This window comes from Miscanthus floridulus, chromosome 2, assembly GCF_019320115.1.
Source record: "Miscanthus floridulus cultivar M001 chromosome 2, ASM1932011v1, whole genome shotgun sequence".
Taxonomy (NCBI): domain Eukaryota; kingdom Viridiplantae; phylum Streptophyta; class Magnoliopsida; order Poales; family Poaceae; genus Miscanthus; species Miscanthus floridulus.
This window is the reverse complement of record NC_089581.1, coordinates 11,914,303-12,055,497: the sequence shown is the minus strand read 5'-3', so window position 1 is coordinate 12,055,497 and position 141,195 is coordinate 11,914,303. Positions and strand designations below refer to the sequence as shown.

Genomic DNA, 141,195 nt, shown 5'->3' with positions numbered 1-141,195 from the left:
CTGTCATTACTTCGAGTATTACAAGATCGTCGTGGTCACCAAGTTCCCTCTAGGGACATTCTCCACAACAAAGAGGCCAACGGCTACATCATCAAGTGGGCTGTCGAGCTTGGCACTTACTCCATCGAATTCAGAAGTAGGCCTACCATCAAGTCTCAGGCGCTCGCTAATTTCATCACTGAGTGGACTGAGATCCAAGAGCCCATCACCGCTACTTGCCCCGAGCACTGGGTGATGTACTTCGATGGTGCCCTCAACATCAACGGTGCTGGTGCGGGCATTCTGTTCATCACGCCAACCAAGGATAAGCTTCGATACATTCTCTGAATACATTTTTCGGCCTTCAACAACGCCACCAAATACGAAGCGTGTCTCCACAGACTCCGTATAGCCGTTGAGCTCGGTGTCAAATGCCTCATGGTATACGGGGACTCCGCACTGGTCATCAACTAGCTCAACAAAGACTGGTCCTGCTCTAGTGAAAAGATAGATGCATATTGCTCCGAAATCAGGAAGCTTGAAGGAAAATTCTACGGTATCGAGTACCACCACGTGGTACAAGATCAAAATCAGCTTGTCGACCACCTATCCAAGATAGGCTCTTCTCGCACCATGATTCTGCCTGGGGTCTTCGTTCAAGATCTTTTGGTGCCATCCATTAAGGAAGAGAAGGAAGTTTAGGAAATTCCCCCTACCGAGCAGCTGGTACTTATGGTACCTTCGCCGACCGCTGATTGGAGGGAACAGTTCATCAGGTACCTCACCAGCGCTGAAGTACCCACCGACAAGACTAAAACCGAATGCCTAATCCATCCAAGCAAGCATTACGTGCTGATGGACGGCAACTTGTTGAGGAAAAGTGCCAAGGAAGGGATACTGTAGAAAAGCATCACCCAAGAAGAGGGAGTGAAACTACTTCTTGAAATTCACTCTGGTTCCTGTGGCAACCATGCGGCCTCAAGAAACTTGGTCAACAAAGCTTTCCAAGCTAGTTTTTGCTGGCCCACAGCCATCTCCAATGCAGAAGACCTCGTCCGACGTTGTGAAGGATGCTAATTTTTCACCAAGCAAATACACATGCCGACACAAGAACTACAGACCATCCTAGCTTTCTGGCCCTTCGCTTGCTGAGGACTAGACATGATTGGGCCTTTCAAACTAGGGCTAGGTGGTTTCTGGTACATGTACGTCACCATCGACAAGTTCTCCAAGTGGATCAAGTATAAACCGCTTGTCTCGGCTACTACAAAGAAAGCAGTCGAGCTCTTCGAAGATATCATCCATAGATTCGGTCTTCCGAACAACATTATCACCGACCTCGAAACCACATTCACTGGTCATCATTTTTGGGACTTCTACAAAGACCGATGCATCTTTGTTAAATATGTCTCTATTGCCCATCACAGAGCCAATGGCTAGGTCAAACAGGTGAACGGCATGATCCTTGATGCCCTCAAAAAGAGGCTATATCAGAAAGAAAAAAAGCATCCGGGCAGATGGCTCAAAGGGCTACCAATTGTGGTCTGGGGACTATGCACTCAAGCTAGTCATAGCACTGGTGTGTCTCCATATTTCTTGGTCTATGGCTTAGAAGCTATACTACTAGTGGACGTTGCCTTTCGAGCACCTAGGGTGGAAAATTATGACGAAGAGCAAGCCGTAGCTGTTCAGACAGAGGACGTCGATAGGTCCGAGGAAGAACGCCCGATCTCCTACATCCGCATAGCCAAATATCTAGAAGGCTTGCAGAGATACTACAACCGCAACATCAAAGGTCATTCATTTGTTATCGGCGACCTCGTTCTCCATAGAAAACAAAAACCGAAGGGATGCATAAGCTCTCCTCCCACTAGGAAGGGCCTTACATCATCACAGAGGTTATCCAACTAGGGTTTTATCACCTACGTGACTTGGACAGAATTGATATCCTCAATTCATGGCACATCGAGCACCTTATATGTTTCTATCCTTGAAATGCTCTAGATATGTATTCTCCACTCCATGATGAATAAAGTTTTGGTCGCTATAATTTGTCTCCATTATTTCTCCATTAAATTTAATCTCCACTTATGGTCATCGAGCTCTAAGCTAATCCTTAATGAACTCCAATACGAGATCGCCATAATTGCTTCGCCACGTTTCTCCATATCTCCAACATGTGATCACCATAAACACTTTGCCGTGTTTCTCCATATCTCCAAAATATTTCGCCGACCACCGAGCAACATACATTCCGCTCTGTTCTCTATGGAGAAGACCCAGTCTCCGATCTCTCCCTACACATGCTATGGGCTCCGCGCTCTGTGTTATGGGTGGTCAACTGTGGTTCCTTGGTCACGCCTATTCCTCCTACACGTGCACGGGCTCCGCACTCGACGTTATGGACTATGGGCTAGCCAAGGCCGAGAGCTCAATGAAAGAACTAAATGCTCGGACGCCACTTATACTACGTATATCTCTAAGTTAATTCTCCAACCACTGAGCAGCATATGTTCCGCTTTGTTCTCTATGGAGAAGACCTAGTCTTTGATCTCTCCCTACACATGCTACAGGCTCCACACTCTGTGTTATGGGTGGTCGGCTATGGTTCCTCTGTCATGCCTGTTCCTCCTACATGTGCACGGGCTCCGTGCTCGATGTTATGGACTATGGGCTAGCTAAGGCCAAAGAGTTCAGTAACGAACTAACTGCTCGGACGCTACTTATACTATGTATAATTGCATTAGGGTTAACACTACAATGATTCTTTAACGAAAACTGGCAAATTGCATAAACATGCACATGTCACTTTACAACATTTCTACATACAAATGTCTGTCTACGCCCTTGCGTGTTTTAACTACTCTCTCTAGTTATTACAGACTTTCCTCTAAGCAGATCATTGGGCTTCGCCATTGCCGTCCATCTCACCGAAAAGGTTGATGTCATCGGCTAGCTTCTTCACCGCGTCTTCCACCTCATCTTCCAGCTGCTGATGCTCCATCTCGCCCGTCCCTCTGGTGAATTCGACCCCTATCGCCTGAAGGTCAATGGCTGGGTAGTGGGACCGGACCACCGCAAGGGCATGAGTAACGGCGATAACAATGGTGTCACGGTTGAAGCTCTTGAAGTTCTCCCACGCCATCTTGCACCTCTTGATGATGGTGTTCGGACACGGCGGCCTGCCATCGAGCTGAGGAGCCACCTCTAGGTCAACGCAGTCGAGCACCGGCTTGATTCCAGTAACAACGGCGTCGAGCTTGTTCTGCTGGGTCCTAGCATCCTGCTTTAGCACATCAAACTATGCCTTGACCCTTCGACGATAATCTACAGGCATTACAAGGGCCCATCAAGCAATGAAATTACTCTAATAGTAACTCCGACCATGGAGTACTCACCCTTCAGCTCCTTGGCCAGTTTGTCTGCTCACCTTAACTCCTTCGCCTTCTCCAATTGGAGTTGCTCGTTGGTTTGGCATAGCTGGCCAAGCTCCGCATCTTGCTCTACAAGCACAACGGTCGTCAGCAACAATAATACTTCAGCAACGCTAAGCAATTTCGTCGATCCGCCATACCTTTCTTCTGCTCAGAGACTTTCCACAGCTGCTCGGACTTGGTCTTCAGCTGCTCGAAGACAGTGGCCAGCTGCTCGAACTTGCCACGTAGCTGCTCGGATGTGGTCGCCAGCAGCTCGGATAGGATGCCCTTCTGGTATTCTAGGTCCCACGTGTTGGACTCAGCAAGGTCTCGTTCACGCTGGGCTCTCTAGATGTTATTCTCCATAACATTCATCGCCTCCTTGAGATTTTCATTCTCCTCGGCAAGGGGCTCCATCCTCTTGATCAGCTAGTGGCGCTGCTCGGTAGTTCCTGTTATCTCCAACAAATGCACAATGACTATGATGAACTTTGATCTCCAACGTCAAAGACAAGCACTCTAGATGCAGTACTGACCTTGATCTACTTCATCATTCTAGAAAGGGCGGACTCTAGACTCCTAAGCTCCCTAGTGGTGTCCTCCTCCTCAACGACCACCACTTCATCACCTCGCTTGCGGAGGATTCAGACAGCTTAAGGTTGTGATTCCTCATGCTCAATTTCTTCCACCTCGTTGAAAGCTCTAGTTTGGTTTTGGTTAATTGATGAAACCCTAAGTGCTAACCTAGTTTATCAAAGTGATCATGAGATAGGTAGCACTACTCCAAGTGATGAAGCAATGATGAAGATCATGACAATGGTGATGGCATGGTTATGATCAAAGGCTTGAACTTGGAAAAGAAGAAAGAGAAAAACAAAAGGCTCAAGGCAAAGGTATAAAATGTAGGAGCCATTTTTAGTGATCAAGACACTTAGTGAGTGTGATCACATTTGGAATAGATAGCCATACTATTAAGAGGAGTGAAACTCATATCGAAATGCGGTTATCAAAGTGCCACTAGATGCTCTAATTCATTGCACATGCATTTCGGATCTAGTGGAGTGCTAACACCCTTGAAAATATTTGTGAAAATATGCTAACACATGTGCACAAGGTGATACACTTGGTGGTTGGCACATTTGAGCAAGGGTGAAGGAGATAGAGATGACAGAGGGTTAGTCTCGCTGGTTTACAACTGACCAAACGCTGGTCTTAGGGGGACCGGTGCGTCCGGTCAGGCGTGGCAGTGATAACCTAGCGTCGGTCTTGTGACCAAACACTGAGCGTCTGACTGACCAGATGCTGGAAGGCAGTGTCCGGTCAGAGCTGACGTAGCTGCACAGAAGTCAGGGTAACTGACCGGATGCTGGTTGTGTTCGATCAAGTGCGACCGGACATGTCCGATCGAAGAAATGCGTCTCTAGGAGCTTACTAGAAATGACCGAACGCTGTGGTCCAGTGTCCGATCACTTTCTAACTGACACGTCCAGTCATGTCATGACTGTTAAGATCAGACGACTCCTGTTGAATGCAGGATGACACGTGGCTGGCATTGGGTGACCGGACGATGGGTCCAGCGTCCGGTCAATATGACCAGAGTGTTCGGTCACCCCGATCAGTGCCCAGTGAAGGGGTACAACAGCTCTATTTCGTGAGGGCTTCTATTTAAGCCACATGGCCAGCTCAAGCTCACTCTCTTGCACATTTTCATTGACATAGCAACCTTGTGAGCTTAGCCAAAGCTCTCCCACTCATCTCCATCATTGATCCATCAACTTTGTGAGATTGGGAGAGAATCCAAGTGCATTGCTTGAGTGATTGCATCTAGAGGCACTTGGTATTCGTGTTGCGCTGTGGATTTTACTTGTTACTCTTGGTGGTTGCCACCACCTATACGGCTTGGTGCAGCGGTGGAGGATAGGCACAAGTTGGTGATTGTTCATGGCCATCTCCGGTGATTATGAGGGGAGTTGTACCTTCCCCGGCAGAGTGCTGAAAGGTAACTCTAGTAAATTGCTTGTGTCATTGAGTTACCTCACTTGTGGGTAGGTTCTTGCGGTGTCCAATTATGTGGATGAGGTTTGTGACACACCTCTTAGCCACCGAACCACTAAGTGTTGGTCGACACAACGGGGACTAGCGTATTGGCAAGCACGTGAACCTCAGGAGAAAATTGGTTGTCTCTTGTCATTTGTATTCTCTCGGTGATTGGCGTAATCTTCATCTTGTGATTGGTTCATTCCTCTACACAGTGGTATAATCATCCTACTCACTCACTTACATTCTTGCAAACTAGTTGTAGCAAGCTCTTTAGTGTAATTAGAATTGAGAGCTTGCATTGTTATTCAAGTTCATCTAGCGAGTAGGATTGCAAGTGGTGTGTCAAGTGATCATTGCAACTAGAATTGTAGGATAGGTGGCTTGCAACCCTTATAGAGCTAGAGCAAGTTTGTATTTCACCATTTGTCATACTAATCAAATTGCTCTAGTTGATTTATAGAATTTAAATAGGCTATTCACCCCCCTCTAGCCATATTAGGACCTTTCACTCATCCTCCTCCTCCACAGATGGAGGCAACACCAGGGGCTCCATGGCTGGATAGCATGTCCGACCATGCCCTTCGATGCTTCAGGGCGTGCCGTCTATTTCTCCGACACTGTAGGTTTCTCCACTCTAGATTCTGGTGCAACACCGACAACTCCAGCCTCTGCTCTCGAGGACCAGGCCATTCCCACCATTGCCTCGGGCACTACCACCGACCCGTCCACTGCCGACACCAACCGTTCATCACCACCAAGTCCACCAGCAGGGGCGGTTAAGTCCTCCATTAGCTGCTGAGCACCCGAGGACTCTGGGACAGGAGCCACTGGCATTGCCTCTGCCCCGGGACCAGCCCTCAGCTACTCGTCAGTTTGGACATGCGGGGTCAGATCCTTCGCATGCCTCACGCTACGTTAGATCAGCTTGTCGGTCGCCAAAAGAGAGAAGGATACAACAACAAAATAACTCCAAGGCAAGGATACTTACGTGTCGGCCTACCGGTACACTTTTCTAAAATGGCACTGCCTACCCGAGCCCCAAGCCGTGGCCTTGGGGTCGATTCCAACGCCTTGGGGTGGAGGTTTCGCAGTCTCCGCCGTCGACCTCTCCTTTACCCGCCGCACCGAGACTCCCCTCGCCCGCTGCTTAGGGACTCCCTTCGCCTGCTGTGCGGGGACTCTCATTGCCTGCTGCTCGGGGACTCCTTCCCCTCCCTTCGATTGCCCCTCCGCGCGCGTGTTGCGTGGAGGCGCCTTAGTGCTCGGTGGAGGAGCCACTGGCACTTCATCATCATCCGACCACTCGGACATCGTGGCGCTCCACGTCCGAGTGGTCCGGTCACCGCCAAGCAAGATGCCGCTTGGCTTGAGGGGAGCGGCACCTGCTGTCTTTCTCTTCTTCTAGGCTAGCTCATCTGTCGCTGCCCTCTTTCCCCAGACTTTCTCCAACACCAGGGGGGCTACTCTTCGCCCAACAAGCATCTGCACCTTCGAACTCTGATGAGACGCTGGCTGCATCTTCCTCAGGTCGACTTGGTGGCCGAACGTCTACTGCCTGCGGCCAATCACCCCTCGGCAAGCCCAAGAAGTACACCGCTCTTTCCTACGAATGGATCTTTGCATAAGTGAATTAGTTCACTGCTCAGCAACAATCATGGATAAAAAGCATCATGAACAAAGCAATTGGGATGGTTACCTGAGGAGGCAGATTTGTTCAGTTGAAGGCCCTCGTCTACCTTGACACGCTGAACAAGGCATTTGGAGCGAATAGCTCTGTGGCCCGCTCTAGTACATCATCCCTCGTCGGCCTCTTCGGTCTCTCCTAGGTGTTGTCATCGTTGCCCTTAAAGTCAAAGCTTGGGTGGGCCCTCTCCTTGTAGGGCTGGACATGGCACACTATGAAGCTCACCACTACCAGTCTGTCGTTCATCTCCATGCCTTTTATCAGGTCGAGGAGTTCCCTCACCTATGCCATGTCGGTACTGCTCGATTTTTCTGACCAGCTCTTTTGGCTCTCCAGGATGTGGTCAATGTCGCAGTGGATTGCAGGATGGCTCTGCTTCATGTAGAACCACCTGGCGTTCCACCCCTTTAGAGAAGTATTTAGCGGTACAGTGATGTAATCGCTCGCCATTCCATCCCAGAGTTGCAGATATACACCGGCGACCACCTTGGAACCGCCGCCGCCCTTCTTCTTTAACCAGAACAGGTGTCTGAAGAGGTTGAAGTGCGGAAGAACCCCTAGATATGCCTCATAGAAGTGGATAAAGATCGAGATGTACAAGATGGTGTTTGGGTGGAGGTTGCATAGACTAATCACCTAGAACTCCAACAGATCCCTCAGGAAAGGATGACTAAGAAATCTCAACCCACGCTAGAAATAATCCTTAAACACCACTACTTCATCAGTATGAGGCATTGGGAAGGGCTCATCGCTAGCCGGCCGCCATCTAGTGGTGACGTGGTTAGGAAGAACACCCTCCTCCACCATCCTATTGATCTCCGCTTCACCATCCACGATGGCACCCATTCCTCATCATGGCTGGCTACGGTCGCCGTCTTTTTCGGCTTCACAACTCCTTTCTTCAGCACCATCTCTCAGATCTGGTTAGGAAGTGGCGGTGGAAGCACATGTGGATGTGAATCGGGAGTGCGAGGGCTGAGGATGAAGCTGAAATGGCAAAATGGCAAAGGTGGGAGCGCAGGGAGCGGCGGCGCAATTATAAAGCACTCCCCCCACCTTTCGTATTCGAGGGTTTGTGGGAAACCGCTCCCACGATTGGTGCCTCTCTGAATTCTCTATAACAGCAAGGTGGGCCATTATCTGGGCTTTCGCTCAACCGTGGCCCGTATCGCCCATTTATCTCCGTAATTTGTTATGGCTCGCCGAATATTCGCCGACTTCTTCACCAACTGTTACGGCTCAGTAATTACTACTGTATAGCCATTACTCCGGTCTTTTCTCTATGATTTGTTTTCTCTAAGATTTCCTCTTGTGGCTCGGGGACTGTGTCAGCATTACGTCTCGGTTCCTCACCGCATTGGGGATTTTCTTCTATTGACTGCTGTTTCTAACTCTAGCACCACGTGACCAAGTCACCTACTGTCAGGCTCGAGGGCTAAGTGGGCACACTTCACTTTGTGGTGAATGTGTTTTTTCTCATTTTGGGGCTACGCCCAGGGACTGACTGTCTGCTCGGTTGATCTTCTACTTTTCTTCTACTTTGGACCCTGGCATCACGTGACTACGACACCTACTGTCAGGCTTAGGGACTAAGTGGGCACACTTCACCTCGCGGTGAGTGTGTTTGCTTTATTCTGGAAGACTCCACGCCTCTTGAAGCTGAAGAAGACCATTTCTCTTTCTCGTGGTCGAACTCTAAGTGGGCACACTTGGTCCACTGTGAAGAAATTTTTGATTCTGAACTTGAGCTCCTTACACCCTTATGGCAAGCCATACTTGGGTTACACTGCTCGACGATGGTTCACACTGCTCGGCGACGGCTCATGCTGCTCGGCGACGGTTCACGCTGCTCGGTGATGGCTCACGCTGCTCGGCAATGGTTCACACTGCTCGGCGATGGTTCACACTACTCGGCGACGGTTCACGCTGCTCGGTGACGGCTCACGCTGCTCGGCGATGGCTCACACTGCTCGACGATGGCTCACGCTGCTAGGCAACGGTTCACACTGCTCGGCGATGGTTCACGCTGCTCGGCAAGTGCTCACAACTGCTCGGCAACTCATCACGGTGGTCAGACCATGAGTTTGACTGCTCGGCTTTATTCCTACCTGCTCGGACAAGCTCAAGACGACGTTGCACAACGAGTACAAGGTGCTCGGGGACTAGCTGTGGGGGGCACGACCCCGGATACTCACGGCAGATCACATGGGCTGTGCCCCCAGGGGCGGCCAAGCCCACCAGACGAAGCCTTGTGGGGCACGACACTGCTCGGCGCCTCCCACAAGACACCGGAAAGATATCATGAAGATACTACAAGATCTGTTAGGATACGTATGATCCCATGATTCCTGTAATCTGTTATTATTTTCCGGTTATCTCCCAGATCTAACCGACTTGTAACCCTGCCCCCCGGACTATATAAGGCGGGCAGGGACCTCCTCCAAACACACGCAATATCATACGATAGCCAATACAATTCAACAGACCACAAGAGTAGGGTATTACGTCATACTGATGGCCTGAACCTATCTAACTCGTGTGTCTCTATTGCCTTATTGTTCTCGATTACACGCATCTCTGCCGATCAATCTACCTTCGTGGGATACCCCTCGGAGGACTGTCGACGATATTCTGTCGACATAGAGAGTCGTTCAAACCGATAACAATCACACATGACGAAATACATATACAGTCAAAGTATACATAAAAACCAAATAAATATTTTGTGTTATAAACTTATTATAATACAAAAGAAAACTAGAAACTAGAAAAAGAACACAAAATATTTTAGAGAAAAAACGAACAAAATTAATTAGTCCAAGGTCTATAACGCTCATACGACGATTAATCTAATTCTTGGGCTAGAAAAAAGAATCACGGTAATAACAGAAAGACCAATCCCAAATAATATAGGTGTTAATGGAGATCAATTCAGAAGGAGAGTAAACAAGAAAGCACTAATTATATTTAACTAGCTAATTAGAGGGTTACTGTGGAAACACAAGAGATAGACAAAAAATAATAGAAAGACTACTTATTAATTATATAAGATACTATAAGAGATTAATATGGAAGAGGACAACAAATCATAGTACAACTAACATCATTAACTAGTTAATTAAAATATCATATAGCCAACAAATATATATGGTAAGAATTTTTATTATATATTTCTTAATATAAATATTGAGTAAAAAAATGTTGTGCTGTTGGGGGCCTATGGCCCCTGCCAGCCGTCTCCTTGGCTTTGCCCCTAAGCCCAGAACCTATTGTTGGGCAAAAAAAATTACTGATGCTTGAGCAACGCTTTGAACTTTCAGATGACAAACATACTTACAAATTGTCAGGTCTTTGCCTCACCAGTTGAAGCTGGATCATATCGTCATAACCGGGCCGTTGGTCTCTTAGGTCGGCCACTGCTGAAACTGAGGCAATTACTAGATGCAGGTAGTTTACTCTTGTGAGTCTTTAGCACCCCACCCACAAATGTAATGTCAAATTTGTCTCGTAAATTTTTAATTGGGAGATATTCCGTCCAATCTCTATACTTTGCTTATAACGAATAAAATCCTTCCCATTGTCGAAAGAACAACTGGTTACTGTTGTAATTTATTTGAAAACAGTGTTTGTTATAGCACGTGGTAGTAGAAAAGAAAGTTAGGTTGCCTATACTTCAAAATGTTATGTACCTTTAGATGTTCGAGGAGCAAAAATTAGTTGTTCTCTCGGCGGATAACGGGCGATAACATGGCATGAATAAGGCCTGTTCGGCTTATATTAAAGCCAACTGATAAGTCGGCGGATAAATCTGTGGATCTATCCCTCCTATTGCAATCCTGGGCCCCGCAGGACTCCACGTTGGCAACCGATTCGATCGATTAAGGATGACGAAGAACTAGTTAGGCCCCGTTTAGATTCAAAAATTTTTGGATTTTGGCTCACTGTAGCATTTCGTTTGTATTTGGTAATTAGTGTCTAATTATGGACTAATTAGGTTCAAAAGTTTCGTCTCGCGATTTCTCGATCAACTGTGTAATTAGTTTTTTTTTTCGTCTACATTTAGTACTCCATGCATGTGCCGCAAGATTTGATGTGACGGATACTGCGCAAACTTTTTTGGAATCTAAACATGCCCTTAATTAAAATATCATATAGCCAACTAACATCGCCTTTTCTCTCCTGCTCTCTCTGTCTTCCTCCTTTTGGACCCATCAACAAGCGTGCAGTCCACAGCAGCAGTAGGCAAGTAGCACGACCGACGGACGACGGCCAGATCCCAGATCACACATTCCCATTCCGATCCGAACACTAGCCAAGACCCAAGAGTGGCAAGTGGTACAACGCAGCGGTCAGTTTCGTTACGCCAAACTGCAGCAAATGATGTGTAAACCGGTCGCTTTCCTATACGACGATGATGATAAGCTTTGCTTGCTTACACGTATATTTTCGCATGGCCTTTTGTAGTTTTGTCAACGCTTCACGTTCGTTCTTGTCCCTCGGCACACGGTATGCAAGCCTGATTTTTTTTTTTTTTTGAGTTTGATGCAAGCCTGATTTTACTTGTATTGCTTGCTAGATCGAGTGACATTAGCAACAAGAGGCAAAAATTAACATGCTGGGGATCGGAAGCCAAGCAAGCCTAGCTACATGCTAATGCTAGTGCTCCAGAGATCAGATCTATCTGTGTCGCGCTTTTTTTTATGTATGCCGGGATCGATCATGACACAGCATGATTATACTAATCTATATTAGTTAGTAATCTGATTATTGGAAGTTAGCTCGAATCTGATTCATGGAGATAACACCAGAATACGGGGAGAGGGAATCCAGTATTCGGCTTCGTGGCACACGCTCATCTCTCTACCAGTTAGTTCGAATTGAAAGATCGATGCTGCCATTTGGAAAATGTCTTCCACTTCCAGCGTCACCGTCATATCAGTGCAAAAAGGGAGCGAATGCGATTCTATAACTTTTCTCAAGCCTAACGAGCAAGCTGGTGCTGTACGTGTTATGCGTGCGATATTAAAAATGCCGCTGCAGTGCAAGTGTAGCTAAAGGAAGCTAAAAAGACTGGCCTCGTTCGGCTGACCTTGAATCTGATCTGTTTTTTTTTTATCCGAAACAGTATTTTTCTCTCACAAAAATTCAGTATCTATAGTGTTTTTTCAGCTGGTACAGTTTTTTTTTTCAGCCGAACACAGCCACCCATGTCGCGCGGTGCCAATGCGGTGAGCGGTGCGATCCACGCATCGTCTGGGCTGGTTGTTGCTCCTTGTTGGTGTCGTGGATTCCTATGCAGAAGGCACAAGGTGCACGTAGCCACGTAGTACCTATCATTCTTCCTTTGCATGCTTCTACCAACTGGACTAGTGGAGCGCCGTAGTGGCGAGTGTCCCCGGCTTGCATCTTGCATGGATTCCGCGGCGTGCTCCGATTCGGTGTCGCCGTCGGTGTGGCCGGCGGCGGCGTCGTGAAGGCGGAATCGTCATGTCACCCGTTCATGCTACCGGAAGACGTACCACTTACGTAAGCTGGACTGGACGCCCCGTAAAGTTTGGAGGCCCACGGGCAGAGGAAGCGCAATCCCACCCGCTGTCCCCCCACGCTGCCACGCACGCCTAGCCATGAGCTCCATCCAGTCGCCCGCCGCGCCGCCGGCGAGACCGCCTCTCCGGCGCAGCACGACGGCAGCAGCGTCTCCCCTCCGGAGACCCTCACAGCCGCAGCCGACGCCACCGGCGCCTCCGAGCATCGCCTCCCGCCGCGCCGCGCTCGTCGCACTCGTCCTGGCCGCGGCGGCGCCGGCACGCCCCGCTGCCGCCGCCTTCTCCCTCGGCATCCGTACGACCGCATCCCACGCCTCGCCTACCAGCTTTCTCGGCTCCGCAGTGACTGACCGGGCCTCTCTCTTGTCTTCTCTCCTGTTCCTCTTTGTGTTGGCGCGCGCAGCTGGGCCCAAGGAGCTGCTGCGGGAGCAGAAGAAGAAGTCGGCGTCCTACCTCCTCGCGCCCATCGCCGCCTCCCGGGACACCCTCGTCAAAGCCCACGCACTTCTCGGTAATTCCGTGTCCTTGGCAGCGTTCAAACTTGCCTAATCTGGTCGGACGTCCAGGAAATTCTTAGCAACCGTGCCTGTGCGATGCAATGTAGCTTCGCCGAGTGCGTCTGCTGAGGACGCCGAGGAGGTGAGGGGACGGATCGGTGCGGCAGGGAGGGACTGCGTGCCGCGGCAGAGGAACTCGATTGTCGCGTTCCAGTCGCGGACTGGCGTTGAGGTTGGGGCTTTTCACTTTCACTTTTTTTTTTGAAAGATGCTTTTCACTTTCACTTGCATGGCTAGTTTGTTTTTGATGCTCCAGGTGTTTGATGGAATTACCCTGTAGGTGTGCACATTCAGCTTGATACTGAAGAACGCCGCTTCGCTGCTCGCCAATAAGGATCCCCTCAAGGTTGAAGCTGATACTAGGCTTGGGGAGCTCATACAGTATGTCTAGAGCTAGCTAGCATCACGTGAGACTCACAGAATTGCTGTTTATTGTATTGAGTAAACTTTGGCTCATTGACCTTGTCTTGTACAGGTTATTCTCTGACTTGGGAACCCTGGCGGACAACAGTAATTTTGAGCTCGCAGATGATAGGTGAGTAATGCCAACGCACATATTCAGCCTGTTCGGTTGGCTGGTTCGTGAAGAAATACTGCTGGCTGGTTTGCGTGAGAGAAAAATACTGTTCCGGCTTACGATCGTTTACGACAAGCCACTGCCAAACGAACAGGCTGATTTTTTCTTTCGTTAAACCCTGGATCTGAAACATGTGTGACCTATTAATATTCTGGCCTCTTACTAGTAGCAACTTGATGTTTCCTATGGCAACTTTCTCATGTTTTTGTATCTTCTGTTAGGATATTAAAAAAATTATATATGGACAGCCATTTCTTCCTCTGTTGTTGATTTTGTAAATAAAGGAGTTGTATATCTTATATCATCATCTCACCATAGGAGTTACCGGGAACAAACTGCTGCAATATTGTCGAAGCTCCTAGTGTGGATTGTCTTCTAACGTGAAATGAATGGATTTGTACAAATTTTATTTTGAATACTCTGTACATGTTCAAATAAATAAGCCTTGATTTTCTATGATATTGTTTCAAAGTATATGAATTTAGTAAATGCTGGCATTGACCAATTTCAGTGTCCTGCAGAGAGAAGATGAAGGAAGGCTTGCTGAGCACTATCTCTGCCCTCGACAAATTTGAACAGAGTGTTAAAGACTGTTTAGGTGTTTAGACCTTTTTTTGCCAGGTCGGATCACATTTTTTCAAGGATTTTTAAAATGACCTATTGTTTTTATTTTCCTTCTATCTTTGAGGTAAAGTTTCATTTGCGTTTGCTCATTAGGGACTTCTGTTGAACAAATACTTTGTTCATTTGATCTGATATATGATATTTATGGTACAAGAATGCTTGCCTGTAAAGACAAACTAGAATTAAATTACCATAACTTATAAGGATATTTGTTCAAAGCGTGGTAGCTGTCCAAGCAGGCCCTATACCAAATTTTGTTTTCAGCTACCATTTTCAGGGTTCTCTCTGTTGTTCTCCACAGCTTATCATCTTGTTTATGAACATTATAAAATCTGTACTACTTATCTATGTATACCTTAGGCTTCTAGTTTCTGTAAATCCTGCTATCCATTAAATTACACGGGACTAAAATTTAATGAGTATTTTCTTTCCTTTTGATCTTTATGTGCCATAATTTAGTTATATGTCAATAAGTATGCATTGATGGTTTGGGATAAAATGTAATTTCTTGAAGTTGAAATAAATGTGTGTAGGGTAGGCAAAACCTTAATAATATATTTTTCATGACAAGATTTGATGTATTATCTCAGATAAAAAATATTGTACAAAAATCATATCAGGGTTTGAATGCTAATGAATTATGCACACCATCAGATGAAAAGAAAGAGGTAATTCAACTTTCCAAGTAATGATCCAGTGGACACATGATCTGGTCATCTGGTGAGGCATAGGCTTCCACAAAATACAGTCTGCAGCATGGCGTCCCGTCCTCCGGATTTTTTTCCATTGATCTAGGCAGTCTCCTCAGTTTATCAAATAGGTTCTCTGGGTGACTTAGCAACCCAAAATGTGCTTCCGGATCTCCAATTTGTGACAGTGTTACCTGGGAGAACCCAATAGAAGGCAGCAGGAGGTCAGGGCTGTCATGGTAGAAATGGTACATCGTTGGAGAGAGCAATGTCGCGTTCTTGTTCATGAAATCAGCCAGGAGCACTGTGCTGGCTGAGGAGCGGCTAGCTGCAATGTTTTCGAGGACTTGCATTGCATCTGCATGGTGAAGGTAATAGATGATGCCTTCAAGCACCCATATGGTGTTCCTTTCAGGAACATACCCACAGCTCTGCAGCTTTGTTATCCAGTCTCCATCTTGTATGTTGGCAGGAACCCTAATCAATGATTTTGCCATCACGGTGAGTTTCTGGTGATTTGCAGAACTCATTGCTTCGTGCAGAAGATCAGATTTCATTTCTAGGAGCTCCGGGAAATCAAGTTCAAATACCGTGCATTCCTTTAGGCAGCTCAGACGATAGGCTCTTGCATCCATCCCTGAAAGAGAGAGAGAGAGAGAGAGAGAGAGAGAGAGAGAGAGAGAGAGAGAGAGAGAGAGAGAGAGCATTGTTTGGTTGTCAGAAGGAGCCTTATTCTAGGTAAACTTATCTGCAAATGAAGATGCCTTTTTGTAAAACAGATTTTAACTAAGCTTGCTTCATGTACCACAAAATGTGGCATTCTTGCTCCAGCTTTGCACATTTGTTTCAAAACATTAGATTAGAAGTTGTAATGTATGATTTACCAGAATTGTTGAACTTGAGGTTTAGGTGAGGGACTGAGGGCATTATATCCAATTGAGAATCCAAGAAAGTATTTCTTTGTTTTCAAAGAACCAGAATCAATTTCTGCATCTCAGTTATTTTGTTATGCAAAGTGAGTGCATGCCTTGTTCTACCTGTTTCATTCAATTGCAGAGAAGACACCACAGGTTATAGGATCTGACACTCTCTCACCAGCATTATCAAATCCAACGTTTTGCCATGCTCACAATTGTTCAAATGCATCCAAAGTTTGCTTTTGGGTTACCATTACTCTATATGAAGGTGAAATTAGTCTGTTGCTGTTATGTATAGTGTTGGCACCCTTAGCTGCAAGCCAAAAGTTTTTCTTGTAGGATACAGGGCAAAAGTTTCCTGGTCCGCATCTTGCTAACTGCCAACTGATTAGGCCGGCTGAAGGGATCTAACAGAAGACACCAGTATCATCAAGGACATAAATATCAGTGCGTGATGTTGATGTGCTCTTCTTTTTTTTTTTGAAAGAATGTTGATGTGCAGCTGTCCCATTACTGGACATGCTTCCATCAAAATGGGCAGCGCCAGGATAGCTTTCTTCTTGCTGTAATGTGGCCAGGTGTCTTCATTCCGATCCACAATTGCTTCCTTTTGTTTCCTTTTCCATCTCATACAATCGCCTCGTGTGTATACACAATCCTTTTTTTCGTGTCCAACAATGGGCGCTTAAGTTTGGCGCCACAGATAAAATGGACAGCGTGGATGATGACCAGCCAAGTTATTTACAAACGGAGAATATGCTGCCATGAATTAGTCTCCTGCTTGCAGATATATTTTTTGTGGCTAACTAGGTGTAGGCGTGTTCAGTGTGAGGTAATATGTGGTCCTCAATACTGAGGTGGCTGCGGTGACGTCATCAATGTCAATGGCTGTGTACTCTTAGGATGACTGTTTTTGTGAGCGTCTACATCTATAGTATGTTTCGAAGAAAAACTCCCTGATGTGATTTTAGTCAGGCTGTCAAAACAAAATCTCACACACTCGTGATTCGTGAAACAATTAACGGATCGTGTTGTCATTTTGATATTTCAGTGCTCTTCATTCATTCATCATCCATGTGTATCGATCTATTGCGTAAGCTCACAAAAAAGAAGAAGAATGCGTCGAGTATCATGCGCGGGTGTTTGTACATGCTTTGATGCGTTGATCATGCAAGGCATGCATGCATGCAAAGAACGGCGCTGCGCAGCATGCAAATGCAATAGCCAATAATTTTGACGAGCACCACGGCATCATGCAGGGGCGCAGGGCAGAGGGTAGTGTTGTGCGTATACTAACCTGCGCCGAGGATCACGACCTGCGGGTCGCCGCCGAGCGCGGCGACGGCGGCCTCGATGCGGGCGTCGAACCAGAGCGTCCTGACGGCGATCATGACGCCGTGCACCTCCCTGGCGCCGGCGCGCTCGTCGCGCCGCATCTTGTCGTGCAGGCCCCTGAGGTAGCGCTCCCCGGCCAGCACCCCCGCCGCCGGGTCGCGCACGGCGCGGCCCCACAGCGCCCGCACCGCCGCCGTCTGGCACGCGCTCTGTAGCACGGGCCCCCACTCCGCCTCCACCCGCGCGTGCAGCGCCCGCACGCCCTCCGGCGCCAGCTGCGCCATCGCCACCGCGAACTCGCCCTCGCCTTCTCCTCCTCCTTCTTCTTCGACTCCGCCGTTGTCGTCGTCCCTCCCCACGTCGCCATTCATGCACGGCAGCTCCACCTCTTCCTCTTTCTCCTGCTTCGACGACATGGTGGCCAGCAGCAGCAGCGCTAGCTATATATGCTTGCTATGCTAGGTAGCCAATGAAGTGCTCGGGCCGGCAAGCAAAAGCTACTAGCAAGTTCACCATATTCTACCGTACCAGCGGCAGTGTCGTGAGTGTGTGATCTCCAAAAGACATGGCTAGCTGTTGCTGTACATGATGGTTGGTTTTGTATGGTGAGTGGGAAAGGCGGGAGCCCGCCGGAAGAGATAAGAAAAGAGGACCACACGTACGCAACCCTGGCCAGCCAGCACCAGTTCGCGCGCTCGTGTGTGTACGATGCGTAGCGCCCGGGGGCACGGGTGGCGCGCGTTTTTCCGGCGCTTCGCTTCGCCTAGCTCCGTCTCCGTGGGCGCGCGCGGGCCGATCGGACTGTAGCGCGACGGCGACGGGCGGCGGGCGATGTGGTTAAGTGGTTTGTGGTGTACGGAGTACTTATTAATTAGTTGGCGCAGGGGAGGACCAGCAGACTGCAGCTGTCGTCGTGGACGGGGAGAGGAGCGGACAAGCACGTGCGCCGTGCGCGCGCCCGCCCACCCGTGACGACAAGGTGCCTGCGCGGCTGCGCCGGACCTTCCGATCCGTCCACAGCTCGAGCTCCGGGCTCTACGACCGGGCGCGTAGCTATTGCGTGCTGTGGCTGACTGGCTGTGGTAGAGAGGCGTAGAGCTGGGACAAAATATTTCAGCTCTGGGCAATGCAAATTCTCAGCTATTGCACGCCAAGATGGTCTTCAGCCAGCGGATAGTGTCGATCGAACAGAAGCGTCCAGAGATCACTCATCCACGCTGTTGTTGGTGGCCAGTCGTACTCGCTCACTGACTCGCCGTCGCCGGCCGTGTACCTGACGAAACAAATGGCACGCACATCCGTTCCCCCTCTCTGATTACTCAGCCAAAGAAACACAGAGCAAAACTAGCGACATTGCAACAGATAGATTCCATCCTGGCGGAGTGGCGGCGCGCACCAAGCCCAAGTGGTTTTGCCAGCAAGAAACTGATTCAATCACACAGATAAAATGTTTCGATTTTATTGAATTGAGCTATCATACGATGCAGTTATTCAATTTTGTTTAGTTTATTTACAAATTGATGGAATTTAGAATCTGTCTGGTTAAGGCAGAACTGATGCCTTCATACAATTTGGATTAGGGTAAAGTGCATTTTTCACCCTCAAACTTATGCAGTAGTCTAATATTCAACTTAAATTATGAAACGTGTAACCCTCTAATTATCAAAATCGAACAAATTTGGTCCTCGTGTTGCTTTTAAAGGTTCTTTTCTACTTTGTAAAAATAGTAAAAATCTGTTTTACCATCTAAAAATTCATAAATAATTTATTTTAAATCAGCAAAATATGATACTAGTACCATTTTTTAAAAAAAAATGTTCTCTACTTGTTGCTTTATTGCTTTATTTAAAATCAGGAAAATATATACGTATAGAATTGATTTATTTTAAAACAAGTAGCAATTCATAATTTATTTAATTTAAATTAGAAAAATATATAGGTATTTAGAATTAGTTTATTTATGTACTTATTGCTTTATTTCTCATATGTATTATTTATCTAAAACAAGTAAGATATAAATAACTCTAAATTTAGCACCAACAGATAGATGATATTTTTAGAAAAAAAATGAAACTAGTTTATTTTTATGATTTAAAATAAATTAATTATAAATTTGTAGAAATCAAACCAGATTTTTGTTATAATGTAGAATAGTAACCACTTTTGAAAGCCAACCAGAGGACTAAATTTGTCAGTTTCGATAGTTGGATGATCTGTATTACCCGATTTCATAGTAAAAGATTGAAAATCAGGCTATGTTGTAAGTTGGAGGTTGAAAAATATACTTTATCCTTTGGATTGTACCTAGCAGCCTTTGTAAAAAAATAGCGGTTTGAAACATATTCGCTAAATTTGTAGATGTTCAAATTATTACATAACCATTTAAAAATAGACATGTTAAGAGAAGTTACCGGAGTGCGCACAGGAGTAGAGAGCCAATCTCGAAACGAGACTTGCTATTTAGATCGAGGCTCGGAGGATCTCTGGTGAACCAACATCACCATAGCTGCCTAGCTGGTTTAGGCCTATTTTGCAAGGTTTTTGAGCGACTTTATTTTTGACATCTCTACTGTTCTAGACAAATAGGTGAGGCCGAGTGTCAAAAATTGAGGTATGTTCATCGGGGACATGTTGTGGGGTATTACTCGGTGGAAACTAAAGATCTAGGCATGCGGCCTGTTCGCTGGTTGGTTTCTGGGTTGATATGTCCAGCTGGTGCTGGTTTGTTGTGAGAGAAAAACATTGTTGGCTGATTGATAAGCCCTGGCTAAAACTAACAAACGAACAAGCTGATGGTCTCACGCAATGAAGAGCTTATTGGTGAGCACAAGTAGTGATTAGTAAAGTTGTTTTCTCTATATAGGTGAATTCGCCTAATGTGATCTCTCTGTCTCCTATGGTGACGCCGAGTCGATTCTCGCTGCTAAGCAAGGCATTAGTTCACAGAGGACATATTGTGGGGTATTATTCAGTGGGAACTAAAGGACTAGGCAGGATTTCACACAATAAGGAGCTTATTGGTGACCATAAGGTTAAAAAAATTGAGCATTCAAGGAGACCGGATGGCCTAAATATGGCCCCGATTACAAAAGTATAGAAAATACTACTACAACATAACTATTAAACTTGGCTTTCGCATGGGATCTCATATGCTATGTTGTCACTAGATTTACATTAAAATTTGTTCACATTTTATCGGGGACCAATAGTAGGGTATCCGAAAAGGAGGAGCTAATGACCATCAACATTGATTCATCTGCGCGATTGAGAGCGCGACTACACCGCTCGCCGGGTCACTCCTCGTCCATCGACCGAGACCATGGGCCCTGCCTCGAGCTGGCTCCTCTTCGCCCGACGTCTGAGGGCAGACTCCGTCTTGCCCGACCCACGAGGGCAGGCTCCGCCTCGCCCGACGTCTGAGGGCAGACTCCGTCTCGCCCGACCCCCGAGGGCAGGCTCCGCCTCGCCCGATGTCTGAGGGCAGACTCCGTCTCGCTCGACCCCCGAGAGCAGGCTTCGCCTCACCCGACGTCTAAGGGTAGACTCCGTCTTGCTCGACCCCCGAGGGTCAGCTTTGCCTCGCCCGACGTCTAAGGGCAGACTCCGTCTCGCCTGACCCTCGAGGGCTAGCTCTATCTCGCCCGATGTCTGAGGGCAGACTCCGCCTCGCCCAATGTTCGGAGGCTGGCTCCGCCTCGCCTGATGCCTGAGGGTAGACTCCATCTCGCCCGACCCTCGAGGGCCGGCTCTGCCTCGCCTGATGTCTGAGGGTAGACTCCGTCTCGCTCGACCCCCGAGGGCTGGCTCTGCCTTGCCCGACGTCTAAGGGCAGACTCTGCCTCGCCCGTCGTTCGGAGGCTAGCTTTGCCTCGCCCGACATCTAAGGGCAGACTTCGTCTCGCCCGACCCCCGAGGGCCGGCTCCGCCTCGCCCGACGTCTGAGGGCAAACTCCGTCTTGCCCAACCCTCGAGGGTTGGCTCCGCCTCGCCTGATGTTCGAAGGTTGGCTCCACCACGCCTGACGTCTGGGGGTTGGCTCCGCCTCACCCGATGTCTAAGGGCAGACTCTGTCTCACCCGACGATCGGAGGTTGGCTCCGCCTTACCCGACGTCCGAGGGCTGGCTTCGCCTCGCCCGACGTTCGGAGGCTGGCTCCACCTTGCCCGATGTCCGGGGGGTGACTCTGCCTCACCCGATGTCAAGGGGCTGGCTCCGCCTTGCTCGACGTCTGCGCACTGCTCCTTCATAACTACACGCGCGGATAAAGCATGGCACTCAAGTCAACTGTAATACCGCGGACCATACCCTGCACGCCTATAGGAAAGTACCATCAGGATATGACAGGACGTGCGCTTTAAGCCCTTCCAGGCATGTCAGAGCCCGAACAGTATTGTAGGCACCGACATTTGTCTTACAGTGTTGTGGGCGCCGCCATTTGCCCTCGGGCGCGGATTCTGACGAAAGCATACGACAACCGCTATGGTCTAGGATGAAACTCGCATTATCTACAGTAATGGACATGCGGTCACTGTGCCGTCTGCTCCCCATAGGGTCATGGTTCAGCACCTTGGTCCATCGCGCCGCCCGCCGGGGCGGGATGGGACGTGACCACTTGCTAACAAAGCCTGAACATGGCATCATCAGCGGGCATGCACCCAGCATGGAGCTAGCCCTGGCACAGTCTGTCGTGTCAGCAGGGCTCTCTTAGAGGAAAAGAAAGACCCGGCATCTTTGAAGGACCTCCCTGGCCTCTGGTTTTCTTCTTTCTCCTATCTGTAATCCTTGCTTCCCCTTGGTCTATAAAAGGGAAGACAGGGCACCCCATTAGGGGAGAGATCGATTGAACACACCACGCATCACATCACACAGAGTTGAGCAGCAACCAAGCTCTTAGTACCCATTCGACCTTTCCATCAGAGACTTGGGATCTTTTCCTCTCTCGCCCGTTTGTAACCCCTACTACGAACTTTTTGGTGCTAATAACACGAGCAGCAGCCATGAACTGGACGTAGGGATATTCTACTCGAACCAGTATAAACCTTGTGTCTTTTTAGCACACCATCCAGGCCAGACGTGCAATAATACAAATTTACTCATTGATGTTTACTCGAAACACCGACAGTTGGCGCACCAGGTAGGGGACCTTTGCGCATTCCGACATTAACATCAGGCCATGAATGGCTAGCCACGGAATCAGCTGAGTCCCAAGCACACACGTGCGCTTCGGTGACCTAGACTTCATCGTTACGGTGGGAGGAGAGTTGGCATTGGCTCACGCCGCCATCCAACCTCTCTCCTCCATCGGCCTCAACTACAGGAGGCTTGAGCGCCGGCTCGGCGTCTTCCTAGGACCCCAATCGTCTAGGGAGGACCCGTGCCACTTCATCTTCTCTGACACCACCGACATGGCATGGCTCACCGGAGGTGAACCCCTCTCTCTAGAACACCCCACATGAAGCGCCCCAATAGTGCTTCCGTTCGGCCTTCGCAACACCGCGGCGAACGTTAGTCACCTTGTGGCACGACGCATGGTTTCACCACCCATGAACGACGAGTTTGTGGGGATGATTGAACATGTCATGGAATCTTTCCATGACCTCCTAGCAGAAGAGCTAGAGTTGCCCTCTGGCTCTGATTCCAGCAAGGGAAGCCACCACCCCCTCGTGAATGCTTCATGACGGGTACCCCCGAGGGGCATGTCAAAAGCGTCCACAAGGGGGAGGCTACCCCAACAAATGGCCTCGACGATGAGGCTGAGAGGGAGACAGCGGTCCCACCACAAAAGCCAGTGGAGCAGCTGAAAGCCCGACACCGAGAGATCGAGGAAGCGCGACTCTAGCTCGAGCAGGAATGCGTGGAGCTCGATCAGGAGATCGAGCACCGTGGAGACGGTGGGCGCGCCCACGCCATGGCCCGTGATGTGAACCAGAGGATCATCGCCGACGATGAAGCCCTCCCTTACTTTGCCCGGGTGAGCTAGAACACCGCTGTGCATGGCGGCCTTACTCCATGGCCTTCCAGAAGCCACGACGCCTAAGGATCATCGGGCCCACCATGAGATTCACACACTGCTCAAGCGTGCAGCAGCATAGTAGGCCGAAAGCTCATTGTCTCAGCTACATGAGCTCGACGCTAGCCAACGCACTCCCTTAGAGTGTCCCGTCAGGGACGCGTCGGTCCACTAGGAACCATAAGGAAGTGGGCAGCACACCGCGGTCCTAGTGCGTCAGCGTCTCGGCCACAACCGTGACGCGCGCAACACCCTCGATGCCTATAGACACGCCTACGACGACCTGAGAGAGGGAGCTAGATGCGGCTATCACCCTCGTCGTGGTAGACGCTATGACAACGGCGATGACCAAAGCCCAAGCCCTGGCCTGCTAGGGCCTCAGGCCTTCGGCCGACACATCCTCAACTCTGCCTTCCCGCCAGGGTACCAACCACCAACCAATATCCCAAAGTACTCTGGGGAAACAAACCCCAGACTATGGCTCGAAGACTATCGGCTTGCCTACCAAGCCGGTGGTGCAGATAATGATGACTTCATTATCCCCAACCTTCCATTGTTCTTGGTCGATTCGGCAAGAACCTAGTTGGAACACCTTTCACCCAATAGAATCCAAAGTTGGATGGACCTGAAGGAGATCTTCGTGGGAAACTTCTAGGGCCCACACAAGCGTCCTGGAAACCCATGGGACCTCAAGAACTATCGGTAGAAGGCTAGAGAAACCCTTTGTGGGTACATCCGGTGCTTCTCCTGGCAATGCAACGAGCTCCCTAACGTCATCGACGCCGACGTTATAGGAGCTTTCCTATTCAGGACCACCTGCGAGTCTCTAGTTCACAAGCTAGGATGTAAGGACCATGAACCACCAAGGAACTCTTGGACATCGCCACCAGCCACGCCTCGAGCGAGGAAGCGGTCAGAGCCATCTTCAATTGCCTCAATGGCAAGGTGAGGCGAGACGAGGACGCTGATGAAGGTACCTCTAATAATCCCGCCAAAAAGAAGAACAAGAAGCAACGGCGCGAGGGCTCGCTCCTGGCCACCACTGACCAAAGAGGTGGTCGAAAGCCCACGGAGGGCACTCTAAACCATTTCAAAAAACTACTTGAGGGGCCATGCCCAAGCCATGCTTTCCCAGTCGAGCATCTATACAAGAACTACAGCCTCATGCGACGGTTCTTGTCTAGAGGCTCCAACAAAGGGGAGCATGAAAAGGACCCTGACCCCACCGTGGATGACACCGAGGAGAAGGACGCTGACTTTCCAACACCGGATGGCTTCCTCATAATCTTTGGAGGACCGAAGGCCTATGACTCCAAGCGCTGTAGAAGATCACACATCACGAGGTCTATGCGACCAAACCGGCCACACCCACCTTCCTCTAGTGGTCAGAATCCACCATAACCTTCGACCTGACCGACCATCCAGAGAGCGTCCCACAACCGGGGAGATATCTGCTCGTGGTTGACCCGATCATCGGTACAAAGCGCCTCACCAAGGTACCGATGGACGGGGGTAGCAGCCTCAACATCCTATACGTCGAGATGCTCGACGCCATGGGCATCGACCGAGCGCGCATTTGGCCGACCGGGGCACCTTTCCACGGTGTTGTGCCTGGAAAGCAGGCCTTGTCACTTGGGTAGCTCGATCTACCCATCACTTTTGGGGGTCCATCCAACTATAGGATTGAGACCCTCACCTTTGAAGTGGTTGGGTTCCACGGAACCTACCACGCCATCCTAGGACGTCCATGCTACATGAAGTTCATGACCGTCCCCAACTATACATACCTTAAGCTAAAAATACCATTGGCACCTCCTTCTAGCATGCCTATAAGTGCAAGGTCGAGTGCTGTGGTCATGCCACAGCAATCATCACCTCCGAAGAGCTCGCCGCCATCAAGAAGGAGGTCACCGAAGAAGCGCCCGACACCAAGAAGTCGACTGGGTCTTTCAAACCGACGGAGGGCTCCAAAGAGGTCCTCATAGATTCCGACAGCTCTGAGGGCAAAACGGTGCGCATTGGTACCATGCTTTCCTCTGAATAGGAAAGTGTGCTCATCGACTTCCTCCATGGCAACAAAGACATCTTTGTGTGAAAACCCTTGGATATGCTAGGCATTCCGAGGGAAGTCGCCGAGCATACCTTGAAGATCCACCTAGGCTCCAAGCCAGTGAAACAATGCCATCGTCACTTTGACGAGGGGAAACACAGGACCATCGGTGAGGAGATCACAAAGCTTTTGGCTGCCGGATTCATCAAGGAAGTGTACCACCCAGAGTGGTTAGCCAATCCCATTCTTATACAAAAGAAGAGTGGGAAATGGAGGATGTGTGTTGACTATATGGATCTCAACAAAGCATGGCCAAAGGATCTGTTTCCTTTGCCGCGCATAGACCAGATAGTTGACTCTACCTCAGGGTGCGAAACCCTCTGCTTCCTTGATGCGTACTCTAGGTACCATCAAATTGCGATGAAAGAATCTGACCAGCTCACGACATCTTTCATCACCCCCTTTGGATCATTCTGCTACGTCACAATGTCGTTTGGTCTAAAGAACGTTGGGGCTACATACCAGCGCTATATGCTCAAGTGCTTTGGGAACCTCATCGAGTGGACCGTTGAGGCCTACGTTGATGACATCGTGGTCAAATCCAAATAGGCTGACCACCTCATAGCCAATCTTGAGCAGACATTTGCAAAACTTTGAGCGAACGGCATCAAACTAAATCCCGAGAAGTGTGTTTTCGGGGTCCCGAGGGGCATGCTGCTTGGTTTCGTCGTCTCCGAGCATGGCATCGAAGCCAACCCGAAGAAGATCTCAGCCATCATGAGGATGGGTCCAATTCAGAACATAAAGAGGGTACAACGGGTTACAGGGTGCCTCACCATGCTCAGCCGCTTCATCTCATGCCTCGGCGAATGAGGTCTCCCCCTTTATCGACTTCTAAAGAAGGCCGATCACTTCGAATAGACTTTCGAGGCCTAGGAAGCACTTGACATGGTTAAGCAGCTCCTGACAAAGGCCTTGATCCTGGTTCCTCCCATCGAGGGAGAACCCCGTTTGCTCTACATTGCGGCCACCACACAAGTGGTCAGTGCCACCTTGGTAATGGAGTGAGAAGAAGAGGGGCACGCCCTCAAAGTACAGTGCCCTATGTACTTCATCAATGAGGTCCTATCTGACTCGAAGACCCATTACCCCTAAATCCAGAAGCTTCTGTATGCTGTCCTCATCACTAGGAGGAAGCTACACCACTACTTCGAGTCACATCCAGTGACGGTCGTGACGTCCTCCTCCCTCGACGAGGTCATCCAAAACCAGGATGCTATAGGAAGAACTATGAAATGGGCACTCGAGCTGATGGGTCAGGGCATTGCGTATGCCTCCTGGACGGCCATTAAGTCCCAGGTGTTGGCTGATTTTGTCACAGAATGGACCGAGGTCCAAATGCCACTGGTGGTCGTCGATCAAGAGTACTGGATGATGTACTTCGATGGATCGTTGATGAAGAAGGGCGCCAGCGCAAGGCTAGTCTTCGTGTCACCCCTTGAGGTACGCATGAGGTACAAGGTTCGTCTCCATTTCCCTCCTCAAACAATGTGGCCGAATATGAGGCGCTCGTCAATAGACTATGCATTGCATCGAGTTGGGCGTCGGACGTCTCGACATTCAGGGAGACTCCTAGCTAGTCGTTGATCAAGTCATGAAGGAGTCAAGCTACCATGATGCCAAGATGGCTGCATACTACTAAGAAGTCCGATGACTGGAAGACAAGTTCGACGACCTCAAGCTCAATCACATCCCGAGGCGCCTCAACGAGGCGGCTGACGCGCTTGCGAAGGTGACATGCAGCCGAGAACTAGTGCCAATGGGTGTCTTCGCTAATGACCAACACAAGCCTTTGGTCCACTACAAGAGGTCAGAATAGGCCGATGATGGTCCCCCCAATTCAGCCTCGGGGGCTGACCAACCATCGGCTCTGTCTGGTCTCGAAGTCATGGAGCTCGAAGAAGGTCCCACGACAGAGTTTGAACCTCTGGTTGACTGGAGAACACTCTACCTCAAGTACCTACTCCATGATGCACTGCCAACAGACAAGGTAGAGGCTCGATGGCTCGCACACCGCCCCAAGCCCTTCATTCTTGTGGAGGGCGAACTCTACAAATGAAGCCACATAGGGATCCTACAGTGCTGCATCCCCATTGAGTAGGGGAAGCACTTGCTGAGCGATATCCACAGTGGGGTCTACGGTCACCATGCCATGCCTAGAACCTTGGTTGGAAATGCATTCCAATAGGGCTTCTACTGGCCCATTGCAGTAGCCGACGCCGAGTAGATCGTGTGCACCTGCGAAGGTGTCAATACTATGCTCGACAAACTCACCGCCTAGCCTAGGCACTCTAGATGATCCCCATCATGTGGCCCTTCATGGTCTGGGGGCTCAATCTAGTTGGACCTCTCAAGAAGGTGCTCGGAGGATACCCCCACTTGCTTGTCATCATAGACAAGTTTACCAAATGGATGGAGGCTCGGTCGATCTCTGCGATCAAGTCCGAGCAAGCCGTGCTGTTCTTCCTCGACATCATCCATCGCTTTGGAGTGCTAAACTCTATCATCACAGACAATGGCACGCAGTTCACCAGCAAGAATTTCCTTCGATTCTACGATGAATACCACATCCGAGTCGATTGGGCCGCCGTCACGCACCCCAAACAAATGGGTAGGTCGAACACGCAAATGGCATGGTCCTACAGGGCCTCAAGCCCAGGATCTTCAACCAGTTGAACAAGTTCGATGCACGGTGGGTCACCGAGCTCCCCGCGGTACTCTAGAGCCTAAGGACAACTCTCAGTCGAGCCACCGGCTACACGCCTTTCTTCATGGTCTACGGTTTCGAGGTCATCCTCCCAACTAACCTTGACTATGGAGTGCCAAGGATCAGGGCATATAACGAACAGGGAGCTAAGGCATCCCACAAGGATGCCATGGACCAGCTGAATGAAGCATGTGACATCGCCCTCCTCCGCTCAGCCAAGTACCAATAGGCGTTGCGATGGTACCATAGCCGATGGGTGCAGGGCTGAGCCTTCAATGTCAGAGACCTATTCCTTCGTCTTGTACAGAGCAACAAGGACTACCACAAGCTCTCCCCGTCCTGGGAGGGACCATACATCATCATGGAAGTACTCCAACCAGGCGCCTACAAGCTGAAAACTATCGACGGTGAGGTCTTCACCAATGCCTGGAACATCGAGCAACTATGTCGTTTTTACCCCTAAATAAACGCATACTTTCTCTTATCAGTTTTGTCATTGCAATCCTTGATCTTTTGTGACATCCGACCCCTGCAAGTGCGAGGGATCGGGTCTCACTCGAGGTTGGTATGAGTACATTTATCCTATGAACATTCTCTATGCCTGCCCTCTTTTCTCACGGTAAATCCTAAGATCTAGGATTTTGGGAACAAGCTCTGAGTAAAACTAGGCAGACCGCGAGGCACCTACGCCCTAGTGGCTATGGCACCTTCGCTCACCAGTGTGATTAGAGCTAGCTCACCCGCACTCCAAGCTTTTATAAACTTAACTATGGGAAGGGTCAGAACGCACTAAACCTCTTTTGCAAAAAAGGGAGAAGAGCTGAAAAGCTGTTTGCTGTAACAAATTCTAAAAGCTTATTCATTTATTACAAGTTTCACCACCTGGCTTCCCTACTTAACTAAATTCTTGCATGGGATGTCCGCATCCTTTATATCCACAGGAAATTCTTGTTTTAACAGGTAGCCCGAATCGACCGAACAGCACGACCATTGCCAGGAAACGGATGGGACGAGCTTCCCCTTACAAAGTGATTTCATCACGAAAAGGGATTGATGTATTTGTGAATACAAAAACTGTTCACACGGGGGCTCCCCCACAACTTAAATGGTTACATTTGCTAACCACTTCAACTGTAAATACTACTACGGCCGCCGCGCCACGCTCTCCATCGGCAACATCCTACCGCTCTACGGGATCCCTAAGGGTGCCGTCATCTGCAACATTAAGCACCACATCGGTGACCGTGGTGTCTTAGCTAGGGCGTCAGGGGACTACACCATCATGATCAGTCACAACCCTAACAACGGCACCTCAAGATGAGGTAGCTCCTAGATGGGGACACTGCCCGCTGAAGTATGGCCGCCATGGCTGGTGGATGTCTCTAACACCTCATCAAACTTGATGAACTAGCTGACCTAAGCGGCTGCAAGGGCAAAACCCCCATCGACGTAGTCCTAGGTAGCTTCTCCACCAACAAGGCTCGCCCAGAGAAGATTCGCTGAAAGAAGTCTACGTACAGCTCCATCCCGACAAAGGCCTCGTAGACGGTGACAAAGCCAACGACGTGCAGCACCCTCTAGTGCGCCCCCTCCTTCTACGAAAGCGGCCCCTTCTCGGTGAAGGTGGCTAGCACCATCTCATCTATGTTGGATGACCTCCAGCTCGACATCGCACTCCGGATTCATGAACGGATCTGTGAGTTCTCCTCTCCCTCGCTTCACCCTCTCTCACTTAGGAACCGCTGCGACGCACGAACGCACTCGGCGAGAAGGAAGAAGGAGGAGAGGCAGTAGCTCAAGAATAGGTAGAGGAATGGGACGAGAACCCTCTCCCTTCCCCTATTTAAGAAGGAGACACGACAATTGGAGAAAGGCGAAGGATTAGGGCGAAAAACCCTCTCCCTTCCCCAATCCAATGCGGATGGGAATTCGATGGGATGCGTCTTAACCGACGGGACGCGCTCTGCTCGACAAGATGGCGCCTGGTCAAACAGGACATGGCCTAGGCATGGCCCACCACTACCACATGCCAAGCATGAGAAACAAGGCACAGCCGCATGCAGGCGGCTCTCCATGTTCCCAGGCAGGACCTAGAAGGGCCCAACGACGAAACCTCCATCAAGGGGAGACCAACGGGCCTCCTGAGTCAATTGGATGGCCTAGTCAAACACCGAGTGATAGGGTTGAGGAACCAAATGGCCGCTAAAAGATAAGCACCCTTATTTACTTACTTTACGTATCAATTTCACTACCGAGCCTCTGACCCCAGCAACGGCAGGGGCATGAACATCACTCGGGGGCTGTCGAGAGTGTCTACTCGTTTAGACATTCTCTTCGCCTGACCCCTCCTTATGTTTAAAAACTAGAGGCACGGTGTGTGGGTGTAAACTTTGAGTAGAACTAGTCAAACCACTAGACCCTATGCCCAGTGGCTATGTCGTTTTTGTTCACCAGCGTGATCGAATTCTTTATCCCTGCACCCCAAGCTTTAGCATCCGCCTTCTCAAGAAGGGTTCAGAGGGGTCTACCTACGGAATCTCCTTCAAGGAGAAGCTATCAGGTCGCCCAAGTTGATTGAACGGCTCGGATCACTGCCGAGAGACAGAAATGAAAAATTACAATGCTCGTGCAGGTTACACCGGCCCCATCACAAACATCGGACCCGAACCCCGCACGGACATGTCCGGTAAGAGCTCCCCATCACTCATGCCACCAAGGTAACATCACTGACCCTCACTTTTGTTTCCATTATATCGTACATTCATCCCATACATCCAAGCGTTGCATATGCAATTGTCGCATCTCAATGCTTCGTATCATGTCACGAAGCGATAGTCATCTCATTTGATAAGAGCAACAACTAACCAAGGTTCAAAGGCCGTCCTGTAAAGGGCTCAAGACCACCTCATGTCAAACACAACCAGGGAGAAAAACCAAGATGAGCCTCAGCGGCCCTGCCTGACCCCGCTCAGAAGCGGACAGAGACATCTCGACCCTTCTTGTTTGATTCTAACCCCAAGTCAAGCCCACAGAATCTCCATCGAGGAGAGGCCAACGGGCCACCTGAGCCTATCGAATGGCTCAGGCATCTGCCGAGAGGTGGGTTAAGAAGTAGTGGAATGCCACATGAGGGCTCTGCCGACCCCATCAGCGGATGACTGACCCATATTCCACTTGAACATGCCCATTAGCGAGCTCATTGAGCTCAACACTCAAGCCATCGAGGCAAGTATTGTTTGCTTAGCTCCTTTGGTTGTGGAAACCAAGGGCAGGGTGACGCATGAAACACGGCCAACCCCTATCAAACTCCAAGGGGCTCAGGGGCTCGAGCAGCTCGATCCTAGATCAAGAGACCGAGGTTCGAAGGCTGGCCCCAGACGGGCCCAAGGCCGCCTCACATTAAACAAGAGCCAGGGGAGAAAAACGCAGATGAGCCTTAGCAGCCTTCACCCAACCCACATAGAGACGGATAGGGTCATCTCAACCTTCTTGTTCGATCCAGCCTCTAGCCGAGCCCATAGAATCCCCATTGAGGGGGAATCTATTAGAAGGCAGGTTAAGGAGCAACGGAATGCCACCCGAGGGCTTTGCCGACCCTATCATGAGCGATGGGACCGAATTCTGTTCGAACATCCCCATTAGCGAGCTCATCAAGCGCGTCACTTGAGCCATCGAGGCAAGTGATGTCGCCTCAACCCCTCCGATTGCTAAAACCACGGACGGGGCGTCAATCACAAAAACGAGCCAACCCTTGATCGAATCCTCGCCACACGCGAGGGCTCAGGGAAGGTTGGACTTGCAATGAGACCAAACGTATGGTGTAGAATGATAGCTAAAATCCTAAGGAAGGGGTACGTGCGAATACAAGAGTAGTTTCGCTATCCTCTCTTCGATCTCTAGTGACATTTGACCCCAACAACCATAAGGGGTCGGATCTCACTCGGGGGCTAATAAAGGTATAAATCGCCCCTTTTTTCAAAACAGTCGCTGCGTCGGACCTCTTCCTCAAGTTAAGGTCAGTGGCAAGGTTTGTGGGAACAAATAACCGAGCATGTCTGGTGAGACTGCAAAAAACCCACGCCCCGATGGCTACGGTAATTTTGCTCACCAGCATAATCAAAGTTTCCCTCTTATACACCTCAGGCCCTACGGTCTTAACAAATGGAAGGGTTGGATTGCATGATCCCCTTTTTTCGAATGCAAAAAGGGAGGAAAGCAAGTTCAACCAAACGAAACAAAATGACGAATTTGTTTAAACAAAATGAAATACGAATCTGTTTTCAAAATACAAAAGTGCCGACAACTTGTCCACAGATTATAGATAATGTCCATCAGACCTATTTGACTAACTACCCCCTCTAGGGGAGAACTATATCTTCAACTTTGCTTGCCAGGGTTTCCGCAAGAGGAGCCACCGCCACTTCTATTTCATCCAGCTCGGAGGCTTCGTAGCCCAGCGCATAACCGAGGATCATCGCCTCCAAGTCGATGCTTTCATCGTAATGCGAGCGGGCGATGGCAAAGGCTTGGGTGATCCTTGAGCGAAGTGCTTCCTTCTCTAGCTGGTACACCCATGCCATGATATCTATGGCACGGGCCATGAGCGAGCTGGTCCCCTCTACCTACACCACCTGTAGGTTGTCATAGACTACGCCAAGGGCAATCTTTAGCACATCGAGCTTATCACTCTCCGCCCGAAGAAGACTCCTTGCCTTGGCAAGATCTGTGGCCAGTCCGACAGTGGTGCCCTCAGCCTCTAGCTTCTAGGCTTTTGTGGTTCCAAGCTCGGCCTAGAGGGAGCTGATCCTCTGTTGCGCCTTGTCACCCTCTTAGACGGCCTAGTCGAGCTCCCCATGGGACACATTGTGCTCCGAGCAGAGCCTCTCCATAGTCTAGCATTCCTCGTCTCGCTCCTTGTGAAGCTGGGTGACTGCCTTGGCATCCAGTTTCACCCTTTGCTCTAGGGCCGCAGACCTCTCCTCGGCTCCCTGCCTGAGATCCCGCTCCTTCTCAGCCTCGGCCAGGAGGTCGATGATCCGCTGGTGGGTCTCGGCATCCCGTTAGAGCTACTCATCCTACTCCTTCCGCACTCTAGCGGCCTCCTCCTCATCCCACCGTGCCCTCTCTGATAATTCATCAAAAGACTTCTCGGCGTCCTCCGCGTCTCGGCGGGCCTTGGCCTCCCGCCGTTGAAGATTGTCCACCTCCACGGTAAGGGGAGTCAACTCAGCCACCCTCTATCAGAGCTATGCAGTCATGTCCCTATGCAGCCATGCCTCATCAATGAGGCGGTCCTAGTCCTCCTTATGTTCATGAAGGAACCGGGATTTCTCCCGACTGCGAGCAATAAGAGATTGAAAAAAGACGATGGTTAGAAAACAAAAATAGATAAAGAAAGATGAGAGCGAGATGCAAGACTAAGTGAATACCTAGCCGGTGGGAACGATGACATCTCACAGGGCACCCCTGGCCTAGTTCAGAGCTTCTAGCATGGCCATGATCTCCTCGTTGAGACTCCCGCTCCATGCCCTCAGCAACATTGTCGAGGGTGAAGAGTTCCGACGACGGGTCCTACGGACTCACCCACCGGAGCAGGGGCTCATCCCATGCGGGCGGTGACTGCCCCTTGGTGTTAGGACCAGGGACAACTCCCTACTAGTCTCCTTATCAACCACCATGGTGTCAGGGGGTCCCTCAGCCATGACCCCCTCCATCCTACCCACGACGGGCGTCGTCTCTTGGGCTGCCGGTAGCACGGGACACGCCGCTGCCTCGGGCACCACCATCGTAGCTTCGGTCTATGACTCGTCCATCATAGCTAGCATCACCTCTGCCTTCATCGGTGGGACCTCATTTGGCTGCACCACGCCCACCGTGGTCGATGCAACGAGTGTGGCCGGTAGCTCCGTCCGCTCTGACGTTGGCAGCGGAATCGCTTCCATTGTCGGTTGCACGGCAACCTCCGAGGGCACCCCCTTAGCTTTGCCAACCGCTTGACCCACCGAGGGCATGGGCCCCACCGCAGGCGGCGTCTGATCGGCCGACGAGGCTGTGACGCCAGCTCCGCTCTCGCCTAAAATGAGAGTGACATCAGGTGATGGCCCCTGCCTTGCCTGAAGGGTGACGCTCTTCTTAGGTGCCAGCGCTAAAGAAGTGCCCCATCTGACCCATCTCCTAATGCTGTAGAAGAAACAAAAGGCGTGAGTCACGATGAAAACAAGCGAAAGCAGAGAAAAATAGAGAAAACAAATAAAATAGAGAAGCTGGTGACTTACGTTGGCGCTGTTGGGCAGTGGAGACATTTGGGTGATGAACCCTTAGGCCCTTGCTCCACCTCATTGGGTCAGGACCATTTTGAGCCCACCCCCTGCTCCTAGGTAGAGGGGTCCACCTCCCTTGTGTCCGAGGGTGCGGCAGCGGAGCCGCCCCCCTCCACTGACACCTCGGGCATGGAGATAGATCCGCCCACCCTTGATAGCTCTTGAGGTGCGGTGGCGGGGCCATACCCCTACACCGGCACCTCAGGTGCAGCGGTAGACCCACTTGCTCCTGCTGTCTCCTAGGGTAGGCCGACGGTTCAGCCCCTCTCCATCAGCCCCACGGGCGTGCTTTTCCCCATGTGGAATAGGAAAAGGCCCCTGCACGGACGAGTGGATACCTATCAGCGTATCCTCACTAGCTGGGTCATCCCACTCAATGTCATCAACTACCTTGTCATCCTCATCATTATCATCTGCATCACTGTCTGTCTCCTCTCCTCGCACCCGTGCCAGCAACTTCTTTGCTTCTTCCTCCTCTCATCCTCCTTGGCCTTCTTCTGCCACTCGGTCGTGGTGCGATTCGCCGCCACCACGAGTGGGTACTTCGGCAGCGAGGACAGGCGATCCATAAGGATGAGTCTCTTCAGCTGGTCCCCCTATCTCAATATCAGCATCAAGGGGTCAGGAGTTTAATTAAAAAGGAGGCATGGAGAAAGAGAACTTACGAAGTCAATGTACCCCGGTTCCGGCCACATTGGGGGATGCCCCGGCATCGGATACACAAAATCAAGAATGGCGCCGGTGTCATCCCGCGAAGGCTCCATTGCCTCCTTGATGCGCTGCACCACTTCAGAGGAGGAGAGTGCTCCCTTGGTGAGCGCCATCCCATCGAGTGATGCTCCGAGCACCATCATATGTAGGGGAAGCGCGCACCTCATCAGTGGCGCCACTCTTCATGTATGGTAGGCACCGAAGATCCCTGACCCCATCACGCCCCTCTCCTTTAGAATTCCAATGGTGGTGAGATGGTCCTAGATTTTCTTCTTGTCTTTATCTAGGACCCCCACTTCCTCCATGATTCTGGGACCTCTTTGATGAGGCACCCGGTGAACGCTAGCAAGGGGGCGACTGCGTCGTCCTTGACGTAGAACCAATACGAATGCCACCCCTTATTGGAGGTTGACAGACGCATCGGTGGGTACTCATTGAACGGTTGTTGCGGATCTAGATGCTGGCACATCCCATCAGCACATTCAGCTCTTGCCTCTTCTCTCGCTTCTTTAGGATGGTGATGGCGAAGAAATACTGCCACAGGTCAAAGTGGGGACAAATCCTCAAGAACCCCTCACATAGGGCGACGAATGTCGCAATGTGCTGGATCCCATTGGGATTAAGGTGCTGTAGCTCCACCTTATAGTAATGCAGCAACCCCTGAAGGAACTTGTTTACAGGGGTGAAGAATCCCTGCTCGTGGAAGTTAGTGAAGGACACAACGTAGCCTTCAGGCGGCGACAACGCATCCTCATTGCCGGGCAGCCGCCACTCCTCGGCGATGGTCCACGTGCAAAGAAGGCCATGGCAAATGAGGCTCTCCAGGCGTTGGAGGGTGACATCGGATCTACACCACAGCTCCATTAAATGATTGGGGTGGATGGATGTGAACTTGACAGCGGCTGAGATGCAGATGCGAGAGGCTTAGCCGATTGGCGGCGGAGGCTGTAGATGCAAAGGTAAGGAGGCAATGTACGAAACCCTAGGGACGAACCCTTTAGTTTTATAGGGGGCGACGGATGCTAGGAAGGCAACCGTCCACCTGGATCTCCACGCCTGCCACGATTCGCCACCATGTCACCATGTGGGATACCAGCCTGTAATCCCTATCCTTTCCCTCCAAAGATGCATCGGACCTTTTGCCTTCCCGGGCGGACTAGGAATCTTTACCAGCAGAAGAGATACGGGTCAAAAAGCATTCCTCTGGCCTACCTAGGCCTAGGAGTTCGAGGGCTGGCCCATCAACCCTGCTCGTGGAAGTGAGCGAAGGACACAATGTAGCCTTCGAGCGACGACGGTGCGTCCTCATCACCGGGCAGCCACCAATCCTCGATGGCGGTCCGCGCGCAAAGGAGACCACGGTGAATGAGGCCCTCTAGGCGCTGAAGGGTGATATTGGAGCGGCACCACGGCTCCATTGGAGGATTGGAGTGGTGGATGCGAATTCAACGATGGCTGAAACGTGGATGCGAGAGGCTTAGATGATTGGCGGCGGAGGTTGTAGATGCAAAGGCAAGGAGGCAAAGTATAAAACCCTAGGGGCGAACCCTTTGGTTTTATAGGGGCGATGGATGTGAGAAAAGCAACCATTCGCCCTAGATCTCCGTGCCTGCCACGATTCACCACCACATCACGTCACGGGATATGCGCCCACAATCTCGATCCTTTCCCTCCAAAGGCACGCCAAACATTTTGCCTCCCCGGACAGACCAGGACTCTTTACCAGCAAAAAGGATATGGGTCAAAAAATGTTCCTCTAGCCTGCTTGGGCCCAGAAGTTCAAGGGCTAGCCCACCAACGGTTTCAACGGCCGTCCTAAGGCACCCTGACGATAAAGGATGGGCCCACGAGCAGCCAAAACTCAGGCGCACGAGCTTCACGGGAGTCTCAGCCCATGATCGAGTCTCAGGCGGGCTGACTCTGGCCGAATCCCCACGAACGGGATGCTAGGATCCCAATTGAGCTATCCGGCTAAACAACCATCAAACCTCGTGACCATACCCGCAAAGGGTCCGGCCTTGACAAAGAAGAAATCACCATCTTCAGGGCACGCTGTAGACAACGATAGAGGACTGAGGCTCTCAAAACCCTCTTGTTTAGAAAACCCTCCGAAGGAGTATCATACTTCTCCGTAGGCTCGTGGGCTACACCCACCGGGTGCGCTCGCGCGCACCCACCGGCAAATCGAAAAATCCCCTAGGCAATTCTACTCGAATCGCTCGGGGGCTACTGTCAGAGACCAATAGTAGGGTACCCGAAGAGGAGGAGCTAATGGCCATCAACGTTGATTCACCCGCGTGATCGAGAGCGCGACTACACCACTCACCGGGTCACTCCTCGTCTGTCGATCGAGACCATAGGCCCCGCCTCGAGCTGGCTCCCGAGGGCTGGCTCTGCCTCGCCCGATGTCTGAGGGTAGACTCCGTCTCGTCCGACCCATGAGGGCAGGCTCTACCTCGCTTGCCGTCTGAGGACAGACTCTGTCTCGCCCGGTCCCCGAGGGCAGGCTCTGCCTTGCCTGACGTCTGAGGGCAGACTCCGTCTCGCCCGACCCTCGAGGGCAGACTCCGTCTCGCTCGACCCCCGAGGGCCATCTCCGCCTTGCCCGACGTTTGAGGGCAGACTCTGTCTCGCCTGACCCTTGAGGGCTGGCTCCGCCTCGCCCGATGTTCGGAGGCTGGCTCCGCCTTGTCCGATGTCTAAGGGCAGACTCCGTCTCGCCCGACCCCCGAGGGCCGGCTCTGCCTCACCCGACGTCTAAGGGCAGACTCTATCTCGCCTAACCCCTGAGGGCTGGCTCCACCTCGTCCGATGTCTGAGGGCAGACTCTGCCTCGCCCGATGTTCAGAGGCTGGCTCCGCCTCGCCCGACGTCCGAGGGCTGGCTCTGCCTCGCCCGACGTCTGAGGGCAGACTTTGTCTCGCCCGATGATCGGAGGCTGGATCTGCCTCGCCCGACATTCGGGGACTGGCTCCGCCTCACCCGACGTTCGAAGGCTGGCTCCGCCTCGCCCTACTTCCGGGGGGTGACTCCGCCTCGCCCGATGTCTAGGGGCTAGCTCCGCCTCGCCTGACGTCCAGGGGCTGACTCCGTCTTGCCCGACGTCTGTGCACTGCTCCTTCATAACTACGCGCGTGGATAAGGTAGGGCACTCAAGTCAACCGTAATACCGAGGACCATACCCTGCACGCCAGCAGAAAAGTACCGTCAGGATATGACAGGACGTGCGCTTTAAGCCATTCCAGGCATGTTAGAGCCCGAACAGTATTGTAGGCGTCGACATTTGTCTTATAGTGTTGTGGGCGCCGCCATTTGCCCTCGGGCGTGGATCCTGATGGAAGCATACGACAACCGCTATGGTTCAGGATGAAACTCGCATTATCTACAATAACGGACGTGCGGTCACTGTGTCGTCTGCTCTCCGTAGGGTCGCGGTTCAGCATCCTGGTTCGTCGCGCCGCCCGCCGGAGCGGGATGGGACGTGACCACTTGCTGACAAAGTCTGAACATGGCATCATCAGCGGGCATGCACCCAACATGGAGCTAGCCCTGGCACCGTCTGCCGTGTCAGCGGGGCTCGCTCAGAGAAAAAGGAAGACCCGGCATCTTTGAAGGACCTCCTTGATCTCTGGTTTTTCTTCTTTCTCCTATCTGTAATTCTTGCTTCCCCTTGGTCTATAAAAGGGAAGGCAGGGCACCCCATTAAGGAGGAGATCGATTGAACACACCACGCATCACATCACACAGAGCTGAGCAGCAACTAAGCTCTCAGCACCCATTCGACCTTTCCATTAGAGACTTAGGATCTTTCCCTCTCTTGCTCATTTGTAACCCCTACTAAAATTTTTTTGGTGCTAATAACACGAGCAGCAGCCACGAACTAGATGTAGGGACATTCTGTCCGAACCAGTATAAACCTTGTATCTTTTTAGCACACCATCCAGGTCAAATACGCAATAATACAAATTTACTAGTCGGTGTTTACTCGAAACACCGACACATTTTTTTTAAAAAATTATCCACTACAGGAGTGACATAAAATTATTGCCCCTTCCCCTAATGAATCTCGGTGTAGATCCAGTGTGTACACATAAAACATGTTCTTACAGATAAAATTTACTTTGCCAAAACAAATTACTTTGCCCATATCCATTGTGTTCGACTCCCTCGGTCTAAATTATAAATTGCTTTAGACATAATATATATATAAGTGTGTAATAAAAATTATATACTAAAAAAAGTTAAATAACATATAATTTAGAATGAAGTGAGTATGTGAGATTTTTTTATAACCTAGAAATTTTACAAAAATCGTACAGAAATTCTATATTAATCATTTTATTTTAGAAACACTGGAAATGGAAAAATTCCGTCGTCTGAGACACTGAGAGCCTAGTGAAAAAACGAAGTGAACAAAGCGTGTTATTAACCGGCTTGTTCGGCTCCGCAGTCCCACTCCAAACTGCCGCTGCCACCCTCTGTTGCTTCTCTTCTCCCAGCCTCCACGGCTCCGCCTCCGGCTGCAGAGTCCACGCCAACCACTCGCACCGACAGCCTCGCCCCACCAACCCACCGGCCCACTGCCCGCCGCCGCATGACGGTGGCCCGCGGTCCGCCCGGCCGCCCCTCTTCCGGGCTCCTGGGCTGCTGGCGCCGCCGCCCGGCGCTGGGCTTCGGCGCCAAGGTCGGCATCGCCATCGCCCTTGGCCTCTCCTTCGCCATCATCTGGACCTCAGTCTCCCCGACTTCCTCCTCCCAGCAGATCTCTACCGAGCACTCATCCTTCGCAGCCGAAGTCGCCGCACTGCCAACCGCCTCCCACAATCGCACCGCCGCCGCCGCCGGCGGGCACGCTCACCGGAAGCCCCGCCCCGTCCCGCACAGCCACAAGAAGCGCCACCCTGCTCCGTCTGGATCCCATTCCCATCCTCACCGCTCCAATGCCACCGCCTCGCCGGATGCCGCCGCTGCGAAGGCCGATCACTCCGAGCCGGCTCCGGTAACCGACCCGGAGCCGAAGGAGAAGGAACCGGAGCAGGAGCAGGAGCAGGAACAGGAGCCAGACATGGAGATGGAGCCGGAACAAGAAGCGGAGCTGCCCATGCCCGAGCAGGGCGGGGACAATTCGGGGAAGGCCCCTGCGGAGGAGGAGGAGGAGAAGCCGCCGCAGCTGGAATTGGAAGACGAGCCCAGTGAGGGTGACGGTGAGGATGATGATCCCGAGGCGGCGAAGAGGAAGGCTCCAAGTAAGGAGAGGAAGCTCCCGCCTTTGTTCAGCCCGGGTGTGCGTTACCACTGGAAGCTTTGCGGCGCCAAGAGCGGCTACCACTATATCCCCTGTGTGGATTTCGATGGGGATGGGAGCCAGAGGCACCATGAGCGCAGCTGCCCAAGGTCTCCTGTGATGTGTTTGGTGTCACTGCCCAAGGAGTATAAACAGCCTGCTGCATGGCCCGAGAGGAAGGACAAGGTCAGGAGTTTACGGTAATTCATGTTTTAAGAAAATGAGTTGATCATAATCGGACATGAATAATTTTGATTTGATTTATTGCTGATTGTTTTTGTGGTGAATCGTTACCCTTGAAGGTTTGGTACGGGAATGTTGGGCATCCTAGGTTGTCAAATTATGTTAAGGGCCACAACTGGCTGAATCACAGCGACGAGTACTTGATGTTCCCACCAGACCAATGGGAGTTCAAAGGTAGCGCAAGGCATTATGTTGAATCAATTGATGAGGTAATAGTCAAATATTCACATTTGGATCAGACACGAGCTACTTGTATTCAGAAAGAGTTAAAGAGCATTTAAATAGTTTCTGCACATTGTATGTTGGATTGCATAATTAAGTTGGACCTATCTTTAGCGAAGGTATGAGATTAGAAACGAGAACATGAAAATAGTTGCACAACTGAACATAGTTAATGCTCTTCTTGGATTGCCCATGCCACTTGCCACGTTGTATGTGATTGATGGCTAGTTGTGACATGTTTTGATTGCCTTCACCATTGGAGTGTCTACCTCGGAAAATCATGCTCAATTCTCTCGTAAATTTTCTCTATTGATACGTGCTGATTCCTGGATGGTGATTGCTATAAGGCTGCACCATCTTGAGCAAATTCAACACTGCACTCAGTGCGCTACTGAAAATTGTTATGAACCCCAAGGTTTAGTTCTCCTATATAAAACAGCAAAGGCACAGTGAACTTTTTGATTGAATCTTATTTGTATTTTGAGCTACACATGTGTTTAGTTTCAGTAATCATTCAGACATATTATACTACCATTACACAATCTGCACATTACTTTGTTTGTCATTCAGATGGCTCCTGACATTGACTGGGGTAAAAATATACGCATAATATTGGATGTTGGATGCAAAAGCGCTGGCTTTGGTATTGCTCTACTCGAGAAAGATGTGATAACGCTATCTTTAGGCCTTACAAATGACCAAACAGACCTTGCACAAGTTGCCCTTGAACATGGCATCCCTGCAACAGTTGGCAGTCTGGGATCACGAAGATTACCCTTCCCTAGTGGTGCATTTGATGCTATTCACTGCGGTGAATGCAATATACCATGGCATTCTAATGGTAAATATGTGTTCCTTTATTCCTTTCTTTAGATCATAATTCAAGTATCTACTTGTATGTTGAACGATATTGTGTATTCTATGGTTTAGGTGGAAAACTTCTCCTAGAGATAAATAGAATTCTTCGTCCAGGCGGATACTTCATCATATCAAGCAAAAGTGCTGACTTGGAGAGTGAAGAAGGTATGATAGAATAACATAAGTATTTACGCCATTGTAAATTATAGTAAGTGTTAGTTCCTGTGCTGTTCTAAATTATAAACTGCATCTAAAAAACCCTTATAAACTGGTTCATGTTTCTTTCTGCCTATTCATGTTCCCTGTTTTCGTTTTTTTCCTTTTCAGGAATATCAGCTTCAATGACTGCGCTTTGTTGGAATGCAATAGCTTACAATAGTGATGATGTCAGCGAGGCTGGAGTGAAGATATTTCAGCGACCAGCCTCAAATGAGGTATATGATCTGAGAGCAAAAAAAGATCCTCCATTTTGCAAGGAAGAGCAGAACAAAGCTAGTGCATGGTGAGTTGGATCATGTATACTTGGGCTACATCACTATGCTGGGTCTAGGATTACTCCAATGTTTTCCCAGATAATTCACTTTTGGTTCATACACCAATAAGTTGATCTTGCCTTTTTAGGTATACTCATATCAAACATTGCCTGCACAAAGCACCAGTTGGTATCGAAGAAAGAGGCAGTGACTGGCCTGAGGAGTGGCCCAAGAGGCTCGAGAGTTTCCCTGAGTGGCTTGGGGACACACAAACAAGGGTGGCTTCTGATCATAACCATTGGAAGGCTGTTGTTGAGAAATCTTATCTGGATGGATTGGGCATTGACTGGTCAAATATCCGTAACGTAATGGATATGAGGGCTGTATTTGGAGGGTATAATAAATCTTCTTTTCTAATTCTGAATACTAAATAGGATTTCTCTAAAAACCTGCATTGTACATTTGTACTTCATAATACATTTTTTTTGAAATGTTAAAATAAATGTATTGAAAAAGCCGATGATTGTTTTCTTGCAGATTTGCAGCTGCACTGGCATCTAAAAAGGTTTGGGTCATGAATGTTGTTCCTGTGCATGATGCAGACACCCTACCCATAATCTATGAGCGTGGCCTGATCGGTGTGTATCATGATTGGTGTGAACCATTTAGTACATATCCAAGGTCCTATGATCTTTTACATGCTGACCATTTATTCTCACGCCTGAAGATCAGGTATGGCATTGAAAAGACTAGCCTTTCTCTGACTTCATATAATTTGGTGCGGTTTCACACTCAAAATAGGGAATTCATTGTCTTGTTCTGGTATTATGATTTTTTTCTGAATCACTGTTTTTCTTGGATCACAACATCTACTTTACAATAAATTGTTTAGTACCCAACTAAGTCACATCTGGGGATGAGGTTTATTTCTGTTACCAGAAGGAAAAAAAGGCCATTGTACTATAATCAAGTGCAACTCTTGATATGCCTTTTCTTGTGTTGTAGATGTAAGCAACCTGTCTCAATTGTTGTTGAGATGGACCGGATTTTGAGGCCTGGAGGTTGGGCTATCATCCGGGATAAACTCGAGATCCTTGACCCATTGGAGACAATCTTGAAATCACTGCATTGGGAAATTGTCATGACCTTCAGAAAGGACAAGGAGGGTATCATGTCTGTAAAGAAAACAACATGGCGTCCATAAGCTGACCTCAGAATCACAAGGAGCATACCAATTTTTGCACTATACTGCTGTCCATTTCCCCGGGTTGTGTGATACCATCATTTTGTGAATCTGGGGTAGATGTACAATATTTGTTCATTCGTTACTCATCACAATATGCTCACCACATCTCTGTCGGGTAGTTTAAGCCCAGTTCAATGGTTGGTTGTGGTTGGCGTTACATTGATCAATTCTTTTGAAGCAGCATCCAAGACGACCAGCTCTAGTTTCAGAGAAAAAGACTCTTCGATTCCATAAACAGGGTTGTACGAGATACAAGATTGCTTCTTGTTGTTTGAAAATGTAACAATATATGTAAAGATTGCCACTGAATTAACTGCTTGGTGGTGTTGTAAGTTGCAACAATCTGTAAAGATTCAATACATGAACTTTCTCAGTGTAAATTGTGAGCAAACAGCAAAAGAGTTCCCAATGTGTATTTTGCTCTCATTTGAGCTGTTCTACACTTCTGATCTTAATTTTGTACCAGAAAAACCAAGTATTGTACCGCTTGAACCTTCAGAAAATGCGCGTGGCATGACCATTTAGATGCATGATGAATTGGTGATATTCAGTGGTCAGAGTAAATCCTGATTCTACAGGAACCAGGGCGATTTATGGGGGAACATCGGTCCTAATGATTAGGTACGATTGACGGATGACAGGATTATCACTGTTGCTCAAATAATATTTGCACAATAGTTGCGCACACGATCGAACACCCAAGCTTGAATTGGCACGATGACCGTAATACTATCAATTTGGCGTTTTTGAGGAATTTTTTTTTTGGATGCTAGGCGTCTTTTAGGATATTTCAGTGTTTCTTTGAAGACGAGCATGGAAGCGGCCCAGCCCACCGATGCCCAAAGCTAAGCTTCCAAATTCCAAAGGAAAAAGTCCACGTTACCTCCATCAACTTTCGTAAAAGTCAGTTTTTCCTCTCCAAACTTCAAAATAGGGCAAAACACACCCCTCAACTTTTAAAACCGTTCATCTTACCTCCATGGTCCTATTATAAACGGTTTTAAAGGCGGTTGTCTTTTTCTTTTTTATTTATTCCGACTAAATTTTTGAAAAATCATAGTACATCACAGAAAAATCATAAAATAGAAAATCCAATTTTGTTGGACTCCACATGAGTATATCTATACAGTGAATATATAATATGGTATGCTTTAGTACAAAGTTTTTGTTGTGGCTTTAGATCTATGCTTTTCTGTAATTAAATAAAATAATTCATAGCTGCAGTTCTATGGTCCAATTATAGTGAAATTTTTATGATGTGCTAATTATTGTATGCTTAAACTGTAGTAAAAATTTCATACTCTTTGGATCATGTATAACTTAATTATAGATTTTATTTAGGTTTATGATTGTTAAATATAAATAAATCTATAACTAAGTTATACATCATCGAATGAGTATGAAATTTTCACTATAGTTCAATCATATAGTAATTAACCCACCATAAAAATTTCATCATAATTGGACCATAGAAACTGCAGCTATGAATTATTTCAATTAATTACATAAAAACATAGATCTAAAACTACAACAAAAAACTTTGTACTAAGCATACTGTGTTATATGTTTACTGTGTAGATTTACTCATGTGGAGTCCAACAAAATTAGATTTTCAATTTTATAATTTTTCTATAATTTATTATGATTTTTCAAAAATTTAGTTAAAATAAATAAAAAAGAAAAAAAACAAAACTATTTTTAAAACTGTTTATAACAGGGTCAGGAAGTAAGATGAAGGGTTTTAAAAGTTGAGAGACATATTTTTGTTCGATTTTGGAGTTTAGGAAGAAAAAACGTCGCGAAAGTTGAGAGGTAACTTGGATTTTTTCCGATTCCAAAACCCTAATACCCAAAGGCCCGAACCGGTCCGACCTCGCACACACCACCGCCGCGATGCCTCCCTTCCCGGCGGCGACCACCGCCTCCACCACCTCCCAACTCGCTCTCCTCGTGCTCCTCTCCTCTTCCTCCCTCTTCTTCCTCTACAAATCCCTCCGCCTCCGCGGCAAACCCTCCCCAGCTACAGCCCACGCCCGCACTGCCACTCCTACCCTTCTTTACGCCTCTGCCACCGGCACCTCCAAAACCCTCGCTGAGCGTCTCTCCGCCCGACTGACCGCCGATGCCGGCTTCCCTGTCCGCGCCACCGACGCTGCCACCTTTGACCCCGACGACCTTCCCTCCGTACCGCTCCTCTTGCTCGTCATCCCCACTCACGACGGCGGCGCGCCGCCTCCTTCTGCGGCCTTCCTTTCGCGCTGGCTTGAAGAGTCCGCCGCTGACTTCCGCGCGGGGGCGCTCCTCCTCTCCGGTCTCCGCTTCGCCGTCTTCGGGGTTGGGTCCCGGGCCTATGGGGAGACCTTCAACGCCGCCGCGAGGAGCTTCTCGCGGTGGTTGCGCGCGCTCGGCGCTGTTGAAGTGGTCCCTCTCGGGGAGGGCGACATGGATGGCGGGGATCTCGAAGCGGTGTTCGAGGACTGGAGTTGGAGGGTGCTGAGGGTGGTGAAGGGCGAGGAGGTTGGTTATGGGGCTAATGAAAAAAGCAATGGCCTTGATGAGTTGGAGTTGGAAGGGGAGGATTGGGATGATGACGATGAGGAGGAGATGGTGGATGGGGAGGTTGACATGGAAGATATTGCTGGGAAAGCACCGGCAAGGAGGAAGAATGGGAATTCGGAGGGTGTTCCGGCGAATGGGAATTTGGAGGGTGTTCTGGCTAATGGAGCGCAGAACGGTGTAAAGGACATGGTCACACCAATCATTAGGACGAGCTTGGAGAAGCAAGTGAGCATTTCTTACATTTTATTATGTGTGGTCTGCATTGCACATTTTAGTTGGACTGCAGAAGCTGTTGGGTACTTGAAAGTTGAAATCTCCAGCCTATATTGGAAGGCTCCTGAAGTTATGCTCAATCGATATATAGTTGTGTGACTGGCATATCGCACAAATTTTATTCATTTGTGGTCTATATATGCAGTTATGTTCCTTGGACGGATCACAGAAATGGAGCAATTTTATTTTAGCTAGTTTATTAAGGGCAGACCCAGTGCCGGAGGCTCCCACATGAGTGGGGTCTGGGGAAGGAAAAAACCGAGGCAAGCCTTCCCCCCACAAAATCTGCAGAGAGGCTGCTTCGAACCCGCGACCTGGTGACTTAGTGAGACAGCTCTCACCACTGCACCAGGCCTGCCCTTCAGCTAGTTTATTAAGGATTGATGAAAATTTGTTAATAATTACTATAACTGCAGAAGTAGTTCCCTTTAGGAGTTCCATCCAACTATCCTACTAGCACTAATGGAGTGAATGTTTTCTGTACAGTAGTTAGTTGTCCTTAGTATGATGGTATTGGAAAAGAAGGTAATTGACATTATTTAGATGCTTCTTATTAAACCTTTAGGATAATTCGTAGTGATGCAGACTTTTGTTGGTGAACACTGTGGTTGCTGTCGTGCAATTGTGTTTTCCTTACGTGATGTAGGACAGTAGGAGGCATACTTAGTGAGTGTTTAGTATTTTAATTATTACCTTCAGCTGATGTATGCTTCTACTCTGCTTCTTATTTTATTATGTATGTGTCTGTTCTACACTTTTACTATATTTTGTATAGTGTAATAATCTATCCTCTCTGTGTATGGCAGGGTTACAAAATTATTGGTTCTCATAGTGGAGTGAAGATTTGTAGATGGACTAAGTCACAGCTGCGAGGCCGTGGAGGGTGTTATAAGCACTCATTTTATGGCATAGAAAGTCACAGGTGAAACCTTTTGTAGTTTGATTATGCAACAGTGTTTTGCAGCACTAGTAAATTGGATGGCTCCACTTTGCAATTACTCCTGTTATTGATCTCAGTTTGTAAATATTTGTTGCTTAGGTATTGTATTTTGTGAAAACATATGACGCTGCGTGGTTGGCAGCCTTGACTGTTACTTTCTGTTTATAACTTCATATGATCATTTGGCAGATGCATGGAAGCAACCCCAAGTTTGGCTTGTGCAAATAAATGTGTATTTTGTTGGAGACATCACACAAATCCTGTTGGAAAGAGTTGGAAATGGAAGATGGATGACCCCCTTGACATTGTGAATGCTGCAATTGACCAGCATACTAAGATGGTTAAGCAAATGAAAGGCGTACCAGGTGCGTACATTCTCCTATATGTGTTAATACATGAGTCATGAGTGATCGCTTGCAGTACACTGTGTATCATACTGCACTGCCCAAATAATAAGTCCAGGGCAGGTTGGACCATGATCATTCCAAGTACCTGAATTTTTCCTTCCATAAACAGGATTTTTTTTGTGTGTTATAACAGGAAGCAGCTTACGGTAGATTATAGGAATCATAACGCACAGCCTTTTATTATTGTTATTATTATTAAAGCTTGGCAACACTTATGTTTTACATCAACCAACCTAGGCATTGCTGTTTTTGACATGGATACTGTTCAGATCCAGAATGATCTCCATTATCATGTGACTGCACTATATAGTGTTTATTAGCTAAGAATGCTGCTTCGTGCATTTTCAGGAGTAAAGCCAGAAAAACTTGAAGAGGGTCTGTCACCTAGGCACTGTGCGTTATCTCTGGTTGGTGAACCAATAATGTACCCTGAGATAAATGCTCTTGTGGATGAGCTACACCGAAGACACATATCTACGTTTCTGGTTACAAATGCTCAATTTCCTGAAAAGATTAAGGCATTGAAACCAATCACTCAGGTCACATGCTCAACAGTCTGAATGACTGACAATATCTTCATGCACTAGATCTTTGTATCTCAAAATGCAACAACTTCTGAAGAATACTGACAATCATATCAATATGTTTGCAGTTGTATGTCAGTGTGGATGCAGCTACAAAGGAGAGCTTGAAGGCTATTGATAGGCCACTATTTTCAGACTTCTGGGAGCGTTTCCTGGTATAGTTCTAGAAGATTTCAAATGTTCATTGGGACTGAGATCTACCAATACTAATTGTATTTCTGTTCATCATCTGCTTTGGCGCCTCACTAGGATTCACTCAAGTCCCTTCATGAAAAAGATCAAAGAACGGTTTACCGACTTACACTGGTTAAAGGCTGGAATGCAGAAGAGATAGATGCATATGCGAAACTGCTAGATCTTGGCCAGCCCGATTTCATTGAAATCAAGGGTGTAACATACTGTGGCTCGTAAGTGCCATTTTATTTTCTTGCGTGCAGATTATAGCTTGGCCTTTTTGTTTGCTGGCTTGCTCATGTTTATGATGATGCATACAGGTCAGCGACTTCAAAGTTGACAATGGAAAATGTACCTTGGCACTCTGATGTAAAGGAATTCTCCGAGGTTTTGGCATCAAATAGCAATGGTGTATACGAAGTAGCGTGTGAGCATGCTCATTCATGCTGTGTCCTACTTGCAAAGGTAGGTAAGTTCAAGATCAACGGCAAATGGCATACCTGGATAGATTATGATCGTTTCCATGAACTGGTGAGCTTCCTGAACAGATTGTGGCACAGCGAAGCAGATAATCCCCTCTGACTTATAGATATCCATTTGCCAATACAGGTGACATCCGGAAAGCCTTTCAAGAGCCGAGATTACATGGCCATGACGCCCTCATGGGCTGTCTATGGTGCAGAGGAAGGTGGATTCGATCCGGATCAATCTCGTTTCAAGAAGGAAAGGCGCCATGGAACTACTGCACACAGAAATTTATCTTCTTGAGAAGAAATGGACCTGATAGTTCCGAACACTGACCTATTTTACTGCTTTATAGAGGCTACAATTTTGGAAGCAAGGATTTTTGAAATGTTAGCTTCCAAACAATAAATTTTCTGTTTGTCGTGTGAATCAGTTTTCGAAAATTCATTTTTGATAGTTTTTATTGGAGGCGAATTTGCTACTGAGATTCTGGAGACCTGCGAAGAAAACGTTTAGGGCTTGTTCGGATTGTTAGGGAATCCTTCCCTGGAACGATATCTTACCGAATTGCTTGGCTAATTTATATAGCCTTTGATCAGCTGGAACAATTCCTGAGTGTATTCATGCAGAACCGAACGAGCCCTTAAGCATAACAAATACAACCTCTGCCGTCTTAGAAAGAGTGTTAGTCTAACTAAAAATCGGATGAAGGTGTATAATAATGTATATCTCTAACGTCTTATGAATTATGATCACGCGGGGTTTTAGAGGCGGATCGACAAGATAGACGACTTTACTGGGCATGTCAGAGCCCTTCAGCACGAAGAAAGAAAAAAACGACTGCGGGGACATTCGGCTGGTGCAAAATTCCACCGGAATTTACTGTAGCCGGCTGAAAACACTGTTTACACTCTCGTAAATTCCTCTAGATTTGTTCAGATTCCTCCCGACGAACAGGATCTTCGGATCTTCCCTCGTTTAGAAATTATTACTCTGATTGACATCGCTTTTCTTTCATCTTTCAAAATAAAAATAAGCTAAAATCTGAATGATTTTTTTGACTTCAGCTCGTCTCATTAAACTCAGTTTAAAGTTAGATCTCTACGGCTCAGTTTAAAATTAGGTCTCTACAGTATATCAACTCCCCCTCCCCCCCCCAAAAAAAAAAAACTCCCCTCCAGGGCTCCATTCCTCCGGTACGCCGCCATCGCATCCGTCGTCCTTCACCACGGTGGCACGGTCCCCGTGCTGTCTCTCTCTACGCCTTTGTCCGCCGCCGCCCTACGGCAGGTGCCGAGGCCTTGGTCAGTCTCTTCGCCGGCGCCGAGCACCCACCAGGTATTCCCACCCCTTATCTTCCCTGCCTGCTGTGCGAAACTGGGCTCCCAAACTCTAACTTAAAAGCTATTTGGCTATTTGATCCTGCACTGTTCATCTCTGAAATTCGCTATTTATCATTGATTTTGACAAAGCACGGATCCAGAGTCGAGTTTATGGTAAACGGTCACTCTATTCGATCCCATAAAGTTGGCTTAGAATTGGCAACACAAAACCACATCTTCTGTTGATGCTGCTAGGTGACCTAGATCTGCTCACGAAATTATGAAGGCTCCCACAATAATCCACATGCTTAGCTGAACAAAAGGTGCATAGGATCACCACTCATCTATTGTACCTATTCCTTAGGCTGCTGGATCACAAATGTAATGCTCTAGGTGCCAGTATTTACGGTTCCCTTCCAGAAGTGTATCCTTCTCAAAGGTCTATGCATTTTGCCCAGCTTAAATCAATCTACAGTGCCGTGTGCAACTAGATCCATCAGCAGCAGATGAACATGGCCCAAAATTAAGTTGTGTAACGGCTTGTATGTTAGGAAAAGTAATTGTGTCAGCTATGTTTTGTTTGTCATCCTCATCCTTGTTATTTTTTCTTTATGACAGGAAATCACATCATTCCCAAATGAAGCACATATTCAAGATTGCTGCAATACTGGTAGCAATCTCAGCTATCTGGATCGCTCTCCTTGAAACCTCAACTGTTCCTCGAAGTTATACTTGGCTGGTCAGTGTCACTGATTTTTTATAGTAGATATCTTAAAAAAAAAACAGTGCAAGGCGGTTAGTAGTTTGTTTATGAATTTGGTTGTTCCTGTTTCAGCTTCCCATCTACTTGGTAGTGGCTCTTGGATGCTACGGCCTTTTTATGGTTGGATTTGGACTTATGTTCTTCCCAACTTGTCCTCAAGAAGCTGTACTACTGCAACAGGTTAGCTATTTTAGTCCTAGGTACTAAATTTCTTTTCTTAATCTATCCATGACGAAACTGAGGAACCTTGGAAACTTCTTGAGCTGTCTTTGCAGTACATTCCATGGTTCTTCATACAGACCATGACAAAGAAATCCATGCCAAACTTTTTTTTTTTGGCTGTATGACCATACCTCGGTTTATTCTTACTTGTCTGAGATTGACGTATTATGCAGGATATTGTGGAGGCAAAGGAGTTCTTAGCAAAGAAGGGTGTTGATGTGGGCTCTGAGTGAGATCAGTTTTAAGTGGTTGACAGTCATGACCGTCTTGAAGGATCACCATTCTGTTCCTTGGAATTGGTTACTTTTTTGGATACTGTAGATAGGAAACATATCATTTCACTATGTTCAGGTATTACTAACACAGTTTTAGTGAGTTGGCATGTTACAGTTATGCTTTTGTCAACGATGGGGCTCACGTTGAGTTGCTGGTGTTTTTTAAGTTTTAAGAAGTGAACTGTTCTAGGAATATTTGGTTTCTATCTCGATTTCCCGTCAGTAGGTGAATTTGGTGTCTTTCTTGTCAGTAATGGGAGTAATCGTCCCTTTACCAATTCCGCTGTTCAGTACATCATCTTATGCTTTATGACGTTGCTTGTACTCGCAATCCCTTTGAGGATTCAGTGTTTGAAATTTGTGCAGAACTTCTAAAGTTTCTTCTGTTCGATATGGCATGTCACAAATTACAATTAACAGATATTCTGATCTGTTTAATGCCATAATTGCTAACAACGAGCTCATTGAGATCATGTCAGGTGGTAAATATACTTGCTTAAATAATCAAAGGTTTCCTACCCTTGAAAAGCTAGGTAGAATCCTGATGACTAAGAGCTGGTAAGATTTATATCCTACAGTGATGTGCTATAAAATGCCAAGGGAAATTCTGACCACAATCCCCTGATTTTAATTACTACAACCAAGCAGCCCCTAAACATCTGTACTTCTTTTTCGAGCTTGCCTAAACATGCTGACTTTTCTGGATATCACACAGCCAGAACTGGAAGGAATGCGCAACAACTAATGAGTCTACAAAACAGCAACTACACCCCCCCCCCCCCCCCCCCCCCCCCCCCCCCATAGAACAGAACAATGGCGCCATTGGATATCACACAGCCAGAACTGGAAGGAATGCGCAACCACCATTTCTGGAGAAAATCCAGCATTCCCAGCGGATAATACCACATGCTATACAAAACTATAAAGTGTAATTGTCTTACACCAAACTGGAGCTTGAGCAATGTACAACTCAGGGAGATCTCACTCCTCCAGGCAGTAGAGCTCCCAGTATTTGCAAGTGAGCAAAAAATTGCATATAAATAATCCACATGAACACGTTAATCCTGCACAATCAATTACTGCAAGTGTTCAATAAAACTTGCAAGTAAACTTCATCTGTGAATATGAAGTCTGGTCCCTCTCAAAGCCATATCTTCAGGATCTCATATGGACCAAAGTGGAATAGCACAGACATGGTCAGGCTCCATGACTTTCTAGCTCTGAACAGCCAACTCCTGCAAATGTTCAATAAACACTTGTAAACTAACATCGTCGGTGAAAATGACTTCAGTTCCCTCTGAAAGCTGTGTTTTCTGTCACATGGATTCAACCGAGCGAGCAGGAACCTGGCCTGGCTACCATGCTGGTCACACTTTATGAGTTTTGGCACAGGGAAACGGTCTACCAGTAGTGCTTCTGCATCTACTTCTGGTTCTTCAAGGAGCTTCCGCAAATTTTCGTGGTTTGGGTCCTTATGCCAAGCTTCCTCCATTGAGCAATTTTTGAGCCATAATGAATCACGATATAGAAGTATGAATCAAATAGTAAAATGACATCAGGAGAGATGGAGCTGACATCTAACAGCACAGGAATAGGTGGGGCCATCGAATCAGTACTGGAATAGAGTAGGCTGGTTCATGATTAGAGACCCCACAACTCCCTCCCTATTCAGCATCAACCTGAAGAAAGCAGTTTCGTCGGGAGAGCTGTTGAAAACATCAATGAACTGTGATCTCCGCAAGTAGTACATGAACTGCGGACACAAGGAGAAGTTTGTAGATGGATCTTCTTGAACATAGTTTCCAAACTTAGCAGTAAAGCGGATAAGCATCTTGTCAAGCCGTCGTATAACATCTCTAACATGGTATGTCTCTGCCCTGTAAACAGCAAGCCTGGCCATAACAGCTGCAGCAGCTTCCTGATCAAACCCTGCAGCAATTTCAGGAGATCGAGGAGCAGCCCACCTTCTTGTTCTTGCAATGGTCGTTACCCTTAGGCGATAACTACCATCACCATGTCGGTACCTTGTCATGAACTGAATAAAGAAGACAGTCGGGGGCTCAGCTTTATGACTGCAATCAACTCGGAAAAAGAAAGCAATGCTGGTCTTGCTGCTCAGTGAACTAGTTTTCCAATAATTTGTCCCACCTTCACCAATTTCCTTATCACTAACTGAGCTATTTTTCCTGCGGAGGGAAATGCAAGGACCAAGGGCACCACAAATCTTCACTTCCTTTGATGTAACTATTTCAATTGTCGCATTAAAGTTCATATTAAGGTAATTGGTGCCTTCACGCTTAAACATATGCCTAAAACAGCTTTTTGAACTGCTCAGACTCAAATGACTCTGTATGCACCATTAAACCACCTGACACTTCAATTGGATTCCTCAGCTCTGCAGCCCCAACTTGATCAAGAGAGCAGGCGAATAGATCAAGAACTAATGCATGGTCTGTCAACCTCTTTGCAACTTTCTTGTAGAAATCACGTGCTTTGTCAATCAGCGGTGCGTTGCTATTGAATATGTCACGATGAGAACGAATTGCTTTACCAAGATCAGTTTCCACCACACACCCTGGACCAACTGTTGCAGGGCCAGATGTAAAGACCATAATCCGACCACCTGTACTGGGTGAGCAGCAACCCTCTAGAAGAGCAATAGCAGTGAAAATCACTGCACAGTTTCTCTTAAAGGGCGATGCCCACGTGGACACGCAGACATGGAGCCCAGGTCCTCTATTGCAGTCTATGTGATGTTAAATTCACATTCAGAAACAGGCAGCAAAAATCGCTGCGCTTCAGTGGACCTTGGCATAGCCAACTTCTTGTGCGGTGTCGGTGGACTCCTAGAAGTTCTTGTATCTGAAATACACAGTAACCACAATTATTTCTAAAATAGAAGCAATTGCAAAAGCGTATTACTAAACTTGAAGAAATTCAAAACATGGCATATCACCAAGCTTGATGAAATTCAAAACATGAGTGAACCAAAGTTTTATATGGCAAGTTTGGACAACAGGAACATAGCAACAGGGACTCTAAACCAAACCCGAAGTTCTAGACAAAGGGAAAAATTCTCCAGCTATGCAGTTTTCAAGTTTCCACATTTTCTCTAGCACTATATATGGACATGAGCATTTGCGAGAGTGCTATCCTACAGTGCAGAGATATTCAAGTTATAAATCCGACAACAACTACCACCTTAGAAAAAAAAGTACATTGCAGGGATAGTGTCCAGGTCACGAAGAATTTTACAAACCAAGCTATTTCAAGGTGCTATGTACAATGTACATTTCACTATTTCAGTAGATGTAACAGCACTCAACGTAAGCAACACTATCAGAAGACAAAAGTTATGTAACATAAGATCAAAGATGGCATTGTCCCTGCATTTATTGGTTGGAAACAGAGTACTTGCTGTATTTGAACAGTTGCCACTGGTAGTGGGGTAGTGGCAAATGTGAGACGGGTGAATGTGAGAGTGATTAGATGGATCATGATCATAGTGGCAGAAAGTTAATACATGCCCCAGAACTAGCATTACAACAAGCTACTTACATTCAAATTCCAAACCATCATTACAGGTTTCAGAGATTAGCCAGAAGAGTTTTAAAATGTGATGAGTAGTAGCAGGCTGGCTGTGGCAGGAACAGATTATGCATACGGAAGATATTTGGACAAAACCATGTTATGCTAAATCTGTTTCGGACAAGATCCAAAAGAAATTGAAGCTCTTTAAGCAGTTTTCTAAGGGTGGGGTTTTAATCCGCAGGTTGAAATTAGGAAACAAAAAGAAAAACTTACTCTGATATTATGGCCTTGGAACTTATAGAGGAAGAAGGTGTGGGAAAATTGAGAACTATAATGGCTAAAGAGATCCCATGCAACATGGCTTCTCAAAGGGGACAATAACACAGAATAGTTTCATAGATTTGCAAATGGTAGAAAAAGGACTAATACAATTTTCAACCTTCATGATACTGAAAACATCGGGGTTATAGTAACCTGTTGCAGTATGCTACTAATTATTACAGGGACTTGTTTGGTCCAGCACCTAGAAATATTTTTCCTAATGATCCTAATCTGTGGAGTGTGGAGTGGTTCTAAGAATTAATTAAAATGACAATGATATCTTTTGCAAACCTCTTTCTGAAAATGAGATCAAAGGTGTTCTGCCTGACAGCATTCCTATTGAGTTTTGTCAGGCCTGCTGGAACATCATTAAGGTGGTCATTGCCAATTTATTTCAAGACTTCCATAATGTTTTATTAGATGTAATGTAAGCAGAATCATCACACTCTTTTCTAAAGTGGTTGATGCTGATAGAATTAAAAAAACTCAGTCCCATCTGTTTACTCAATTGCATTTATAAATGGGTTACCAAAGTTCTAACTCTTATGTTAGAACCTTTTACTGAAAAGTTTATTCAAAAAGCTCAATCTGCCTTCATGAGGGTAGAAATATTATGAACGGAGTTATGGCCTTCCAAGAAATCCTCCATGAAACAAAAAGGCAAAAATAATGTGGTGTGGTTCTTGAACTCAACTTCAACAAGGCATATGACAAAGTCAATTGGGAATTTTTTGTTCACTTGTCTTAGAACAAGAGAATTTAGTGAAAAATGGTGCAACTGGACTGGATTAGTAAAGCTGTCAAAGGGTGGTACTGTAAGTGGTGAAGCTTAATAGCTGTCTAGAATGGTTGAACACGCTTTGAGTAACGTTTTAATTACTGGGCTGACCCTTATTCCCGAAGGTATTGCTATTTTGCAATATGCCAATGACACTATTGTATGTCTTAAAGATGACATGAAAAATTGCTAGAAACATGAAATTGTTGCTATATGGGTATGAGATGATACCTGGGCTTAAAATCAATTTCACCAAGAGCGAAGTTAACTTGATTAATGGTGATGAAGATAAATGCACCTTCTACGGAGCTGTTTAGTTGTCAAATTGGTAGCTTCCCAATCAAGTATTTGGAAGTCCTAGGGAGTCCCTGTTAGTCCTAGCAAACTCCATGTTGCAGACTGGTTGCCTCTTGAATGGAAAAACAGTAAGAATCGATTATTTGGAGGGCTGGTGCTATGTCTATTGCTGGGAGAACCACACTTATCAACTCTAGTCTGTCTAATACCTTCATTTATCATAAATCCATTTACTTGCTTGTTATCAACAATCTTTACAAACAAGAATAACTTTTTTTTTGGCAAGGTGGAAGTAAAAAAAAGGAAATATCATCTTGTGAAATGGAAAATCATTTCTAAAAGCAAGAAAATTGGAGGTCTGGGTATTAAGGACATTAAAAAAATGAATATTAGTCTCTTGTGCAGGTGGTGGTGGAAGCTGGAACACGAGGTTGGTATGTGGCAAGGTATTGTTAATGCCAAGTATCTGAGAAATGATAATGTGAAACTTGTGAAACATAAACATGATGACTCTCCTTTATGGTCTGACTTACTCTAGGTCAAACACATTTATTTAAAAGGCAGACAGACTGAAATGAAACTTGTGCGAAACACCTATTCTGGCTTGAAAACAAGCCTTTGTTCATGTTGGCTCCTGTACACTTTGAGCTTTGCTGTGAGAAGAATACTACTACGAGTTGCAAAGTGAAATCACTTTTAGGAGTTGACTCCCTATTGTTCTGTATCAGTCATGGATTGCTCTGAAATATAAAGCTGAGTATGGAAATTGATAGCGTGAAATGGAAATGGAATAATAAAGAGATCTTTTCTGTTATATGATCAACTGACGAGTGATGATGAAGGGCTTTCCTATAAACACATGTAGAAAGCTAAGATTCCATACAAGATTAAAATCTTCTTGTGGTTACTGGAAAGGAAATCTGTCTTAACAAAAGACAATATGCTGAAGTGCAAGTGGACAGGTAAAGTGGTGTGGAGCATCATAGGAACCAGTCTGGGTGCATGTGATAGACCGATCAATCTTGATAAATATTGGAATCTTGATAAATATTGGCTTTGAATCAAACATTGGCTTCATGGTAACAGAACTATTCACTCTTTTGGCTTAGAGCTGTTTGCTGGGCAATCTAGAAAGTTCGAAACAATGCTTGCTTTTAGGGGGGGGGGGGGGGGAATTGAAATCATCTTTTATGCTTGTGCGTTTATGCACTATTGGTCAGGGCTCTACGCCTCTACAGTTGGGAGATGCAAGAGAAAATGATGGAGTGCGTCAAGGACGCTTGAAGGGCACTCCCTGCACCTTCATGAGCAATATTTACATTTTACGATATCATTGTTACACTGCATTTACAAAAATAATGAATGAATGAACCAGGGCACACATGTAATCCATGTTCTACTATGCACATATGTTTTTTGAGAATTAAAGGATCTCACAGATTGTAATGCTGCCACGTGCCATTTGTATTTGAACTTGTTGCTGCTGATCTTCACTCGGCCTTCAGTTAATAAACCTTTTTATTTAAAGAAGAAAAGGATCCCAGACCAGGTTTCCTACCAATAATCTTTACATGAGCAGTACCCATCTCTGAAATGATGAAATCTCGTTGCATCTCGCACTATGATCTCCCGATCCACGATTTTGGAGATGAACTTGATCGCTGTGTGGCAGTCATTGCACACCCGCAGGTTCTTCATGATCCGCAGTGTTGTCTTTTCTGGCGTGTTGATGAGACCGAACGCAATGGCAAGCTTCTCGCTGCGGCGGCTCAGCAACTCTTCCTTCAGCTCGTCATCAACATCGTGCAGAACAGAGTTCAGGTCGGGAACAAATCCTGCCTTCTTGATCTCCTCCCACATTTCAGAGGCCTTCTTGTAGATTGCATCCCTCTGTGGATGCAGGACGTCGTCTGCTCCAAAGACGTGAACCTTGCTTTGTACATGAGTCCAGCTGAAACCGGTCTCCTTCACTGCTTTGTCCTTCCTCAGCCTCCAGATCCTTGCTGTGTCATTCCACCTCCCACAGGCAGAATAGACGTTGGCAAGGGCAGAGTAGGCGCCACTGTTGTCAGGATCAATTGACAGCAACTTCTCTGCTGCGAGTTCTGCTAAATCTGCATTCTTACGCACTCTGCAAGCTGCAAGGAGTGAACCCCAGACTACTGTATCTGGCACAACAGGCATCCGTTGGATGAATTCGTGAGCTTCTGTGAGCAGGCCGGCACGGGCAAGCAGGTCAACCATGCGCGCATAATGGCTCATTTCTAGTACAATGCCATGCTCATTCTGCATCTGCTCGTAGTACCTCTTCCCTTTGTCTATAAAACCAGCATGCATGCAAGCTGAAAACACACCGATGTATGTTACACGGTCTAGTTTCACACCAACACGAAGCATTTCTTCAAAAAGGACAACAGCTTGTTCTCCTAAACCATGCTGTGCGAGAGCCACAATCATTGATGTCCATGTAACCGTTTCCTTGCGCCAGCAAATCTGATCAAACACCCTTCTGGCCAGTGGCACACTGCCAGACCTTGCATACACTGTGATAATGGCATTGCTGACAGAAACAGATTGCTCCTGCAATGATCTGATAGCCCTGCAGTGGATCTGCTTTCCATAATCAAGATATGCCAAGCTTGCACAGGCACTGAGAACAGCAGCAAGAGTATGGCTGTTGGGTTCTGGGCCACTTTTGATCATTGACCTGAAGAGCTCCATGGCTTCATCATTTTGACCATTCTGCTGATAGCCAACAATCATAGCAGTCCAGACAATGACATCTCGATTGTTCATAACGTCGAAGATTTCCCTTGCCTGCTTTGTGTCCCCGAGCTTGACATAGCCTTCCAGGAGAGCCGTGAAGGAGATAACATTCAGATTAGCAACCACTGCCTGGTCCATGATCCTCCTTGCAGTCTCAACACTTCCAGATTTTGCATACGTTGAGATCAGAGCATTCATAATCTGACTGCTGCATGGCATTCCAGTTCTCAAGATATAAGAGTGCATCTGCTTTCCCATCTTCAGCATGCGAAGGTTAGCACAAGCTGATAGGACACTGGTTACCGTAAATGCATCTGGCTCCATGGAAGAAGCAGTCAGCATTCGTGAGAAGAACTTCAATGCCATGTCATCAAGCCCATTCTGGTTATACCCTGCTATGATGGCGTTCCAAGAGACAATGCTTCGTTCTTCCATTTTCTCGAACATGGACACAGCAAGGTCCATCCTCCCCTGGTGGGTGTACAGCGACACCATGGCATTCCAGCTTGACTCGCTCCGGACCTTCATCCTCTCAAACACAGCCCTCGCTGTCTCAGCATCCCCACACTTGCCATACATGTAGAGCACCGAGTTAGCCACGGGCACCCAGCTGCTCAGCCCCAGCTTGACGACGAAGGAGTGGACCTTTCTCCCAACTCCGTGGGCCTCCGTCGCAGCGCACGATGAAAGCACGTTCGTGAGCGTGAACTGCGATGGCGCAAGTCCTTCACCGACCATGTCCAGGAACGTATTCACAGCGTCCCAGAATCGGCCGGCACGATTGAGCCCGACGACCATGACGGTCCAGGACACCGCGTCCCGCTCGGGCATTTCGGCGAACACGACGCGGGCGTCAGCGAGGCGGCCGGACTTGGTGTATATTGACAGCAGCGAGTTCTACGTGAACGCGTTCCGCCGCGCGTACGGTATGTCGTCGAACAGGCGCCGCGCCTCGTGGAAGCACCCACGACTCACGCCCGCGCTGGCGTAGTAGGAGAGGAGGTTGTTGCAGAGGTAGGCGCTGACGAGGAGGCCCGCCTTGACGGCGTGCGCGTGGATGGCCCGGCCTGCGGACGGGTTGAACGCGGTCTGGCAGAGCTGCAGGAGCCGCGCGTAGTGGTCAGTGGCCGGGGCCGTGGCGGCCGCGGGCGCTGCCATGGCTGCCGGCCGCGCCGCCGCGGCCCCGGCTTGCCATGGCGGCATTTCGCATGGCCTGGGAAGAGCTTCGTTGTGATCCGGTGGCTTAAAGTCCATGGGCCTCCAAAATCTAGACGGGTTGACTCATTTGGAAAAGCGTTATGGGCCGCAACATGGACTTTAAGCCCACTCAGGAAAAGTGCAGCAATGATTGAGACCCGACTGAGAAGTGTTTTTCCTCGCCGAGTCGTCGACTCGTCGTCTTCTCTTGTCTTCTCTCGTCTCTCCTCTTCCATTCCATTCCGCAGCTCTGCTCTCCCAAATCAATTCACTACCGCCGCGGCGCCGGATCCAAGAGGAGGAGAGGAAGATGACTGTGGGCATGATCAACGCAAACCCGGTGGTGCACGAGCGGCCGGAGCGCGCCGCGCACCCCCACGCCGCCGACGCGCTCGACCCGCTCGATGTCTTTGGTAGAGTACTTCAGTCCTCTCCTCGCGAGTCCATCTCCCTCGGTTCCTTCTCTTCCGCTTTTGCTTAGCTGATGGATAGGTACGCTTTCGTGGTGAGGTGCGTCAGATATTGTGCGGGACATCAAGGACCCGGAGCACCCGTACTCCCTGGAGCAGCTCAGCGTGCTGTCGCAGGAGTCCGTCTCCGTTGACGAGAAGCTCGGACGCATCCAGTACGTATGCTGTATACTGTCTTCATATCCTCCATGTCACTCTTTCCCTTGTACTGTCCTAAACAATTTGTTGTTGGGGAATGAGCTCTGGTGTGACTAGGGTATGGCATCACATAGGGATTGTATCCTGTGTGGCGATTAGGGGTTGAGCATAAGGAGGTTATGTCTTATTCGTGATATACTTTATTTAGATTTCTCTGGATTTTCAGAATCCTTGTGGGTTTCTGGTTGGACTGTGGAACACGTGCACAATCTTAGCTTGCTGGATCTGGAATTGCTTCTTGACTAGAGAAATAAGACTAGGCACCTAGATGTATGTTTTCTTCACGCTCCTTGAGATTGGAGTGTGAATGTACTACCAGTTGAGCCTAATTTTTTACTATTGAACCCTTTTTTCGAAGAAAATTTACATTTGCCCCCCTGCGAGACTTAAACTCATCTTTGGACCCTGGAGTCGGCGCCATGAGTCCTGGCGCCGAGGTAACACGTCTCGGCGCCACAGATCTTGACGCCGAGGTGCCTGGCCGTGCATAGCAGGGAATCCTAGGTGGCGTTGACGTGGCCGGTACCTCGGCGCCGTAGATCTCGGCGCCGAGCATGCATTCAAAGCGTCACACATGGGCGAGCCTTTACTTTCTGCTGTCACCATCACACGCCCCGGTGGCCGGGCGTTCATCTGTTATCTATGCTGTGGTGCGCCTACCTCTCGGTCCGTGCGCCCGGACTGACTTTAGCCGGAAGCGAGGTGCGGTGGTGTGCATGCACCATGCCATGCAGCAGTTCGACCGGATGAACAGCACCAAAAAATCAAAGGCAGTGCCTAGGGCTCTGGAATGCGGGATGCATGCAATGGACAGCAAGGTGGCATGGCAGTCGTCGTCGTCAGAGCCTACGCCTGATGGAGCCTCACTGACTACTGATTGACAGGGAGGGAGAGAGACAGGCAGATCAGACAGCCGGAGTTGGTGGCCGGACACCGGACATGGACAGACAGACGCGCGCGACGCGGCAATTCTTTTGACCTAGCTTGCAGCTAAGCTAGCTGCTAGCTGTTGGGGGTTCAACTTCAACTCAACTGCCCTCCTGTACGCTTGCTCACGATGACGGTGGCGCTGAGGGCCTAGACCACAGCCTCTAGGAGTAGTCTTTTCAGTGGTCATGTAACATGTGTTCTTGCGCCTCCTTGTGCTGCAACTAAAAAAATGTGCCATACATGCATGCAAGCTGGTACCTGTACTAGTACTTCCTCCCTCCCTAAATAACTATTACTTTAGATTTTTATGTTGTAAGTTTAACTAAATTTATAGAAAATATGTATAATATTTATGTCTTTAAATAAATTTATTATGAAAATAAATTCAATGATCTATCTAGTGATTTTAATTTTGTAGCATAAGTATTAATATATATATATATATATATATATATATATATATATATATATATATATATAGTCAGTTGTTTCTTATGAAGCGAAAACGACAATTATTTAGGGACGGCGGGAATATTACTTTTGTACTAAAAAGAAATATATGTTTATGAGATTGAATATGTTTACTATAAAAATATAATGTGATTCATCTAATGATGTTTATTAGATATAATAAACCATTTACTAGAAATTTAATCAAACATATTCTTTGTGTACGGAAATCTATAGTTGTATTACGAAGGCTAACCAATCAATTACTAAACTGTGTGGTTGCTCCTGACTCCTTGTGCAGTGAAGTCCACACGGCACGGCCCCTTAAATTTTTGTCCTGTCCATTCCAACGTCAGTTCGTGTGCCCATGCGCAGTGTGCAGTGCTTGGGAACGACGCTGCCTCGCGCCGTGGTGCCACTACTGCCACCGCTTTGGTCAGGTCAGGGTCAGGGCAGTGAAAGCCCACCCAACGCTTTGAATGCACGATCGGCGCCGGAATACATAGCGCCGAGCTCGGCGCCAAGATCTGCGGCGCCGAGCTCGGCGCCATGTATTCTGGCGCCGAGGTACCGGCCACGTCAACGCCACCTAGGATTTCCTACTATGCACGGCTAGGCACCTCGGCGCCAAGATCTGTGGTGCCAAGACGTTTTACCTCGGCGCCAGGACTCATGGCGCCGACTCCCAGGGTCCAAAGATGAGTTTAAGTCTCCCAGAGGGCCAAATGTAAATTTTCTTCAAAAAAAGGGTCAAATTGTAAAAAATTAGGCCTGTCGAGCAGGTTATGTGGGGATTGCCTATGCCTGCTAGTGGTTATGTGAGAAGGTATGTAGTCCTGAGCTGTTTTGCCTGTTTATTTTAGCATTTTTGCACTTCCAGGGGTATATGCATGCTTTTGCCAGTTTCGCTGACCATGCTGTCAGCTGATCATATTCATTCATGGGATGCACACTCTCGGTGAGGTTGCATTTGCTTATTTGGGAGCATCATGTGTTAAACCCTAAAAAAGACAAGAAAAATCCTGAACTGACTCTGACTGTAGAAACACGGAGAACCACGTCTAGACATCTAGCTTCGCTTTTCTGTGGCTCCTTAAATGTTGCAATTTCCTGCAGGATAACCTTCACCCCAACTGTGCAGCACTGCAGTATGGCCACAGTCATTGGTCTGTGCCTCCGACTTAAGTTGATGCAGAACTACCCTCCACATTTCAAGGTGCTTTTATGTTATGTATTTCTGGAATTCTTGTTATGGCGACCATTTGAGATGCATTATATTCAGGGTACATTCTATGCTAATTTAGATTTATGGTTGGCTTCTGTCCTTATGGAAGTACTCGGTGGGACTGGTAGGATTTGAGCTGATTGTTAATGTCATTCATCAATAATTTTAAATGTATGCATATCTATAAAATTCCATGAACTTGGTGTGGAACAGACCCAAAGAACCAAGAAAAGACTGATTTATAACATTCACAGAATGTTTTTATAAACCTACCTACCATCAGGGCCCTAAATCTGTCCTTTTTTTTAGCTTCAAAGTTTGGACAATTGCGTAGTTAAAAGAAAGACTATTTATTTTGTTCTGATATAGGATGGCGATTCGCAATATTGGTATAATACAATATCGACACCTTACATTGGTTTTGCATATCCCATGGAAGTCTATTGGCTAATCAGCCTTCAGTAAAGTGTATATATAATAAGTCATTTCTATGGTTACTTTTCTCAAATACATTGTCAATATACGAAGGTAGCTATGCTGCAACTGAGCTGCAAGTTGCTCTTTGTATTTTATTAACGTTCTCTGTTGACCTCCTATATTTTATTGGATAAAATAGGTGCAGCCTTATCTTAAGAGCATTGATTATTAAAGAATATAGCAGACCCCACTTTGCAACTTTTCATGATACTGGTTTACTGGAATGCGTTATACCACCACTAATTCAGCATAGTACCCCATTTGCACGATTATATTCCTAATTTATTGTTAATTCAGTCATCAAGCATATATGCAATCCTTTACCTTTTCACTAATTGTCAGGTTGACATCAAAGTTGCTCCAGGATCTCTTGCTAATGAAGAATCAGGTGTGTACACTGACAAGTTTCTAAGGCTAATATCTAAGAAGTAATGTTATGTGGCCCAGTCACTATTCGCAAGCCCACATAATTACTGTCATATAATATTGTTTTCTTTTCCATAAATCTGCTTGTGATGTATCAAAATATGATAGCTCCACTTTGTTCCTATTCTTGGAAGCCAAACTAAGCATTATTTTGTAGACATATTTCAAAGAATGTCAATGGCACCTTTAAGAGATGATATGTTGCAGCCTACCAACAGATATGTCATTCGATCCAGACTAACTTATAACTTGTAGACTCTATTTTGAATAATGTACCAGATTGATTTGAGTAAAATTATAGCATGTCCGTGCATATTTTTCTTTTTGTCTACACAAGAATATATTGCTGACTATTTTCAAAGCATGTTACATTCTATACTGCCTTGAGACTTTTCCATCAGCGGAAGATCAACATCATAGAATACAATTGCAACTATGGCATTTTAAATTTGTCATGTGATAGTTGGTTGATGAAATGACAGTAAACAAGCAACTGAACGACAAGGAGAGAGTTGCAGCGGCCTTGGAGAACCCCAACCTACGCCAGTTGGTTGATGAATGCTTATGCTTCAATGATCCATACTCACGTTAACTTGCTCCATGCTGCTTCACTAGTCAGAACCTGCCTGCTGTGCTGTACAGTTGTAACCATGCATGCTGTAGTTTGCCCAATATGTTGACACTGTTGTTATACCTGGCAACATATAATTAACTGCCCAAGACATCCTTTTTTGCCTTTTAAAATGTATGAATCCCAGAATATATGAACCAGAGTTGCCTGCTTATGTGACAGTAGCATCCAAAAGCAAGTGCTATTTATTGTAAAATAGATCTTTGTTGATCATCTATACCGGAAGTCAATTCTGATCTTGTTATGTTCGGTCCCGGAAGTGAGCCTGTTATACCGTATTTGCTTTTGGTCAGCTGCTCTATCTTTCGCCACCATCTTCTGACTGTAAACTCACAAGAAGAACAACCGTGTGGTGCTCTCTGCAGCCTCCAAAGTCCATAGTCGGTAAGAGATTTGTGTTATGATGTTTGTGAGTATTTTCCTATATGCTCTTGCTCCTGAGTCAAAGCATTACCAAAACCCACCCATCTGGAACTTGCTACGTGGAAAATTCGCATAAAACACTCGTGCTAATTACAGCAAATAATTGAACGGCGCTCCTAACGCCTGGATTCAGGGGCGCGTTCGGACGCCCCTCCGGCCCCGTCCGAGTGTCCCGCTCCATGCGCCCCTCCGGCCCCGTCCGAGTGTCCCGCTCCACGCACGAAACCACGCCCGCCGCCCCCGAAGCAGTAGACTCGTTTCAATCCCCGACCAAAACAACAGAGCACCTAGCGCTCGCCGCCCCACGGAACAGTAGACTCGTTCCGTCTCGTAGGCGTTGCCAGCCACGCCTACGCTAGGCGCGTCGCATCCTCACCGCGCTCCCATCAGAAGTATTACTTGTTTGCAACATCAAACAAAAAGTAATACGAGATACAACATCAGAACAAGTCTACTACAACATTATAACAAAGCGACTGCAACAACAGAATAAAACTATTGCAATACGAGATGCAACATAAAAAAAAACTAATACAACAAAGAAATATTACTTGTTGTAACACCATAACAAGGCTACTGCAACAAAAAAACAGAACAAAAGCGCAAATGCAAGAAATCAACATCAGGAAAAAAAACTAATGCAACAAAGAAAAATTATTTGTTGCAACAGCAAGACAAAGCTACTACAACAACAGAGAAACAAAGCGCAATGCGAGATGCAAAATTAGAAAAAAGACTAATGCAACAAAAAATAATACTTGTTGCAACAGCAAAACAACGCTACTGCAACAACAGAAACAAAGCGCAATACGAGATGCAACATCAGAAAAAAAGACTAATGCAACAACAAAAAATACTTATTGCAACAGCAAAATAACACTACTACAACAGAGCTCGCCGGAACCCTAGCCACCGCGGCATCCCTTAGATCTAGATCCAGAGGAGGAGGAGGAGGTGGAGAAGAAGGGCTCAGATCTAGAGAAGGACCCACTTACCTCGTGTGAAGCCAAAAGTCGCCGCCGTCACCTTCCTCTCCGGTGGCATGGAGGTCGCGGAGGGAGGGAGGGAGGGGCGGCTCGCCGGAAGCTGCCGCCATTGCCCTCCTCTCCGGTGGCACCTCTAGTGTTACGAGCTTGTTTAGCACCGCGATTAGACCTAAGAGGAGTTACCGCAACGATTTTTTCGGATTTTAAAATTTAAAATATTGGAACTTATGTTAAAAATGCCAGTGTGGCAAACTATATTGAGCAAAGTAATTACATGGTGCTTAAATATTTTGTCTCTGTAGGTTAGTACGGTGCATGAACTTTTGCGTAAAATAATTATTGGTGGAGGTTAATCGGGTTGCCTTGCCGGCCACGTTGAGCCAGTCCACGTTGTCCCTGTGTTAATGAAGTTGGCCGAACCCCCGACACGTCTGTTGTCTGCGCCGCTGTCTTTCTCTGTCTCAATGCTAGTTCGGTCGCTTCATCCCTGCAGCACCATCCCATCCTCTGCTCGTCCTTGCCTTGCCTCTCTCTGCTGCTACCGTGTACTGCCTTGCTTGTCTGCTGCTCGCATCGTCCCGTCGCGCTGCAACGTTGCCGGAGCACACCGCGCGGTCCCTGCACAGTGGAAGTTGGCCGATCCTCGTGTTGTTGTCCCCTTCCTTTTCTATTTCTGTTGTCGACCCTAGCTCCTGTCCGTCAGTTGCCCCTTGTTTCCCTCGCCTTCCTCTGCTTGCCCAGCGCCGGCTCATCCCCTCTCTCGCGCGTGAGCGTGCGCCTGGGCCCGCGTTGCCCCACGTCGCTTCTCTTCTGGGACGGCCGCAGCACCCCGCCTCGCTGTCGTCCGTTGCCGACCCTCGTGAGCACGCACGCGAGCCCCATGGCCGCGCTGGACCCAGCGCTGCTCTCCCAGGCACCTCATCCGCACCCGTAGGCGCGCCCAAGCTCGCGTGTCCCACGTCACCTTGGCGCTACCCTCCCGTGCGTCTGAGTCGGGCTGCCACGCCCACAACCACCTCGCCCTGGAAAGCCGCCGCTCTAGCTCCCTAGCTCCTATGCCGCGCCCCCGCCGTGTACAGCGTCGGAGCCGACGATGCCCCAGGAGCGCCGTCGCCTTGTCCTGCTCCTCGGCCACCGCAGCACCACGCCGCCCCTTCCCTGCTCCTCAGCGAGTACCAGCGCTATCCTCTGCTTCCCCCCCCCCCCCCCCGCCACCATGGCTCCTGCCGTGCCTCGCAGCCACCCGAGGCGCTCGTGGCCACGCTGCGCGCGCGCCTCCCGTGCGCCGTCGTTCCCTCTTCTTCATCCCTGTGGCGCGCATTGTGGGCTGTCGTACTAGCGCCCGTGCCCCGCCGTTGTTACCGGTTTCCCTGCCGCAGCCGCGCGTGGCCGCCGTGCTGTGCCCTGGCCTACACCTCCCTCCTCGCGCGCGCGTGCCGTCGCGCATGGAGCGCCGCCCCTCCATTTCCCTCGCTGGACCGTCGTCCTCCCGTGCACCGTGCCGCAGCGCCGCTCCTATCTGCCGCTTGAGCCTCCAGCACCACCCGCACGCACGATGCCGTGCCCTGCGCTGTTTCTGCCACCGCCGGCAGTGCACTCTTCCTTCCCCGCGCAAGCGCGTCACCGTTGCGCGGCCACACGCCTAGATGCGTCGTCTCCGCCGTAGGCCGGTGCTTCCCCGTATGTGCTCTGTTTTTGTGGATGACGAGAAGGGTAAGGATCCAAGTAAAATTTTGTACAGGGTTCTCATTATAAAATACGTGTCTCATTTAAATAGTGCATGTGGATCTTGAGTGGAATAGAGGTAAACGTAGGGATGTTTTTGCTAAAATCGTCGGCCGGTTTGGGCAGGCCACGCGCTGGGCCGGCCTACCGCTTACGGTGCGCCTGGGCCGCTTACGCCCATCGCGTTGGGCCGCTCGCGCTCGCACGTGCACCTTGCCGCCTGGGCCGATTCGCGCCCGCGTGCGACTGGGCCGTCCGCGCCTTTACCCGTGCCTAGGCCGCCTGTTGTGCCGCGTTGGGCCACGCCTGCCCCGCCTGGGCTGCCGTGGCCGCTGGTCCAAGCGAGCTGGGCCACTTTGGGCCCAAGGGTCTTTTCTTATTTCTTCGGTATTTTGTTAATATTAGTAATCGGCCGAATGCTTACAAATTCGTAGTAAATGGTAGAAAATCATAAAAAATGTCAAACCAGTTTTGTTAAGTTCCTAAAATCATGACCTATCTATTAGCATAATTAGTTCAGTTAGTTTTAAAATGTTTTTTAGGGTTGCTATAACTATTTTAACATGCTTAGTATTGTTAAAATGTGAACTTGTAGAAATTATTATGATAAATTGGTAATAGTGTTGGATCTAAAATTTTTACAGTAGGCTTCTAGTAATATGAGGTACTCACTGTAATTTTTGTAGCTCCAGAATAATTAATTTGCTAGATAGATAGTGATGCCCTATTTTGAATAATGATTAAATCGATAGAATAAAATAAAGAAACACCTTGGGTTTATATAACTAAAATAATCATTGGGAAATAACGCCTTATCCGACCACGTGTATACGTAGCCTAAGTATGGTCGTCGTTAGAACTAGCTCGTTAACTTGAGAGGTGTAAATCGTATTTTTACAAGTCACAATTGCAGTTGATTAATTACTTCTTGTATTGCATCGCATTGCATATTATATAGGTACAATGATGGATCAACGTATCAATTGAAGGATGATTGGGATTCTGAAGATGGTGTAATGGTATTCTCTCCAGGAGATGATGCAATGGGCTTTCTATTCAGATGATGGTGGTTGATCTGAAGATGCAAATACTAACTTTTGGTTATATTTTACCCAGGCAAGCCCCGGTGCATAACCCATACTTTTCTGCAATTTAAATTATATTTGTGTATTAAGTTTTAAAGGAGTTGAATGAAACCCACTTGCATATATATATACACACACACACACACACACATATATATATATATATATATATATATATATATATATATATATATATATATATATATATATATATATATATATATATATATATATATATATATATACCCTATGAGTCTTACTAGTATGACATGATCGTGTAGATTGCTATGCTATAGGACTTCGGTAGAAGTCGGGTGATGGCTGTCACTCGCGAGAGATAGGAAATATATTACTGTATTATTACCACTTGGACAATATAAATGGTGGAAAGAAAAAATAGTGACCAGACAGGGATATGGTTTGGGTATTGGTGGGTGTAAGAGGTTGTGTCGCCGTGGACGCGGGGCATGTCTTGGTTACACTACTTTCCCTGTCTGTGTCGGTTAAGGACCGATCGTTGCATAAGGCATCATGGGCAAGTCACGGATTTATTATCCCGAGCATATACTTGTGTATGGGCGCTTGGAAGACTTGTTGCTCTCTTGTCGTGGGTTCCAGCTCTTTTCCGGACCGACTGTCAGGGTTTCTTTTTGATGGAGGAGATCATTGCACCGCACTAAGTCCGGGACTCAGAGGCGGGGGCTTGGAGTTCTAGTTTGGATGGGGACCTAGGACCCTAGGACAGGAGGGTGATGGGTTGGTCCTGCTTGTGTCTTGGGTATAAGTGGGGCGTGTGTTTTTGGGGTACCCAGCTGGGGGCATTGATTCACGAATAGCCGAGCAATCCAGTACGGCTTGTTTCGTGTCTAGCACCGTAGTAAGAACTGAAAGAGAAAAAATAGAATGGAAAAAGAAACTCTGATTGCTTACCACCTGCTTGAAAGTAGCACAGGTGCTTACATAGAATGGTTAGTTAATGAACTAATACGGCTATTAATAAAAATTGAATATAAGGACGCACGTTTAGTAATGCTTCCTGCAAATACAATAAACCCACCAGCTAGATAGCCTTACATATCCTTGGAGTATTTTCTTTTCTCCTGTTGGGTAAGTCTTGCTGAGTATAATTAAGTACTCAGGGTTTTATTCCCCCTATTGCAGGTGACAGGTGGAGGCTAGAGCTGACCTTTGTGTATGGATACCTCCTGGTGGACTCAGCGAAGGTTTCTTTACGCTGCGATCATAATTGTTATTTATAACTCTCACCAAATGCTTTTATAAATAAAAGTTTCATAATATGTTGTCAATACTTCAGCATGCCATGAATAGCTAATTATTTTCGCTGTAATTCTGATCACATGTTATATTCCGCTGTCAATTTAAATTGTTCATAACTCTGATAATATGATTACATTCCGCTGTTATAATAATAAATATTATACTCTGATGCTGTATTAAAAGTGATGTAAGAAATGATTAAGAATGATGTAAGCTTTATTATCTCATTTATGATACTGATGAAAAAATGTGGATTTTCGGGTTCTCCCCTGGGGTGTGCCCGACGGAACCGAGTGATTTAGTGTTCTCCCCTAAGTACTTAGTGTCTAATGGAAGATGAGCGCACATGTGAGGCATTAGATTAGGCGGTTCTGCCATAATGGAGGTCGCGGAGGGAGTGGCGGCTCATCGGAAGCCGTCGTTGTCGCCCTCCTCTCCGGTGGCATGGAGGTCGCGGAGGGAGGGGCGGCGACGCGCGAGTGTGGCGTGCCAGTAGCGAGAGAGTGGAGGAGCGGGCGAGCAGAGTGAGAGTGAGTGCGGCAGTCACGGGACACAGGATGGGAGGGAGTCGAGCGGATAAGGGGCGCCGCGTGGTCGAGTCGTTCTTGAGAGGGTCCGTCCGGACGGGACGGACGCGCACACGATAGTGTTATCATGTCGGAGTAGCCATCATATATACCTTTTGGAAATCTGATAACAAATATCAGTACATAATGACATATCTTTCTCTTAGATTTTGGAAACTGATAAAGGAAAATAAAATGATATCACAAGGCATTTTAATTTTAAATAAAGGTCCTCGTGTCTGGAAAGGGATCATATTTTTTTTATGTCAAAGGGATCATATTTTGATTACATAATATTTTTGGAAAGTCTCGAACATTCATCAAGACCACGCTTGACGCATTTCGTTATTTCCTCACCACTCTATCCGTGGTGGGTGACCTGGCAAATTGAATCCAAACAAGCAACCTCGTGGATAGGAGTTTTTGAATGAAGAAGAAAAAAAGGCAAAAAAATTTCCTGCCTCGATTAATCTTCTCGGACTGATGGCGAGAGAGATATTTTGGAGGATTGAGGCGTGAACTGGCAGTGGCAGGTGCCGACGTGCCGCACCCCGGTCCACGTGTATTGGCAATGAATTTCGGCAAAAAATCGGTCAATTGGATCTGTGGGCACGGATGGCGAAAGCCATTATGTTCTGACCGGCGATTTTGTAGTGGCAGAAAAAAAGTTAATTTTAATTAAATCTATAGCCTTCAACTTCGCCAAAAAGAAAAAACTTACCAATAAAATTGTTTTATGGCCTGTTTGGAACGTATGAATTTTACCTGAATCATACAGGAATTTCAGGAATGGAAAAAAATGTCACATTCCAAACATGCCCTTAGATTTTTTTTTATTGCCGTCCCGGGCTCCCGGCGTCCTCCGGACTTGTTCCTCCCCTGATCCCCTCGTCCGCTTGCGCCTCGCTCTGCCGTCGCGCATCCCGGCCACAACCCATGCTCCTAACCGCGCCGCCGCACGCATCCCCCGAGCCTCCTTCCGCTTGTCGGCTCTGCGCTCTGCTTCTGCACCCGGGTGCGCTCGAGCTTGTCGGCTCTGCGCTCCGCTGCTGGACCGGGGCGCGCGGTGGGCCGATCCATTCGGACTTCGGATTGATCCATCCGTTGTGGTAAGGGACCCCCTCGTGCTTTGATCGATCGTTGTAAGATGAGCTCGGCCCTTGTCTTCGTTTTCTTTGGTTGGAGCAATCGAGTCCAAATCGTTCTCTAATTTCTGGAATCGTGCTCCAATCCGTTCAGTTTGTTAATTTGGCGACCGCTAAATCCTGTTTGTTTTCTGAATTTCGTTGGAGGTTCACCCCCACGTCATCTCCGCTCCTTTTGAGATTCGATTCGGAGAATTGATATTTTTTTGGGTTCAAAGTCCTGTGTGAGCGGTAGCAATTATTCTTCTGATCAATTAGCTATTTTTGTGTTCTGTTTACTTCTACTTTTGGAATTAGAGTTCTATATGTTATGTGTGGGTGCATCTGTGGCCGATTGGTCTTGCTTTTAATGCAAGTCTAGCAAAATTTTGCATCTTGGATAGCCTGTGAGTAAATTTGTGGCCAAGTTTGGGTCGCTCTAATAATCTAACAAAATAAACTTTGTTGATACTCTGGTGCTAAGCCTTTTCAACGTTGCTTTTGCAGTTAGTGGAATCGAACTGTTTTTGAGGCTGCAGAAACAGTTCCTTTTAGTGTAATCTACATATTGCCCGTGCCAATGCGATAAGGAATTGTGTCGATTTGATATTATTGCAAGATGGGCGACGGGGTGGCTTTTGAGGCTGCGAGGAAGATTATCATGCACCCGCTTTATGCGCCAAGGTCTTCACCGTGGCTTGACTTAAAGGTGTTCTATATTAGGGTAAGCAACTGTGTGGTGGATGAGTCTGCGCCGGAGCATCTCACGCTGAACCACATCCCTCTGTCACCTGATACAGTTATCGAGGTGAATGGCCAGCGGAGCAGCATGCATACTGAGTTCATATCCTCCTCACTGAGGAGGGACAGGGTTGACAAAAAGACAGAGGAAGCTACATTTGTCAGCACAGATAACATACGGATGACAGGGAGTGTGAGGTTCCAAGTGTTTGATAAGAATGATCTCTTGCTCACAGGAGATCTAGATTTATGCAATGCCAATGGAGTAGTTGGGGAATCAAAGAACAGCAGCAAGAGATGGAATATGAAGTGTCAGTCATCCACATCATGCAATGGCTTCTTGAAGGGAAAGCTGTCCAATGGCTCGGAATATGTACAACCTATGATCGAGGTTTATGTTGCTGGAACTTTCTCTGGTACACCTATCATATTAACAAAGACAATTCAGCTTATATCACGAAGGAAGTCTGAAATGAAACTAAAGCTTGATTCCATCCCTGAGAATGAAGCAACCGAACAACAGAAGGAAGAGTCAGCTGAGGGCACTTTGAAGGTACTTACCATCTGTACAGTGACCTTTCTCGAATGCTTTTATCCAACTACAGTCTCACATGTGGACCTTTTTTTTTGCCTGAAGCATACAAATTCTGTCTTATGCTTGACACTCACTTGGGAGCTCTGAACTATTTTGGCTTTAAGGGACTCCCCCAGCCGCAGTTATGACTTATGAAACAACTGCGAATCATTCACTATAAGAAACAGCAATGAAATGTAACTTGTTTGCTGTTAACTACTTGTTGATTTAGTCACTTTGACCATGCTCATCCAACATGTGACAAAAAGGATTGTTTCAGCAAATACGATCAATTAGCTTTCTTTCCTATGTATATATGTGTTGTTGCATTGCTATTACAGGACATATCACCATATTTATATCATTTCTCATGTTAATGCTCACTTTACACATAGCTTCCATATGAAAACCACTGCAAACTTATTCTCATTTATAGAATATGAAAGAAAGTTTACCTCATATTGGTATCTTGGTTCATGGTTGATCAGTCGTAAGTTGCATTTGCTTCTAGAACTAGAAAAAACTGAAAATATGAATGTTGTAGCTGACTTGATGCATGGTTACTCTTTTATGAGGACGACTAGGAGATAGAAATGAACCTCATAGCAGTCATTACATGAGCTCAATACCTATGTCCCAATAAAAAATTTGTTGTGTTGCCAAACACGAACAAGTAGGTCCTTCGATCAATTTGTGTTTGGTGAATTCATGTACATGTACGTCCAATTGCTGGTGTACATGGCCATCAGATAAATAGACTGTAGAAGGGTTGAGTATTCAAAGGTGCTCTGTGCTCATGTCTGTCGTGCTCATAGGTTATGCCCATTGAAACTGGGAGCTTAGGTAGCTGATTTCTACTGTACCATAGGATATAGTTTCCTATCTTCTATGGCACTCCCACCCTCGTATTGCACAGGCGAGGGTAAGGCTTGCCACTGACACCCTTCCCCAGACCCCGCACAGAGCGGGAGCTCTCTGCACTGGGTACGCCCTAATGGATCCTATATATCCTATACAAAGCATGGAGTTCACATTTATGATATATGTCACTGACATATAATACTATCCTTATCTTTCCTGTTACTTGTTTCAGGTATCAGAATTCCAGGATTCCAAATCTGAGACGGATGTTGATGTTGACTATAACAGCTTGTACTCAAGGCAGGACTTTCTAGAGGGTGAGGACGGTGAGCTTTCATGGTTTAATGCTGGTGTCCGTGTTGGAGTTGGAATCGGCCTTGGCGTGTGTGTGGGTATCGGATTGGGTGTCGGCCTGCTGGTTCGTACATACCAAAGCACCAGTAGGAACTTCAGGCGGCGACTGCCCTGATCACTAAATGGTCCCCATGAATGTAGATCTGTATTTACCTTGGTCATGTAGGAATCTAACTGTCCACCTTTCCCGTCCATGCTATAGTCACAGATGAGTGTGGTTTTCTGTTCTTCCCTTTCTGCAGTCACTCAGAGTATCTGGTGCTTTCTTGTTTGCAATGCCAATCATTTTTGACCCTTGCGATGTAAATATGAATCTGGTTAAAATAAGATTGGATGATGTGGTCTGAAATTAAATGTGCTGGTGAAGGAACTTAAGTGACCGGCAATTGTTGTGTTTGTGTGGTGTGAGGAGGGTGATGTTGCACCTACAAATTTGTTGAAAGTCATGTGTCATCTTGTACATTGAACTCAATTAGGTGACCAGTTATTTGAGTCATGGTCTTTTTTGGAGCTTTTTCCAGATTTTGCACCATGCAGCCCTTGTGGTTGCACCTGCAGTGTGATCTGTGATCGCCTTTTAGGTTTAGTCTGTCTTGATATATCTCGTGCTGTTCCCATCCACCCTCCCCACCCTGCCTCCTCCCTTTTCTCTACATTTTTTAAAATGGCATTTGCTGTTTATTGGCCTGGAGTGCATCTGACATATTCTTCTGATGCATTGCAACTACAACCTAAACGAATGGACATGCGCCCTGTTCGTTTGGGCTTGTTTAGCTAATAAGCCATGGCTGAAAGTACCGTTGACCGATTTGGTCTGAGAGAAAAATGTTATTCGTTGGCTGAAAAAGTAAGCCAACCAAACCCAAACGAACGGGGCGCAGAACTGTGCACAGGAATTTTGTGGATTGACACTGCAAGTGATCCTTGTAGGACCCTTGGTACTGAAGCTGTTACAACAGCTCGTAGCCATCCTGTGTTAGCATGACCAAACGTCAATACATAAATCTTTGTACCACAAAACGTAAGCATCTTTCCAAGCTTTTCCTGTACCGAGGAATGCTTGTCAATCACAACATCTTCACTCACCACCCCTTGATTACGTTTGTAAAATATCCCTTTTTCTTTATAGATAGATCATTTTTTTTTTAAAAAAAGGCAAAATCTCAACACATCCACCATAAAGTCATAGAAAGATCATTTTATAATATTATAAATAAATAAACAAAATAAAGGTAAAGTCACAGCAAAATCATTTACGTTTTGCACAAATCCACAGCATGGTCAAATGCGATCACTCCCCACCACACTTGCCACTACCACCTACCTAACCAAAAGCTACAAGCCTAGAGAGAATCCAAACGCAAATGCCATGTCTCCGTTTCCCGCTTTGCTTGCGAATGGGGTGAACTGGGGACGCAGCGCAACGCGGTGTAAGTGCAACCAGAGGCAGGCCCCTGTCACCATGGACGTGTGACTTCCAAGGCAATCCTCCCACTCAACGCCAACCGAAAGCATCTACTACTACTACTAGCGCAAGCGAGGTTGACATGGCTGCTCTCCCCCTCCTCTCCGGACGAGACACCTCACCCTCTCGCCCTCCCTCGCCGCACGGCTCGGTGTGGTGAGGCACAGCAAGCAAGGAGGAGGTTGAAGACAACGAAAGCCCCCGAACGCTCACGCGCACCAACCCGAGGAGAGGAGACGCCGCGCTCTTTCACCTCACGCACCTAACTGGCTAGCTGACGCCTGACGAGAGGAGAGGTTCATGGTGCAGTGGAGCAGCGTGCGGAGCCTCGACCCCTCCTCCCCCGCCCCGCGGGCGCCGAGAGATGGCCAAGGTGCCCGATCTCGGCTCCGACTTCGCCCAGAAGCTGCTCAGGGACCTCCGCCACCGCCGCGAGCGGTTCGGCTTCGAGTCCTCCTCCGCGCCGGCGAAGGGCGGCTCGCCGAGCACCAACGCGCCTCGGGCTCGGGGTAAGCAAGCTTCCTTCCTTGCCGACCGCCGCCTGTGCTCGCTTTCAACTGGCATTGTGTTAATCTCTTCGCTCTGTTCTCGTTCTGAGCGGCACTACGCACTGTTCCTCATTTCATTTTCGGATGTTTGCTGCCGTCGAGATAAATTCACCGTAAATTTGCATCTGTTCTTGAGAAGAACAAAGGGAGGACAATAAGTTCAGATGATGATACGTCGTACTCTGTAGTAGATAGATTTATTCAATATATCTGTCATGTTCTGCAGATGGTTATTCGAATGCTCAGAAACCACCTCAAGTTCAGAAGCCACAACAAGCAGCTCCTCGGGTAGCAACAAGATCACAAGCAGCAACGAGCATATCAGTAAGCTGCAAATACCCAAACGATCTTACTGAGTTACTGTACCGGCTTAATTTTACCTCTCGTTTACAATGTTTACGTTTCCTCTGCACTTGCAGCGCCGGCAAGGCAACAGCAGCTCCATTGCCAGACCAGGGACGCCGCGCCGCCATGACGCGCCGGCCGTCGCCCATTCGCACGCCATCGTGCCGTTCCAAGGAGGAGGAGGAGGCAAGCAGATGGCGCCCGCGGCCAACGCCGGCGGTGTGGACGTGCAGATGGCGCTGGCCCTCGCGCTCAGCAACAGCGGCAAGCTCCAGAACGTGCATCTCGGCTCCGTGTTCTTCGGCGAGCCGCGCAGGACGGGGACGGCGTCGCAGGCGCGTCACCACCTCCTGGCTCCCGGCACGCACGTCGGCAAGGTGGCGATCGGCGTCCAGAAGCTCAACGACATTCTCGTGGCGTACTCCTCCGGCGGTGCTGCCGGCGCGAGGAGGGGCTCGGTTGAGATCGGGAAGCAGCTGCTCAGAGGCGCAATGGACCTCGAGGAGTCGCTCAGCATGCTTATGATGCTCCAGGACGCCTCGGACTACATGGAAATGGGGAACTCAGGGAACGGCGGCAAGGTGCTGCTGCTGGAGGGCAAAGAGAGCTGGAAGAGCTCTGCTGCGCCGCGTTCGACGACCTCTGCCTCTGCTACTGCAAGGCTGGTAGAGATCGTCGACGGTGATTCAGAAGAGACCGAGCAGGCCGACGATGCAAAGAGCCCGTCAGATGCGTTCTTGCAGATCGTTCCTCACGGCATGTCTCAGAGTTACAAACCGAACCACATCTCACCCTTGCAGTTCGCCGGTGCTGCAAACAATCGCAAGGGCAATGCTACAAGTGTCGAGAAGGATGGTTCAAAGTTGAGGATGCCCAGTCTGATTGCCAAGTTGATGGGGCTAGAAAATCTTCCATCAGCGAAGACGGTTGCAGAACGCAAGGGGACAGAGAGGTTTGTGAAACCTGAGGCGGTGCCAAGAAAATCGACAGCGGCAAATGTGATGGTTGGCACATTACCGATACGAATTATAGCTTCAGAAAGGATGACATCGAGAGGGCAGATCAAGAATTTTCAGACAAGAGAGTGGAATATTAGCCTGACGAAGTCTGAAGAACCTGTGCTGTCAAGTAGATTTTCACATCTCACAGTTGACAAACAAACAAGGCAGACCATGAGGCAGATGTCAAGCAAACAGGAAGGTGCAGAGAGAAGAGTCAGTGTAAACCAAGTAACTGATGACAAAATCGTTCATCAGGATACGAAGCTGACTGAAGACAGCAGCCAGCAAAAGACAACAGTCAGTGCAGGAAGAAAGATGAATTTCCTCCAAAGGTTTACAAAGAATGGAAAGAACAAACCAGCCACAGAAGAGAAAACAATTGTTGAAGAAAATAAACAGAAGCTCGGAAAGAAGCAAACCACAGGCATAAAACAGAGAGACAGTGAGGTGAAGCCAAGGAAGACGAGAGAAAAGTTTAACACGGAGAACCTTGCCAGTCCTGGAAACAAGGCTCTAGGAAAGAATGGCAAGGCTGCAAACACAGATCAAATGAGAAGGCAAGCACAAAGTAAGCCGTCAGATAAACAGATCATGGAAAAGAAGGTGAAGAATTATCGTCAAATGAAGAGTGAAACAGCCATTCAGAGTCTAGAACAGAAGAGGTCACTGAAATCAGAACCAACGCATACGAAAGAGAAGCTTGAACTCATTACACTGACAGAACTGCAGAATGGGGAGGGCACAGAAGTAGATGATACCAGAAGTTGCAAACCATCAGACAACACGCCCGGTGATGATGGTTTATGCGAGCAATCTGCAGCAGAGATGGAAGATAGTAGCACAACTAGAGAGGCTTTGTCATACCAATCTGAAAAGGAACTAACTGAAGAAATCAATGATCCAACCACTGCTGTAGCACAGACAACTCCTGAATCAATTGTTGAGACAAATGTAAGTTTAAATAACAGAGCATTTAGCATCAGTTATCATGAAAGTTAACATCGGTCTGATGGCGTTTTCTTTTTGTGGCTGGTCCAAACATGCAGGATGACAGAGTTAATCACACAGTCAGTGAGACTATACAGACACTGGAAACATTTCCTGAGGGAGAACAGCAGCAGCAGCAACTGCAACAAATGAAAGAAGTGAATGGTCAATCAATAAATGGTACACATACTCTGGGATTCATTGTTGGCCTCTGCACACTCAACCAGTTGTTTACTTATAGAAAACTTTTAGGAATATGATTTTTTTTCCAGTAGCTGTAGTTTACTCGTAGCATAGCAGCCTACCTACTTGCCAGATGAACTAGATCAATCATTGCTGTTGTTATTGAATGGATAACCTTATGCTTCTGTTGCAGGTTTCGATCATATCGTGAAGCCCAGTAATCCGAATGATTTGAAAAATCACAAGATGGATGTTGTTTCATGTGATTCTTTCACAGAGAATCAACTCTTGCTTGCTGAAATGTTGCTGAAGGATCCCTACTTACTTGAAACCGCAAAGGCTATTACTGGATTCCACGTCCCAGTCAGCGTGGTTCAGGTTAACACAGGGAAGTGGTTAGACAAAGGCAACAAGGTTCTTTCAGACATAGGACGCGAAGTGATCAGAAGGAAAGGCAAACGAACGGAGGCGATCGTTGATGTTAGCGTTACACGCTCTGCTAACCTGAAACTACAGACGCTGGATGATCTTATCAGAGAACTGGATAGCGATATTCAGTCTCTGCCCATCCCCAAGAAAATTCAGCAACAGAGTGGCCACAGCACAGCTGAAAACCTGAAGATGGTACTCCGCAGCGACATGGAGAACATGCATTCGGATGCTAACTCGGTGTGGAACTTCGGTTGGAACCGCGTGTGGGACCTGCCGATCGAGAAGAATGAAGTCGTCAAGGATTTGGAGAAGAACATATTGGGTGGTATCATCACTGATGTAGCAAGAGAGCTTATCGATGTATCCTTGCGCCATCGGTGCTGTGCCTGTGAGTCTTGACTAACTGGGATATGTTGTAAAATCTTCAGGATAGGGTGTTTTCAGTTTGGGTATGTACGAAGGTTTTCCAGTGGAAACCATTCATATGATTTTTGTATATATATAAAGGGAGGGGCGTCTGCGCGTCTGCGCATAAATGTGTGCTTTGGTGATACAATTTAAAAAGAGTCCTTAAACTAGCTAATTGACTGTTTATGTTCAAAAACTTCTTCATTTGTGTCATCGCTGTTCCTAAACTCATAAATCGCTCGTCTAGGTCCTCAAACTTATTTGTTTGTGTCATCTCGGTCCATAAACTTGCAAATCATTCGTTTATGCCCTCAAACTTATTCTGTTGTGTCATTCCGATCCCTAAATGTTGCACCGGGTCAATTTTTTTGAATTGGACCTCGGTAATCTGACACGGATGTGTGAGCTTCCATGCCTTCGTATTGGACGCGAACACGTGGATATATTCTTCATATCATAACCAAGTAGGACACGGTTCACAGTAGCAATTTATTGAGGAGTTTAGAAATTTTGTGCTGGGTTCGCCCCTGCACACGAGCGGGGATCAAGATTTGGTATCACAAGGTAGATGATGACTTTAGAGTTTTTTTAGGTGTAGAGATTTATAAAATTGTCCAAAAATATAAATCCAAATTTGTTAGATTCCAGGTAACATGTACTTTAAATTAGAATAAAAGAAATTACCCTGTACTTTCTATTTTTAACTCTACCTGTAAATTTATGAGATTTATTTACAGCACAAAACATCATATACAAATGTATGTGTCTATTTAGTTATTTAACTATAGAGTTAAAAATAGAAAGTACAGGATGATTATTTTAATTTAAAATACATGTTATCAGGAGTTTAATAAAATTGGATTCATAATTTTTTAGATAGTTTTATAAATATATATTGAATTTACAAATTTACAGCATTTAAGGATCGGGATGACACAACTGAATAAGTTTGAGGACCTAAACAGGTGATTTGCAAGTTAAGGGACTGAGATGACACAGCCGAAAGTTTGAGGAACTAAACGAGCGATTTACGGGTTTAGAGACCGAGATAACATAGATGAACAAGTTTCGAGGACCTAAACGGTCGATTTATGAGTTTAGAAACCGAGATGACACAGTGGAACAAATTTAAAAACCACCAATGGACTTTACTCTTTTAAAAAAGAGCAAATCTTCAGAGTTTATGCTTCAACTAGATGTCAGGACTTCTTGCAGCAGCTCCTAGATTGTGCTTTGCCTACGGCATCACAAAAGAACTTCAAACTCTTCAGAAAGTAGTTCATCAGGGCCAGCTCTACCAGGTACTGCTTAAGTTATAATTCTAATAAAACTTTAAACCTTCAGATAATTCATCTAAAAGATCTGTATCCCTTTTTATTTTCATAAGCAGTAACTAATCAGAGTCGTTGACGTTACTGGATAAAGATTATATAATATCTAAATGAGTATTTTGATAGAAAATGAATACTGTGTGTTTGAGGGGATGGCTCCCTCGGTCGATTCCATTATGAGAGACCTCGAAGACGAACACAGCCTTTGGTATCTGGCCGGCGCTAAGAAGCTGCAAGACCTAGGCCTAACTGGTGTAATTTAAACAGCTAGGTCAAGTTTTGGTCATGTATTTTTCTATTTCATAGGCTAGTTTTTGGTCTGTTTATCTATCTCTCATATTTGGTCCCCGTATGAGAGAGAGGAGTTGTATGGGGACCTTTTTCTTGTAACAGAACCGACCAATTATACGAAATTAAGTAAGAAAATCATCCACCAGAGCAGACGATTGAACGAACTTAAGCCCGTATAACCCGGTAGTCCGTGAAATCACGAAGGATTTCAAACCAACTCGTGTCCCAGCCATGATCGTAATAAGTTTAGCGGTCACCATCACATATTACATAAAAGTTTGCATCACGGATACATCAGAGTTTCAACATAGTTATTACAGAACCAGTTCGAATAAAAGTAGCGAAAGTCATTTGTTCAAACCACACACACACTCACGCGGAGTTTAAATATAGTGCCAGCGAATGATCATTTCCAACAAAAGCATCAGATGAGACATAAGGAATGACCATGCCCATGGTCCTAAGCATCACCCATCGTAGGATAAAGGCAGTTGATACAGTAGCCGTAATACATCTGCCCATCTGCAACAAGTGGGAATAAAACCCTGAGTACGAGAAGGTACTCAGCTAGACTTACCCGACATAACCGAAAATAAGTGACACCAAGGATTATGAAGGGCTTTATAGTAGGGTAGCTGACTCATTTACAAAAAGAAGCATTTTTAGCATTTCAAGAACCTTTCTAAAAGCATTATTGCCAAGTTAATTATTATTAACCTGTCAACTAGATTTGCACCTATACTAGAGTAAACATGTGATTAAGCAGATAATGATAACCAATGATCATTAAGCAACTTCCATACTGTCATATTCATTATAACTGTCCAAGTGTTCCATAACATTTACTACGATGAAGTCACTCAAGTCAAGTGCTCACTATCCAGGAGCGATGGCGATTCGAATCGATTCCTAACCAGCTGGTGATTTATTTCTTACACAAATCTCACTCACCCGCTAAAGTGAGATATTGATCACCGAGTCAACTTTCCAGGTATCTCGAGTTTGCCAGGAACCACATGTACCCGGGGGCCGACCGACTGCACTTTGGTCTTATCATCCCGCCCCCGTGTCCTACCACACCTGCTTCGGCACAGTGCGCTGCGGGCAATCTACTCGGCCCGAAAAATCTCCCAGCTTCGCGGTCGGAAGGTACTTTATCCGGCCAGCTAAATGTAAGGCATGCGTTCAACATGACTCGAGGCCCAACAACGGCCGGTCCTTAATCGACACAGACGGAAACACTACAGTCCAAAACTCTGCAAGTCTTCGCCCGGTCTCAACTTCATTTAACACTTAGTTATACCATGACTTCAGAGCCATCCAAACAGATCCAGGTAACCACCTATAGCTCGCAGGTGACAGGAAATCACCCGACTTCTACCGGTCTAAGCCAGCTAAGCATTGACTCGATTGCGGATAACAGGGTAACAAGGATGTAGTATAACAAAGGTAAACAAGGTATAATGCAGCAACGGTTGCAAACAACTCCTGAACGTAATGCATCAATTAAAGTAAAGCATTTAATTAAATAATTGCAAACTGGGAGAAAAATGCTCCGGGGCTTGCCTCTCTCGAAGGAGCTCGGACGGTGATCGGGGCACTCCGGAAGTTCCTCAACGTCCTCCTCGTCGGCTTCTGGCACTTCCTGCTGCTGCACCTCGAGCTGCTCCTCGGGCTCCTCGGGTATGACGACTGGGTTCTCGGTTTGCGATCCTGTATGATGCAATGCGCATAAGGGATTATGCAAACGGTGCATCGAAGGAGATGAATGCGATGGATATGTTGAAATACAAGGTAGTCAACATCATCCAAGAAACTACACTATAAGCACATGTCATCTACTGCATTCTCTTCTACTACTAATATGTTAAGTTAACCTATCTTATGAAATGCTTCAAAGATACACCAAAGCTTTACTAATTTCTTAATCACACTTAAAGCAACACTTGCTTAAACCCTAATTAATAATAGGTTGGAATAGCAACCTATATTTCTGATGCTCCTAAAAATCTGAGAAAATTGCAGTAGCATACTACTACCCTAAACAGACTACCATAAAAATTTCATGGCATTTGGATAAGTAAACTATCCTACACAAAAATGACAAGCTATAGCATAAAAATGAGCATGAAATTACTTTGTACTATAAAAAGTGTCAAACAACAGAATTAGTATTTTTCCTAGGTTTTTAATAGCATATAATGACTGTCCAAAAATTACCACATGCATGTTTTATACAAAGTTTGCTTTCTAGCAAAAATAACAAAAATCAGCCATTAAAAGTACTTGAACTACACCTCAAAATTTTCCCACAGCACATGTATGAAACATATTTTTCCTAGGAAGTACATGACATAATAAGATTAACAAACTTGGAATCATATTTTTCTGAGGTATATTTCATTTACTAGACATTTTCTCAGAAATCAGCATTTATTCACTTTAAATAAAGCTACACAGAAAAGTATCACAAATTTGACATGCAATATTTTTAACAGATAGATCTAGTCACAAGAAGCATAACAAAATTTGTTTCATACGTTTTGGAGCAACACAACTTGATATATACATTTACTAAGCATTTGAATCAAATTTTGAAACCATTTCTCAAAACCCATTTCCTTAAAACGAAAAACCAGCGCATGCAAACGTTGGGTGCACCCGGTGCTGTGCACCCGGGGTTTCCCTTGGTCGCTGCAGCTGGGCCCTGCGGCCCCACGGGTCAGCGACCCGAAGCAGGGGATAGGCTCCGCCGGCCGGTGCTCACCGGCGGCGAGCTCCTCCGAAGATGCAGGCGGTACCAGCGGGCTCCCCACGCGGAGCCGCACCTACGGGAAGGTTAGAGGTGGCCCGGCGTCGTGGCGTTCCACGCGACCACGGCAGCCGCTCGTCGGCGAGAAAGGGGGACGGCCGAGCTTGGCCCTTACCTTGACGACGGCAGCCGCGAGTGAGCGCAAGCGAAGGAGCTAGGCGAGGCGGAGCTCCGGGCGAGATGAATCGAAGAATGAAGCGCTAGCGGTGGAGCACGTCGTCGGTGGGGCAGCGACGGTGGCGAGCACGTGCGCTGCTGCTGCTGCGGAGCAAGAGGCAGGGAGACAAGGCGGCAAAAGCGAGGAGTGCAGGGAGAGGAGCGCGCGCTCGGACAGCCTTGAAGGCGAAGCTCTGCCGGTCGGAGCGGGCACCGCCCCTCGCCGCCGGTGTACGGGCGCCGCGTGGCGGCCAGGCAGGCGGTGAAGGCGGGTGCGGCGCGGCGGGCGGGAAAGCGCGGCGTGGGCCTGGGCCGGCGAAGCAGTAGCTGGGCCAAGCGCGAGGCGAGTGAGCGGGCGGCGGGCGCGGAGGCAGGCCGGGCCGGCTTCGGCTGGTGGGCCAGACGCGAGGCGGCGGCCCAGAAAAATAGAAATGGAATTTTTCAATTTATTTTCAAGAAATTTTTAAATGCCATCTTTCAAACATTATTTTGAGCAAGAAAATGACCTCTTTTGAAAATGTACCAAAAATGAAAGTTGCTTAGAATTTAATTCCCTACAACTTTGCTTTTATGACCAAAGTCCAATTCTATCTAGATTTTAAATTATAGAATCAAAGTTAAATTTTTAACTCAAAACCCTAATTTTGGGAAATTACTTTGGAAGCAAAATTTTGAATTAATTTGAATACAAACCTTGCTCCAAAAATTGTGCTAAACAATTCTAGATGATTTTCAAGCATAACCAATAGTTTCTACTCAACTAGCAAGCAAGAATCAGAGCAAAACAACTCTAATAAGTATATGCATCATTTACTTTTCACAAACATGTTTCGTATGTTTCGAAGTAATGTTTCAGTTGTTATATGCAAGATTACGCATGTATGAATAGGATGCTTGATGATGCACGATATGTATGATTAGCAATGCCTAAATGCAGGCATAACACCGGGGTGTTACAGCTCTCCCCCCTTATAAAAATCTCGTCCCGAGATTTGGGTTACGAACCATTTGTTATAAAATTCTTCATAAGCTTTTTGTAGATACTCTCCTGTTTCCCAAGTTGCATCTCCCTCATCATGGTGATCCCACTGTATCTTGTATGTTTTCACCACACTATTCCGAGTAGCACGTTCCTTAGTGTCTAACACCCGGACTGGTTGCTCACGATACACCAAATCTGATTTGAGTTGAATACCTCGAGGTTCTATTCTTTCCTCCGGAACACGCAAGCATTTCTTGAGATGTGATACATGGAAAACTGGGAAAACTGTACTCATTGTCTCAGGTAACTCTAACTTGTAGGCTACCGGACCTCTTTGTTCCAAGATCTTGTATGGTCCTACGAATCTCGCAGCAAGCTTTCTTCGGATTCCAAACCTTTTCTTCTTCATTGGCGTGACTTTCAGATAAACATAGTCACCAACTTCAAACACAAGAGGTCTCCTTCTTTTGTCTGCATAGCTTTTCTGACGTGATTGGGCAGCTTTCATATTCTGCTGAATAATATGAACTTTCTTCTCGGCTTCTTCTATAAAGTCAATGCCATAATACCGTCTATCACCAGGCTCGACCCAATTTAATGGTGTTCTACATTTTCTGCCATATAAAGCTTCGAATGAGGCCATCTTGATGCTTTCTTGATAACTATTATTATATGAAAATTCGGCTAACGGTAGCCATGACTCCCATGATCCCTTGGAAGACAATACACAGGCTCTCAACATATCCTCCAAAACAGCATTTACTCGTTCAGTCTGACCATCTGTCTGAGGATGATAAGCGGTACTGCGAATTAAACTAGTTCCTAAGCCTTTGTGTAAATGTTCCCAAAAATGAGCCGTGAACTGTGAGCCTCTATCAGATATTATGGTCTTGGGTATACCATGCAACCTTACAATTTCTGCGACATACTTTTCGGCATATTGAGGTGGTCGATAAGTGGTTTTGATAGGTAGGAAATGAGCGGTCTTGGTAAGACGGTCCACAATTACCCAAATCGAATCATGTCCTTTTTGAGTAGTGGGCAAACCTGTGATAAAATCCATACTGATATCGTCCCACTTCCAACTAGGGACTGATAAGGGTTGCAACATACCGGCAGGTTTCATGTGAATTGCTTTCACTCGACAACATGTGTCACATCTGGCAACATAGGCTGTAATTTCTTTCTTCATTTTGGTCCACCAATATCGAGATCTTAGTTCTTGATACATCTTACTACTTCCAGGATGGATAGATAACTTAGAAAGGTGAGCTTCATCCATGAGTTTATTCCTAAGATCTCGATCCTTGGGAACCACAAGACGGTTGTAAAACCACAACACGCCCTGTTCATCCACTTTAAAGTGTTGAGACGGCTTTTCTTTTATTTTCTCTTTGATGTGGAATATCCCCTTGTCAGTTTTCTGGCCTTCTATTATCTTACTCTCCAAAGAGCAACTAATCTGAATACTATATAACACAGCAGGATGCATTAGATCGAACCCATCTTCAAGTAATGGCTGCACATTCAAGTAATGTGACTTTCTGCTCAAAGCATCTGCCACTACATTGGCTTTACCAGGATGATATTGCACATTCAAGTTGTAATCCTTGATCAATTCCAACCATCTACGCTGTCTCATGTTTAGCTCTGGTTGGGTAAAGATATACTTAAGACTCTTGTGATCGGTGAAAATGTTGCACACATTACCAAGTAGATAATGTCTCCAAATTTTTAGGGCGTGCACAACTGCAGCAAGTTCCAGATCATGTGTTGGATAGTTGACCTCGTGCTTTCTCAATTGACGTGATGCATAAGCTATGACTCTCCTTTCTTGCATAAGAACACAACCCAATCCAGTCTTCGATGCGTCGCAAAACACATCAAATGGTTTCTCAATATCTGGTTGTGCTAGAACAGGAGCAGTGGTCAACAGTTTCCGCAAAGTGTGGAAAGCTGCTTCACACTCCTCTGTCCACACAAACTTGTGATCCTTCTGTAGGAGGCTTGTCATCGGTTTGGCAATTTTTGAGAAATCTGGTATAAAGCGACAGTAATAACCAGCTAATCCTAAGAAACTTCTAATCTCAGGAACTGTGGTCGGTGCTTTCCAATTCATAACTTCTTGCACCTTACTTGGATCGACTGAAACTCCATTCTCTGACAGAATGTGACCAAGGAAAGGAACTTCCTTCAACCAGAATTCGCATTTGCTAAACTTAGCATACAGTTGATGATCCCTAAGTCTGGTCAAGACAGTTCTCAGATGCTCTTCATGATCTTTTTCGTTCTCGGAGTACACCAGAATGTCATCGATGAACACTACCACAAACTTATCCAATTCTGGCATGAAAACTGTATTCATCAAGAACATAAAATATGCAGGAGCATTTGTCAAGCCAAAAGACATGACAAGATACTCATACAACCCGTATCTGGTGGAAAATACAGTTTTTGGTATATCCTGTGGCCTAATCTTAATCTGATGATAACCGGATCTCAAATCTATTTTTGAGAACACCTTGGCCTTGGATAATTGGTCAAACAGAACATCAATATGTGGCAAGGGATATTTATTCTTGACGGTCACAGCATTGAGTGGCCTGTAATCTACGCACATTCTCAATGTGCCCTCTTTCTTTTTCTTCACAAACAAAGCGGGACATCCCCATTCAGACTTGCTTGGCCGAATAAACCCCTTTTTCGACAAATCTTCTAATTGCTTCTTTAGCTCAGCTAACTCATCTGGAGGCATCCGATAGGGTCTTCTTGAAATTGGAGCTGTTCCAGGGACTAGCTCAATTCCAAACTCAATCTCCCTATCTGGCGGAAGACCAGGTAGCTCATCCGGGAATACGTCCGGGAATTCACACACTACTGGAATCTGATGAATAGGAATGACTGCCGTAGCACATGTAACACTTATAAGGTCTGTTCTCCGAGGCAATGGTACTTGGAAAGTACCCTCACCCAGGGGATCCTTAAGGGTAAGTACTCGACTTCCAGTATCTATGACCGCTCCCCAATCTTTCATCCAATTCATCCCTATAATGACATCCAAGACTAATCCAGGCATAACTATCAAGTTCACTCGGAACTTTCTGCTACCTAATTCAAGAGTTGCCACTCGAACCATCCGGTTGGTCAAAACATCAGCCCCTGCTGAACTTATACGGTAACCATAACCCAATTCTGTGCATAGTTATTCATGTTTCTGTGCAAATGCTTGACTCATAAAAGAATGCGATGATCCAGAATCAAATAGAACAACTACAGAGTTTTCGTTGATAGGAAACTTACCAGCAGTGATGGGCTCTCCCTCTGGAATTTCATCCACTGTTGTACTATGCACTCTAGCATTATAAGTCTGCTGCTTCTTCTTGGGCGGGTATGGACAAAACCTCGAGAAATGACCGGGTTGATCACAGTTATAGCAGGGTCCTCTTACTGTCCCGGCAGATCCCACAGCTCCCTTGGAACTGCCTTGCACCGCAGTTGCGGCTGCTTTGTTGGGCTGTACTGCCATCTTGTACGGCTTTTAAGGTCCACGGAAATTCTGACTTCTTGGCTGAGGTGGCCTGAATCTAGCGCCAGGTGCCGATGGGCGATAAGGAGGACAACCTCCCATAGGTGCTCTAGCTTGAGACGGCCCTCCTTCAAGGGCTCTCTTGCGTGTCTTGGCTGCGGTGCTGGCGTTGTTATTCTTCTCCTGCTTCAGACAGTCGCTGATGAAGTCATTGAATCTGACGCGGTTGTTGGTACCAACATGCTTCATCATTTTTGGATTGAGACCCCTCTTAAAGCTGGCTATTCTCTTAGCATCTGTGTCAACCATGTCGGAAGCATAGCGACACAAGTTGTTGAAAGCATGCAGGTATTGCGTCACGGTCTTGGTGCCCTGGTTTAATGCCAGAAACTCTCCCAACTTCATCTCGGTCAGCCCTGGTGGAATATAGACTCCACGGAAGGCCTCAGCAAACTCTCTCCGAGAAATTTGAGCATTTGGAGGAAAGGTGGTGCGATGGTGCTTCCACCACATTCCCGCCGGTCCTTGCAATTGAAGTGCAGCATATTCCGTTTTCAGCACCTCAGTCATCCTCAACACACGGAATTTATCTTCCATCGTGTTGATCCATTCCTCAGCATCAAGTGGCTCTGTTGCTTCCTTGAATACGGGTGGTCTGGTGTCCATGAAATCTTTGAAGCTGCTGTATTGGTTCACTCCCATGCCACCACCTTGATTGTTACCACGTTGCACGTTGTTGGCGATGGTGCGCAGAAAATCCTCCATGTTCTTCTGGGATTGTTCCGCGTTGCGCTGACTTCCGAGCAGCTGTGCGAGAAACATCTCAGGGGTAAACGGGGGAGGAGGTGGCAAATGCGGTTCATGGGGAGGCTCATTGTTGTTGCCATGGTTTCCACCACCACCACCAGTCCCCGTACCGTTAGCACCGGGCTCAGCGGCTTCATACGTGGTTCGGCGAGTGTTTGTCATCTGCATATTTCAGCAACAAGTAACGATTGAGTGAAGCTGTAATAATTGCGAGTGAAGGAAAACTTATGCCGTACTGAATTTACTAGAGAGAATAAATTCATACAATAAAACAGAGGCACAACAATCGCATTCCAATTAAAACAACAGCACTTAATCGAATTACTTAAACGGCAAACATCGCGTCCATACAATCACATTGCCAGCATACCTACACTGGACTTTTTATGCGTTCAGATATCGCATTCGAGAATCAAGTTCCAACTACATACCAAGTCTCATACGTTTGAAACAACATACGATGGATTACATGCCAACAAAAGAAAGGTCATCGCGACAGGACCTAGATACTAGCGTAAAGCAACTAGCCTACTCCTCGGGGCCATCGTCGGGATTGGAGACGCCACCATCGCCTCTAGGTGAAACTACAGGCTCGTTCTGGTTGTCGTTGTCGATGTCCATGCCAGCGGCGTTCGGTGGAGCATATGGGCCAACCCCATTGTAGAGCGCGTGAAACTCCTCGTGCAGGTTGCCGTTGTATTCCTCTAGCTCATCGACTCTCTGCAACAGAAGGTTTCTTGCGTTCCAGGCTTCATTCCTTTCCTGAACCAACTGTCCAATCATGCGGTCTGCATTGTTGTTGGCTTGAGTCAACGTATGCACTCGCTGCATAGCTCTATCACCTCTCTCAACTGCCTGATCTCGCTGTAAGTTCATATCAGCCAACTGCTCCTGCAAGCTAACTATGGCTCGTGCCTGTCTCTTCTTCTGCTTCTTCCCTTTGAGCTTATCCTCACTACGCAAGCCAGTCAAAGTCCAGTAGGTACTCTCGAGACCCTCATATGCTCTGATGGCGGCGAACATAGCACTCATTGCCTGGTTGTCGCTAGCCTGTCCTTCAGCTGGACCTCTGACCAATGCACTTCCTTGAGGCTGAACCCAAATGGCATCGCGAGGATCATCCCTAGGAAAAGTACCAGCTAGAGCTGCTGCAAGCTCACTGGGAAATCTGCTCATAATGTCCCTGATGACACGGAAGGCTGCTCCCTCTGCACCCTCAGCTGGAGTGCGACCCTCAAACTCCAAATGCCAACCATCCCAATCTGGAGCATCACCGAGAGCAGGAACCGTGATCTCCACCACTGCAAGTCCATTATCTGCCAACTGGCTCTCATTCCAAGAGTACACCGGCTCTTGACCCTCTGGGTACCCCACATCATGGAGCACTCTCCAAAGCAAGGTCGGCATGCCAAACTCGCTCAAGAAGGTGTCCGTGGTGCGGTGCTCCCTCAGGGCCAACGGACGTCGGGGTGCTCTTCCTCCGGTGGACTTACGGGCGGTCTGCTTCATGCGGGCCATCTGTAGCAAAAGTTCTCTTATTACCTCGGGGAAACATATTTTAGATGATACAACTTTTATCAAAATGAGATAATCAATTTATAAGGGGAGGAATGCATGAGATGAATGAAATGCACCAGTACATGATGTATGTACGTGTCGTACGTTCTCACAAACTTAGGAAATAAATAATTTCTAACGACGAATTCGGTGGCATACAACGATCTCTCATTACGTAGCTAATACGTTCTACACGATAGCGTTGTTATGTACCTGCAGAAAATTCATTTTAGCCCAATTCCCAATGAATGCATAAAAGCAGTAAAATTTTTATCTACACGCTCTACACGGATCCCCAGATACGTGTACAACGGTAGTAACTACCCGAACCATCGTCCTATTGACGGCATCGCCTCCACAGACGGAAGACCCATACATGAGATACCTTTGTAAAACATGCGTAGAACATGTAATTACTCCGGCATCATATAAGCATTTACCCTAGATCGGCGGTGTATCCGATCATGCTCTCACAACTCACACTTACCGATGCGTAGAGGCAAATGATCCATTCATTACCACTCAAACAAGTGGCACTCATACAATAGCACGCCGTATGAGCGACGAAAGAGAAATATGATGCAAGAACCCCAGTCAGTACTTAATTAAGCCACCTAAAGTCCTTAACTGGGCATAACGGATATGATCACTGGCACACTTTATAGTTTTAAAATCACGTTTTTCAAATGCCTTTTTGTTTTAAATACACTTGTGAACAGTAACACGCTAAACCATGCTCTGATGCCAGCTGTAACAGAATCGACCAATTATACGAAATTAAGTAAGAAAATCATCCACCTGAGCAGACGATTAAGCAAACTTAAGCCCGTATAACCCGGTAGTCCGTGAAATCACGAAGGATTTCAAACCAACTCGTGTCCCAGCCATGATCGTAATAAGTTTAGCGGTCACCATCACATATTACATAAAAAGTTGCATCACGGATACATCAGAGTTTCAACATAGTTATTACAAAACTAGTTCGAATAAAGTAGCGGAAGTCATTTGTTCAAACCACACACACTCACGCGGAGTTTAAATATAGTGCCAGCGAATGATCATTTCCAACAAAAGCATCAGATGAGACGTAAGGAATGACCATGCCCATGGTCCTAAGCATCACCCATCGCAGGATAAAGACAGTTGATACAGTAGCCGTAATACATCTGGCCATCTGCAACAAGTGGGAATAAAACCCTAAGTACGAGAAGGTACTCAGCCAGACTTACCCAACATAACCAAAAATAATTGACACCAAGGATTATGAAGGGCTTTATAGTAGGGTAGCTGACTCATTTGCAAAAAGAAGCATTTTTAGCATTTTAAGAACCTTTCTAAAAGCATTATTGCCAAGTTAATTATTATTAACCTGTCAACTAGGTTTGCACCTATACTAGAGTAAACATGTGATTAAGCAGATAATGATAACCAATGATCATTAAACAACTTCCATACTGTCATATTCATTATAACTGTCCAAGTGTTCCATAACATTTACTATGATGAAGTAACTCAAGTCAAGTGCTCACTATCCAGGAGCGATGGCGATTCGAATCGATTCCTAACCAGCTGGTGATTTATTCCTTACACAAACCTCACTCACCCGCTAAAGTGAGATATTGATCACCGAGTCAACTTTCCAGGAATCTCGAGTTTGCCAGGAACCACATGTACCCGGGGGCCGACCGACTGCACTTTGGCCTTATCATCCCGCCCCCGTGTCCTACCACACCTGCTCCGGCACAGTGCGTTGCGGGCAATCTGCTCGGCCCGAAAAATCTCCCAGCTTCGCGGTCGGAAGGTACTTTATCCGGCCAGCTAAATGTAAGGCATGCGTTCAACATGACTCGAGGCCCAACAACGGTCGGTCCTTAATCGACACAGACGGAAACACTACAGTCCAAAACTCTGCAAGTCTCCGCCCGGTCTCAACTTCATTTAACACTTAGTTATACCATGACTTCATAGTCATCCCAGCAGATCCAGGTAACCACCTATAGCTCGCAGGTGACAGGAAATCACCCGACTTCTACCGGTCTAAGCCAGCTAAGCATTGACTCGACTGCGGATAACAGGGTAACAAGGATGTAGTATAACAAAGGTAAACAAGGTATAATGCAGCAACGGTTGCAAACAACTCCTGAACGTAATGCATCAATTAAAGTAAAGCATTTAATTAAATAATTGCAAACTGGGAGAAAAATGCTCCGGGGCTTGCCTCTCTCGAAGGAGCTTGGACGGTGATCGGGGCACTCCGGAAGTTCCTCAACGTCCTCCTCGTCGGCTTCTGGCACTTCCTGCTGCTGCACCTCGAGCTGCTCCTCGGGCTCCTCGGGTATGACGACTGGGTTCTCGGTTTGCGATCCTGTATGATGCAATGCGCATAAGGGATTATGCAAACGGTGCATCGAAGGAGATGAATGCGATGGATATGTTGAAATACAAGGTAGTCAACATCATCCAAGAAACTACACTATAAGCACATGTCATCTACTGTATTCTCTTCTACTACTAATATGTTAAGTTAACCTATCTTATGAAATGCTTCAAAGATACACCAAAGCTTTACTAATTTCTTAATCACACTTAAAGCAACACTTGCTTAAACCCTAATTAATAATAGGTTGGAATAGCAACCTATATTTCTGATGCTCCTAAAAATCTGAGAAAATTGCAGTAGCATACTACTACCCTAAACAGACTACCATAAAAATTTCATGGCATTTGGATAAGTAAACTATCCTACACAAAAATGACAAGCTATAGCATAAAAATGAGCATGAAATTACTTTGTACTATGAAAAGTGTCAAACAACAGAATTAGTATTTTTCCTAGGTTTTTAATAGCATATAATGACTGTCCAAAAATTATCACATGCATGTTTTATACAAAGTTTGCTTTCTAGCAAAAATAACAAAAATCAGCCATTAAAAGTACTTGAACTACACCTCAAAATTTTCCCACAGCACATGTATGAAACATATTTTTCCTAGGAAGTACATGACATAATAAGATTAACAAACTTGGAATCATATTTTTCTGAGGTATATTTCATTTACTAGACATTTTCTCAGAAATCAGCATTTATTCACTTTAAATAAAGCTACACAGAAAAGTATCACAAATTTGACATGCAATATTTTTAACAGATAGATCTAGTCACAAGAAGCATAACAAAATTTGTTTCAAACGTTTTGGAGCAACACAACTTGATATATACATTTACTAAGCATTTGAATCAAATTTTGAAACCATTTCTCAAAACCCATTTCCTTAAAACGAAAAACCAGCGCATGCAAACGTTGGGTGCACCCGGTGCTGTGCACCCGGGGTTTCCCTTGGTCGCTGCAGCTGGGCCCTGCGGCCCCACGGGTCAGCGACCCGAAGCAGGGGATAGGCTCCGCCGGCCGGTGCTCACCGGCGGCGAGCTCCTCCGAAGATGCAGGCGGTACCAGCGGGCTCCCCACGCGGAGCCGCACCTACGGGAAGGTTAGAGGTGGCCCGGCGTCGTGGCGTTCCACGCGACCACGGCAGCCGCTCGTCGGCGAGAAAGGGGGACGGCCGAGCTCGGCCCTTACCTTGACGACGGCAGCCGCGAGTGAGCGCAAGCGAAGGAGCTAGGCGAGGCGGAGCTCCGGGCGAGATGAATCGAAGAATGAAGCGCTGGCGGTGGAGCACGTCGTCGGCGGGGCAGCGACGGTGGCGAGCGCGTGCGCTGCTGCTGCTGCGGAGCAAGAGGCAGGGAGACAAGGCGGCAAAAGCGAGGAGTGCGGGGAGAGGAGCGCGCGCTCGGACAGCCTTGAAGGCGGAGCTCTGCCGGTCGGAGCAGGCACCGCCCCTCGCCGCCGGTGTACGGGCGCCGCGTGGCGGCCAGGCAGGCGGTGAAGGCGGGTGCGGCGCGGCGGGCGGGAAAGCGCGGCGTGGGCCTGGGCCGGCGAAGCAGTAGCTGGGCCAAGCGCGAGGCGAGTGAGCGGGCGGCGGGCGCGGAGGCAGGCCGGGCCGGCTTCGGCTGGTGGGCCAGACGCGAGGCGGCGGCCCAGAAAAATAGAAATGGAATTTTTCAATTTATTTTCAAGAAATTTTTAAATGCCATCTTTCAAACATTATTTTGAGCAAGAAAATGACCTCTTTTGAAAATGTACCAAAAATGAAAGTTGCTTAGAATTTAATTCCCTACAACTTTGCTTTTATGACCAAAGTCCAATTCTATCTAGATTTTAAATTATAGAATCAAAGTTAAATTTTTAACTCAAAACCCTAATTTTGGGAAATTACTTTGGAAGCAAAATTTTGAATTAATTTGAATACAAACCTTGCTCCAAAAATTGTGCTAAACAATTCTAGATGATTTTCAAGCATAACCAACAGTTTCTACTCAACTAGCAAGCAAGAATCAGAGCAAAACAACTCTAATAAGTGTATGCATCATTTACTTTTCACAAACATGTTTCGTATGTTTCGAAGTAATGTTTCAGTTGTTATATGCAAGATTACGCATGTATGAATAGGATGCTTGATGATGCACGATATGTATGATTAGCAATGCCTAAATGCAGGCATAACACCGGGGTATTACATTTCTCTCTCTAATGCAATGAAGCGCAGCTCTCCTGCGTTTTCTAAAAAAAAAGATAGAAAATGAATACTGAGAGAGTAAAGATAGTCAATTTTCATTAGTTATATGTACTAAATTTATCCACTAAACTTTTAGTACTTATGTAACATAAAATTCTAGACCGTCCTAGAGTATGGATTGATGGGCTAGTACAGCGTAATAATTGGTAAGTTCACAAGATATTATATAGTATCTAAATAGGAAATGTGTTAGAAAATGAATAGGGAAAGTAAAGATGTTATGACCGGTAAGGTCTATGGCCGCAGGCACCGTGGCTAGGAGCCCGGTTGAGTGGCATATCGCCTGCGTCTTCCGGAGGGAGCTCGGATTCATTATGTTTTTCATGTTGGGGTGCTCAAGCCATTTCGGGGAACTCCGCCATCCACTACACCGGCGCTTCCTCCTCTCCATCAGGGCCGACTGCTTCATCGTCCTACACACGTGCTTCGTTCTCAGTTGAGGCGCGGTGTGTGGCATGTGTTGGTTCAGTGGGAGAACATGCCGGAAGATGATGCCACTTGGGAACCCGTGGATGAGTTCCGTGCTACCTTTCCTTCGTTTCAGCTCGAGGACGAGCTGTTCCCAAAGGAAGGGAGAGATGTTATGACCGGTAAGGTCTATGGCCGCAGGCACCGTGGCTAGGAGCCCGGTTGAGTCGGCCAGAAAGGGGGAGTCGGGCCAGTTGGTTAGCAAGTCCTAAAATCTAGGATACTTATCTCTTGAGTTTGTTACTTAGATTGAGTAGAGTTAAGTTAGTTGAAGATTTACTTGTATAAGTATTGGACTCTTATGATGGAATGGATTTAGCCTGGGATTGAGTTTATCTCACCTTGGGCCCTCGGGCGTTACTGTTCATGGTCTCTCTGTTGCCGCCGACCCTCCAGCTGTTCCCAGCCAGCCGCCGAGCACGGCGACACCAGTTCATCGCCGGGGTTCCAAGCCCAGGCCCTCCGTCTCCCACTCCTACGCTCTCCGGTCCCTAAGCCACAACAAAAGAGAATTAATTTTGATTACTTGTACATACCAAATTTATCTATGAAACTTTTAACACTCATGTAGGATTCTAGGTCATGCTGCAGCACAGGTTGATGGGCTACTTGCCTGAATAGAAGTTTTATGTACCATCAGTCCAATATCTATGTCCATTATTCAGTACATTGGTCTCTGAAAAATTCGCACAAGATACATACACATACGCCATACAACTAAACGTGGAGACTACAAACCATCATATAGTTTGTATGGTGCTGCAGAAATCATGCAAATCTTGTAATTTGACTTCATGAATTGGCCTCAGGATGACTGTTGGACAGCTTCTGTTTGTTAGTGCTTGATATGCCTGCTGCATTTTTTGCTTGGCTTTTGGGCAGATTTGCAGACAAGCAAAGGCCATAAGCATGAGCAGGATGATGCCTTTCTCCTCGTCACTCGTTGGTACTATGATGCGATGGTCCAATATATCCTTGAGCTTAGTGCACTGCTCTGTTCGGCAGAAGAATGGAAGTAGCAGATCTCCTGGGTGCTTACCCATGACTACTTCCATGGTGAGCACACTAAAGCTATAGACATCACACTTGTCTGTAAACCCCATTGTGGATGATAGTTCTGCAAAAAGAAATACAACATTAATCAGAATATAACTGACCTACAAAATCAAATGGATTTGTATATTATGATAATAAATGAGTAAAACATTGTACCCAGGGCTATATAGCCACATGTCCCTGCAAAGATGGTGCTCCAACTTGAGCAACTATGCTTCAAATTCCGAGCCATACCGAAGTCTGAGACACAAGCCTTAAAATCACAATCTTACAAGATATTGCTACTTTTGATATCACGATGTATAATGGGTGTATCATAGTCATGGTGCAAGTAGGAGAGAGCTTGAGCTACGTCTTTAACAATGGCAACTCTTCTCGACCAATTGAGCTCCTTGGCAAGCTGTTCATCCTGCAAATTGGATGCTAAACTTCCCCATTGGATGAAATCGTACACAAGAAATTTGCACTTGGAATGAGAACAGTATCCATGCAACTTGACTATGCATCGATGCCTTACTTTTGTCAACACTTGGATCTCAGCATGAAATGCTTTCTCATCAGTAAAATCTTCAACTGAGTGGAGCAGTTTGATAGCATAGATACTCCCTCCTTCGAGCTCAGCTCTAAAGACAGACCCGTATCCTCCAATACCAATGCAGTATTTATCATCAAAACATTCTGTTGCATCTAGTATGTCTTTGGAATGCAATCTTCCTATCAAAATCCCATATAGAGACCATATCATGAGATTTACTTTTGTCACTGACTTTTGAAAATTTTCTCCTATAAACAACTGTCATGCATCCTAGTACGAAACAGACGGAGCAAAAGCAAGCAACAGTAAGAAGTATTGCCATTTCATTGTTTTTTCCTTTGCTTGATTTTTTTGTCGAACTCTGTTGTGGGACATGGTGTCAAGCCATAATACTCTCCACCACATAGATCCATATTGTGGTCAAGCGAAACCCAGGTATGGACTGAGAAGGTAAAGGTTGCATCAACTCTGCTACTCAAGTCGTTGTACGACAAGTCCAGATCTGACAATTGGTGTAGCTTTACAAGAGTCGCTGGGATGGTACCGCTCAGATTATTTCTGCTTAGATCCAACTCTCTTAACTCAAAATAATTCCCAAGCTCTTGTGGTATTGGTCCTCTATCAATAAGTTATCTGATATGCGCAAAACTGAGAAAACCCCGCATTGTACTATCTGAGGTGGAATGCTACCAATAAGCTGATTGCTACTGAAGTCTATATTCGAGAGATTCTTTAGGAATCCTAATTCTGGTGGCAGCATGCCACTTATCTGATTGTTGGAAAGATCCAAAAGCTCCAGCCTCGCTAAATTTTTTATGCTTCTAGGAATGGGGCCTGACAAATTGCTGCCCCTTAGCTCGTGCTTCTCTAAGTAGACTAACATGCCTAGTGTATCTGGGATGTGTCCGCTCGGGAACCCATTAAAAGGGGAATTATGAGAGAGACTGAGGGAAGTTAGTTTAGAAAGATTACCTATGGATGCTTCGATAGATCCCGAAAGGTCGTTATTAGAAAGATCAAGGTAGGTAAGTTTTGTAAGATTACCTATGGATGCTGGGATAGATCCCGAAAGGTCATTATTGGAAAGATCAAGATAGGTAAGTTTTGTAAGATTACCTATGGGGAGGGAATAGATCCACCGAGGAAATTATTGGACTGGTCCAGAACAGAGAGCTCAGGCAAGTCTGCAAACTGGAGCTGATCCAACGTGCCTTTAAGAGAACACCCTTCAAGGGATATGTTTGCCACAGTCTGGACAGCATCACTTGGACCATGGCCGCGAGGCACCATAGCACTGCAGAAAACACCAGTCCAGTTACAAGGGCTGCTGCGATTGCTCCATGTTTGCCGGCAGCCATGGGACGAGGGGTCATCGAGACTAGATGTCCATCGGAGGAGCATGTCTGCTTGGTGATCCAGTTGGCTCACCGTAGAAATTGCGTAGCAAAGAATGTTTGGCAAGACAAGAAGAAGCACCAGGGAGATCTTAAAGGTAAGGAGACTCATCATATGCAGTAGTGAAGCTCTAAGGCCTTGTTTAGTTGGACCCCAAAATCCAAAAAGTTGCTACAGTACCTGTCACATCAAATATTTACGGCCCGTGCATGGAGCATTAAATGTAGACGAAAAGAAAAATTAATTGCACAGTTTGGTGGGAAATTGCGAGACGAACGTTTTAAGCCTAATTAGTCAATGTTTGGATACTATTTGCCAAATAAAAACGAAGGTGCTACAGTAGCCCAAAATCCAAATTTCACGAACTAAACAAGGGCTAAATAAACTCCCATCTGTGTGGCCGGTGGTCTTTTCTTGAATTATATATACTACGAAGGCACGCGCGCTTCGCTGCGCGCGGATGGAAATGCGTGAGCAGCAAACCGAACAGTGGACGCACAGTGACCGAAAACGCGTGAGGGCGGGAGCAGCAGAGGGCGCAGTGGCGCGCGAACAGGTCGCCGGAGTAAATGGGCGTGGCGTGGACGCGGCGGTGACTGTAGACGCGTTTTTGGGACGTGTTTTCTGCGCTGTGATTATGTGAATAGTGATAGCGCGGTATTGTAGCGACGCGTGGACAGGCGGAGGAGAGGCGAATTCCACGGCGGTGTTGAAGAACTTTTTTTTTTAAACGCGGTGTTGAAGAACTTAAGCCGCTTTGCACGGCTCATCCAAAACGGATTCACCGGTGAAGCCAAAGCCGGTGAAACCAGAAAAACTGGCTTTTCCCGGCTTCTAGTTCATTTTAACCCCGACTTACCAAACAGCTTCACGTTACAGTGCCTCGATTTACGCAAAATAGATAAAGCCGAAGCTGGCATAAGCCGTGCCAAAGATGCCCTTAATATTATTACTAGGTAGTGCCCCGCGCTTAGCTGCGGGTTGATGGCTTTCTTGGTTGCAATCAGTAGGTATCACATCGTTCTATAAGGAAAAATAGAGGACACATAATTGAGCAGTTCACTATGATTAGTAAACAGAACAAATTAAGTTGGAGTTCATTCACTGCAGTTCACTATGATTAGTAAACAGAACAAATGAAGTTGGAGTTCATTCACTGCGAATGCGATGATACAGACAGTAGTAATTGAAACGAACAAAGCAGAGTTGTAGCCAGCTGGTGCACCTAGGCCTGAAAGTGAAAAGGCAAAATTTGCCAGGAGACACCGTTAAAGTGTGGCTTTTGTCATAAACCATTCAAAAAATCTGTCTTTGTCAAAAGACATCCTAAATCTGAATTAGTATGCCACAGGACACCAAACTCATCATTATAATTGATTTTAATAGACAGCCACGCGAAATGACGAACATGCCCTTACCTTCTCTTCCCAAATGCCTCGTATGCTCGCGTCGCACGAAGAATGGAAGAAAGCGGCAGCGTGGCGCACCTCTCCCTTGCCGGCGGCGCCCGCAGACGGCAGCAGCGGACCCCACAACTGTGAGACAGCGGCAACGCTTGCCTTCCTGTTGGCGGCGCCCGCAGATGGTGGCGGTGGCGTCCTTCCCCAGCGGCGGCGCTTGCTTCCTACTGGCGGCGGCGCGGCGCCCGCAGACGGCGGCAGTGGCGTCCTTCCATGGGGGCGGTGCCCGCAGACGACGGAAGCGACGTCCTTCCACGGCGGCTGCGGCCCTCAATGACGGTTGCGCGACGGCGCGCGGAGCAGCGGGATTTTGCAAGAATCGGGGCCGCACAGGCATTCAGGAAGAGGAAAGGCAAGGCCATATTTATCATTTCACGTGGTTGTCTATTGAAATAAACTAAAATAATAAGTTTAGTGTCCTGTGGCATATTAGTACAGATTTAGGATGTCTCACAGCAAAGACACGTTTCTTTAGTGGCCTGTGCCAAAAGCCACAATTCAACGATGTCCTGAGGCAAATTTTGCCAAGTGAAAACTATCAGAAAGGTTTCATGGCTTGAAGCAGAGCTGTGAGATGTATCTCGTGCAAGCACAGCCGGAAGCGTCCGGGGTTGTAGTACCCAAAGAATCGCTTGAACGACTCATCGCGCCTGACGACGGTGGCTTCTCTGGATCCCAGGTTGCGCTGCACGAGCCCGATTCCGTACATCTGCAGAACCACGGTGCCGCTCCTCTCCCCGAGACCCATGAACTGGACCGAGTAAGCCGGACCTGGCTCGTGCTCGATGGCATGCCTCCAGATCACCACCTGTCTGGTCCACCTCGCCGCCGGCAAGCTTGAGTTGTCACCTTCCGACAGCGTCCACATCGATATCACACAGATCTCCGCGGCCAGAACGCTCAGCCTCCTGTCCGGCGACGGTGCCAGCATCAGCGCGTCCAAGACGGTCTGGTGGTACCTCAGCCTGTCAAGGCATCCCGGCGGCAGCTCGATGCGCGAAGCCTGCGACGAGCCGGCGTCCAAAGAGACGATGCATGGTGGGTTAGGGGGCCGGGGCTGGCCGTCCACGTGGTCGCGCTTGAGTATGCACAGCCAGTAGACGGTGGATCCGACGACCGTGGCGCGAGAGGCATATCTCGGAGGGATGTACGGGAGGTGCGCCGCGTGGCGGACTGGCGGGGTTCGACGACGGCACCCCACCTGCCGTCCTCCGACGAGAAGGTCTGCGTCCGCAGGTCCGAGTCGGCAGCAAGCAGCCGGAACGAGCGGCCGGCGCCGCCAACGGCGAGCAAGGCGTGTGGGTACGCTTCACGGACATCCGCCGGAGGGAGGCGGGACGCCTGGCCGGTGAGGCTGTTGCAGACGCGCAGGTCAGCTCCGGAAAGGGCGTCGGCCCAACGTTGTTCGACGTCTGTCGGTCGCCGGAGGAGGACGACGAGACCGTCGCGCGAGGCCACGGGATCGAACGAGTCCAATAGGATGGCGTCAAAGCGGAGGAGGTGTTGCCGGCGCGTCTGCGCAACACGATCGCCCGCGGTTGATGCGCGCACCGGCAGCCGGTAGGAGAAGCCGAGGAGGAGGGCGGGGTCGAAGCCACGGCTGGCCTCGGCACGGAGGGCGAGGCTGCGGCAGAAGTCCTCGCTGAGGATGTCGCTGCGGGTAGACCTGGAGGCGGCGGCGTACCGGAGGAGGCTCGCGACGTCCAAGCGCGAGAGGACGTCAAGGCGGAGGTCGAACGGGATGGGCAGTGGCCATGGCTCGGTTGCGGTCCCGTTGTATGTGCAAACGCGTGGGCGCTTCTTCGACGACATAGCTGCTGGTTCCAAGCTCCGCCGGCCTCTGGCCTCCGGGTGTAGTAGATCTGATCTACACGTGGTATACATGTCCATATGGCCCGGGCCTAATGGGGGGCATGAGGCACGGCCTGTTAAGGCCTAGCCCAAGCACGACACGGCCCGTTTGACTTCGTGCCCGTGCTGGCCCGGCCCGCATAGGCGTGCCGTGCTTGGGCCGCACCACTGGCACGCTTGGCCGGCACGACCACGGCCCGATAAAAAGTGTTGGCCCGCTAAGGCCTGACATCACACATCTCCTGGACCACAGATTACTCGGCCGCCTCCCTTTCCCATTCTCCCGTCACGAGCCGTGACTCCCCCTCTCCCCGACCCCGTCCCCGTCTCCGTCTCGGTCTCCCGTCCTCTCCCCAGATCCCGGCCACCGGCCTCTCCCCCTCGGATCCGCGCACAGGGGCACGGCGGCCCCCTCCCATCGGAGCCGCACGCACGGTGGCACGGCGCGGCGGCCTCCTCCCCCTCGGATACGCGCGCAGGAGCGGGCGAGCGGCGCCGCCTCCACCCTTCGGAGTTCCTCGGCGCGGCAGTGAGCCTCTTCTCCAAGCTCCGTCTCCCTCTTCTCTGATTTGTGTGAGTGCATATTCTTCTCTGGAGCCCTGTGATTTTTGTTGATTTTTTTCGATTTTTCTTACTGGAAAGCTTGAGTTTGCCATGGCCATCGTGCTGGTCGTGCCAGCACGGGCACGTCGTGCCTCTCGTGCCGGCACGGCACGTCTAAAGGGGCAAAGGACCGTGCTTGGGCTCGAGGCTCAGCACGGCACGACTACTTACTCGTGCCTATCGTGCCCGTGCTGTGTCATGCCGGGCGGCCCGAATGGTGAATGCAGGCGGCCGCGCCCGTGTGCGCTACAGGAGATCCGGTTGGCTGGCGACCTGGCGTTGGGTGCGGGCGGATGGATGGGTGAGCCACCCGACCCGCCTGATTCGATTCCACTCGACTCGACTCAGAGAGACCCGTGACGCGGGCCCCACCTTTCATCCCCCTTGTGCCTTGGCTTTCTCGTGGGTCGTGGCCCCCACCCTTTCCCGGTAACCGACGGCCTCCGATCCCACGAGCTCCTGCCCCTCTGCATGCACCGCCTTGTGGGGCCGCAAGGTCAGTGGAACCGAGCCCAGGCAGGTCCACGGAACCGGGCGCACGGACGGGTTCCGAGTTCCGCCTGGATTAATTAGCAGTTAGCACAAGCGTTTGCGTGGACCGTCGGTCACTGACCGCGTGGCCCCGGGGTCAAGGCGGGGAGACGCCCAACTGGGTGAGGTGAGGCCTCTAGAAGCTCTGCCTGCCTCGGCGTCAGCCGAGACGGAGATGTTTCCTCAGCTTTTGCACACGTGTGGCCTCCTGCTGCGTTTGGCACAGCCTATGGAGAAGCCTGAATGGGTGAAAAAATTTAAAAAAAAAACTTAGGCCCTGTTTGAATTTTACTTTCTCCGTTCCAAATTAGGAGTCGTTCTAACTTTCTTGACAAAGAGTCAAAATGTCTTAAGTTTGACCAAAATTATAAATAAAATTACAAAGATTTATAACATTAGATAGGTATACTATGAAAATATAATTAATGAAGAATCTAATGATATTTCTTTGGTATCATAAATATTATTATTTTATTATATAAACTTAGTCAAACTTGAGATGATTTTTTAACTCTCCCAAAAATTTAGAACGACTTACAATTCGGGATGGAGGAAGTACCAAACTGCACAATGGGGTTCGAGCTTCTTGCTGCTGCTGCAAACAAAGACTTGCACTACACAGTTTGTTTCTTGTGTTGGTGCAGCTGCGGGCGCAGCCCGCTGATCCAAACAAGTCCAATATAGCTTTTGTAATCTCAAATACTCATGGGATCCAAACGCTTCTGCTTTTAGCGTAGCTTTCACCAATCCAGCCACCTCAACTTCTCTAATCCTAATCTCATCAAATACTCCTAGGATCCAAACGCTTCTACTTTTAGCGTAGCTTTCACAATCCATTGACCTCAGCTTTCGCAATCTCGACCTCAAATACTACTAGGATCCAAACGCTTATGCTTTTTACGTAGCTTTTACAGTCCAGTCACCTCAACTTCCGTAATCCCACAAGTCGAGAGACTTCACCTTTTAGCAGCTTGTAGGTGCAGAAAATATAAAAATGCCCTTGCTGTTTCTTTGATATTACCCCTATCTACCACCGTCATTACGGTGGATTTTAAATATGGCCGCGTTGTCCCGTTTACCTCCCTTATATACACAGTTTCCGCTACAGCTTTAACAATCTGGGATCCAAACAATCACTTATTGTAGCTTTTGAAATCCACCTTTTAAAATTTTGGATAAACATGACCTAATTCCATCAGTTTATACATCATTTAAAAAATATATAAAATATTTTTTTTATTACTACATACTTATGGTTATGGAGCCACAGAGCCAAGTGGGCCTACAACTGTCGTTGGTTCCCCGAGGACCTTGAGATCGACGACGTGAGACGAAGACGTCTCATGTTTACACGGACTGAGAGGGGCTGGGAGAGTTTTCATTAATTAATTACTAGGAGTTGTACTGTGCTGCGATGTTGATGGCAAAATTAATCACGCTTGTGGGATAAGAATAAGATGAGATGGGATGCTGCACGGCCTGCGCCGGATTCATTCTTTACTTTCGAACCCGTTCGGCTGCTCCACATTGGCTGATGTCGGCTGGGCTGCTCCTGCTACAGGAACCAAAATCAGCCAGCTCCCGCAGCTGTTCGGCTGACCCACAAGCGGAGGACCACACCCGCGCGCGCCCTCCCTCATTCCATTCCCCATCGCGCCGCGCCTAGGGTTTGTGCGATGCTCTCGCCCCGTATTCTCCTCGCGACGCCAGCCACGGTGGTCGTCAGCGGCGCACCCCCGCCACACTCCGTTGACGGATCCAACGCCGGCATCCCCCCCTCGCTCAATATCATCCCCATCGCGCCGCGCCTAGGGTTTGGGGTTGCTCTGGCCCCGTCTTCTCCCGACGCCAGCCGCCGCGACCGCCAACGGCACACCCCCGCCCCACTTCGCTGCCGGATCCAACGGCGTCATCCTCCCCTCGCTCAACGTCATTCCCCATCGCTGTCGCCCCTTCTCCTCGTCGCCACGCCGCCAGCCGCCGTAGCCAGCTGCGCAATACCGCCCCACTCCGCCGCCGGATCCGAGCCCGCCTTCTTCCCCCTGTCCGGGTTTGACCGCCTTGTGGGCAGATTCGGGTGTTCTCCGTCGGCGCCAACGGCTCCGCCTTGCAACTCGTCGTCATCACCTTCGGCCTCCATGGATCCCCTCTCAGCGGTTTCTTCAAGTTTTCAACGGCTCCTGTGCAACGGTGTCCATACTGGCACAGTCGTCCCCTTCATCGTGCTCGCCACCTAAAGCCAAGCATTACTACCGGCATTCCAAACGCGCGAAGTTGCTTGAAAAGGCAAGTGTACTCATGTTTATTCCTTACTTATCTTGCCTGTATGTTTCGTGCATCATGCCCATTTCTTTACTGTATCCCCAGATACATCTAGCGTAAGTACAGCACCATAGCAACTACACCTGGGTACAGAATGCGACTACCTAAGAGAGATAGAGCAATTGCGGATGCCTGGATAGGTGTTTTCTCAGCAGCTATGTAATACGAACCCTCCTCTGTTTTTCTGTGAAACTGATCATTTGATCAAAGATGTACATTTTAACTTGTAAGCACCTCCTGTCTCAAGGCTGTGAATGAGCAATACAAATTCAGGTGGGGATCCTCAACCCCCAGTGACCTTCAAAAGAAAAGATGGAGATACCAAATCAGTATACTGTTACTTTGGAGGAGGAACAATCTTTTCTGGGCATGTGTAACGAGCCACTGAATCGCAAGAATACCGTCACCTGGTCGATTATTGGGATGCTAAAGAAGGCAATTGCGGAAGAGCTGTACAGTTTGGTGACCTGGTTTAGTGGTTTATGTTTCTAGTGTAGGTGGTGAATATAATATCTTTTCATGGGTGGAACATCCATTTTCCTGTTATTTGTGGAATTGTGGTGCCAGAGTATCCTCCAGATTATAACATAATCATGTCGTATATCTTGGAACATGACAGCATTTTCGTGAAGGGTTGCCATAATGGACTTCACCGGTTTTTGATCCAGTGTCAACTTCTTCGAGCAGGCTGTCGGTTTGGAGAGGGGTGGTGTTAAATGATGTCTCTCACTCAGTCCACAGTTCCAAACTTTCAATCGAGACTCTTTAATTACCTCACTCACGTCTCGCAAAAAAAATCACCTCACAAAGTAATACTAGTATTGGATATCACGTTCTCACAGGCTCCCAGCGACAAATTGGGCACGCTGTCTTTGGGCCGGGCTGGGCCGCATAAAAAGCAAAGCTATGAAGCTCCGCATGGGCCTCACTTGAAATTCGGACACATCCGCGTTCACGTCTCATCGGCCAATTGTGGCCACACCACTCTCTCGGACCCGCATTACAGTGGGAGACTCCACTCGGCAGACCAGGATCTCAGCGGTCCCACCAGCGGTCATCTTCCTCCTCGCGCTCTCGCTCCTCCTGTCCTTCGGCTTCCGCCGCCACCTGTCCCTCCCTCTAGGTGCGTTTCAGTTCGACGCCGGCGACACGCTCCTCCGCTGCCTCGCGGCCACCGACGTCGGCGGTGACCGGATCCTGGCTGAGGCGGCTGCGCTGCTGACCAACGCCTCGGTGTGCTCCTTCTCCAGCCTCGGCAACCGTCAATCCACCACCGCTTCCCCTACCGCAGCAACCCCACCTCCGGGTCCGGCCCGCGGCAGCGAACTGTGTCCCGGCTCCACGTCGTCCACCTCTGTCTCGCTGCCGCCCTACGTAGGTCTTCGTCGGCTACGAGCAGCCACTGGGTATGCCCGCCCCCTTCTCTTTTCCTTTCTGCCGTGCGAAACCGAGCATCCCAAACCAACGGATCTGACTCAGTTATAAGTATGGCAGCTACTAACTTCGGTTTTTTTTCAGGATTTATTGGGTCCGCCCCTGCCGGCCTGCACATCAGAGGCCAAAAGATTAGGAATCCAGAGATGCATTTTTCTAGAGATGAGCTGATCGGGTCGACGTTCATTGCTTTTGGGATCACATTGTTCGTGTGTTTCTTCTATGTTGCCATCGTATCCAAGCTGCTTCCACCATATGAAAATCGATTCCTGGCTGCCATCCAAAACGATTGGTAAGGAACGTCAACGCAAGACAGATGACTGTTTACTTGTATTTCTTTTGCAAATTAACATTGGAGTATAGGTTGTCCACTTTTGTGCTAGCTAGTAAATTAGGTGCATCGGATTAGCTAATAGTGTTACTTTTTTTGCTATGGTTATAGATGTTATGTTGTTTTCCTTGAAAGAGTGAGATCCTTGCAACATCGTAGCTTGTGCAATTAATATAAGAATTTGCCTAACTGGCCTTCTTCGTAATTTTGCAGGTATTACTGTCTACTTGTGCCGTTGACGCTTCCTGTAATAATTGTGGCTGTCTATCTGCACTGGCTAAGCATGAAGATGTTCAAGCATGCATGAAGAAATCATGTAGCTTTCTTCTAATTTCAGAGTCTCAGAATCCTGGTGAAATTCAAGTTTGGTTTACCTGAAAGTGTCAAGGCAATAGGCTTATACAGCCTGTAAATTATTCTGCTCTCTCCAAGATGTAATCTGGTTGTCCTTCATTCGGTATATATCATTATATTTGTGCCGTCAATTGACAGGAAAGTGCTAAGAATAGGTAAACTTTGCTGAGAATGCTTGGTCTGTCATTTCTGAAATCTATGACAATGAGCTTGCGAGTTTGGTGTGAAATTTGAGTCTATTAATAAGTGATTGCTTTAGAAAAAAAAGGCATTACTATTCCCGTTTAGTTTGTTCTATCACCATGCCGGAGTTGTGGAGAATAAAAGGTGCCTTCCGTTTCTCAGAATGCAGACAGATACGAGGATACTCTGGAGCATTGTGTTGCTGAACTGCTGATGCTAAAAAGCGGTTGCTTGTATGCTCCAAGGCCAAGATGGAGACACGAAATCAGTCTTGTATGCTCCAAGGTCAAGATGGAGATACCAAACTTGCACCTAATACGTCAAACTTTGGTGGCTTTGCGTTTCGGATGTAAACCTGTGGAGAATGCGACTACCTAAGAGAGAGAGAGCAATTGCGGATGTCTGGATAGGTGTTTTCTCAGCAGCTATGTAATACGAACCCCCCTCTATTTTTCTGTGAAACTGATCATTTGATCAAAGATGTACATTTTAACTTGTAAGCACCTCCTGCCTCAAGGCAGTGAATGAGCAATACAAATTCAGGCGGGGATCCTCAACCTCCCCAGTGGCTTTACCAGTTTCTAGAAGGAGAAGCAGCTAGAAATAGTGGCTTTACCAGTTTCTAGTTGGAGAATAGGAGATAGAGTAAAAGCTGGCTAGAGTTCTACTTCATTCCAAATTATAAGTCATTCTAACTTTTTAGAGAGTCAAAGCATCTCAAGTTTGACCAAAATTATATAGAGCATTGCAAAGATTTATGACATCAAATAGGTATTATTATAAAAATATAATTAATGAAAAATCTAATGACACTTATTTGATATCATAAATGTTATTATTTTATTATATAAATTTGGTCAAACTTAAGATGTTTTCATTCTTGAAAGATAGAATGACTTATGATTTGGGATGCATGGAGTATAAAGGAGCAGCTGCTGCCGTGAGCTCCCCTGCAAGGAGCTAAAACCAACCGGAGCTTTACTGAAGTGGCCACGGGCCATACTAGGATCGATCATGTTAAAGCTAACATCTATTGGCAAGGGCTTATACTGAACGTCAACTATAATATAAAAATATATAGATTTTTTTAAAATGTTCTAATATTTTCTAGATAAATATGCAGTTAAAAATACTAAAGATCTGATTGAATATTAAAAATCCATGGAAAATTTATTTTAACTTAAAAAATATGAAAATAGTTTCATATTTTTTTAAACCATGCTCTATGTTTGAGCTAGGTTAGACAATATAATATAGAGAATGATTTTAGGAAAGGCATAAAGTCCGTTAGCCCATCCAAATTGCTACACGTGAGCTGTAGTCCTCGGAGCTTCCTCCTCGAGCGTTGCTATTGACTCTGGTGGTGAGTCCTGCTCCTCCACATCAACGGCTGCATTGAACGAGGAACAGACCGAACAAGAGAAAGCTAGGAGTGAGCGTGGGCGGGATGTGCCCTTGCCCACGGATTCCGTGGTGGAACCAAGACTTTTGATTAAAGGGGCCGAGCAAACATGATGGCAGCTCATAAGTGTGACAAATATATACATCAAGGTCTCAATAGCTTTTCAATGCTTATACAGATGTTTTGTGTTTATAGTAAAAATTGTAATATTATGATTGAAAATGACATTAAATTAATGACTTGCTCAGAAAAGCTAACGCTTGCTCGAGTGTTGGACACTCGATTCTTCTCTTCCTCTTCGTCTCTTCTTCTCCATCTCCGGTGGGCTTAGAGAAAAATTTAGGAGAGGTACGCAGGCCCGGTGGTGGGGGACAAGAGAGATGGCGGCGAGGTGGAGGTGAAGGTGCTGCTGTCAGAGCGGGCGACAAAGGAGGTGTCCGGGACAGGTTGGAGCGGAGGCGGCCATGGCCATGGCGGTGGAGGTGGAGAGGGAAAGGAGGAGGTCGCAACAGGCGGTGGGCGGCGGCGGTGCATCGGGAGGATGTGTGAAAAATAAAATCGAGTGTTTTGGGCCCTAAAACACTCGGGTGTATGCTAGACAGATTCAATATTTATATGGATGTGTGTTATAAAAATTTCTTGCTGGGCCCTGCTAGCCTCTCTAGTTCTGCCACACAGACTCCCTGCATTGTTTTTTTCCTCTCAAAAGTTATTATTGTAATAAATATATTAATAAAATAAATAAACATGGAAAAGTGCTATATTTATCCAGGGACGGAGATTCAGTGTGGAACTAGAGGTTGTTACGGTTGTGATTCTGTCAAAGGCCTAAGCTGCTGCGAGCTCCCTCCCTCCCTCTATAGTTGGCCAAACGGGCCGCACGGCACGGCACTAGCACGGGCACGGCCAGGCACGGTAGACTAACCGTGCCGTGCCTGTTAGTGCCGCCGTGCCGATGTGCCGGCCCAGGCACGACACTATTAGGTCTTAGCCGTGCCGTGCCGTGTCACTGGGCACGACGGCCCAGCAGTGCTCGTGTCGACACTGGCACTATAAGTGATCAACACTTCAAACTGATCAGAATCACAAAGTCTGAATGTTTAGAATCACAAACTGATCAGAATCAAAGAGTCACACAAATTGATCAGAATCACAAACTGATCAGAATCAAAGAACTTATCAAAGAGTCTAAGTCACACAAAGTTACATGTTCAGAGAACTTATCAAAGACTCAAAGTCACATAATCACACAAACACAGCAGAGAACAAAATAATATTTTATTGGGAGCTTTAGTGCAATGGCTGCCTCATTAAAAACCTGTCTAGGTAAAACTCACCCTTGTGAGAAACCCTAAACAGGAAAAAAGAGTACAGCCCAGTTCCAATTATAAAGTTCATCAAAGTCCAGTCCATAGTCCATAATATTACAGTCCCATTACATAAATGATAACTAATCAAGATAAAGTTCTTTAAATGCTTCTTGAAGCTCCTTGTCCTCCACCATGTGTTGCAGCCAAGCTTCAGCAGCCTTCCAATCTTTGATGCAGGTCAACATCTCCACCATTTCAGGCTTTAGCTTCCTCCGCCACTCCTCGATGATCCTGCCAGTCATACTAAAAGTGGATTCTGAAGATATGGTTGAAACAGGAACAATTAAAATATCTTTAGCCATGATTGACAGCACTGGATATGTGAGTTTGTGCTGATCATTATAAACCTGTAATTTAAACAATTGTCAGATCTTTTGTTTTTATTTTATGCTGTGAGGTTTTCTAACTCTGGTTTTCTCAAGGTGTAACCAACAAAAAACATTGTTCATTTGTTCCTTCTTCAATCTTTTATCTGTACTGTGGTGGCCATTTCCTAGTTTCCCTATTTTATCACTGTTTTCATTGTTATTAGATTTGTATCAGTTCATTTTCCTCAAGCTGTGCAAATTTAGGTGTTACTGAACCAAAGGGAACTCGTATGAATATATGATTTCACTGATTGTAGTCTCTCTATGTTCTTTTTTATGTTCTATATATAGTTTGATTGGCGCTGGATCTATTTGTTTCTCAAATGGGATGTGTCATGACCAATTGTTTTCTCCAGCTATTCTCACTTGCTTCCAAATGACGACGAGGCGTTTGAGCATTTTGATTCTTTCATTTCAAGAAGAATTGATGAGGTTGGTATTCCTTATAAGTTTGTGGCATAAAGGAAAGAAGGTTGATGGAGGGAAAAATTTAGAAGTTTCTTGAACTAAAAGCCTTATGTACAGCCATCCCTTCATGTGACATATACTTGACTGGAACAATTTCTACCTCCACATGTGAATTTGATCTTACATTGACAATATGGCCATATTGATTTCTCTTTAAGTAATATAGGACATTGAAGCTATGACTAACGAACTTACTCCTCTTTTTCTTGACTTCAGGCTAATAAAATTGGCAAAATCAACCTTGCTGCTACTGGAAAGGACCTTATGGATGACGAGAAACAAGAAATTACTATCGATATGTATACAGCATTGGAGATGGAAACTGATATAGTTGGGGAGCGAGCCCCTGAGATGGAGAAGAACCAGAAACTTGGGCTGCTTCTTGGTTCTCTCTCTGTGCATGACTGGTAATATACATATGTTCCATTGTTTCTTTTACTTGATCTATCAACAACAACAACAACAAAGCCTTTAAATTAAATTAAATAAATTTAAATGTATTTTTATTGTTTTATTCATAGGTGGCAATCACATTTCTGTAGGAGATGCACCAGTATTTTTGTGCATTTTGTAAACATAATAGTTGTATAATCATATTGTGAAGATAATAAGATATTTAAAAGCACTTTTTAGTCTAGACTGACTTGGTTGGGACAAAAATGCTTTATTGTTGTAAATATTACTGATTGATTCCCTCTGTTCTTTCCTAGGTATCATGCACAACTACTCTTTGAGCGCCTTGCGCACCTAAATCCTGTTGAGCACATTGAAATCTGTTATGAATTATTTAGGTTTGTTGTATTTCTTTTGATCCAATTATTATATTTCTTAGGTTTATGCAGTTTAACTTATATTCGCCTTTATTCTTTTTCCTTTATGCAGAATGATTGAAAAGACAATGTCTTCAGCCTATCATATAGTTTGTCACCTGTACTATTACTTGCCTCCTAGAAATGATGCTGACAAGACAGGCACATCTGCTGTGTCTGTAAGTTGATTTGATCTACCAAAGGAGTTTTTCCAAATGCTCGCCGCTTGTGGACCATATCTTCATCGTGATACTCAATTACTTCAAAAGGTGACTTAAATCTTTTACCACTGCTCGCTATCATGCATACTTGCCGCTGCCAAACTGATGGCTTAGTTCAGCTTACAGATGCTACATTATTGATTGCGGCATTGGAATTCTTACAGAAGCACCACACTAGCCTTTGCATTGCATCTAGTTATAGTCATGACTAGAATTTCCTCCATTCGTTGCGATAAACCAAAATGTCACTGTTGTTGCCTAGTAGTTATAACAAATCAACAACCAAGTTTTGCAGCCTTGCAGTTGCAGTGCAAAATGTTTCTTTGCTTGGAATTTGCAAGTATCCAGTTTCACATGAATACTAGTGAAAATGTTGAACATCATGTACTTAGTGATCCATCGTCCATGTTTACTTTTTAGGTTTGCAGAGTATTAAAAGCGTACTACCACTCATCAAAAGAGTCAACCCGTGCAGCAAATGTAGTTTCACCAGAATCTCGAATCGAGGAAGCACTTGGGTCGTGCTTGTTTCCTTCGTTGCAGCTTATCCCTGCTAATCCTGCTGTTGATATGGAGATATGGGGGGTTATTTCCCTTCTTCCATATGAGGTTTATATTATATAATTTTGTAGTGCTCTATTCATGTTTTTAGCAATTTAGTACCTTGATTATCCTTAGTCTCCAGGCCCGCTATCGTCTATATGGTGAATGGGAGAAGGAGACCGAACAAAACCCAATTGTCCTTGCTGCAAGGCAAACTGCAAAGGTTACTTTTCTATTCTGTTTAATGTTTTTTAATCTATCACTTCATGTTAAGTTTTGAATTCACACACATCGTTTTTTTAATCAGCTGGACACCAGAAGGCTCCTAAAACGGTTGGCTAAGGAAAACCTGAAGCCACTTGGACGCATGGTGGCTAAACTTGCCCATGCGAATCCTATGACCGTGCTTCAGACAATCGTCCAACAGGTATGTGGAACAGAAGTTGTGTGATGTATTCACTGTTTTTTAGGTTGGTAATTATTCGATTTCAGCTAGAAAATATCATGTGCTGCATATGCAAAGTTCCAAACATCGTATTTCCTTGGGAAACCTGAACCACCATGCCTATTTCCCAGCGACTGATGTTTTTTCGAATGAGTGCTGTTTAGCCTTTTCAAATTAATCATCTAACTCCATAGTTCAATATCATCTTGCCATGCATGGCATCTGCCAATAGCCATGGACCATGGTGTTCTTTCCTGTTTCCATGCTATTTGATATACCGTAGTGGTATGGCTATTGCTGCCATGCTTCACTGGTGCCCTGCATAACTAGAACCCCCCCCCCCCCCCCCCCCCCTCCCCGACACAAAAAAAAAAGGGCGTACCTAGTGCAGAGAGCTCCCGCTCTGTGCGGGGTCTGGGGAAGGGTGTCAGTGGCAAGTCTTACCCTCGCTTGTGCAATGCGAGGAGACCGCCCCTCCCCGACACACACACACGCAAAAGGTTAGTTACGTTAAGCTGTTTGTACATCTGCCTAATAAACGTTATGGAAGTATGCTTATCTATTTAGTGTGAACTCACCTCTAGGTAATTGTTCCTTGTTTAGAATTGGTCCAACTGACAATGGGATGATTATTGTCATGAGAAAGACAAGATATGGCGAGAAGGGTACTGTATTGGAACTGGTGTGAATGGAGTGAAAAGTTTAGAAGAGATTTTAAGACATTCACTATTTGTAATTCGTTATGGACTGCATTTGGGAGCATGGTTATCTCTTTTGCAGGGATGACTGAACATGATCCCAAGGAGATAATATCTGACTTTTGGAAACTTATCTCTAATATACAAGGAATCCAGACAAATCTGACAAGGAAATTAGCTACTGTTACCCCTAATTTTCAACTAACCTTGCACTTGTGGGCACTGCAAAATAATCATTTTTGGTCATGTTAGGGTCAATGTTTTTAAGGCGTCGCTTTGGCGTCGTCTAATCGGCAAGGCGCTACAGGCGGGACGATTTGGCGGACGACTCGCCTCAGATTGGTATGGCGTCCGCCTTACTACCATGGCGTCCGAAAGTCGTCGATTTGGCGTCCGATTCGTCGAAATCGAGCAAGGCGGGCGCCATATGGGGATGGCAAACGCGGGCGCGGGAGAAAGGACGGGGAAAGCATCGCGCGCGCGGGAGATTAGGCGCGCGGGGAGAGAGGAGCGCAGGAGAAATCAGAGAGCAGAGAGAGGAGCGCTCGCAGGGAAGACGGACCTACCCGCGCGAACGCGTTCGCCCGCGCCGCCGGTAGAAGCTGCTGCCGCCGAGGCTCCGCCTCCCCCTCCCCCTCCCCTGTTCCCCATCCGCGCGAAGAGCAGCCGTCGGCGGGCTGCTGTTTCCCCGTCGCCTCTTCCGGTCCTCCATTGAGCAGGACACGAGCCGCTTCGCCTCTCCCTTCCCTCTTCCCCACCCGCGCGAGGAGCAGCAGCCGGCGGACTGCTGTTTCCCCACCGCCTCCTCTGGTGAACATCGAGCAGGAGCAGGACCCGAGCCGCCTCCTCCAGTCTTCCCTCGAGCAGGAGATCTTGAAGGGGAGACGGCGGCGGCTGTCGATCTGAGAGCACTGACCAGAGAGGAAGGGGAAGCAGAGGGGCGGAGGGAAGAGCAGAGCAGCGCATCAGGAGGAGAGGGAAGCAGAGCAGGGCATCCGGAGAGGGGCGGAGGGAAGCAGAGCAGCCACTCGTGCGGTCGTGCCGTCGTGTGGAGGCGGAATAGCAGTGGGGAGCGGCGGCGCCAGGAGGGGAAGGAGCACATGGTCTGCCTAGTGGGCTGGGCAAGCCCACTTCTTACTCGGCTCCTTTCTTTTTCTTTTTTTTTCCTTTCCTTTTTTCTTCATCTACTGCTCTAAGCTGCTGTTTTCATTTTTTAATTAATTTCTTAAGGCGTCGCCTCGCCTCACGCTTTAGTCGCTTAAGCGTAAGGCGGTAGTCAGTCGTCTCGCCTCGCCTTACCGCCTTGAAAACATTGGTTAGGGTAATTGAGGTGCAGGGACACAGTTCGTCAGAGGATCTCTAGATCCACCTCTCTCCAGACCAGTTTCTTAGGCATTAGTGGGTTTTGGAAAAAAAAGGCCTGTTTATACAGTGTACATGGGTACTGAAGAGTCCAAAGGGCGCAGTATTAATCAATCTCACAGAAGCCTAAGCGGTTGTTTGCATGCTGTAGTTAGGGCATTGTCCATAACTTCATATTCCTTTGCTCGTTGCATGTGGTCCTTCCTGTGCTAGTTGGTATGCCGTGCATGCATCCATGCAAAACACAGAACTCTAGCCATTTATGCGGCGAGACGTCGGCCCATGAGCGCTGTTACAATCGGGGGAGTTACTAGCGCAATGATCGACACTCTGTCTTGGTATACGTTTTTCTACTTCTCACACCTAAGAGCAAGTATAATAACAGGCTGTAAGCCGACTAAATGCTGAGGTGGAGGAGAGAGGGGAGGAGAGAGAGGAGAAGCGGGCTGTAAGCTTACAGCCGGCTTGGGCACAAGAACCAAGAAAATCTGTGAGTGAGACAAGTGGGCCATGTATTAACTGTAAAGAGCTAACTACTATATGAGTGGGCTAAGAGAAGGCTGCAAAGAACCTTACAGCCAGCAAGCCGGCTGTATGACCGGACTGGAGGGAGTAATATTTATTATCACACTTTTTCTTTAGTGTTGAAATCAATGCTTACAATTCAGTGATCCTGGAACAAAATTTATAGTCATACCTTGGGTTGTTTGCACTATGCTATGCCTTAAATTCTTGTGTATTTTTCAGATTTATTTACAGTTGCACGCCAAAATTTGCAGGTTGAAGCATACAGGGATATGATTACACCAGTTGTGGATGCTTTTAAGTACTTGACTCAGGTAGTAACTATTATTTTATCTATGTATTGTGCATATTTTTTATGTTCAATTGTAATTATTGCATGATTTATGAATCTAGCACTACCCTTTTACTGTATCAGCTACAATTATTTTAACATGCCTTTGGATTGTCATCTGTTTTATTTACAGCATTGTTTAATCGTATACTTCATTTACAGCTGGAGTATGACATCTTGCAATATATTGTCTTTGAACGCTTGGTACAAGGTGGTCGTGCGAAACTTAAAGATGATGGACTTAATCTCTCAGATTGGCTTCAATGTCTTGCATCCTTTTGGGGGCACCTGTATGTACGTTTTGACTCCGAAACTGTTATTACATTCTGGTACCCTACATTTATATTACTTTGTTGCACTTGATTACCCTTTGCAAATTCATTACATTTATTAAGGGTTCTCGTATTCAGTTTTCAGATTTTTAATTGCCATGCTCCCAATCATTAATGATAAAGTATACTCTGCTGCTGACTCTGTTTTGATCCAATTCATTTTTACAGGTGCAAGAAGCATAATGCTGTGGAACTGAAAAGCCTTTTGCAGTATCTTGTTAATCAACTGAAGAAGGGCGTGGGCATTGAACTTGTTGTCCTAGAGGTCTCTTGGCTGCTCTTTTTAAGCTTTCTTTCTGCCTTCAAATTGTATGAGTCTGATGCCTAACATAATTAGCCATGCAGGAGTTCATTCAGCAAATGGTGAATGTGCAGCACACAGAGAACATGACAGAGGAACAGGTCGATGCTATGGCAGGAAGTGAGACTTTGCGGCAGCAAGCTTCACTGTTTGGAGCAACAAGAAACTATAAGGTTGAGGGGACATTCATCTATCTCAGCAGCATATTAAGATCAAACTATTTCCTTACCGGAAAATGTAATTCTTTTGCAGGTGTTGAGTAAGTCCACAAATAGGCTAAGGGATTCGTTGCTTCCGAAAGAAGAGCCCAAACTTGCACTTCCTATGTTACTGCTGCTTGCTCAGCATCAGTCCAAGTAAGATTTTTGATTAATTTAGTGGAGCCACTATCAGGCAAATGGCGATGCAGAAATATGAATGGCATGATTAATAATGATTTATACCACCAAAGGAAATAAGCACTGGAGTAGGGTAGGGGTCAAGCATCGGCTGAGATTATTTGTTAAATTATATTTTTATCTGGCAAAAAAAAAAATTAACAAGCGGTAGAGTCTTACCGCGTGTGACCGGAAGGTCACAGGTTCTCCTCGCATTGCACAGGTGAGGGTTTGCCACTGACACCCTTCCCCAGACCCCGCACAGAGCGGGAGCTCTCTGCACTGGGTACACCCTTTTTTTATATTTTTATCTGGCAAATTGGCCCTTAGTCTGGCCTATGCCCTCCCTACAGAAAATTCATGTGTTGGCAATAGATCCTGTCATATTTAATTTTAGCTTTATGCACCAATTTCAAACCTTGATAAAACTGTTTCTGTTCTCAGGATCATAATAAATGCTGATGCCACATATATCAAAATGGTCAGTGAGCAGTTTGATAGATGCCATGGAATACTTCTTCAGTATGTTGAGTTTCTTTCAAGCGCTGTAACTCCAACCGCCTATGCTCAACTAATACCTCCTTTGCAAGATCTGGTACATAAATACCACATTGAGCCAGAGGTAGTATATTTCGATTTCTACCACCGCTTTTGCTCACCTTTGTTGTTGCCTTGTGTGTGGGTGTTGGTGGTGCTACTTGTTTCAGTTCTGTTCTTCATTATGGGTAACATAGTGGTCTTTATCTTTAAATCCAGGTTGCTTTCCTTATATACCGCCCAGTGATGCAGCTTTTTAAGAGCAATAATGGAGGTGACACTTGTTGGCCTCTTGATGATAACGAGGAAGGAGAATCTGTATCATCTGATGATCTTATCTTAGATCTTGACTCGTCTCAGGAACCAATCATGTAAGTCTTCCATAGTTCCATGATTAATTTGACTGTCTTTGACGAGTATGGATGTTTCTCATTACATTTGTTTTGGTTTGATGGAGATGATTTGGTCCAGTATTGTTTAATCCCTAAACACCCTATAACTTGTATTAATTTGTATTCTTATTTTAGTAACTTGAGCCATTCGAATCCGTACGATGCATGCTTCAGATTCTATTTCTTCACTTCGATTATCTATTCTGTTGCATGGATTATGAATGTTATATTGTTAATTTCCATATTTTTACCCTCGAAATTGTAGGGGAATTGCCATTCTATGTTTATTGAATACTGAGGTACAACGGTGGCTAAGAGTTCCTGTGTCCCTCCACCGTTATCTAATATTCACAACTGTTAGGCTTCTCAAACGATGTCTTACACCAGTGTTCTGTCATGGTATTGGTGAAGTACAAATATAGAAGTTAAATACTCCCTCCATTCCAAATCATAAGTTGTTCTAGCTTTTTCTATGTCTAGAGACATAATAAAAACTATGTATCTAGAAAAGCCAGAACAACCTATAGTTTCAAATAGAGGGAGTAGCAAATAAAGGATTGTTTTGAAAGAAATATATACTTCTTCCAAAATGTCAAAGCACAAATACAGAATTTTTTTCCTCATATTTTCCCATTCAAAATATCTTTTCATTTTTTCCGCGGTGAGAGGTCTCTTTATCATCCCTGATGGCTTGTGGAAACTAGCAATTTCTTAAATGCTTGAATGTTGAATTATTATACTCATGCCTTCTTTTTGGCTTAATAATCGGCTGGGATTTACGTAACTTTCAGATTTAGTGATAATTAACTTCGATACATGTTTATTGAAGATCTGCAGTGCATGATTACCGGACTATTAGTCCATGGCAATTTAAGTTACCAACTCACATGAATATTCTGTTTTGCTACAGGTGGTCAGATCTTCTTAACACAGTCCAGTCAATTTTGCCAGCAAAAGCTTGGAACAGTCTTTCACCAGATTTATATGCTACTTTCTGGGGCTTAACACTCTATGATCTTCACTTTCCAAAAGACCGTTATGATACAGAAATCAAGAAGCTGCATGAGAATCTCAAACAATTGGAGGACAACTCAGATAATTCTAGCATTGCAATTTCAAGACGTAAGGACAAGGAGAGAATCCAAGATTTACTTGACAAGCTGAACAGTGAATCTCAGAAGCACCAGCAGCACATTGCATCTGTGGTCCAAAGGTTAGCCCGTGAAAAGGATAAGTGGTTGAGCTCGAGTCCAGATACAATGAAAATCAACATGGAGTTCTTACAGCGCTGCATATTCCCACGATGTGTTTTTAGTATGCAAGATGCAGTGTATTGTGCTACATTTGTCCAAACACTACACTCCCTTGGGACTCCTTTCTTTAACACAGTCAATCATATCGATGTTCTCGTCTGTAAAACCCTACAGCCAATGATATGCTGTTGCACGGAATTTGAAGCTGGCAGGCTTGGAAGATTTTTTCATGATACGTTGAAGATGGCCTACTATTGGAAGGTATTTTCCCCCTCAACTGTTACCACACATTTATCATTGCTGTATTCATGGTAAAGAATGGGAGTCTCGGTTATTGTTTTAGTGCTTCTTAACTGTTTACCTCCAACACACTGCAGAGTGATGAATCTGTTTATGAGCGTGAATGTGCAAACAAACCAGGTTTTGCAGTGTACTTGAGATACCCAAACAGCCAGCGTGTATCCTATAGTCAGTTTGTTCGGGTAGGTTTTATCCGTTCTTAAAGTTATATTTACTGTTGCTTGAAATTCTTTCCCTGTACATTCTATCATTTCTCATGTAATAAATGAAGAAAAGGTCATGACAGACCTTTGCTATATGCTTCGAACACAATCACACCGTTCGGCTGGTGGCCTCAACAGTGAAGTTTGGATGGTTCAGGATGATTTAATAGTGTTCTGTGAGAGAGAATGAGTTGAAACAAGCGGAAACAATCCGGTAGTAGACCAGCCGAACGCAGTGAATAATTTTTATAAAGTGGCTTTGTAATCGTGCATACTCAATCCAGTAATAATGATAGTTCGCTGAATCTGAATGTGTGAGGTATGGAGTAGAAGGGGAACTTATACATTGGAATTAGGAAAGAGCTACATAACTCCCTGAACTATAGCTGTTGGTCTACTTCACCCCCTAACCTACAAAATTAGGAAGATGCAAAAGCTGGGAAATCTACCAGCTGGAATGTAAATCAACAAGTCTCTACTTCCAATGTAAACCAGATGGTAACTTGCATCCAGTGCCGTGGAAGGTTTCGTCATCTTCTCAAAGAAATGCAGTTACACATAATGGAGCAGCTAATCCTTCTGGTGAGTCTACTGATCTGATTGACTCTACCGTGAGACAGCAAAAAAGACCTCCGATTGAGGAGCAAGATAGATCAGGTAAACGGAGGAAAGGAGCAAATGAACCCGATTTGAGTGAACACCATGTAGACAAGGAAAAGATTTTGGACTCATGTGGCAGAGATAAGTTTCGTTCAGTGGATTATGAGAAGATTCCTAATGAGGAACAAAACTTAAGTAGGGCAGGCAAAATGAAAGAGAAATCTGATGATAAATACGACAGAGATCCTAGGGAAAAATTAGTTCGAGGTGAAAGGCGTTGTGGGGAAAATGCCATTGAGAGATCAACAGATAGATTGTCGGAGAGGAGAGAACGTTCTATTGAAAGGATGCAAGAGAGAGTTACAGACAAAGCCATTGAAAAAGGTAGAGAGGATAGAAATAAGGATGAGAGGAATAAAGTTAAATATGCTGAACCTTCGGTGGACCGGACACATTCTTCTGATGAACGATTCCGAGGGCAAAGTTTGCCACCGCCTCCACCTCTTCCCGCAAGTTTTGTACCCCAATCAGTTGGTGCCAACCGACGTGAAGAAGATGCTGACCTATGGGGTGGGAGCTCCAGGCATGTTCAAAGGTCATCTCCCAGGCGCGATGAGAGAGAAAGGAGGCAGTCAGAGGAGAATACTTCGTCATTTCAGGATGATGGGAAGCACAGAAGAGAGGAAGATATTCGTGATAGAAAGCGTGAGGATAGGGATGCTTTATCAAACAAGGTAAAAGACGTCTTTACCAATTTATGTCCTGCATCTGGTGTGTGACCACTGTGTACTCTTCTTTTTTGTTGTATCAGTACAATTTTACATTTGTTCTGTATTCCATGATTGTCAGCTGCCATTTGACAGCAGAAGAATCCTATAGCTGTAATTTCACATATGCTGCGTTGTAAGGTGGCTTTAACTTCAAGAACCACTTGTTTGACTTACAGATCCTTTGTTGATTGTATAGGTAGATGACAGGGATAGGGAAAAGGGGACTTCTTTGAAAGAAGACAGTGACCCTAGTAATGTTTATAAATGGAGAAAGATCAAGCGAGACCAGACGCAGGATGGCGAAGGCGGCCAGTAGAAAAGTGCACGGGATCCTGCTGTGGTGCGAAGTGAAGCCGATGGAAATGACATGAGCGCCCCAACGCAGGATGGTGTTTTCTTGGCCCATTGGAGCCCGAGAAACGTTTTCTCAGGGGAGAAACATATTCCACCTCTCTTCTTTAATTGTTCTTCCACGTCAGCAAAACATCTACATGGCAGGATAATCAATGCTATAGAAACTACCATGGACGCTGTGTTGGGACTGCCCTAAGAAGCCTCAAACAAGGCCAATAGGGCAAGTTCTTGTACAGAAGAGTCGCGAAGAAAGAATAAAAACTACGGCCAACGATCCATATCCAACTCATATGGCAAAATGCCCTCGAGACCTTGGGCCCTTGCCATACACCATAAAAGGACTCATCTCTAATGTTCTTTAGGTGTTAAGACTAGGTGAGGCCCCCCTAAAAAAACAACCATTTCTATGTTTTCAAATCCACCAAGCAACTAACTCAACTTGAGAATTGAAGCCCTTGTGATATTGCTTAGCCACTTGATGCCTAGCATGGCGCCACCATTCAGTAAAGATAGTGTCATTTGGCCCTGGTGCTTGCTGTTGCAGACCAACCTAGCAAACCACACTTGTATCACTTCATCCAAAATCTTGCATACGCAGCACGTATGCCCCCATCTAATCTGGATCCTCTAGAATTACATATACACGTTCTAATGCTACCTAGTTGGCTTGACATTGCCCTGCTGAAAAGCTACTACAGTCTTATGGCGGCAGATGGAAATGATTTCTTGGGCTGTGATGAGACCTTGATGAACTTCCGACTAAAATGATGTATCTTTAGCCAAATGTTGGTTGCTGTAGTAGTTTTGGTATATAATAGATCACCAAATGATTAGGGCAGCCCCAGTGCACGAAGCTCCCGCTTGCGCAGGGTCCGGGGAAGGGTCCGACCACTTGGGTCTTTTGTATGCAGCCTTTCCCTGCATTTCTGCAAGAGGCTGTTTCCAAGAGATCACCAAATGATTAACATATAGAAAATTGCCCAATGTTCCAACCATGACAATGATGAGGGGGGTCTTGTCTGGTGGTAACTGCATGCCGTGCATGATTGGTGGTGTTTTTGGCAATCCCTGGCTTAGTCGTTGCTAGGTTTGAAAGCAAATCCCCCCTGTAACAGCATGGTTTACGTATTCATTAAGTTTCCTTAAACTGTGGCGATCCTTCGTAACAAAAGGAAAATATTAATCGCATCCTACCTCATATGTTTGAATCGTTTTCAATAAATGTATTACATTTGTGCAAATGAAAGGCAAATATAACAGCAAATCAGTGAGTCACATTTTTTCTCTCCTATACTTTTGTAGTCATAAAAGAATTACTTTTGTAGTATTATGCTTTCTGGTGCTATTCACTTGCACATGTTTACATTATTTACTATTTAACGACATTTGAATTGTGTTTTAAGAGCAATTCAATTTATTATGCTAGTTCTGTTTCTCGAACGAACCTAACTTGGTTTAACTGCAGAATGCACGAGAGGGAATGGGAAGAGGAAAAGCGACCAAGAACTGAAACAAAAAGGAAGCATCGGAAATAGCTGATTCAGTTGGGCCTCATAAATTTTCTCCAAGCACAGTAGTGGATCCACTTGAATTTCATGTTTTCGTGTAGTGAGAAAACATGTTTCAGCATAGCTAAGCAGATCGTTTCTTAGTGTACTGGGCCAGTTAGGGGATGCGGAGCTTAAGATAACGGTAAAGCCTTTCCTGTCAAGCTCACCAATGTGAATTTAACAGATGGAGATGAGCCATGTTTAGCTTCATACATTTTGTGCTGTAAACAATGTGGAATGTGGCATAGTGATTTGTACTGTGAACATAGATGGGTGGCTCACCATCCGGGTATTTTGTATTTTATTACTAACTGCTAACATGTTTGGTGTAGGAAGCATCACCATTTTTTGCATTGTGTAGGAGTAATGTTAGGGATGCAGCATAATTGAAATGTACATATTGTGACCAGAAAATTTTTTCCTTGCTATTTAGCTGTTTGGTTCACTAAAGTTTGCTCAGACGTTGGTTGTTCCTCAACCATGCATCCTTAACCGCTCGCTCCCAAAAATAGGCGTTTCGACCGGCGTGGAGGCCGCCCCACAGTTACCGCGTGGAACGTCTCCAACACCAGGTCATTGACCTCTTGCATAAATCTGCGCCTCCTGTGCTGTGCCGCTCTCGGTCGGCCAAGAGACTGTCAGAAGCTTGAGGTGAAGGTTTTCCTTCCATCTTTGCAGGGAGATCGGATCAGACACAGGGCAAGGCCATGGAGCCAATGGCGATCGTGACGGTGACCGGGGGCGTGCTGGGCCCGGTGATCGTGCTCCTGTCGCGCATCCAGCCCGTCGTCGATTTCTTCCGCCGCCTCTGCAACTGCTTCCGCCACCCTCAGCGTCGCCCTGCCAGGCCGCTCAGGGCGCCATGGTATAAGCCTGCAGCGGCAGAGGAGTAGAGCACATCTGTCACCTGTGCCTGCACCGAACTGGCCTTCGTGTACCGCCGGCTCTAGTATCTTTTTTTTAAGTTTTATCGATCCAATCTGTCTACAGATAGGCGTCTGTTATGGCAGCAATTACGTTAATTAATCTCCGCCTTCACATACAAGGACCATGGCTCGCAATTGATGGTTTTCAGCCTTTTTTCTTGACTGTCTACAGAATGTGAACCCGACCGATCTTCGTTCATCGGGGCATACTCTATTGTGCAATCAGAGCTTGTATTTCATCGAACCTGTACCTCTATGGTCACATATATGACACATTAACTATAATTTGGTGAAAATTTTCAAATTTGGACACCGATAGAAGGACCGACAAAATTTTCTCGAATACACAAAATGGTATGGTTATATTTATCTCGAGTAACCCTTTCATAATCACAAACTTTATTAAATATTATATCTATGTTTAATAAAAAAAAGTCATGATTAAAATTGAACCACCAATACTATTAAACATAAAAAAATGGCCACATATGATGGTCCGGGAACCACTTTAGAGCATTTCGAACAGTATAAAAAATAATCTAAAAAATTGCTTTTGCAAACTTTTCAATATAACGGTAATGCTTAGGGGCAGGCGTCTGTCCGACCGGATGCCGCCTTCTTGCGCCTACGCGCTACCGTACCAACCCAACAAACCTGCCTCTCTATACGTCTCCCCCATCCCTATCTCAAAAATATCTCCCGACTCGCTCGCCCGTCGCGTGCTTTACTGCGTTGTGTGGCCATTCTCTCGCTCCACTCTGCATCGCCGCCGTGGCCATCTCGCCGCGGCCCCCCCATCCTGCGCGCTGCCCCAGTCTGCCATGCTACCACGGCCATCCCTCGCTGCGCTTTCCTACTCCAGCTCGCCGTTGCAGCCATCCGTGGCGCCGCGCCCCACTCAGCACTCGCCCGACGCGGCCATGGCGTGGACCACGCCACCACCACCCCGACGCCACCAGGAGAAGGTCGTCGCCGGCTAGGACATCATCTCTCGCGATCGGCCGAAGACACTACGACAGGAAGAAGCACATGTTTTAAGTGTTTCATCTGTTTCATAGGTATGTTGCAAGTGTTTCGTGTGAATGTTGCAAAAATAAATCGGGATGTTGCATATGTTGCAATGATTGTACACGTATGTTGCAGGCTTTTGTTCCCAATGTTCCATCTAGTTTTCAGACGTATGTTATAAGTGTGTTTTTTTGGATGTTGCATATGTTTCACACATGTGTTGCAAGTGTTTTATCTGAATGTTGCGTATAATTTTGCAATGGGTTCAAGTGTTTTTCAGGTGTTTTTGCAAGTTTTTCAGTGCATGTTTCAAGTGTTTCATCTGCCTTCAGACGTATGTTATAAGTGCCGCGTCTGAATATTTCAAAAGTAGATCGGGTGTTGCATCTCCCTCCTCGCCTTCTACTGCCTCGCCTCGGTGTCTCCTCCTCCACCCAGCGCCGCTTGACATACGTCGCCCTCTCCCCCTCTTCTCGATGCGGGTGACGTTCGGGGCGGCACAGACCTCCCGTGGACGCCCAAAACGACACAGGAATATGACTGCAGGCGCGGATGTCCGGGTGCTAGCAAGCTTGTTTCAATAAATATTAGCAAGCAAAAAACTTGCTCCTGAAAAACTGAAAAAAGATCTACTTAAGATTTTTGGTCGTCGTCGCACCTAATTCACATCACAACCTCTAAAATAGAATCTCTAATGCCTTCTCTACCTCTCATTATACTTAGACCTAAAATATCGGCTAGAGATAACTCACACTAGAAATTTTAAAATGAAATCTCAATTGCCTCCTCTACCTCTCAATAATATAGTCATATTTTAAACATAATGGCCGGAGATTCAATGCGCGGCCCACTGGTTTGTAATATCGCAAAACGCTATTTCAATGTGTGTCAACCGATGGTAATTCTCCGTAGTTGAAACTAAAAAAATCTTACTTCCTCTTAATGAAACATGTGTAATCGCACGGTCTCAAAAAAAAGATTCAATTTTGGTAAACCACCCGAGCGATGGTCAGACAAGCATCTATGGCCAACTACGGACACCCTAACTCACAACCAGAAGTCTAAAATCTATTAAAAAAAATCCATCCTTATGTTTGGAAATAGTGGCCGGAGATATAATTTCAACCAACCTTCATGTGGCTTCAAGTGTCTAAGAAAGAGAATTGTTGGAATAAGTTTTTTTTAACATTCCACTACCAAAAAACCAAGGTGTGCGACCTATGGGTACGGTGTGCACACAAAGCAAAATCTTAGATTTTAACAACTACTTACTCCTATAGTCTGACTCTTGCACGGCAGCCTCGGATCATGAGGGCGCCCGGCGCGCGCATACATAATGGGCTAATGGCGAAGGACACGCGAACCAGGAAAACCATAACAGATCGGCCGGCCTGAACGTACGGGACGACCATGTCGTCGCCCAAGCGTGTCTGCACTTCCCACGACGGCACGACGGCCGTGGAGCCGCCGCCGCCGCCGCCACCCATCCCTGTTGACCTCCTCCTCGAGATCTTGGCGCGCGTGGACGTGGCAACCGTCGTCCGCAGCGCCGCGACCTCCAAGACCGTCCGGCGCGCCATCCTGGGAGACCCGACCATCGGCCGCCGCGTCGAGGCCAACGGCGCGCTCCTGCTGGGCGTGTCCTACGCGATCTCAGAATATGAGATCTACCGCGACATCAGGGTGAGCTTCGTCGGGGAGGCACCCCGACAGAACCACCTCGGCTTCAACGCCGGCCGCAAGCTCAGGTGCTCCGAGCCCGTGGCCTCACGAGGCGGTCTCATCGTCCTGCTTGAACGGCGCTCCTACCCTCACTGGCTCTTCGTTTGGAACACCGTCACCCGAAGCATACAGTGGGTCCAACTCCCTACCGCGAACGTCGCCACGGCTGGTGGTTACCCATCATATGCCTTGGTAACCGTCGCCTTGCTCACCGTCGGCGACGCAGGCCGCTCCTACCAACTGCTCGTCGTTAGCAGTAGCTGGCCCCGGTCTTCGATGTCGCTGCGAACGCAGATCTACTCCAAGGACGACGGCAGGTGGGGCCCCGTCACCGAGATCACCGACCTCCCGCGGGAGCAGGAGCTCACACGGTACGCTCCCAGACGTCGCCCGGGAGCTCTTGTCCTCGGAGGAGGCACCGCCGTCCATTGGCTGCATAATTACTCCGGCTGGTGCATCGTCCGTCTAGACATCGACGAGGCGAAGCCCACATTGATCACGCTGCCGCCGGAATGCGTCGACCGGTCGGTGGACGAACTTCAGCTGGCAGCGTCGACGGACGGGAAGCTAAGCCTGGTCGTCGCGGAGCACTGCGTGATATCCATGTGGAATCTGTCGGCGGCCACGCCAGGGGAGGGAGCCTCGGCGAGGTGGACCAGGCAGGTGGTGATCAGGAGGGAGGCCATCTCCAGGGCTCCGACCGGGCGCTACAAGGACCACCGGGACCTCTTCTTGGGGTTCGGGGAGCTCAGCAGCAGGGTGGTACTGCTAATGCATCATGTGGGGCTCGTTCGGATCAACCTCAGAACGAAAGAGGCACTCGTCCTGGGATCAGATGGTGAGTTCAAGGAAATTGAAGCCGCACATGATGGGTTGAAGAAAATCGAAGCGTGTTTGCACGAGATCGATTTGCCCTCTATACTTGTAGCCATGAAACTTTATTGATCATGTATTTTTGGTTTAATTTTTGCATCGGAAATGCTCTCTACCGAGAGTCCCTCTGGCCTGACGGGACAGACACGCCTGCTCGCGCGCACTGGTCTCGTGCCTCGCGCGCCCCACTTGTGCCTCGCGCTGCGTGCGGTTCTCGCCTCGCGTCACCCGCGCCGCACGCCTCGCGCCACGTGCTGCGCTCCGCCACACCTTGCGCCTCCCACCCGGACTCACGCTGCGCACAGCCGAGGTCCGACCTCCGCGTCGTGGCATCGAACTTCGTGCCGGCGATAAGCTCCACATCAACAAGCATTCATTGGGGGCAGCAAGTAGATGAGCACATGTTGCAACCTTATGTTTCATGTGTTTTAGATGTATTTTGCATATGTTTCGTCTAGATATTGCAAAAGTAGATCTGATGTTGCATATGCTGCAATAACTATACACGTATGTTGCAATGTATGTTTCAGCTGTTTCAAATGTATGTTGCAAGTGTTTTACCTGGATGTTGCATATGTTGCACTGGTTATATACGTATGTTGAAAGTGTATGTTTCAAATATTTCAAACGTATGTTGCAAGTGTTTTATCTAGATGTTGCATATGTTACAGTGCCCATACACATATGTTGCAAGTATATGTTATAAATGTTTCATCTTTTTCGACATATGTTGCAACAAATGCTTTATGTTGCAAGTGTTTCAAGAGTAGCCGCAGCAAGGAGGCGCAGGCGAAGGTGGTCCTCATGGGCGCAACGGTCCCCGTGTGCGCGCGACAAGAGAAGTGGGCACATCAGCAGGCGCAGAGCACAAAGTTGTATCCATGGGTGTGGCTGTAGGCACGGAGTACGAAACTACATTCATGGATAGATAGGAGGCGCGGAGCACGAAGCTGCATCCATGGACAGACAGCAGGTGCGGAGCATGAGGCGAAGCAAATCACGACGCCTCCCTGTTCGCTTGAACTACTTTAGCAGCATTTTTCAGCGAATGAACAATGTTTTTCTCTCATAAAAAATAGCATAAGCATCAACATAACCCAAATTTCAGCGAAACGAACAGGACGGGCAGCAGGCGCGAGCTTCTAGACATTCGAGCGCTAATCTCTCCATTTTTGCATTGATCCTCTAGCCTTGTATGGTCTCTTGACACGAGGACCACGTTCCATCATAAGGTAGTTGCTTATTATCTTATTCCTCCATTCCAAATTATAAGTCTTTCTGGCTTTTTCTACATAGTAAATGTTATGTATGTAGAAAAGTTAGATCAACTCATAATGATTTGAAAATGGAGGGAGTAGTTGTTTATGTGTATCACTGTGTGACATTAACTTCTCTTTTATATGGTTGTGAGGCTTTTATATGTTCTTCTAACTTTTCTTCTAAGGGCTATTTTGTGTAATGTTCATGGTTCTAAGACTAGTCTCAGTGAAAGTTTCATATGAGTTTCATTTGTATTTAATAGGTGTCGATGTTTCGAGTTACCACCAACGAGTAAATTTTTAATATTGTGCATCTGGCTCGGATGGTGTGCTAAGAGGACATGAGGTTTATACTGCTTCCGGCAGAATGTCCCTACGTCCAGTTCATCGCCGCTGCTCGTGTTTCTAGCACTGAAAGTTTGCAGTAGGGGTTCCAAACGGGCGAAAGAGGGAAATGATCCTAGATCTCTGATGGAAGGAGTGAACGGGTGCCGAGAGATCGGTTGCTGCTCAGCCATGTGCTTGTGTCGTGTTCTGATCGGTTCGAGGTTCGATGGATTCGTGATGGTTAGATCGGGTCTGGCCTGAATCGATCTCCTTCATGGGGCTCCCTGCTTTCCCTTTTATAGGCCAAGGAAAAGCACAGGTTACAGCAGAGGAAAGGAGAAGAACGAGAGAGAGACAGAGTCCTTCAGGATCGTCGGGTCCTTCTTATCCTTCATGCGGGTCCTGCCGACCCTATAGATGTCAACAGGGTCGGCTCCACGTCGCGGCCCTGTCCGTCACCAGCGCCATGCGCAGGCGTCGTCTGCCGGTCATGGTGCTCTACTCTGTCCTGGCGCTCTACTCCAGCGCAGCAGGCCGAGAGCTCGTTGTCCCGACGATGCGAACTCGACGCTAGCTAGCACACGCCCTCAGAGCGACCCGATAAGGACATGTTGGTCCACCAGGCGCTATAAGTCCTATGTCAGCGGGTCACACAAGTCAATCGGATGGCTTGGCCTTTGCTGAGAGATGGGTAAGGGGCAGTAGGATGCCCCATGCGGGTTATGCCGACTCCGTCACGAATGACGGACCCGGATTCCACTCGAACATATCCGGTAAGAGCTCCTCGAACCCATCACTCGTGCTATCAAGGTAAGTCTTGTGCTAGTAGGTCACCCAAGTCGATCGGACGGTTCAAGCCACTGCCGAGAGACGGATCACCCTTAATTTACGCACGTTTTCTCTTATTAATTTCGCTATCGAGCCCCCGACCCTAGCAACGGCAAGGGGTCGAGCCTCACACAGGGTCTGCCAAGAGGGTCTATTCGGTAGACATTCTCGACCCTTTATCACATTAAAAAACTAAAGGCAAGGTGTGAGAAAACAAACCCTGAGTAAAACTAATCGGACTGCAATAAACCTACGCCCCAGCGGCTACAATATTTTTGCTCACCAGCGTGATCAGAGTTTTTGTCCCCGCACCCCGAGCTTTAGCCTCCGCCTTCCTAGGAAGGGTGTGGGGGGTCCACCTACGGAATCTCCATCGAGGAGAGGCCAGCAACTCGCCCAGGTCGGTCGGATGGCTCGGGCCGCTGCTGAGAGACAGGTAGGGAGCAGCAGGATGCCCCACGCGGGTTAGGCCGACTCCTTCATGCGGGTTACATCGGGGCGTGTCGATCTCCTCCCTGGTGTCAGAGCTTTGACCCAGGCCCATACACTTAGACCTGGAGTGGTTGGCGGTGGCATGGGTCTCCGTCGAGCGAGACGGAGTCCGTGGCCTCTAGATCTAGCGAGGCGGAGTCTTCCCCTAGAGGCCAAGCGAGGCAGAGCCCGCAGCCTCGAGGTCGGGCGAGGCGGAGCGCAAACCCAAGGTTCAGGCGAGGCGGAGCCCACGGCCTTGGGGTCGGGCGAGGTGGAGCTCGTGGCCTTAGAGTCGAGCGAGGTGGAGCCCGTGACCTCAGGGTCGGGCGAGGCGGAGTCTTCCCCCAGAGGCCGAGCGAGGCGGAGGGCAAACCCAAGGGCCGTGCGAGGCAGAGCCCGCGGCCTCGGTGTCGGGCGAGGCGGAGCCCGCCCCCAGAGGTCGGGCGAGGTGGAGCCCGCGCACCTAGGGGTCGGTTGGAGCCGTAGTCGCGCTATTGACTGTTCGGATGAATTAATGTTGATGACCATTAGCCTCTTCTCTTCGGGTACCCTCGTATTGGTCCCCGACAATAGGCTTTCACATTGACATTTTTTATGACATTATAACGTTTTTAAGAAGAGATTGAAGAAATGAGAACTCTCTTGACACGAATGTACGATTACCAACTCTATATGAGTCATGAAATTAAATGTCTCTAAACTATAGGATAAAACTTTTCATCGAAAGTGGATATTTCATCTAAGTTTTATTTTATTATATATATTTTTTTTTGCGCCTCTCATCTAGGTATAACTGTAGTATCTGTTCATGACCAGATACACACACCAACACCACACACACTCACACCCACTCACACCTCAAGTACACAAACAGATCCTACAACTACACCTAGATTTCAAAATCGCGTCCTTGAAGAGATCACCGAAACCATTCAAGGCTCCGTAGACGGGCGCGTCGTAATCCCTTTATAGCTCCACGCGAGAGAGGCCCTGTTAAAATGGGGAAAAACCTCGGTGGGAAATCATGAGTCGAGCAGAGCTCGAACCCACGACCGGCCGCTGCACCACCAGCAGCTTTGCCACTCGATATATATATATATATATATATATATATATATATATATATATATATATATATATATATATATATATATATATATATATATATATATATATATATAACTACTATCCTGTAGCTGGCTACAGAATAACTTATTCTGTAGCCACTTTGAGTTATGATAATTACTATGTTAATTTACGAGATTATAGTAACTCCTTACTAAGTGGTTTAATATAACGTTATGGTAAATATCCCCATGTGTTATAGTAATCCAACTATCGTAAATATGTATTGACATTATGGTAAATTAGTATATAAAATTATAGTAAATAGAAGAGAATAACTTATTTTATAGCCGGCTACTGAATAGCCTCTCCATATATATATATATATATATATATATGGAGAGGCTATTCAGTAGCCGGCTATAAAATAAGTTATTCTCTTCTATTTACTATAATTTTATATACTAATTTACCATAGGCTACGAAACACTCCACTGATATCAGTCACAGTGGTGGATTTTATTTCACGGTTTCCGAGCATGCCACGTTGGCTAATTAATTTCTCTCCAATCCGGACAAACAAATCACACGAATTTGGGCCCACACGATCTATTCACAGGATAAGCTATCACTCAAGGTCAGGTACAACCGTACAAGAGACGAAGACAGATATCAGAACACTAGCATGCTCAGATCAAGATTGAAGAGAGAACGTGCTATCACTACTTGTCTTGCACTGAACTTTCTGAACTGCAGGTAAACTGCTAACTGTTGGAGAAACCTTTCGCTGAACTTCCAAAGTTGGAGAAATACTTTCTGGATTGGAGAGGGGGGGAGGCTGCCAAATGGGCAAAGCTTAACAATTTGAGGGGGGGAAAGGCTAACAATTGCTCATGTTTGGAGTAGCAGGTCTGCTGCATGTTGTCAGTAAACATGTGCTAGTAGGGAAACAGTTGGAGAAACCTTCAGGCTGCACTAAATTCAGATCTGCGGTTGCAAGCCGGAGGAAGGAGAGGAGGTGAGATAGAAGGGAGCAGGGCGCATGCAGTAGTTGCAGCCGATCGGGAAAAAAAGGTTAGAGATGAAACGCCGAGTTTCACCCGGTTTCCTAGACAGTTTGAAACGCTGTCGCCACCTGACGAAACTTTAATAATCTCTCCTTATATAAGTCATGGTGGTCCTCGGTGACGGGAGCTCGGTCAAGTTCTGGTTCGATTCCTGGCTGCCCGCTGGGCCTATCAGGCGGTTCGCACCGGCGCTGTTCGCGGCGGTGCCCAGGAGGAGGGCGCATGGACGGTGGGTGCGGGACATCGCCGGCGTGCTCAGGGCGGCTGTTCTCTGCGAGTCCGCGACCAATATTAATGGTACTTTATCAACGAACGCCCCGTTCGCTCGGCTTACAGGTCGTATTTTTTCAACCAACGAATAGTAAACGAACATGACATATAAATGTGGTTTGTGGAATTGTGGTACTTGTATCTAGTCTTGTGCCCAGCCGACGACGTCGCCGCTGCGTCCGCGACGCTCTAGCCAACAGGCAGTGGACGAGAGATGTCTCCGGTGCGACGTCGGCCACATTCATCACCCAATTCCTACGGGTGTGGGAAATGGTGGATGGCACCTAGCTACAGCAGGACGTCCCCGACAAGTTGGTCTGGAACCTGACGACTGATGGCGTATACTCCAGTTCTTCGGCGTATCGCGCCTTCTTCCATGGACGTGTCCAAATGATTGGGGGCAGCCGAGCTCTGGGCGACGGCGGCGCCACCAAAGGTCAAAATTTTCTTTTGGCTCGCTCTCCACAGGCGACTCTGGACAGCGGCGAGGAGACGACGCCATGGGCTGCAAGCAAACAACGACTGCGTGCTGTGTTCACAGGAGCCCGAAACGGCTGATCATCTGTTCGCTGCTTGTGTGTTCACCAGAGAGCTGTGGCATCGACTGCTCCAAAGGGTTGGGTTCTAGTTTCTTTGGCCAAACGGTGATGCTAATTTGGTGAACTGGTGGCTGGCATCGAGTAGGGAGATATCATCAGGGTTCAGAAAGGGATTTGATTCTTTGGTGCTGCTTGTCTCATGGGAGACTTGGAAGGAGTGGAATCGGAGGACCTTCGGTGGAGCACCTTCATCAGTTGCACAGGTGATGCAAGGGATACAACAGGAGGGAGCCGAGTGGGTCAGCGTGGGATTCCGTTCGCTTGCACCGCTGTTCGCGCCATAGGGGTTTAACCTCGCTATATATCTGCTTGTCGCAAAAGGAAGTTTACTTAGTTAGTACAAAGTAGTGGCTGCACCGCCGGTGATTTGTATTGTGTGTTCCTCGTACAAAACGCGACACCTCACCGTCGTTGGGTCGAGATGTACTAAAACATCTATCTCCCCTTAACGAAGCACGTGCTATGCACGATTTCGAAAAAAATATGTGATTTATGTACTTATCGATATTGTCAATTCCGTTGAAATTTCGTCCCTGTTTATTTGTTTCCGCTCCCGTTTCCATACACGCCTATTCTGAACTCGGCCCTGTATCCGGTGATCAAACGTAGAAACTATATGCTGGGAAGAGGATTTTTACCGCCTATTTCCATCATCTGTTTGCATCCCCACAACCACAAGCCACAAGTAGACCTAGCCTGCTGCGCGTGTTGCTACGGCCCTGGCGAATCGGATACATCGTGCCGATTCTGGCCTCTTCTTGTGGGGTCTGACAAGCCGGCTCGTGCTGCCGTGTCATGCTACCGGCCGAGTCCGAGAGGCTGTAGGAATTTGGATTTTGGGTTACTGTAGCACGTTCGTTTTTATTTGGCAAATAGTGTTCAAGCATAGACTAATTAGGCTTAAAACGTTCGTCTCGCAATTTCCCACTAAACTGTGCAATTAGTTTTTCTTTTCGTCTACATTTAATGCTCCATGCACGAGCCACAAACATTCGATGTGACAGATACTGTAGCAACTTTTTAGAAGTTAGGGTAGAACTAAACAAGGGCTCTAGAATTCGACAAGCACATGAAGCCCAACACGGATTCTCGGAAGCGAGTACTATACAACTATACAAAGCAATTAAAATCATGCACGCGAGCTTCCACGAGCGGAAAAGCCTGAGGAATCCCGGCATGCCGCATGTCGTCGACCAGGCGCCGCCGCATCATCAGACCGACGGGAGGGCCGAATTTTTTACTTTTTTGCCCTTTTTTTTTTTGAAAGTTTCTCTCAAATAGACCCCTGGCGGAAAGAATTCCAGAAATGGACCCTTGGCTCAGCGCCAGAGTGAGTGACGCCGAGCTCGGCGCCACGGTGACTAGCGCCGAGCTCCTGGCCACGGGCAAACGGGCTGCAAGGGGCTCGGCGCCATCCACTCTGGCGCCGAGCTACCTGCATTTAACCCCAGCCCAGCCTTCTTCCCTGAGCGTTCTTCCTCTTCTTTCTCCTCGGGTTTTTTTCTCGCCACTTCATCCTACCTCACGAATCGACATATTGGACATTGAAAACCTTGATTTGATCCGTAGATCTTCGAGAGCAAGGTATACTCGCTCACCTCCTTGTTTTTCTCGTATAGATTCGGTACATATTAGTCGGATTTTTAAACCTAAGAATCGTCATCACTTAGGGTTTCATTGTATCCCTCAATATATGTATTATACAACCGTAGGTTCATTTCAAGGCGTGAAAATGCTAGCAAACCAAGCCGCATGTAGTTATGTTATGGCTTTATTGTTGTGGATGAAATGAGAAACCCTAGGTTTAGGGTATAATGTTAACTGCCTTTTGTTCTTATAACGAAATTGATTGTACTGTAGTTATGGTTCTCATTGATATTTTGTTGTGATGTTTTTATTTATGTTTGCTAAATTACATCCTATTTGTTAGATGCAAGAAATGTTTCGGGAGGAGTTTTGGCGAAAACGGGGTCGTCCTCGCGAATTATACCCCGACGCGTCTAGCAAAGATGCCCCTGTTCCCCCTGACCTTCCTGTCCCTAGCTGTGATTGTGGTTTCCCGGCCCATGTTTTTCAATCGAAACATCCGGACACAGCCGCGCGTTGCTTCTACACATGTAGTCGGTTTAATGTAAGAAATTATTTGTACTATCCTTTTTCTTTATTTGTTTAAGTATGGTACTAATATATTATTAGAATCTCGTTGTGTAGGACCATGAGAGGTGCTTTTTCTTTCAGTGGATCGATGGTGCAGAAAAGTTTGATCCTAGGTACCTCTTTTTCGATGATTGGTTTAGAGGGAGACATCCACGTGAGCACTTCAAGCGGTGGGTTCCACCCCCCCTAACCCTCCGGCAATGACGGCTAAGGAGAAGCACCTAGCCGCCGTTAGACGACTCGAGGAACCTCCTCTGTGCGATTGCAGAGATCGAGCTGTGATAAACCCTGAGAATACGTTGGAGTTTGTGTGTTCAAACAAGCATGAAGTAAGTGCAAAGTGTATGTGTTAAAATCTTGAGCTATATGTGTTTATGTACTAATGTCTCATTATTTAGGTGTATTCAATGGTGAAGTGTCGTTTCAAGGAGTGGTTGTATGGTCCTAAGAATCAATGGCCGGAAGAACCGCGGAGGGTTAAGGAAAAGAAGAAAGAACGTGTAATCTACAAAGCACCTCCTGTCATGTGCGAATGTGATGTAAAATCCAACTATGAGCTAGTCCCTTCGAAGCTTGGAATAGGTTATTATTGCGGCCATATGATTGAGTATGATGAGGTTTGTTATAATTCTGGTAAACATGAAATCGTATTTTGTTTGTTTTCCTAATACATATATGATATAATATTTGTTTTGAACAGAGTACTAGGAAATGCAGTTGGGAATGTTATGATGGTTAAGCTAAGTTCTTGGATGAACTGAAGAAGAGGCAAGTAATTGCACGAAAGAGGGGATATGGACCTGACTACGTCAACCTATTCGTTAAACATCACAAAGAAAAGATGTGTGAGTTTGCTAGACAGCGCGGTATTTGTAACCCGATCTATGTTGGGCTTAACAAATGGGGATTGGAGAGGCGAACGACGTTAGAGGAGGAGAGGGCAAGGAATGAGGCAAGGGAGGAGACAAGAGTACAGATGCAGGTCTTGGACGAGCATGTTGCTACATTATGTGTCAGTGAGTGTTTGAAAACCTTTTTTCGTTGCCTGGTTTTAAATGTAATATTATCGAGTTGCTAACTGATTGCATTTTATACATCAAGGGATTGGTTGCAGCGGAGAACATGCTGCAGAGGTGGCTCGTGCAAGATATGAGGAGAAGAAGTTAGATGCTCATAGATCATGAGCTGGTCGCACCGTTCAATCACCGATTGTGCTATGTAATGATGGAGGCAAGGATGAGGACGACACTGGCAGACTGAGTGAGCTCATTGCTTTAGCAGAGGCGAGCATACAGGCGCAGGAGGCTGAGGACGACACAGGCAGACTGAGCGAGCTCATCTCTCTAGTAGAGACGGGCATTCAGGCGCAGGAGGCTGATGACGACACTGGTAGTTTGAGCGAGCTCATCGCTCTAGCAGAGGCAGGCTTATAGGCAGAGGAGGATGACAACGCGTTCTTCACTCAGGCCGCAGCGGCCGCAGACGAAACGGAGGCCGCTTACTACAAGCGACAGGCAGGTGAGAGCAACGCAGTTGAGCCTAGCCGCAGCAACAGGGTTGTAGTAGAGGACTGGTACTCGGATGATGAGTTGCTTACTCAGTACGTTTCAAATTGAGGATTTGGAAGTGCATTTGTCCCTTTGTCTACTGTCGGCACTTAGTTATACTATTAATATGTTGTGTAATATGACATAGTATCTAACTTTTCATTATGTGGTTGTTTTCATTATCAATGGTCTTAATATTCTGCTTAATGATACAGACTTATTTCTATTTGAACACGTGCTGCAAAAAACAGTTAACGACATATGATATTATAGAAATCAACACACGAAACACATTAAATGGCATGTGACTACATGTACCGAACCTAGGTACATAGTTTTCTTTGACTAAACCTAACATGCCTTAGGTAATTAAACCATGCCTTCGGTAATTAAACCTAACATGCCTTAGATAATTAAACCTAGGATTCTCCACAAGAAAAACATAAAGTCATCCTAGTAGTGTGGCCACATAGCAAATTGTGTTGCACCTTCTCCATAGTAGCCTCCCGTTGTTGGTGGTAGTGGTGGCGGGGGTGATGGGGGAGACCCCTTTTTCTTATGGTTAGGGCAGGTGCAATATGGATCATTGCAGAGTGCCTCCTGTGAATCGGCACCATTGTTGTTGTCGTCCTGTTCGTCGTCCTTGTAACCGCTGCTAACTTCCCTTTCTAGATCGAAGATACGGTCTTGTAGGTAGTAGATGTACTCCGCATGCGGATAAATAGGTCGAGGATCGACCCACCTACTGAACCCACAATTTTCTTCTGTCAAGGAAGACTACAAAAAGTATGTCATGTAAGTGATATACAAGACAAACATATTGAAGAAACAAATAGTAAAAGAAATTACCCATGCTCGAGGGCATTTGAAGAAACGACGACCTCCATCTATTCCCTCGGTGAACATCTACACTAGGCAGTCCTCACCATGCATGCATTTTGGCCACTCTTCTTTCCTTTCATCGTATCCTGTCAGTGGTGCCTCTTTGGTGAAATTACTTTTGCTCTCAACTGGGAACCTCTCATAAAGAGCTTCCTCAAAGAAATCGGGACCAAGAGGACCCTCCCACCCCTAGGTAGTTTTCTTCCCCTTTCCTCTCCCTCTGGACGACCCTCCAGACATTGGTACTACAACGAAAGCAAATGCTGAGGAGTGTTCTTCTTCCTTATTGTTTGTGTGAATGAGAGGGAGTGAGTGGTTATTTATAGGTCGAGAGGAGGAATGGAGGCCTGTCAATGTGCCATGTCAGCGATCCGTGTGCCGCTTTATCTCAGCCCTTGGATCAAACAGTCATAAGATGGATGGTGGAGATAGAGTTTAGTTGTGCTTCCTTGCATGTTGTCCTTGCAGCTGAGAGGTCTATATCAGTGATGTGATAATTCGATGATGTCCGTGTATCTGAAAAGTCTATATTTATTCTCTAAAAAGCATAGATTCTCTGAAATGCATAGATTCTTGTACACAGCGTATGTACAAATATTCCTGGATTATAAACGTAATAAATTTATAGTTAATCTGTGTACTACATTTGTGCCTTTGTACAAGTATAGTATGATTAAAGATTCACGTAAAAAATTCGCAAGATACGGTCTTGTATTAGAAGCATCCATAGTTACAAACAGAGACATCAATATATATTCTAAACATTTACTCATCCAACAAGCATAATGCAACCACAACGAATATCACAACTAACATAATATGTCATGCAAAGTACAAATAGTCCACAATATCCATACGGTCCCGAATAATTAAAGATAAGTAAATACAATAGTTCATAGTAACATCTACCACGTCCCTCACTGTCTCCTACTCTTGCCCCTACCCTTGTGACCCAGAGCACTGGTGCCTAGAGTGTAAGGGTCATGGGGACGGCGTCGCCTAGTGCCTAGAGGCGGTGTAGGATAAGTCGATGGAGCGTCATGGAGCTGAGAGGGCCCAAGCTCATCGTGCCTCTTGTCCATGTCATCGTCGTCGGCGGCCTCCTTGTCCTCCTCCTCGTCCCCTGTAGCTGCTTGACTAGAGGAACCCAAGGCTCCTCTTCCTACGGAAGGATCGTACACGTCATGCGTCATGTTTGTCCTGTAACCACAACGACCAGCCGCATGGCGTAGACGACGTGACAGCCTCTGTTGTACAAAACAATGTTAAGTGAAAGAATATAATGTATTAATGATTTGTTTGAAAGAATATTTGTAATCTTACATCTAGGAAGCCAAGTATGTAGTCATCATTGACTCTAGGCCAAACGCGCTCGATCTCTTCAACTGAGCTTCTCAGTGTATTGCCCTGCAACAATGTTTTCAATATTAAGACTTCTGAACACCTAATGTATTACAAGGGTTATATATTTAGTTTTGTTTTCTTTTGTAAAAGAATGTAACTTATTACAAGGGTTATACAGCGCGAAGGTTGCAATAACTACAATAGATAACTCCTAACATCGGTCCAAGAACACCTAATATATTGTTATGTAACTAAACGTTACAAAATAAGTCGATTGGCTTACCACTCTGTCCAAGATCGGTCCTGCCTCCACCTGCCTTCCTGCACGAGTGGACCGGTCGTATGTCGTGTCCTCATCGTCGGAGGACTCGATGTCGGTGTAGTCAGCTTCGGTCCACTATAG

At 46.9% G+C, this 141,195-nt stretch overlaps 10 protein-coding genes, 2 long non-coding RNA genes and 3 pseudogenes across 17 annotated transcripts in view; 8 read left to right on the top strand and 7 right to left on the bottom strand.

Moving 5' to 3' along the window:
• The first annotated feature begins 12,572 nt into the window (after nt 1-12,572).
• Nucleotides 12,573-15,192, top strand: LOC136517173 (uncharacterized). Of its 2 annotated transcripts, XM_066510700.1 has the most exons (7): nt 12,573-12,960; nt 13,069-13,176; nt 13,270-13,394; nt 13,503-13,603; nt 13,698-13,757; nt 14,321-14,420; nt 15,078-15,192. In XM_066510700.1, exons 1-6 carry the CDS (start codon nt 12,744-12,746, stop codon nt 14,403-14,405), a joined length of 696 nt encoding a protein of 231 aa, XP_066366797.1. In that variant the 5' UTR covers nt 12,573-12,743; the 3' UTR covers nt 14,406-14,420; nt 15,078-15,192. The 2 variants fall into 2 exon arrangements, 1 of the variants encoding a protein (XP_066366797.1); XR_010774234.1 differs by lacking the exon at nt 15,078-15,192 and having other exon boundaries at nt 13,503-13,629; nt 14,321-14,373.
• LOC136517162 (uncharacterized) lies at nt 15,097-17,939 on the bottom strand. The gene is made up of 2 exons (XM_066510689.1): nt 17,327-17,939; nt 15,097-15,749 (listed from the first exon to the last, which is right to left on the bottom strand). The coding sequence occupies exons 1-2, from the start codon at nt 17,778-17,780 to the stop codon at nt 15,097-15,099; spliced, it is 1,107 nt and encodes a 368-aa protein (XP_066366786.1). The 5' UTR covers nt 17,781-17,939.
• Nucleotides 17,940-39,684: 21,745 nt separating this feature from the next.
• LOC136536102 (uncharacterized) lies at nt 39,685-49,489 on the top strand. The gene is made up of 16 exons (XM_066528503.1): nt 39,685-40,692; nt 40,809-40,958; nt 41,542-41,812; nt 41,902-41,994; nt 42,157-42,331; nt 42,451-42,696; nt 42,840-43,034; nt 43,308-43,504; nt 45,404-46,332; nt 47,187-47,302; nt 47,510-47,685; nt 48,076-48,266; nt 48,380-48,466; nt 48,561-48,718; nt 48,806-49,016; nt 49,095-49,489. The coding sequence occupies exons 1-16, from the start codon at nt 39,817-39,819 to the stop codon at nt 49,251-49,253; spliced, it is 4,230 nt and encodes a 1,409-aa protein (XP_066384600.1). The 5' UTR covers nt 39,685-39,816; the 3' UTR covers nt 49,254-49,489.
• Nucleotides 49,490-50,119: 630 nt separating this feature from the next.
• On the top strand, nt 50,120-51,902 carry LOC136537941 (dolichol-phosphate mannose synthase subunit 3-like). The gene is made up of 4 exons (XM_066529916.1): nt 50,120-50,288; nt 50,891-51,011; nt 51,108-51,215; nt 51,431-51,902. Exons 2-4 carry the CDS (start codon nt 50,910-50,912, stop codon nt 51,488-51,490), a joined length of 270 nt encoding a protein of 89 aa, XP_066386013.1. The 5' UTR covers nt 50,120-50,288; nt 50,891-50,909; the 3' UTR covers nt 51,491-51,902.
• Nucleotides 51,903-52,746: 844 nt separating this feature from the next.
• LOC136536101 (protein transport protein SEC23 G-like) lies at nt 52,747-55,108 on the bottom strand (annotated as a pseudogene).
• Nucleotides 54,201-60,397, bottom strand: LOC136537939 (pentatricopeptide repeat-containing protein At2g22070-like). Its single transcript, XM_066529914.1, has 2 exons — nt 57,897-60,397; nt 54,201-54,394 (listed from the first exon to the last, which is right to left on the bottom strand). Exon 1 carries the CDS (start codon nt 60,054-60,056, stop codon nt 58,014-58,016), a length of 2,043 nt encoding a protein of 680 aa, XP_066386011.1. The 5' UTR covers nt 60,057-60,397; the 3' UTR covers nt 54,201-54,394; nt 57,897-58,013.
• On the bottom strand, nt 60,123-60,454 carry LOC136537940 (pentatricopeptide repeat-containing protein At2g22070-like). Its single transcript, XM_066529915.1, has one exon. The coding sequence runs from the start codon at nt 60,426-60,428 to the stop codon at nt 60,123-60,125; it is 306 nt and encodes a 101-aa protein (XP_066386012.1). The 5' UTR covers nt 60,429-60,454.
• A 178-nt stretch (nt 60,455-60,632) lies between these two features.
• Nucleotides 60,633-65,488, top strand: LOC136537938 (protein AE7-like 1). The gene is made up of 5 exons (XM_066529913.1): nt 60,633-60,835; nt 60,942-61,047; nt 63,587-63,686; nt 64,515-64,560; nt 65,081-65,488. Exons 1-5 carry the CDS (start codon nt 60,733-60,735, stop codon nt 65,188-65,190), a joined length of 465 nt encoding a protein of 154 aa, XP_066386010.1. The 5' UTR covers nt 60,633-60,732; the 3' UTR covers nt 65,191-65,488.
• Nucleotides 65,489-72,147: 6,659 nt separating this feature from the next.
• Nucleotides 72,148-75,332, top strand: LOC136517125 (uncharacterized protein At1g01500-like). The gene is made up of 3 exons (XM_066510646.1): nt 72,148-72,401; nt 72,924-73,710; nt 74,825-75,332. Exons 2-3 carry the CDS (start codon nt 73,036-73,038, stop codon nt 75,059-75,061), a joined length of 912 nt encoding a protein of 303 aa, XP_066366743.1. The 5' UTR covers nt 72,148-72,401; nt 72,924-73,035; the 3' UTR covers nt 75,062-75,332.
• Nucleotides 75,333-76,331: 999 nt separating this feature from the next.
• On the top strand, nt 76,332-80,511 carry LOC136517115 (uncharacterized). Its single transcript, XM_066510636.1, has 5 exons — nt 76,332-76,920; nt 77,186-77,283; nt 77,379-79,256; nt 79,352-79,472; nt 79,669-80,511. The coding sequence occupies exons 1-5, from the start codon at nt 76,776-76,778 to the stop codon at nt 80,304-80,306; spliced, it is 2,880 nt and encodes a 959-aa protein (XP_066366733.1). The 5' UTR covers nt 76,332-76,775; the 3' UTR covers nt 80,307-80,511.
• A 16,914-nt stretch (nt 80,512-97,425) lies between these two features.
• On the bottom strand, nt 97,426-99,712 carry LOC136537937 (MDIS1-interacting receptor like kinase 2-like; annotated as a pseudogene).
• Nucleotides 99,713-100,962: 1,250 nt separating this feature from the next.
• LOC136537936 (uncharacterized) lies at nt 100,963-103,139 on the bottom strand. Its single transcript, XM_066529912.1, has 2 exons — nt 101,286-103,139; nt 100,963-101,098 (listed from the first exon to the last, which is right to left on the bottom strand). The coding sequence occupies exon 1, from the start codon at nt 103,137-103,139 to the stop codon at nt 102,288-102,290; it is 852 nt and encodes a 283-aa protein (XP_066386009.1). The 3' UTR covers nt 100,963-101,098; nt 101,286-102,287.
• Nucleotides 103,140-103,427: 288 nt separating this feature from the next.
• On the top strand, nt 103,428-109,493 carry LOC136517100 (uncharacterized). 5 transcript variants are annotated; one of them, XR_010774223.1, is made up of 4 exons: nt 103,428-103,751; nt 108,153-108,360; nt 108,613-108,908; nt 109,099-109,493. It is a non-coding gene; the product is annotated as an uncharacterized lncRNA (long non-coding RNA). The 5 variants fall into 5 exon arrangements; XR_010774225.1 differs by adding an exon at nt 106,680-108,040 and having other exon boundaries at nt 103,428-106,598; nt 108,613-109,493; XR_010774215.1 differs by having other exon boundaries at nt 108,613-109,493.
• A 2,515-nt stretch (nt 109,494-112,008) lies between these two features.
• LOC136513181 (THO complex subunit 2-like) lies at nt 112,009-122,859 on the top strand (annotated as a pseudogene).
• A 17,721-nt stretch (nt 122,860-140,580) lies between these two features.
• LOC136537935 (uncharacterized) overlaps nt 140,581-141,195 on the bottom strand; it is a 626-nt gene continuing 11 nt past the window's right edge. Inside the window, exons 1-3 of the long non-coding RNA XR_010779163.1 lie at nt 141,076-141,195; nt 140,772-140,855; nt 140,581-140,695 (exon numbers count right to left, since the gene is read on the bottom strand). The exon at nt 141,076-141,195 is cut by the window's right edge and continues 11 nt beyond it. This is a non-coding gene — a long non-coding RNA (uncharacterized lncRNA). The remainder of the gene's footprint in view (nt 140,696-140,771; nt 140,856-141,075) is intronic.

What these genes read in the sequence shown, in the direction of transcription:
- LOC136517173 (XM_066510700.1), top strand. Translation starts at nt 12,744, where the DNA reads ATGAGCTCCATCCAGTCGCCCGCCGCGCCGCCGGCGAGACCGCCTCTC. An exon ending in CGCCTTCTCCCTCGGCATCC is followed by an intron (nt 12,961 to 13,068) that starts GTACGACCGCAT and finishes TGGCGCGCGCAG; the next exon opens with CTGGGCCCAAGGAGCTGCTG. An exon ending in AGTCGCGGACTGGCGTTGAG is followed by an intron (nt 13,395 to 13,502) that starts GTTGGGGCTTTT and finishes ATTACCCTGTAG; the next exon opens with GTGTGCACATTCAGCTTGAT.
- LOC136517162 (XM_066510689.1), bottom strand. Translation starts at nt 17,780, where the DNA reads ATGTCGTCGAAGCAGGAGAAAGAGGAAGAGGTGGAGCTGCCGTGCATG. An exon ending in GGTCGTGATCCTCGGCGCAG is followed by an intron (nt 15,750 to 17,326) that starts GTTAGTATACGC and finishes TCTCTCTTTCAG; the next exon opens with GGATGGATGCAAGAGCCTAT.
- LOC136536102 (XM_066528503.1), top strand. Translation starts at nt 39,817, where the DNA reads ATGACGGTGGCCCGCGGTCCGCCCGGCCGCCCCTCTTCCGGGCTCCTG. An exon ending in TATACCATGGCATTCTAATG is followed by an intron (nt 41,813 to 41,901) that starts GTAAATATGTGT and finishes TCTATGGTTTAG; the next exon opens with GTGGAAAACTTCTCCTAGAG. An exon ending in CATTGAAACCAATCACTCAG is followed by an intron (nt 48,267 to 48,379) that starts GTCACATGCTCA and finishes ATATGTTTGCAG; the next exon opens with TTGTATGTCAGTGTGGATGC.
- LOC136537941 (XM_066529916.1), top strand. Translation starts at nt 50,910, where the DNA reads ATGAAGCACATATTCAAGATTGCTGCAATACTGGTAGCAATCTCAGCT. An exon ending in CTCGAAGTTATACTTGGCTG is followed by an intron (nt 51,012 to 51,107) that starts GTCAGTGTCACT and finishes TTCCTGTTTCAG; the next exon opens with CTTCCCATCTACTTGGTAGT. An exon ending in AAGCTGTACTACTGCAACAG is followed by an intron (nt 51,216 to 51,430) that starts GTTAGCTATTTT and finishes CGTATTATGCAG; the next exon opens with GATATTGTGGAGGCAAAGGA.
- LOC136537939 (XM_066529914.1), bottom strand. Translation starts at nt 60,056, where the DNA reads ATGCCCGAGCGGGACGCGGTGTCCTGGACCGTCATGGTCGTCGGGCTC.
- LOC136537940 (XM_066529915.1), bottom strand. Translation starts at nt 60,428, where the DNA reads ATGCCGCCATGGCAAGCCGGGGCCGCGGCGGCGCGGCCGGCAGCCATG.
- LOC136537938 (XM_066529913.1), top strand. Translation starts at nt 60,733, where the DNA reads ATGACTGTGGGCATGATCAACGCAAACCCGGTGGTGCACGAGCGGCCG. An exon ending in CGACCCGCTCGATGTCTTTG is followed by an intron (nt 60,836 to 60,941) that starts GTAGAGTACTTC and finishes GAGGTGCGTCAG; the next exon opens with ATATTGTGCGGGACATCAAG. An exon ending in TCTTGCTAATGAAGAATCAG is followed by an intron (nt 64,561 to 65,080) that starts GTGTGTACACTG and finishes ATGAAATGACAG; the next exon opens with TAAACAAGCAACTGAACGAC.
- LOC136517125 (XM_066510646.1), top strand. Translation starts at nt 73,036, where the DNA reads ATGGGCGACGGGGTGGCTTTTGAGGCTGCGAGGAAGATTATCATGCAC. An exon ending in CAGCTGAGGGCACTTTGAAG is followed by an intron (nt 73,711 to 74,824) that starts GTACTTACCATC and finishes TACTTGTTTCAG; the next exon opens with GTATCAGAATTCCAGGATTC.
- LOC136517115 (XM_066510636.1), top strand. Translation starts at nt 76,776, where the DNA reads ATGGCCAAGGTGCCCGATCTCGGCTCCGACTTCGCCCAGAAGCTGCTC. An exon ending in AAGCAGCAACGAGCATATCA is followed by an intron (nt 77,284 to 77,378) that starts GTAAGCTGCAAA and finishes CTGCACTTGCAG; the next exon opens with CGCCGGCAAGGCAACAGCAG. An exon ending in GAATGGTCAATCAATAAATG is followed by an intron (nt 79,473 to 79,668) that starts GTACACATACTC and finishes CTTCTGTTGCAG; the next exon opens with GTTTCGATCATATCGTGAAG.
- LOC136537936 (XM_066529912.1), bottom strand. Translation starts at nt 103,139, where the DNA reads ATGTCGTCGAAGAAGCGCCCACGCGTTTGCACATACAACGGGACCGCA.